Below are 124179 nucleotides of genomic sequence, written 5' to 3' on the forward strand. Positions count from 1 at the left end.
GTTATGCTGAGTGAAATAAGTCAGGCAGAGAAGGACAAATATCATGTTTGCACGTATAGGAGGATTAGGAGGAACTTAACTGAGGAACAAGGGGGAGAAGAAGGGGGGAAATGGTGGGGGAAAGGGAGAGAGGCAAACCATGAGAGACTCTTGAATGCTGTCAAAAACTGAGGACTGATGGATGTGGGGGGGGGAGGAGGCATGGGCATGGAGGAGGACACTCGTGGGGATGAGCACTGGGTGTTATGTGGAAACTAATTTGACAATAAACTATTTGTAAAAAAAAAAATTCAATTTCTAATCTAAAAAAAAAAGATTTACTTTATGGTTCAGTAGATGGATATTTTAATAAATGTTCCACATGCACGTGAAAAGCATGAGTATTTTGTAATTTGGGGGTGTAGTGCTTGGTAAATGTCAATTAAGTACATTTGATTGATAGTATCACCAAGATTTTTATGTCCTTACTAATTTTTATCTATATCCTATTACTGAATGAGGGATATTATAATCACCAACTATGATTGTGGATTTGTGTATTTGGTTTTTGTCTTTTGGTTTTTCAGTTTTTACATTATGAATTTTGAAGTTATTTTGCTAGATGTATACACATTTGACTTTTTGATGAATTATTCCTCTTTATCTCTTCTAAAACTCATTTTGTCTTGAAGTCTAATTTATCTGATATTAATATAGCAATGCTGGTTTGTTATGCTTATTGTTTGTGTATTCTGGTCTATTCATATCATTATATTCAGAGTATGTCTCTTAAAGATATCACTTACTGGGTTGTGTTTTTTTATCCAACAAGAAAATTTCTGCCTTTTAATTGGAGTTTAGTTCATTTACATTTAATGAAATGATCCATAAGATTAGATTTTAAAATATCTTCTTTCTGTTTGTTTTTCATTGGCTCCTTCTGGTTTTTGTCCCTCTGTTGCTTGTCTCCTGCCTTCTTTGGGGCTAATTGAATATTTTTAGTATTTTCTCCATTAGCTTCTTAGTTATATCCCTGTTATTTTATATTTTTAGTGGTTGCTCTGAGGCTAACAATGTGCATTCTTAACAAAGTCTATTTAGAGTCCATACTGTACGTCAAACTTCACACTTCATATCTGACCTTCACATTTCCTACTTTATCTTTCCTAATTTACATCTGATACCTTTCACTTCCCACTTTTCACTTCTCAAATGTAATAATCTTACACTAATGCAATTCCACTTACTCATCTACCCTTGTCCTTTGTTCTAATGTTGTCATATCTTTTGCTTCTACAAATGCTGTAAAATCTCCTTACAACGTTAATTCTGCTTAAATAGTCCTTCGCTTTTAAGGATTATGAAAAGAAAAAGAATATTATCATTTAAATGTATCCTTTTATTGGGCTGCCTGGGTGGCTCAGTCCGGTAAGCGTCTCACTCTTGATTTCGGCTCAGGTCATGAACTGGTGGTTCGTGAGTTTGAGTCCTGCATGGGGTTCACGCCAACAGCACTGAGCCTGCTTGAGATTCTCTCTCTCTCCTTCTATTTTTGTCCCCCCTCTGCTCACACATGTGCGCTCTCTCTCTCTCTCTCTCTTTCAAAATAAGTAAATAAACTTAAAAAAATAAAATAAATGTATCCTTTTATTTACTATTCCTGGGGCTCTTCTTTCCTCCTTCAGATCTGAGTTTCCTTCTGTCTCATGTCCTGTTAGCCGACAGAACATCCCTTAGGATTTCTCATAGAGCAGGTCTGCTGGTGATGGATTCTCTGAGCTTTTACTTATCTGAAAATGTCCTTATTTCATCCTTTTTATTGCAAACTACTTTCACTGGATATTGAATTGTGGGTTGACAGGTTTTTCTTTGTTTCTTTTTTGTTTAATTCCAGCACTTTAAACATGCCATTCTATTATATGCTATTTTATGTAATATGCTTTTTGTCTCTGGTTGCTTTCAAGATGTTTTACCTTTGATTTTCAGCACTTCAATATGTCTAAGTGTGATTTGTCTTGTATTTACAGTTCTTGAAGTTTGTGTGTTTCCTAGATCTTTAAATTGGTAATTGACATTAAGTTTCAGGAATTTTTGGTCATTATTTACTCAAAATTTTTTCAGTGCCTTTATGTCTTCTGCTGATATTTCTGTTACATGTATATTAGACCATTTATTCCATAGGTCCCTAAGGATCTTTTTTCCAAGTTTATTTATATATTTTAAGAGAGAGAGAGAGTACATGCAGGAGGGGCAGAGAGAGGGAGAGAATGAATCCCAAGCAGGCTCCCTACTCACTGTGTGGAGCCAAATGTGGGGCTCAAACTCACAAACTATGAGATCATGACCGAGCCAAAATCAAGAGTTGGAGGCTTAACTGACTTAGCCACCCAGGCACCTTCCTCAGGATCTTTTTTATTCACATAATTTTGTCTTTCTATACTTCAGATTAGAGAAGTTATGTACTTTTCAATTCTAGAATTTCTAGGTGGAGATATATATACTTTTCTCTGCTGCAATTCCCTACCTATTTGTTCATTAAGATATAATTTTCTTTCACTCTTCCCTATTTTCTACTTTTTCTCTCAAGATATTTATAATACCTGTTCTAAAGTTGTGTCTGCTGAATCCCACATCTGAGTCACCTTGGAGTTGGTAATTATTCACTTCTTTTGTTCTTAACTATGGGCCATGTTTTCTTGTTTCCTGGAATATCTGGGGATTTTTTTTTACTGTATATTGGGTATTGTTCATGATAGAGATTCCAGATTTTGTTATCTTTCTTAAAAACGTGTTTATTTTTGTTCTAGTAGGCAGTGTTACCGGCTAATCACCTTGAACTTGTGTAGGTTGGCTTGTCACTATACTGGATTGGATCTGTGAAAAAAAAACCCTCAGCTTAGTCTTGTGGAGGATTGGTATTAGGTGTTTTGTTTGTTTTGTTTTGTTTTTTAGACAAGGTTGAGAAACTAGGCTTTACTCTAAGGTGTGGTGCTTACTTCTAAGATGTGGCCTTTCTGGTCTCAAAGCTGGATGCTTGAGGTATTAACAAGATGTTAATGCTGTCTCTCTACTCTGTAGGATCTCCAACATCTCCCAGTCCTGCTCAACCTTTATTATTTCTGCTCCATAATTGGAACAGCAATTCTGCAGCAATTCTTCTCTGGTGAGCCTTGTGTAGTCTTGCCCTGCATGTATACAGTGTAGTACTCAGCCAAGAATTCAGGGAGAACTCCTTCCCAAACCTCCTCATTCTCTGTACAGCTTCTCCTCTCTGGTGCCCTGCTTTGCAGATCCCAGCTGCTTCAGATCCCCCAGACTCCGATCTGTGTTCCCTCAACACTGCGACTGTGCTCTTCTTAGATCCTAGCTTCTCATACCATGTTTGGGAACACATCCCCAGGCGGAAAACTGCATCGAGGCGAGGCTTACCTCATCCTTTGCAATGCCTGTTTTCCAATGTTTAAGAATAGTTGTTGCATACATTTTTTCCAGTTTTATGATTGTTTACCACAGGAGGCATAACCCAATACCAGTCATTCCTTTATAGCTAAAAGCAAACGCTAGCCAGTACTTAAACCAGACCAAAAATGAAAATGTTTTCTGAATCTCTTGCATATTTTACATCCAGTTTTCCAACTTTATACTATTCATTTTTATGGCCCATAACATGGATATAAGTTCTTGAATCCATTAAGAAGCTTAATATATTAAACTTGGAAAACAGTCAATTAAGCAAACCTGGCCATTTGCAAACACTGAGGTGCTCTGAGACTGGCCATTAAGGCTGAATGACTGACTAGTCAAAAGCCCTCCTCTACCACCATCGCTCGTATAGTACATTTGAATTTGAACCTTAGCTTATTAGATGGTTAATAGGATCTGTTTTGACTTTTTACAATGGAGGAGTCTGGATAGAAAAAGCAAATACCTCTGAGTCTATAAGAGGATACACCTAACATTGCACAGCCTCCAACTGCCTACTATTTGTGTAGAACAGGATAGTTAATGATCTACCAAAATGTCCAGGAGAAGAAACAAAAGGATAATATTACCTTATATGTGAATAGTGAATATCTCAATTGGACCTCTCAGTAACCCTCTGAAAAAGGCAATAAGCTGTTATCACTCCCATTTTACAAAGGAGGAAACTATGAATCAAATAAGTTCATTGGCTTGTCCAAAATCACATCGGTAGATGATGACAGAACTTAGAAAGGCAAAATCACTGTGAGTAAATTTACAACTTATGCCCTGATACATAGGCAACTCAGGTTAGCCCAGAAAATGGATGGAAATCATAGCCAAGTATAAATTGTAATTTGAGAAATGCCAAATCATTCACCTCCTAACTTATCACAGAGCCTAAAATGTCAGCATTAGTCATCCATTTTTAAAAATTTTATTAAAAAATGTTTAAATGTTTATTCATTTTTGACAGACAGAGCATGAGCAGGGGAGGGACAGAGAGAGGGAGACACAGAATCCAAAGCAGGCTCCAGGCTCTGAGCTGTCAGCATAGAGCCCAACACAGGGCTCAAACTCAAGAGCCATGAATCATGACCTGAGCCAAAGTCGGATTCTTAACCAACTGAACCACCCAGGCACCCCAGTCATTCATTTTAACTTGAACCATCAATGTTAAAATGGAGATCTAATTACCTTGCATTTGTACAGCCGTTCACAATTTCCCAAATGTGATTTACCTTTAATAATAAAACCTAACATTTATTATGAATACTCTGTATATAGCAGACACTATTTTAAGTGTTTTGCATATTTTGACTATTTTATCTATATAATGATTCTAAAAGAAGGGTTCTATAAATATCTCCATTTTGCATATGAAGAAACTAAACTATAAAAAGATCAAATGTCTCATCTAAGGTCATACATTAGAAAGTAGAAATGTTAGAATTTGAGTCTAGATTCAGAGTTCTTGCTTTTAACCATAAACCTATTTGCTATGCTATTAGATCCAAACCAAAGTCTAAAAGATAAAGGCATTATTAAATCACCTTTTACAGATGAACAAATGGAGACCCAGAAAATGTAAGTGACTTAGCCAAGGCTCCCCAAATAATTATTAGTTAATTTTTTTACTAATTCTGGTAATCACTACTCCTAATCAACTCTTATAATATATTAATCCAAAGGATTACTACTCAAGCCATTATCAGCAAAAAGAGAGATTGGTGCAAACACAGTTATATTTTGATGAAATCTAAAGTAAGGTATTCTGAGAAGCTAAAAAGAAAAAGCAGCTTGAGAATTTTTGAACCCCAAGATAGTAATGAGAAATATTCATTTCAGTCTACAAATACTTAAAGAATTCCCTATGTTAGGCATTGTTATTAGCACAGGAGTCTATCTATGAACAAAACAAACAAAAATCCCTACTTTCATAGAATTTACATTCTAGTAGAATATCAGAAAACATTGATGATACAGAATTACTTTGAAAATAAAGAGAAACAATATAAAGCAGAATTATAAATGAATTCAGTTGAATTTTTTTCCAAATCTATTCCTTCCTCAGTAACTCATTTATTTTCCACATACTTCTTCCCAGAAACAACTCACTTATATGTAAAATGTAGGTAACTCGAGATACTTCAAAATACAACATCAAACTTGTTGTTAGTAGAAATTACAGACTTTCAAAGGAATTGAGAACCCCTCCCCGCAAATAATAATAATATAGGATCTGGTGGAGCTGTAAAGACACAGGTTTTCCATCATATTAGAGCACATAAAATCTTGAGAAAGTTGCCCCACCTTTAAAAATATCTTCTAAGATTCTTTATTTTTAAAATCCCCTCTAGGGGACACCTGACTGGCTCAGTTGGAAGAGCATGCAATGCAAGTTCAAGCCCCACGTGTGGTGTAGAGGTTACTTAAAGATCAAATCCTTAAAATAAAGTCCTCTCTTAGGTTATTGGAGATTCTTACTACTAAAGAGTGGAATGCTGGCAGCTAGAACAAGTGGGGACCTCTGAGGGGGAGGAGGGCTGAGAAACTACCTCCAGTCCTGTGCAAATTCTCTTCACCATCATGTCTTTAACAGAGGTCTATCTTCTCCAGTTTTCTACTTGGGTTTACTTTAACAGACTCATCAGAATTGACAAGGGACGAATTCTTAGTTCAGGGTAGAAAAACCTCTGCTTTGATTCTTTAGCCTGAGTTGCTAGGCAGCAGCTATTCCCACGCTGAGGGAGCCAGCTCTTGCTTTTATCAGTAGTTGTCAATCATGTGCACCAAGCAAGTGCCTCCATGAAAAGCTTATTTTTCTCCTCTCTCTTGCTGGTCACATCCACATCAGTTTTTGTGGGATCTCTGCAGTACCATGCTTAACTTCCAGGGATCGATGACTCCCAAATCCATTTCATTCCTACAGCTCAGAAAGGTGTTCTCCTCTTCCCCAAACAATGCTTTTGCTCAACCTAGGCAACTTGAAATTTTCAGAGGGCTTCACTCTTTGAGGCCAAAGATTCTATTTTACATTGAAATGCAAATCCAGTCCCTGTAATTGACAGGTTTGGGTGAATGAATTTCTCAAATCACTTCCACTGGCAAAGTGGGTGTGGTAGAGGTGAGGGGAGGTGAACAGAAGAGCATCAGGAAGGAAGGAGCAGGGAGAATAAGAGGCATTGACAAAGGGAGCAAAGAACCCAGGAAGGGAAGCTGGGACCACTGATGACAAATCTGTCAGTTCTTTGGTTTCCCCAAGGGTTGGTCTTGTACTTGGCAACTAAGCCATAGTATCTCACTAAACAGAGCCTGAGCAGCATCCTGCTTTCCAACCATGTACATCAGAAATGGAAACTCTAGGGGGCGCCTGGGTGGCTTAGTCGGTCAAGCGTCCGACTTTTCGCTTAGGTCATGATCTCGCGGTTCGTGGGTTCGAGCCCCGCGTCGGGGTCTGTGCTGACTGCCGGCTCAGAGCCTGGAGCCTGTTTCAGTCTGTGACTCCCTCTCTCTCTGACCCTCCCCTGCTCACGCTCTCTCTCTCTCTCTCTCTCTCTCTCTCTCTCTCTCCTAGAAAAAAAAATAAAAAATATTAAAAAAAAAAAAAAAGAAAGAAATGGAAACTCTAGGTCAAGATGGAGGTGCATGTGGTGGATGCTGGGATGTGCTGCCAAGACCCCCAATTAGTCCCAGCAGCTGGGACTCTACTGTAAGCCATTCAGGGATTGCCTTGGCTGAAGGAAATTGCCTGACCAAGATCACCTCTCCTTCCCAAGGGATCCTACATCCAATGACCAGTTAATGCAATGGGATAAAAGCCCCACCCGCGACACCTCTGCAGTTTCATTTCATCTTCATAACTCCTCAGTTGGTTGGCTGAGGCATCTGTTAAGACTGCATCACAGCTCAGCCTCTGCCCAGTCCTATTTCCTTTCCTTGTCTTTCAAAAGAGTTGAATTCAAAAGTACACCCTAAGAAATCTGCATGCCAATCTCCGTCTCAAGGTCTGCATCCCGGAGACCCCAAACTATAATAACCAGGCTGTGAAGCTTCAATTTCCCAGATGAAGATAATCACATTCTACATCATTACATAGGTGAAAAGAGTAGGATGTCTTGGGCTGCTGTACATGGCTGCTTACTGCACTGTTTAGGCTGAAACTGGCAAATGTGGCTCAATGACATTTAATAATGCAAATGGACCCAAAGAAGTTTTCCTTTTCCCCTGAGAGATGTTCTGGGAGCTTAGCTTCTCAGACATTAGACAACCGCAGCAAAAAATGATCCATTTCATTCAACAAACATTCACTGAATGTGTAGTCTTCTTTGAGCACAAAATTATTGCTGCCATCATTGTCACTGTCATCGCCATCATCATTGTCATCTGTCTTTGTTGTTACTAACTGGAATTTCAAGTGATTCTCCCAAACTGGTACTTCAGAAACTTCAAATCACTTCAGAAAACAAATCACTCTCTATTCATAGTCCCATTATGTTTGCATAGATAAAGATGGTACAAACTTTGACCTTTATATTTCCTGATAGAAGTATACTTTGTCTCCAAACCATCAGCTTGTAGACACTGCCCCAACTGTTTAGTCATGCCAATGGCCTTTCTTTGGAGTTTCTTCATTTCTGCTAAGAAGTTTTGAGTCTTAGTGATCCTATATGTTTCCTATTTTCTAGACATGGCTGAACTAAAATTTTGAACCCAGGTAAGATTGTATTCTTTTGGTTTGCTTCCAGTGGTCTCACTGAAGATATCTAGCCAGGCTCCATGATAAAGCTAGTCACTGGGTCAGAATGACATTAAGGCTTCTCTGAGCATATCTGATAGTTCAGATCCATCCCAATAGGCAAAATTTGAACCATTATACTTTCTCACACACCATTTTACATTTGCCCTCAGCTGCTCATTTCCTTGTGAGATCTCTGTGATTATCTTGGCTAGCTGACGATTTACTCCCTCAAACAATTTAATAATCTCCTGTAAACTGTGAAGCTTGACTACTGATGGTTTTTGCTAGTAATGCTCCTAATAATGAGAGATAATTAATTCTTCTCTGATCCTTCAGGATTCCATTATTTAGACCTCCGTTATGTGCCCATATTCCTACCTTTTGTTTCTTGTCTTTAACTTATGTTATTTTTCCTTCAAAAAGGAATACCACAAGTTCCGTGCTAATGCATACTGGGGACTGACAGTGTGGTAGCAACCATAGGGCTACCCTAAGATATATGCTGGTTCAGACATCCCATGGAAATACATGCCCCTCCTTGGTTGGTTGGTCCTTGTCCAAAAGAACCTGGGAAGGCCTGGCTAAAGCAGAGTCCACAGTCTTTCTGAGTCCAGGGTTAGGTTTAGTCCATGTCTTCCCTTAGTCCTGCAATGGGTTCTGAAGTTCTTCATTGATTCTAAACCTGCTCCATCTTCTGGCTGTGGCCTGACAAATTTCAGTGTCCTGGGTATGATTTCTTTAACCTTCCTCAGGTTGAATTCACTCCTAGCAATTCCTAAGAGAGTCAGAATAACCACAGGCTGCAAAGGTTCTTGTGAAATGATCATCTTTGGGATGTGGGCAAGTTTCTTGGAACGATAAGATCAATAACTTCCACTATAGACAGGATTAACATTGCGTAAAACATCACCATTGCATTAAGATGTGATGAGTTAGTAAATTCAGTGTTACTTTTCAAACATAATTTGGACAAAATCTTGGAATTCTACTACCTATTAGAGACTGTGAGCAATAATGTGTGCATAATGTACGGCATCACAAGAAACAAAAGCATCTGTTCTTTCATACTGATCCATGAAGAACTGAGAAAGGGGGCATTTTATAAGGTATGAATATAAAATCTCTATTCTTTCTGACTGTGAATCATATCTCTAAATATAGATTTGCACGTATGTACATGCACACAATTATGGCATCTTCCCCGTTGACTCAAAGGATTTTATTTCAACTTCTCATTTCTAGGATGTCACTGTTCTTTCCTATTCCCACATGCCTGAGTCACACACCCCTCTTTTGCCCCTTGTAAGGTAACAGGGACAGATTTACACAACCAAAGTACAGGGTATTTTTAGGAATAAGCTACTAAAGTTAGCCCTCTTGAATTAAAACCAATCATATCATATATCAGGATGAAATTTCTCATTCAATGACTACCTATAAGAAAGCATGTAATTCATGCATCTTGAATCATAGGTTTGGAAAACTTAACTGGGATTCATTGCTTTGTTCTTGTAAATTTCTAAATACACTATAAATTTCTTCAAGCCATTGGTAATGATAGATAGACAGAAAGACACATGTGAGCCCTCGTAGCTTCTAGTTTACATATTTGGTGCTTTCTCTTCAGTCACTCTAAATATTTAACTTGATAACCTATCTGTGCTTAAAATAGACTGTCTTATTTCATTTTATTTTATTTTATTTTATTGTTACTATTACTCCATAGGACATGCAATGCTCCACCACTCAGCCATAGTTCAAATACTGGCATCTAGCAATATATATAGTAGTAATATAACAGAAAAAGTTTGGATTTAACCAAGTCTACAGACAGGGAGTTTTCAGACCTATCAGTAAAAAGGACATTCTGCTGATCTATAAGATCAACTTCACGTTAAGACTAAGTAATGAACACTCACAAGACTAGGCATTACCACCCTATTATAGATGGTAGCGCTAGGTCCTCGCCAGTCAAGGCAAATCCAGTCCTACTCCACCTCCATTCTGGCAAAAGAATGAGAAACGTAGACTCACAGGGTTATATAGGTGAATGGTAGGATTAAAAAACGAACTTGGGTCTAGGAATTCTTAACTTTCTGTTAAAGTACAAGGGTCATAACTTCTTCCTTGTTTTTTCCCAGGAAATAAAACTTCAAAGAAATGGAATTAACTGGGATTGAATCTATTATTATTCATTATCAATAACATGACGATGGGGTTGTGGGATTCATATTTCATTTTACTTCCTACCATTAGTTTTCAGTGATCATTTCTCATATTTTTTCCAGTGTCTTATACGCTAAATGATGAGATTTCTTTTTTCCTTTTTTCCTTTCTTCCTTCCTTCCTTCATTTCTTTCTTCCCTTCCTTCCTTTTTTCCCCTCCCTTCCTTTTTTCCCCTCCCTTCCTCACTTTCTTTTAATGAAACTTACGTCATTTTTATATGATTTTCATTGCTAATTCTATATAAGTAAAGAGCTACAACGAGAAAGCTTTGTTTGAACGTGAACATGTTTTGTTACATCCAAAGCCGTTTGTTCTTTTGGCATTTTCTGAATACAGCTGAAGAGACAGTGTGTCTATCAGCATGTGATCGGTAGCAAACTGCCAGACTACAATGTTATTCCAAGCATTTGGAGATTCGAGTGAGTGAAAGAGTTGTCCCTTTTTAGTTTCATGTATTACCTTAATTATTTAGAAGGAGGAAAGGAAGGGAGAATGCAGTTGCCATATGCCAGTCACTTTCACATGTGGTGAGGTTCTCTTTACTTTTGTCCACTCCTTGGCTATTTATATGCTCTTGCTTCGAGAACTGAAAGCTGATTTGTGAAAGCCAAATATTATTAAATTATTTCAAGCTTCCAAAGTTATCTCAACTATTGAAACAATAATACCTCTAAACATAGTCCGAAGAACCTTTTCTCTCTCACATAATTTTTGAGACTCATCCTGTATATGCAGTCAACAAAAAGCATCCCGTTAATGTCCAGCTTCACACAGGAGGATGTTTCATTTTGTGCAAATGTATACAGAGTACACACCCCAGGGAAGGAAATCAGTTTGTTGGGGCTCAAAGAACATAGACCAGTGGTCAACAGACATGGGTTCTAGGCTTGACTTAGCTGTGACCTTGGGCAAGTAAATTCCCTCATCAAGTTTCAGTTGTTTCATCATATATTAAAGGCTCTTAGATCTACAGTGGTTTTGTAAATTTCTGTTTGCATTCATTCAAATTTTTATTGTAGATATTCATTGAACGTCATTTGGTTCATAAAGACCAATGACTATAACTTCATTGAGGAAATTACACATGATCAAAATAAAAGTATTCAGTAGTTTTCTTTTTACCATTTATTGCATTTTCTCTTGAGTTCTACATTAATATTGCAATCACTCCTTTTTCTTAACCATGTGGATTGAGACTTATTGACTCACTGAGTGTATAAACATGGAACAGCTTTGTTATACAAATAACCTGTTATTAGCTAAGCTGAATAGACTTTTAACAATATTTCTACCTGATCTCATAACCTGCAGGATCCATTAGATTATCGAAGTTCCCCAGTCATAATACTAATGTCTCCCCCTCTTCCAGGCCTAGGCTACAGTTGTACTTGCAGTAGCTTGGTGAGAAGAGTTCTTGAAAGTGAAGGAAGGAGAGAGGTCCGTAAAACAGGAGTTATGCCCTCATGTCCACTTCCTCATTCCTGTGACTGTCCCACGGCATATAAAAGGAGAAAGATTTTCTTTTGTGTGACTGTTCACGGCAAGGTAGAGGGCCTCTGATTTGTTGGCTGTAAATGTTATTATCTTTTGTGAGCAACCACCAGTCAGTGGTGACAAAACAACTGACTCTTTATTGTTTGTCATCCTTGCTGAACCAGTTCATTAACTATCGACACGGTGGGTGTGGGTGGGTGTCCACTGGTGACAGTTTAAATCCGAAGAACCTCCACTAGGCACAGGTAGGCCCTTGGTAGATTCAAGTGCACTTTCCTCTGGCCCCCAGATGGTACCCCATAGCATGTGACATTCTTGTGAGGCATGTTCCTCTTTGACACAAGTATGGAGTCTCTAGCAAGCTTCAGCTCCCAGTCTCACCTGCAGTATTTACCCCCAAATCTGGGAATAAGTGATTATATATTCTGGATTCTTAGGAACTCAAGGGGAGGACTCTCACAAGTGTCTTGTCCCCTCTCAGCGGACCTAGGGCAGGTCAGCAATCACTGTAGCTTTCTGGACTTTCAACTGGAGAGCAAGATATGTCTCCCTTTCATGAAAAAAAAGAAATCTCAAACTTTATAAATAATTCCATGTTGGCCTTCTCTTCTTTGGCTTTGGTTAGAGGAACTAGTTAAGCACCTCCTGCCTTTACAGACACTGGGCACTCCTAAAAGTAAACCTTCTAATATTCCTCCTCCATCTTCTAGCATACTTTGTCAGGGGACTAGGGGATGGGGAGGGTGGAGTGTCAGTTCTGTTGAAATAAAATTTCTCAGCAAATCTTGTTGGGAGATGGATAGCACATTCACTGGTGGCACTCTTACACTCGAATGAGGAGCTGGGGGTGCTAGACCTACTTACAAAGAAAACAGGAATTGTTATAAAACCCCCACGTTTCTTTTAACCTCTTTTTTAAATTATGTTTTAGAACTACCTCTAGTAAATGCATGCCTAGATTTTAATTAATCTGAAAGTGTTTACTATTTAACTAGAGAATTTTAACTCTTTTACACTTATTGTCATAATTGGCATGCTTGCTCTCACTTTCGCTGTCATTTCAGAATGCTTCCTTACTATCTCTTTTGCTTTCTATGTTTTTATGGTTTCTGTAATTTATTTTTGCTTCTTCCCCCCCCCCACTTCTCTTGTGATCTGAAAGACAGCTATTATGTGCTTTATTTTTTAACTTTTACTAGCATTTGACACTGTGTTTAATAATACAAATATTTAAGTCCATATGAAAGTTTTAACTAGTAGTTTGAAATATCAAAACAAAAAAACACCAATCACTAGAAACACTTGGAAAATAATCTTTTCTTGATAAACTATTTTGTTATTGTTGTTTTTTCTAGAGAAGTATTTAACTCTTTATACTTAAAATTTTTTATGTCACAAGCCTTCAATAGGTGAAGCAAACTGTGGTCCACACATGCCAAAGAATATTACTCAATAACAAAAAGGAAGGAACTATTGACATAACAAAGTGGACAAATCTCTAAGGAATTATGCTGAGTGAATAAAGCCACTCCCAAGAAGTTACATATTATGTGATTCCATTTGTACAACATTCTTGAAATGAAAAAATTATCTACATGGGAAATGGATCTGCAGTTTCCAGGAGTTAGAGATAGAAGGCAGGGGAGTGGGAAGGATGTTGGTATGGTTATAATACAAGGGATACTTGAGGTGATGGAAATGTTCAGTATCTTTACTATGGTGATATGCAAAACCGCACACATGATACAAATACACACACATACAAATTGAGCAAAACACATACAAATAAGTGCAGTAAATCAGAGGAATCTGAATAAGATTGGTGGATTGTATGTCAATATGCTGGTTATGATATTGTACTACAATTTTGCAAAATGTTACCATTAGGAGAGCTGGATAAAGGGTATATGAAATCTCTTTGCCTTGCTTATTACAACTGCATATGAATTTATAATTTTCTCAGTAAAAATTTTCAGTTAAAAATGATTCACCAGGATTTATACAGGTCTTGGCAACTTTATATAAGCATTTCCCTTATACTGCTATCAATGAATCACTTTCTTTTTATTTTTTAAAAATTTTTTAACGTTTATTTATTCTTGAGAAAGAGTGCACACGTGCATGAGCAGGAGAGGGGCAGAGAGGGACAGCTGAGTGGTCAGCACAGAGCCCAACACAGGGTTTTAACTCACAAGTGGTGAGACCATGACCTGAGCTGAAGTCAGATGCTTAACCTACTGAGCCACCCAGTCAGCCCTGAATGAATCACTTTCATTTTCAAACTCTAGTCTTTCTTAAGCTTAAGGTCATATATGTTTGCAATTGTTGCTTCAGATCCACTAGCTTTTTTTTCTTGTCTGTCTTCCTTACCCTCCACACCTGACATTCATTCATTCCTTTTTTTTTTTTTTTTTAAATCATGTTCTTCTCTTAGTCCTTTTCCTCTGTATCCTGGAAGAGTTTTGCATTGGTTCTCTAGTCTAAACAGCAGGGATTTTATTTTCTATAGTATTGATTCTTTAGTGTTGATTCTGACTATTTTGTATTTTTAATTTACATTTTTATTTCCTTTGGACATTTTTTTATCCAAGGTCTTTTCTGCTTATGATTCAGTCAGCTCCTTTTCCATTTTAATGTTTTATCTTCTCATCTTTGATCTTTTCCTTTGTGAAGTCCACAGTTTTCACATTTTTAATGAGTACATTATAGATGATTTCTAAAATTAACCAGCTCCTTGAAGCAAATCTGTTTTTGTACTTTTTTAGTCTTAAAGTTTATTTATTTTGAGAGAGTGTACACATGAATGGGGTAGAGGCGGAGAGAGAGAGAGAATTTCAAGCAGGCTCCACACTGTCAGCACAGAGCCTGACATGAGATTGAACTCACAAACCATGAGCTCGAACTCACAAACCATGAGCTCATGATCTGATCTGAAATCAAGAGTCAGTCACTCAACTGAATGAGCCACCCAGACTTCCCGTCCTTGAAGTAAATCTTTACCAAAAGTCAGCTCTTTTTCAGACAGTAGAGGGATATGTTATCATCTTTCATTCTACAGAAACATTCAGTTTTGTTTCAAGTAACTTTAACTGTACTCATCTCCAAAAAAGGAGAGTCTCAGCACTTGTCCTTAAACAGAGAAGACAGGCTCTCCTTGTGTCTCTTTACTATTCACCTGGCTACCACCAGAATCTTTCCCTTTGCTCATAATCTAGAAGACCATTTCTAGATAACTTTCCTGATTTTTGTGCCTTTTACTTGGTATAAATTTTGCAGTCCTTAGGAAATGTCTTTTGATCTTTTTGCTTGATTATCTTCCCATGAAGAGTGGAGATTATTCCAGAATTCTTTGAAACCCTCTATGTTTCACTCTCTTCCAGAAACCATTCTTTTGGATTCAGTCCCTTACCACTGCCAAATTCACAGCTCAAATGTCACTGCTCCTGGCCATCTTAGATGACCCCAAACTGTAGCTCTGCATTGAGGAGAAGGGGAATGGACATGAGTCTGACAACTCTGGAAAGTAGCTCTTGTATAGTAAAGTCTCTCTCTGTCTCTCTGTCTCTCTCTCTCTCTCTCTCTTGTTCAATGCTTCTGTCTGTGACATAAGAGTTGCAGCCACATGATTGTGCCTCAGAGCTTCATTCCCAATAATATTAGTCAATATATTTACAGTGCTATTAGTTTGTCTGAATCACTTTTTATGTTTTCCAAAATAGTGGTAAATACTCCAGAAATTACCATTAAGTATTTTAAGCAAGGAAATAGCATGGCTAGATTCATATTTTTCTAAGACTACTCATAAAATATCATGGAAAATGAGTTTTAAAGGAGTTAGAAGCAAAAGGAGAAAGTCAAATTAGGAGGGCATCGTAAGAGTGCAACAGAGCAATGGTCAGACTTGGGCAGGGAAGCAGCAGCAGAGATGGTGAGGAAGCAGAGATTCGTGAAAGGTTTATGAGGTAGAATTGACCTGATGACTCCCCTGTGGTAAGCAGATTATTTCAAGGTAAACAACTATAACTGTGCTAAATGGAGAAATTGGAAGCTTCTAAGTGACTTCTGGTGAGTACATTAAAATGTTAAATTGTTTAATTTATTGGGGAAGGGATGCTAATATAATAGAAAAATCAACAATCAATCCTTACTAAAGGTGTTTACAGGGTTGTTTTTTTTTTTAAATCCTGTTATAGGGGCGCCTGGGTGGCTCAGTCGGTTAAGCGTCCGACTTCGGCTCAGGTCACGGTCTCACAGTTTGTGGGTTCAAGCCCCGCATCGGGCTCTGTGCTGACAGCTAGCTCAGAGCCTGGAGCCTGTTTCAGATTCTGTATCTCCCCCTCTCTATCTGACCCTCCCCTGCTCACACTGTCTCTCTCTCTCTCTCAGAAATAAATAAAACATTAAAAATTTTTAAAATAAAACAAAAACAATAAATCCTGTTATAAATTCCTAAGTACTATATTTATTTAATTCTGTTACAGCCAGGTAACTTTTCAAGAAATTTCTTTATTTTGTGATACAAAGAGTCAATAGCTTTAGCTTGCCTTATGGGTCATCAACAGTGGAGAAATCACAGGATCTGTAAGTGCTGTTGTCTGGGATGCCCTCTAGGGACCAGTTCTGCACAGCGGGATAAGGAGCCCTGAGGGTGTCTCAGCTAGAAATGATCCTGCTACTTGAAACTCAAGTGAGTTGATATCATCTCATATCCAGTCCATAAAGTGAATGCCTACCAAATACAATCCAATCAACCAGCTGTTTGATTTTAGGCAAGTAACTTCATCTCAGTTGGTCTCAGTTTCCAAATCCATAAAATATAAGGCAAATGCAAGCTTCATTTGTTTGTATGTGTATGTGTATGTGTGTGTGTGTGTGTGTGTGTGTGTGTGTGTTTATTGAAGAAAGAGAAGGTGAGCTGGGGAGGGATAGAGAGAGAGGAAAGGAGAGAATCCCAAGCAGGCACTGCACTGCTAACACATAATCAGGTGTGGGGCTTGATCTCACAAATAGTGAGATCATGACCTGAGCCAAAATCAAGAGTCAGACCCTTAACAGACTGAGTCACCCAGGTGCCCCACTAGCTTCACTTCTAAAAATGTTTAAAAGTTCAAAGTCTTATCTTTTTTTGGTAAACAGGTCAAAACAACAATGTCTTTTTGTTTCAATTTATCACTGAAGTCACATATTGTGTAGCTAGCTTAACATCATCTGAAAGATTAAATTGTGAGGTCTCAAATTTTGAGGCTTCATCTCCTTCCAGGTCTTTCACTGCCTCAAGAAATTGTCCATATTGTTAACCCTACCAATTTTTCTAAGAACCACATCAAATAATAAAATAATATCATATCAGCATTTCAAACACTCCAATTGATCTTTATAAGCCACAGCAATCATCTCCAAGATTTTAATCATTCATCCTTATCTGAAAAAAAATGAGCATGCAACTTCTGTGTATAATATATATTAGTGATATATTATCTCTTCATTTGATAACTATTATACATGCCTACTACACTAATATAAAAACAGAAATGTTCAAACGGTAAGATAAAGGTGAAATAAAAGTTATTTATTGATTTCAGGGGTAAAAAAAAACCCTGTTCTCATTCATATAATATCCTGGTGCTTTTAAAAGAGATTTTAAAATAAGAAAAAAGAGTTTTCTGGGGCGCCTGGGTGGCTTAGTCGGTTAAGCGTCCGACTTTCGCTTAGGTCATGATCTCGCGGTTCGTGGGTTCGAGCCCCACGTCGGGCTCTGTGCTGACTGCCAGCTCAGAGCCTGGAGCCTGTTTCAGTCTGTGACTCCCTCTCTCTCTCTGACCCTCCCCTGCTCACGCTGTCTCTCTCTCTCTCTCTCCTAGAAATAAATAAAACATTAAAAAAAAAAAAGAAAAAAGAGTTTTCTGTATTAGCCAACATATTTACAGTTTCAGGTGCCCTTCATTCCTTTGTGTAGATCCAGATTCCTATCTGGTTCCATTTTACTTCTACATTAAGGCCTTCCTTTGAGATTTCTTGGAGTGCTGGTCTGCTGTCGGTATATTTCTTCAGCTTTTATATGTCTGGAAACAATCTGTGTGTTGTTTTCATTTTTGAAAGATATTTTTGCTAGGTATAGAATTCTAAATCGACAGAGGTGTTTTTCTTCCAATACTTAAAAGATGTTGCTCCATTGTTTTTTTTCATTATTTTTTTTATTCACATTGTTTCCAACAAGAAGTCTGCTGTCATTCTTCTTAACTTTATTCGTATTTAACTTACATTTTTACTCTGGTTCCTTTAAAAGATTTTTCTATCACTAATTTTAGTCAATTTGATTAGAAAGTGCCTTGAGGTAGTATTCATTTTTCATCTGCTTATAGTTTATTGAGTCTCTGTAGTCTATAGATATGAAGTTTTCATCAAATTTGGAAATTTTTCAGACATTATTTTCTCAAAAATTTTCTCCCCCAGCCCTTCCTCTCCTTTTGAAACCCCAATTATGTGCATATTAAGCCACTTGGAGTTGTTCCAAGTGTTTTAATGGAATAATTCCCATGCTATTTTCAAGTTCCCTAATTGTTTTCTTCTGAAGTATCTAATCTGCTATTAATTCCATTCAGTGTATTTTTCATCTTAGACATTGTATTTTTCATCTTCAGAAGTTCAATATGGGTCTTTTTTATATCACCTAGATCTCTCCTAAAGCTGCTCATATAAATGTTTGAGCATATGGAATATATTCATCATAGCTATTTTAGCCTTCTTCTTTCTTAATTCTATCAGTGCAATTTTTCAATCTGTTCCTAATTGATTGTTTTCCTCCCCATTATGGGTTATCTTTTCTGATTCTTTGCATGTCTGGATTGATTGGATGCCAGACATAGTGAATTTTATATTTTGGCATGCTAGATTGTTTGGGTTTTCAATATTCCTAAACTTTGTTCTAGAATGCAACAGAGGGGTGCCTGGGTGGCTCAGTCAGTTAAGCATCTGACTTCGGCTCAGCTCATGATCTTACGGTTCATAGGTTCGAGCCCCGCATTGGGCTCTGTGCTGACAGTTAGCTCAGAGCCTGGAGGTTGCTTCAGATTCTGTGTCTCCCTCTCTCTCTGACCCTCCCCTGCTCATGCTCTCTCTTTCTCAGAAATTAAAACAAAAGAAAAATTTTTAAATATTTTAAAAAACATTAGAATGCAACAGAGTTCTTTGAAACAATTTAATCTTTTTGCAGCTTGCTTTTAAGCTCAGTTAGGCAGGACCAGAGCCCCCTTTAATCTCAGCAACTTCTCTACCAGGGACAACTCTGACCCTCAGGGAAGGACACATTTGGCAGTGTGACACTTCCAGTTGTCACAACTAGAGGAGTGGATGTGCTACTGCCATCTAGTAGGTAGAGGCTAGGGATCCTGCTAAACATTCTATGATACACAGGACAACCCCCAATTATCTGGCCTAAAACGTCAATAGTGCCAAGATTAAGAAACCATCATCTAGGATATTTGGCTCCACTACTGAAATAGTACTCTTCTGAATGTTCTTTGTGATGCCCATTTATTAAGAGATTTCTCCATTCCAGCTGTTGGAAAGGTGAACTATTCCAAGTTCTTTGGGATGTCCAAGCATTTTTTCCCCTACTCCTTTCTGGTAGCCTTGGGTAGTTTCCTCATACATACATGCCAATCAGTCTTTCAGTTGAATGGCAAGAGGACTCCTGTGATGCTTCTCCTCTCCAGTACTTTGCCTAGTGGATTCTAGCCACTTTGGTCTCTCTAAATTCTCAACCCTGTGTCCTAAAACACAAGGCCCTGCCAGCCTCAGTTTAGAATTTCCTTCCCTGTGCTTTGGGCAAGAAACTCTCTGTGAGCAGTATACTGAGGATAATTGTAGGGCCTCACTTCATTCATTTCCCTTCTTTCAGGGATCACTCTTCTGCACTGTCTGTCGTCCAATGTCTGAAAGCCATATAGTCTGGCTATATTCTTAGTCAACTGATTAGGTCAAGATTCATCTTTAAACATATTTAAATAGTCTTCGTAGCTTACACGATTTTTCCCAGCTTCATGTCAGCTGTAATTAGATTATCATTGTTTTGGGGAGCCTGATGGCTCAGTCGGTTAAGTGTCCGACTTCGGCTCAGGTCATGATCTCACAGTTTGTGGGTTCAAGCCCCGCGTCCAGCTCTGTGCTGACAGCCAGTTCAAAGCCTGGAGCCTGTTTCAGATTCTGTGTCTCCCTCTATCCCTGACCCTCCCCTGCTCATGCTGTCTCTCTCTCTGTCTCTCTCAGAAATAAATAAAAAACATTAAAAAAAAAGATTATCATTGTTTTTATCTCATTAGATGGCCATAAAAGGCTCATACTAGGAAGAATATGTCAGCTCTGCTATCTTCTTGCAGGTGTTTGTATTATTTGTATTCTCTTCAGTCTGTTATTTTTTAATCTATTTTATTTTTTTATGATAGAAAAATTCAATCATATACAAACATAAGAGGATAGTATAATGAACCTTGATCTGCCCTCCACTCAGCTTCAACAATTATCAATTCACAGCCAATCTTGTCTCATCTATATTCCCGCCCACATCTCATAGCATCCTCCTAACTCTGGATTATCCTGGAATGAATTCCAGGTATCATATCATGCTATCTATAATTATTCTGTGTGTATATCTAAAAAGCAAACCACAGGCCCATTACCATACCTAAAAATGTCACAATAATGCTTTAATATCATGAATATATAATTCAGATTCAAACTTTCCTGATAACATCAAACTTCTTGTTTGTCTGTGTTTATTTATTTGAATCGGCATCCAAATAACATTCATACATTGTGATTGTTTATATCTCTAAAGTGTCTTTTAATTTATAGTCTCTGTTCCATCTTTTTTATCTTCCCCCCTCCAATTTATATGTTAGAGAAACAGAGTCATTTGTCCTGTAGACTGTCAGGTTTCATTTAACAAACCCCTCAGTTCCCTGTACCAATTAAAAATTGGTAATTATAGGGGTGCCTAGGTGGCTCAGTTGGTTGGCATCTGACTTTGGCTCAGGTTATGATCTTGCAGTTCATGGGTTCAAGGCCCACATTAGACTCTGTGCTGATAGCTCAGAAGCCTGGAGCCTGCTTCAGATTCTGTGTCTCCCTCTCTCTCTGCCCCTCTCACACTCATGCTCTGCCTCTAAAAGTAAATAAACATTTAAAAAAAGTTTTTTAAATTGGTAATTATATGTAGAAATTTTATTAAATTCAAGTTCAATTTGTTTGGTTAAATTACTTCATGGATGGTGTGTGATTCTATCAGGAGGCACATTTGGTGATGCTAGCAGCCCTAGATAATCATTGCATAAATCCTTTAATTCATTATGGATATGGTGTTAGTCTAATCTTATCATTCTTTCTTCATTCATTAGCTGGAATAAATGTGTAAATGCAATCTTTTCTTCATGATTATATTCTAATTCTATCATGCCTTCTTCATTTAGTGAATTGAATACTTCTATAAAGTTAATACTTCTTAACTTCAACTATTTCTTTTCCCAAGGGTTAGGAATTGTATGAGAAAAGAATATATACTTAATCCTTTCCCTTTATTTACCAGTTTTTAAAAATAATAGTTGTTTTCCTATCATTCTCCAAATGTAACCAAAGTTTTGTCTATCATTATGAACTCATGGACTTAAATGTATTTGAAGTATATGAATCCATTGCACTCATTATTTTGGTTAATGCTTCTTTTGTTCCATTTTTCACCAGTGGAACAAATCTATTCAGGTGAACTCTTGTGGTCTTTCGACATGACCCCAGTAGTCTCTGATGACTTCCTTGCCACTTGGCTTCACAAGATATTTCCAGCTTCTGTGATTTTGCTAAATAGTATCAAGTCCTCTCCACAGGGGTGGCACCATTTTGCATCCCCACTCCCACCCTGCAGTGTAATAATGCTGGTTTCCCCGTAGCTTCACCAACTAAGTATCGAGTCAAACTTGGCTATTTGGAAATCTGATAGGTGATAAATAATATCGCTGGGTAGTTTTCATTTCCATGTATTGTCATGAGTTACACTGATCATCTTTAACATGGTTAAAACCACTTCCTGTCTGTATCCCAGCCCATTTTTCAAAAAGCTTCTTAGTAATCTATAGTTTCCTTGTAAGACTACCTTAAGCCATGTGTCTGTCCATTTTGTAAAGTCAGTTTAGTAAAAATGTAATATAATCTGTCAGTCCATTTAACCAGGCACTATAAATTTAAATGTGTAACATTGCTAAAAGGAAACAAAACTAAAGGCCCGAGTGATAGACCTTGAACTACAGAGCTGCCATCTCACTCTGTCCTTGTGACACTTCATGCTTTATATGTGACACATTGGACAGATGAATTAAGTGAAGGGGCCACAGCCAGTTCATACATTATAGTTTAGAAACATTTATTTTTAAATTTTTAGATTAAAAATATAATACAAGATACCTCAATAAAACTAATTTTTTTAAACGAACATAAGTATATCTAAATGTGCTTTTCACACTCCAGTAACTCACTCTGCACATCCCCAGTGAGTAGACGGAGCCCACCTTGGAGACCACTGACTGCAAGGTAAAGGTCAAATCTTTTGGCTTGGCAGAACAGAAAGCCCATCAGAATGTGGCCCCTGCCCATGTTTCAGCCTGCCCCATCCAGTCCCCTTGCTCTGTTATCTATGGCCTCGTAGTTCCCTAACCTGCTCTCTGTTTTAGCAGCTTAGGGAATTACTGACCAGCAAGTTCCTACCACGGGCTACCACCTAACCTGCACATAACCACATGACCCCAGGAGCTCTGCTGCTATTCCACTACGGACAGACAGCTCCTCTGTGAAACCATCCTGACTTTCTCAGGATGACTTAGGTCATACCTTCCTCTAGGCTCGCCGTGAACACTATGGCAAAACTGCTGACATCTTTGTGGAGAATCTAGCAAACAAGAGCTACTGGGCTGCCTCCCTTGACTTGAGAATCACTCTCCAACTCTCCACCCCTGGGAAGGTAGCTTCAGCAGAGGCATAAGAAGATGTGACTGAGAACAAGGTCCAGCCTGCACCTGACTTCCTCTGCGACTCCCCCCAGTGATCTGCCCAGAGAATTGCCTGAGGGGTCAGAACCTGGCTGTGGTTACTTGAGGCAGGCCAGAGGCAGAAGTCCTTACAAGACACAATGAGGAAAAACTGAGCTAGAAGAAAGAATTAAGCCAGAAATTGGGCTTGATGGGTGAAATTTGAAATGCATGGAGAGGTCAGGTGGAATCCAACTGAGAGTTGCTCAGGGAAGCAGAAAATAATGTGATTCTAGAAGGGAACTCTTCTGTCAGCACCTGCCCTCTCAGAGACTATAAGGAAGAATGAGAATGAGGGACCCTTGTTCACACCTGTCTACCAGGGAGTTACCATTTTCAAGCACAGCCCCACCTCTTGTCTCTTGATTCTTCTGGACCTACACAATTGTACCTGACCCTGCCCCCACTCCTGATGCACAAAGGCCTCCTATTCAGGGCCTCCCTGCCATTCTCCATTTCAGGATTCCGAAAGCCCCCAAATCTAAGATCTACTAGACAGCTGGGTGGCCCCAGCCCATTTGTCAAACTAAGCCTGACCAGAGAGTGCTAGCTAAAACCAACACTTAGATCCCCATTTGACTTATTATATTGATTATTCAATGAATTAGAACTCAGAGGGGAGGAGAAACAAGCTCCTGGCTTCCTAGATGTCATTCAATAAGTTTAACCAGGCAAACCTAATCAACCAAGTGTACTTCACTTGAAAAAGACTTGTACTTCACTTGAAAAGAAAGTGAATGGCCTGGGGTACCTGGGTGGCTCAGTTGACTGAGCATCTGACTCTTGATTTCAGCTTAGGTCATGATCCCAGGGTTCTGGGATTGAACCCCATGTTGCTCCCATGCTCAGTATAGAGCCTGCTTAAGATATTCTCTCTCTCTCTCTCTCTGGGTGTCTGCATGGTTCAGTCAGTTAATCATCCATCTTTGGCTCAGGTCATGATCTCACAGTTTATGGGTCCAAGCCCTACGTTGGGCTCTGTGCTGATAGCTAGCAGCCTGGAGCCTGCTTCGGATTCTATGTCTCCCTCTCTCTCTCTGCCCCTCCCCCGCCAGCACTCCGCCTCTTTCTCTCTCGAAAATGAATAAACGTTAAAAAAAATTTTTTTTAAAGATTCTCTCTCACTCCCCTTCTGCCCCTCTTCTCTGCTCATGCTCTCTGTCAAAATAAGGGGCGGGGGGGACCAAACTAAAACTACATTTAGGCTTTATACATCCTATGAAGGATTTATAAAATGCAGATTCTGGGGCCCTTCCCTTGCAATTTTGGTTCTGAACGTCTCAGATGATGCCTGAGAATCTGAATATTACATTCCTCAGTGAAGCTGGATGCAGGACCCTGAGAAGCAGTGTTCCAGATGACAAAACAGGGAAATTTAAACCACCTGAAGTTGCTAGGGTCACCTAAACACTGCCCAAGGGCAAGTCCTTCCGTGTCAGCTGCAACCCTGTTGTGAATTACGTAGCGAACTACCCTTGTTCTGGTTCTGGGCTCATCTACAACCTTTCGGCCATAATTTGACTTCCCTTGTCGCTTGCCCACGCGGAGATAACCCACAGATCTGCCCACATGGACACTCTGCTCTGTCCAAAGCTGTCTTTCTCATTATAAATCAGTACATGGGCATTTGCTTACTTGTTCATTTCTTTGTTCTTGTTTACTACAGGTCGCTCCTGAAAAGGAGAGCATCTCTCACGGTGTGGACGCAAACCATTTTCTGCCATTACAGAAACGGAGCCGTACTGCGAGCCAGCCGATCAGTCTCACACCCTGACAGGTCCAGAAGAACGTTCAGAACACGAACTTCCTGCTGGAACCATCTGCTCGAATCCCAGCAGCTCCCACCGCGCTCAGCGCTCCGCCCCCGCCCGGCCTTTGTTCTCCGATCCCGGGCCACCCACACTGTCGCTCCTCTCTCCTCTCCCGGGGCCCCGGGGAGCCCCCTCCCGCCTTTACCGAGTTCTTCCAGTTCCCTACCACCTCCTGCTCCTGGCTCTCTGATCTCATCTCTTCCCCTCTTCGGCTGTTGGTCTGTCTCGTCAATGATTCCTTTCCCTTCTGCTTTTTGTAGGATGGAGTTAGTTTCCAGCCCCTGCTGGTGGCGAAGTTCTGGCAACAACAAAAGACCCTTTCTGTTATCTTTGCCTAGTGCAAGGACCCCGGTGCACGCCGGACCCCAGAGCCGAGCGGTGTGTGTGCCATGCCTCAGGCAAAACGGGGGGGAGGGGGGACTCAGCTGCCAACAGGGTTAAACCGGCCCCTTGGCTGTGCTCAATTCACTACAGTGAATGTCACCCTGTGCTGTGTCTTGGCAGCCAGCTGGCTTTCCTGGGCGACTCCCCTGTGAATTGCTTGAACTGCGCGCATTAGCATTCACACTGCGTCATCATTCAAGGAAAAGAACAGAAGAAAAGCTCAACTGGATTAGACCAATCTTCCTTCCCAGGCAGTCCCTTTGGGGAGGGATGGGGGTTCCTAATAGCGGCCATGACTGACAGGCTGTTCTCCAAGCTATTTACCTCAATAGATTAAGGACAGCCTCACACAGCTTCTTTCCTTTGGTAACCTGTTATTTAAGCCTCTCCTTTACTCCCTCTATCGAATTTGTCATCATGTTCTGCCAATTTCTGTTGCCGCTGCTGTTCTAATCTTCATTCCCTTACATCCTGGCTATGGAGAGGGTCTGGCTTCTGTTTTGACTTCCCACACCCCACAAAAGCCATCTTCAGTACTCTCACCATCTCACTTGGGGACTCGAGAAGTGGAGCCGATGCCCCTTCCCAGATCTCAACAGCCTGGCGCCACCTGAAGGGACCCCTCTTTCCACACGTCCCCTCCTTGCGTGCCAGCCCATTCTGGTCCAGCGTCCCCAGACTTCACATTCATATCTGCTGGCCGTGCCCTCACCTGTATTTTCTTTGAAATTCTACCACTTTTTAAAATGCCCACCACAAACCTTGTGATTTCAATTTTTTAAATGTATTTTTATTTATTATTGAGAGAGAGAGAGAGAAACAAAGTGTGAACAGGGGAGGGGCAGAGAGAGAGAGACACACACACAGAATTCAAAGCAGGCTCTAGGCTCCAAGCTGTCAGTACGGAGCCTGTGGCAGAGCTTGAACTCATGAACTGTGAGATCATGACCAGAGTCTGCAGCTTAACCTACTGAGCCACCCAGATGCCCCAAACCTTGCGATCTCAAGTGGACCACTGGGATAGGATGGGATGCCAGTGGGCGTGGGGTCATAGGTCCCCGGGCTGCCAGCTTTGAGACCACTTTCTCAAATGGGCAATGTGGGAGCATCTGGATCTGAGAGGGACCCACCAAATGTGGCCCCCATTCAATTCAGTTCATCCTGATTGAATGGGGGCCAGCAGCATGGGCAGTGAAAGAATTCATGCAAGGCAGAATGAAAGAGAGTTTATTAATTACACTGCAAGGGAATGAACGGCAGGCAGGACAGCAAAGGAGAGACTGTCTGCAACAAGGCAGTGGTGAGGGGCCACAGTTATAGGGTGCAGTGGGGGAGTATGGGGATGTATGGAATTCTCCCTTTTTTGGGAAAATTTTTTGGGAACTGTGCCTGGTTGTAATTGGTCAGTTAGGGCCTGTGGCTATTTCCAGGTGGGCAGCTTAATGAGACTGTTTCTATTAGCTCAGCGGTCACTGTGGGCCCTTTGGCCTTGCTCAAGTTTCCATTGCTCAAGCTTATTGCCTAAAAGGGGCCTCGATGGGCAGGTAACTTAATGTCTTTGAACTGTGACATTATTAGACAATAATCATATTTCACAGGGCTTTTGTACATTGAACCAGTTTGTTAACAACCTGAACTTGCTGTGGGATAAACAGGATATGGTGTTATTTTGCGCCAGCTGCTTGCCTTCCACTGACTTGTATCAATTCTCCCTTCCTGGCCCTTGAACAACAGGTTTCTGGAAAGTTTGTGTCTTAAGAACGAATCTCAATTCCAAATACTAAAAAGTAAGATCCAATCCAAACACAAACCTAAAAGCTTCTCCTCTGTCCTCACTTTTCCCCTCCCATCAACTCAGCTTGCCTGGTGGCTCGGGGACCTGCTGGCGTCTACCCTTTTTATTCTTCCTTGCTCTTCCATTCCTCTTCTGCCTGCTTCTGGGTCTTCCAGAGTCAGGGCAGGAAGAGGAAGAAACAGAAGAAAGGTGGCAGTCTGTTTACGTGGCTGGTGCTGTCTTCACTATGGATGCCCTCTGTCGTGACAGGGAACTAAAGTCTAGCTCTTGTGGTAGCAGATGCCTGGATTCTTGGGTGGCCCCTCAAGGACAGAGGTCTGCATTGCACAGCTCTTGAAGGAAGTCTACACATTCTTCACCTGGCCTCTTGATCCTGCGCCCAGCAGCACACAGCACGTAGCCTCTTCTTGGCAAGAAGGCCCTTTTAGTGGGGTCCCAAAAAGATGGAGGGAGCCTGGTTATCTTCCCTAATGTCTGATTGACCTAGAAAACCTTTGAGTATTTTTGCATCTCAGTCCCAGTCATGCAGGCTCCCCCTTCCACATGCTCTCTTCTTCCCTGTCACAGTGGGCAGCTCCAGCCCAGCTTCACTCTTCAGAATGTCAAAGCAAGCAGGAGCTGTTTCACATCATGACCAGCGGTCAGCTGAGGCAAGAGATGCCCATCTCCCTTAATCGTTCTGGGACCTCACTTTGCCTGGCTTAGGGGAAGGTGGAGCCCAGAGCTTACCTGTAGGTCAAGAAGTCAATAAATCTTTTGCCTCAATGACATTTTCCATCATCTTTCTCTTCCAATCTTCCCCACAAAGACTATAGATGGGTAATGGCAGTTAGAGATGAAAGACCAGCCTCTCAGTCAGTCTTGCAGGGACATAGCTAACAACTCCAATAAAAAATGTGGGGCTACTTATTATTTATTGTTCTCAGATTTGCAGGCCTCATCTAAAAGTCCACGACTGGAGGGGCACCTGGGTGGCTTAGTCCATTAAGTGTCCAACTCTTGATTTTAGCTCAGGTCACAATCTCCCGGTTTGTGAGTTCAAACCTCACGTTGGCTCTGTGTTGACATTGCAGAGCTTCCTTGGGGTTCTCTCTCTGCCCCTCCCCTGCTCTCTCTCTTTCTCTCTCTCAAAAAATGAATAAACTAAAAATAATTTTTTTAAGTCCAAGACCTGGGGAAAAGTCCCTTTCAGTATTCATCCTATGTAGAACAAAACAATGCCAAATTCTCTGCAGAGACTGGCATAGTATATGACCCTAACAATGGTCATTGTTATGTGGCTGGCTGTCCTCTATGAATGGTAAAAATAGTATATACACATGAGGTAATCTGAAGCTATTTCTCTGTCAACTTTGTATAAAATTTGTTATCTATACACAGCAATAGGAACCCATTCTATCTTACTGAATCATTTTTTCATATGTATATGCATTGGAGTTTTAATTAGAATGTAAACCTCTTGAAAGCAATTATGCTTTTTCTCTATTCCATATACTATCAAAAATGGAACTGAGCATGTCATAATTGCTTAAGTAATATCTATTAATTTGTTCTCTTATTTTCCTTTATTTGATCTTCGATGATATTCAGTTTAGAATTTTGTCACATTTTCCCTTTGGGACTTGCCTACTGTTTTGTGGGTACATTTTTCCATACAAAGAAAGCCATAGATTCACTGAGTGTAGACCCATAAAAGGTTGGCTCTTTGTAATCCTTCCTCGGTCTAATTGGAGAGCAAAGGTGAGTAGACAGGAATGGGGGAGCACACTTTTCAGGAGAAAAGTGAGGCCCATGAACGCACTGCATGGAAGGTAGAATGAGGTCATTAGTGACTTTCTGAAGAACAGTTTGGGTCTTAGAGATTCCTACAGGGAAAATCAGACTGCTTGCAGTTAAGGGTAGTAAGCCAAGGGGAACAAGTCCAGCTCAAACTTAAAAGAAAGAAGGAAGAAAAAGAGAAATCCTGTAGAGAAGAACTGCACTAAGGAAGCATAGGGGATGTCAGAGCAAGTTTACAGGTCAAAGGAAAGGCACTGAGTGGTGTGTCCCAAGGGTGACAACAGGTGCCAGCATTGAGAACCCAAGCAGAGGGGCACCTGGGTGGCTCAGTCAGTTAGGCATCTGACTTCAGCTCAGGTCATGATCTCAGGGTTCATAGGTTTGAGCTCTGCATCAGGTTCTGTCCTGACAGCTCAGAGTCTGACGCCTCCTTTGGATTCTGTCTCTGCTCTCTCTGCCCCTCCCCTACTCACACACACTCTTTCTCTCTCTCTCTCATAAATATAAACATTAAAAAAAAATTTTTTTTATATTAAAAAAAAAAAGAACCTAAGTAGAGATTGGCCCGTTCCAGGGGTGGAAAATCCAGAAAAATCCAGGGGTGATTTTGCCCCTCAGAGGACATTTGTCACTTTCTGAAGAAATTTTTGATTGTCATGACAGTGTGAACTGCTGGCATCTAGTGGGTGGAGACCAAAGATGCTGCTAAACCTACTACAATGCACAGGACAGCCTGCCCACCTTCCCCCTGCCCCTCAACAGCAAGGAATTATCTTGCCTGACATGTCAGTAACACCAAGGTTGAGGAACCTTGGCCTAGAAAGAGGCAAAATCGAAAGTCAGCATGAAACAGACACCCACTAGAACTAGCACAAGAAAAAATGGAGGCCATTGACAGGATTCAGGAGAACTTCCCAGAACTCAAGTTTGGAGGCACAGCCTCACAGGAATTGGAGAGTGATTTGGAAGCCATTCCCTCCATCTTGCTCGCTTTGAGGTCACAGCCTTGCCTTTTCTTCTCTCTGCTCACCTGCCGGGTCCCCTCCTTCCTCTCTGCTTCCCAGGTCATGGCCCAGACTCTCAGCCCCAACCTCTGGACCATAGTCTGTGGTCCAAGTCTTTCCATAGGCATTTGTTGCAATTTTGGTGCTGGGAGACCCACATTGGCCAGGCCTGGCCAATGAATGATCTGGCTTTGAGTCCCACTCAGTCAACTACGGCCAGAGGGCAAGATCCTACCGGTGGTCCACTCAGCAGGGCTGTGGCAGGCACTGCAGGGAGAACTGGTTTTTCCTTCAGAGGCATGAAGAAAAAGAGTGTTTCAGGCAGAGAAAAAAAGTAGTCTAAAGGGTTCAAATCAGGTGGCCTGAAATCTTGCTAAAATAAGTTACCTGCCAAGAGCAGGGCCTCTGGGAAGATCATGGGGAACTGCAGAAGTAGGGGAGCTGGACAAGAATAGCTGTGGGGAATTTGATCAGGATCTGACCAAGAGGCAGAGAAGATTGCCAAGTGGCTCAGAGAGTCTCCACTGCAACTAGAGAGGCGCCTGCTTCATTCAATGAAAAGGAGAGGGCCTTCCCCTCCCAGATCACAACCACTGGAGAGCCGTTTTTTGGTCTTGTAGAGAGACTGGGGCAAGTTTGGTAAGTGACTGAGTGATGGGAGTTATACTCCAGCTAAACCAGACTTCCCGGAACAGACGGTGAGGAGCTGAGAGCTCACCGGGTCGCATCACTCCTCCCAGAAAACCAGGCAAATGGACGCTGCTTCTATCTGAAGTCGGCCTTCCTCACATCACCCAAAATGGATGTCCAGAAAGGCTTCCTGCCTCCCCTTCGCTTGAGTAGTGGGCCAGTTACCAATTGTTGCCTCTCAGTTCCAAATATATGCTTCATTACCTGCTCTGTGATCATTCAGATGGTCCCTGTAAGCATTTTTCCATTGCAGCAAGCACAGGGTTACACAGGGTCAGCATAGGACATTGGAGGGACTGGAGGAGAAAAAGGTTTCTCTTCCTACACCCAGCATGCCTCCATCTGCTGCTTTCTGATCCTATTGCAAAACCACAGGGGCTGCGGAGTGTGTAACATACAGTGGTGCTCCAACCCAGCCAAGCACCCAGACGTACGATGCCTTGACAAATTCACACCCCTAGCCTGGTGACCACCTTGTTGTGGTCCTCCTGATGTAACAAAGTGTATGCTTTACACACACAACATCCACACACATCCACACTATGGGACGTGTGCACCTGTTAGCAATCACTATCTCCATGCTGTGGGATTATGGATAACTTTTACTTTACTATTACATATATATCAGGACTCAAGGCCAAAGAAAAGAGGTATGAATTCTTAAATGTTAAAAGATAATCTACTTTCTCCTGTCTTTTAGAAAGAAAACTTCCCCAGGGGCACCTGGGTGGTTAAGCGTCTGACTCTTGATTTCAGCTGAGATCATCATCTCACAGGGATGGAGCCCTCCATTGGGCTCTGCACTGACAGCACAGAGCCTGCTTGGGATTCTGTCTCTCCTTCTCTTTGACCCTGTCCACCCCCGTCTCAAAATAAATACACTTTTTTTTAATTAAAGAAAGAAATTTTGTCCAAGTTAAACTGGTATGTATCAGTAGGTTAACTTTCCTCACGTAAGTGCACAGAACTATTACACTGAGCTCTTATATTGCTTGGGACCACATGGAAATCTACAGAGGGGCGCCTGGGTGGCTTAGTCGGTTGGGCGTCTGACTTTCGCTTGGGTCATGATCTCATGGTTCGTGGGTTCGAGCCCCGCGTCGGGCTCTGTGCTGACTGCCAGCTCGGAGCCTGGAGCCTGTTTCAGAGTCTGTATCTCCCTCTCTCTCTGACCCTCCCCTGATCACGCTGTCTCTCTCTCTCTCTCTCTCTCTCTCCTAGAAATAAATTTAAAAAAAAAGAACAGACTCTTGAGATTCAGAGAGGGCTCTGATGTGCATGCAAATTTCATGGCTGAACAAGGTTCAAACACATGCATCTCANCGTGGGTTCGAGCCCCGCGTCGGGCTCTGTGCTGACTGCCAGCTCGGAGCCTGGAGCCTGTTTCAGTCTGTGACTCCCTCTCTCTCTGACCCTCTCTCTCTGACCCTCCCCTGCTCACTCTCTCTCTCTAGAAATAAATTAAAAAAAAAAAAAAAAAGGAAATCTACAGAAATAGAACAGTCACTTCAAGTCTATTTACCTGCTACCAAGGACAATAGCAGCCCACCTGGGAGGATATTGTACATGGAAAAGTACATCTTGTATTTCTTTCTTGAAACCTGGGAGGTAGGAGGAGAAATTAAAAGAAATATGGAATGTAAGCAACTAGGAGTAATTATATGTGCAAATGTGTAGTTATTCATTTGGGGTGTTTCATTTGCCCTTGCAAATGTATACTCTGAAACCACACAGGATGAGTAGTATATACCCTGAATCTCTACCTTAATTGCTTTATTTATTTTGGCATTCCATGAAGAAAAGCCCCAGGAAAGACAGAGGGGTGCTATGTTGGGGACGGGGATGCATTTGCGATCCTAATTGTGCTGCAATACTTGTGAAGCCCAAACTCTCTGCCCTCTTCTCCATGGGTTAGAAATGTTTGTCTCTAATATCAAACAAATTTATTCCTTGGCATTTAAAAGAAACACTCAAGTAACATAGTTTCAATGTGTTAAATCAATTTCAATTTCTGGGAAGTGAAGGAGTGTGTGTGTGTGTGTGTGTGTGTGTGTGTGTAAATTATTTTCCAAGTCTCTTGGCTTGTGCTGACACCATTGTTATTTCTTGAGAATAGATCCTTCCTAAGTCACCCACTCATATTTTGAAACTTGCCAGGATTTGAAGTAATTTGATGCATTTTCAGTGCTAAAATTATCCTTGGAGGAAAAGTTCTACACACCAAACGTTCACCCAAAAAAAGGACTCTAAAAATGCTAATCTTTGGTTGTTCATGCCAGGAAGCAAGTGGAGAAGTGAATTCATCCCTGCCCAAGTTAGGGAGGGAAAGAAATATCTGCTGTGCCTCTTGAAACACAACTCTGCCACCGTCGCGGCTTGGAAGCCTGTTTGTCATGCTGCGGTGTGTGCTCCTCTACCTCTCTATTGGCATTCTGAGTTTTTAGCTAAGCAAAATGAGGACCAAATCCAAGATGTCCACATCTGGTGAGTAGCTGGGGTGCAGGGATGGAATGGACAGAGGGAATAAATCATATTGTTAGCTAAGAAACTTTTTCTTCTTTTTAAGGCAGTTGTCATAGTCTAGAAAACGCATGACTTTAAGGAAAAAATACATCACAGGAATATTCACGTAGATGAAATAGTATCGGCACCGCGATTTCATGAATAATTATCGCCACTCTGATTAGGATTAGAGACGCTGTGGTTTAACTAATAACTTTGATCTGGCTTTAACTAGACCCTGGCTAAGTTATTTCAGGTACAGGTAATGGTTTTTCTAAGAAGCTTCAGTTACCTGGGCTACAAAACCCATTCATTTCACCTCATATCCACCAGGCACATAAATAAATGACCAAACTGTGATGACTTAGAAGATTCATTTGATCACAAATATAGATTTTGTCTTCTAGCCTTGGCAATCTATGCTTCCTCTTTCTGGAAAAGTCCGCCCTTTCCATCTTCACCACTCTTGGTCCCTTCCCTTCCCTTCCACCTCCCCCCTCCACCACCCCTGTACCCTCATGCATACTTCCTTTCATTTCCAAGAGAAACTCTTCTCCTTCCTGATTCACTTTATGTGCTCACTTAAGACCAACTTAAATTAAGTGCCCTTCTTTTGTGTTCCTTTAGCAGCCCCCCCCCCCCCCATCACAGCACTTATTAAGCTGAATCGTAGCTGGTGTTCTCATCTACGTCCTCCTACCTGACTGGAGGGCTTCCGGAGGGTATCGATTGATGTGTTAATCCTAGCATTTTATTTGGCACAGATTAGATTCTCAGTAAATGATGGGCAAGAGATGTCAAAATGCTGTGCCTCACAGGATTGGCTGAAAATCCAATGAAGTGAGGCAAAGGAGGTTGAGTTTCAAATGACAAAGTCCTTTCTAAATGTTAGATAGTGTTGACAAAATGGGATACACAAAAAGTTGTTCTGTAGTGCCTGTGTTTAAGTGGAGGTTTGGAATAATTATGCTTGTTACAATGAATAAAGGGAGTTGGGAAGGAAATGGATCTTCGCTGATCATTTTCTCTGTGCCATGCACTTTTCCATATATTCTTATTAATCCCTCCAGCAATCCTGGAGAGCGATATTAATATCTTCTTTATAGAGGAGGAACCTGAAGCTCCTGGAGATCAAGATACTTGCCAACATCACACAGCTAATAAGTGGGAGAGCCAAGATTTGATCCCGATCATGTTTGCTCCCCTACAGGATGCTGTTTTGCAGACAAAAGAATCTTGGGTAGTGGATAATTACATTGCTCTTTCCTATCCTACCCATCCCCCATTCCACAGAGCTGGAAAAAAAGCAGGGAGGGGGGAATGAGAGGGGTGAAATTACCCAAGAGAGAAATTGCCTAAGGCACGCAGGCTAGTGGTGGCTGAGATGGGGATGGCCCAGCAATCTGTACAAGTGTTGACTGGATGCCCAGAAGCCAGGAAGTTACTGCATCTTTTGCACAGCAGAGAGAAAAGGTATTCACCCAAAGGGTAAGTCAGCAAATCCACAAACCACTCGAGTCTGATAATCAAATAAGTGTATTTTTCAAGCTCTGTTTTTATCCCACAAATTAAAGAACATAGGAATTTTTGTTTATTTTTTTAGGTAGCCTCCAGCCCAACATGAGGCTTGAATTTAAGACCCTGAAGTTAAGAATCACATGCTCTACTGACTGAGCCAGCCAGGCGCCCCAGGGAACATGGGAATTTTAAAAGGAATGGTAAACAGGTGTGCCTGGGTGGCTCAGTTGGTTAAATATCCGACTTCAGGTCATGATCTCATGGTTTTTTAGTTCAAGCCCCAGGGCTCTGTGCCATCAGTGCAGAGCCTCCTTCAGGTCCTTTTTTTAAAAGGGGATGGTAAAACAAAGTCAGTATTCTATATCCAAGAAAGGAGGATGAGAACCATTGCATGTGTTCTAGCAATAGTCTGGATTATTATTAAGAACATAATCATTTACATATTATTATATTAATTGTATTATATATGTATTAATCATGTATTATATACATGTATTATATACATTAATCATGTATTATATATAATGTTATATATATTATTATAACCGTGATAGATATAATCAGGGTAGAACAAAATCTTGACTATGATATAAAGGCCTATTTAGTTTGTCCCAACCTTTGCAATATAAAACCTGCAGTAAGTTTGTGAAATGTTTTGTGGAATACATGAGGAGGTAGGATTATTTTAATATCAGGCTGAAGCACACTTGAATCTCACATGGAAGGCACCTAGCCATCACCAGAACACACTGGGTATTTTAATAGCTAATAAAGGACTAGCTTCCTTTACTCAGGCTGCTCCTTCACTCATGAAGGAATACACACACTCACACACACACACACACACACCCCTGGAAAACTCCTATGCATTTTTTGAGGTGCTGTTCCAGTGTTATGTGTTTGAAAGCCCTTTCAGACATACTTAAGGAGAATTAATTACTGTCTCCTCTGCGTGCTCATGGATCTTTGTACACACTTCTGCTGTAGTTCCGTTTCACACTGTGCTGTGCCAAGAAATCAACAAGAGTAAGAACTAGGCCTTAACATCTCTCTGTTCTCAGAGGCGATCTCTGAGTGCTATGCTCTCAGAGGCGATCTCTGAGTGCTATGCAATAGATAGATGCTCAATAAATGTTAAAACTACCTAAAAGGAAATGTTTACTGCACTTTTGTCTACTGCACCACTAGAGGGCAATGTAATCAAGATGACTAAACACCACTGTTGTAGTTCCAGATGAATAGATTGTTTTGGTTTTTTTTGTTTTGGCTATGCCTTTTAATAAATTCTGTACTTAAGTTTGGGAAGACATTTCACAAATGTAAAAAGAACACTTGAAGTAGAGGCTAAGTGCTGGAGTGCCAAGGAGTCTAGGGATTAAGTCCCTGGCCTGGCAAGAAGAAACCACCAACTACCAACAGGATTAGAGATGCTCCCATCACAGACATGAGGCGGCGCTCTGAAACACTGCCACTACAGCTACAGCTTGATCCGCCACAGGAATCCCAAAGTGGAGTTAAGCATCACCGCATTTGAGGGAAATCTGAGGGGTAAGGGAATTACTTTTATGGGGCGTGTGCTCAGGGAATACAAATTGAGTGCGACTTTCAGTCTAAATAGTTTCTGCCTATTTCTGAGGCATAGCAATTCCACAGCTGGGTTTCCTTCTGTTCACATTTCAGGCCCTTGACAGGACAAGAATTCAAGGGGCAAGTTTCTCATGAGACATCTCCTCTGTAAAATGTAATACACTTTGGAGGAAACTCCACTCACTGACCCTTGCCATGGGGCCAGAGGACACCCCCAGGAAAGCTTTCCAGCTCTTCCAGCTACAGGGAAGCCCTCCACCCTTTCAGCTCCCATAGTGCTTCTTCCGCGTGATAGTCCGCCTCACACTCCACCTTGTACTTATTTATGTGGGTACATGCCTCTGCTCCCCTCCTACACTATTAGTCCTGGAGGGCAAAGGCGGGTCTCTTCACCTCATAGTCCCAAGAGTGTCCATTAATACCTTACATATAGTAGGTGTTCAGTTATACCTACTATATGTAGTAGGTTTCATTAAACCGATCAGAAATGAGTTTGTGTTCCACTAACCATGAATCTAAAGCCTGTTTTTATATTTTTTTAAAGCTTGATTTATTTTTTAGTCTATTTCCACTTTCTTTTCACACAGCTGACTTAGTAGCAGCACCTGGCAGTTTTAAACTTGGATAGATTCTTCTTTGATTAAAAAAAATTTTATCACAAATATTTAAAACAGGGGCCAATATTTAATTAACAGTTACATACTTATTTGGCTTAACTAGTTCCTCATCTGTATATTTAATGGTGAAGTATGGACAAAAATAATGGCTTTAAAAAAAAAAAAAGTTAATAGCTAATGTCCCTTTTTTTACCATCCCCCGCCCGTTAAACCTGTGTTTTGAATGATTTAACCAATCTAACTTCATTTCTAAATACAAACAAGTTGAGTATTGTCTAACAAATTCAAAACGTAAATAATTGGCAAACGGTTGAATAATTGTGGTTATAATACAGACTTGATATAATTCTAGCTCAAATCATTTGTTTTAGGTTCTGTTCTTAATATTGGGCATAACAGGAATAACTTCTACTGGAGCTGAAAATGGAGAAACTTGATGGTTGTCAAGATCAAGTAAACCTGTGTAGCAGTACTTAATAAATGCATGACTTAATATAGGCTTTTAAATTTTGGAAATAGCTTAATATAGGCTTTTAAAATGTGTGGTTACATACTACTTCCTGTGTCTAAAGACCTTCTTTGTCTAGAAAATCAGGGGACTAAAGGCATTCTGTGGTCACTTCTACCTTCAATATTCTCATATTTTTCTTGACCGTATCATTTCTATTATAATGCAAAAAAATCACCGCAAACTTAGCTGCTTAAGACAATACCCATTTATGATCTTACAGTTCTGTAGTTCAGAAGCCTAGGCAGGCTTGCGTGGGTTCTCTGCTTATGGTCTCCCAAGGCTGACGTCAAGGTGTCGGCCAGCTGGCCCTCATGTGGAGGCTCTGGGATGAGCCCTCTTAGAAGCTCATTCAAGCTGTTGGTAGAACGCAGTTAGTTGAAGTTGTAGGGTGAGTCCCTGTTTCCCGGCTGGCAGTCACTGCGTCCTCTCGCTCAGCTCCTTAAGGCCACTTAAAATTCCTTCTTGTGGCCTCCTCCATCATCAAAGCCACGATGGCACATGAAATCTTTCTCATACTTGAATCTTTCTGACATCCGCTGACAGCCAGAGAGAGCACTCCACTTTTCAGGACCCATGTGCTTAGACGAGATGCACCTGAATACTGGCCCTATTTAAGGTCAGCTGGGCCACATACCGCAATCACAAGCGTGAGTTCGCAACACGTTCACGGGGGGTGGATATTAGGGCGGGACCTCTTTGAGGATCACTTCAGAAGTTCTGCCTACCATACTGACCAATGGAATTTCCATCTCAAGCAATCAGTCACTGGGACCCCTGTGCTGCCAGACAAGAAGATTTCACCCACGCCAGAGAGAAGGTTTTTAGAATCATATAAGGTCATCTTATTTAATTAAATGGCGGTCTTTTAAAAGTGTCTGTTGGAATTTTATAGGATCCTTTCTAAGATTGTTCTGGTCCCTTTTCCTTCATGTCATTTCCTCAGCAAACATTACCTTTTTTAGGGAAGTAAAAGGTTAATCACAGATACAATAAGCTGCTTCAAGGAAAAAGAATATTCATATTCATGAGGTGTCATTTACAGAAATCTTTTTATGTCTAATCCTCTAAGATATGGGTTAATAAACAGTACAATTTTCTTTTGGCTATTTTAATCTACCACTCATTAAATTTTAGCCTTTCGCTATTTTACCAGCAGAGTACAGATGTGATGAGCCGGTATCTGAGAGAGGAAGATGACAATAAAAGTGCAGATCAGGGGCACCTGGATGGCTTAGTCGGTTGAGCATCCGACTTTGGCTCAGGTCATGATCTCACAGTTCGTGCGTTCAAGCCCGACGTCAGGCTCTGTGCTGACAGCTCAGAGCCTGGAGCCTGTTTTGGATTCTGTGTTTCCCTCTCTCTCTGCCTCTCCCCCACTTGTGCTCTGTCTCTCTCTGTCTCAAAAATAAATTATTTTAAAAAAAGTGCAGATCAATGTTCTAGAGGATTTTTTACTTGTATGGAGTTGGAAAAGTAAAGGAATTGTTAGTTTTGTTTAAATGTTCTGATCTGACTGGTGATTATTTGAGGTGACAGTTCACTTTCCAGTACGTAATGATTACATAAAACTCATTTTCTCCACTTCACCCCATAAGAGGCATAACAATTGTCATTGTGACCACAGCAAACCTGGCTTTTCTGAACTTAGAGAACTAGTGTCTCGTTAGCAACAATGGACAAAAGAGTCTAAAATCATAATAAGGCCATCACTAAGAATGTAGATTCGTCCTTACAAATGGGTTTCTAAAAGAGGTTTGTAATCATTGTAAAAGCATACGAGTATCAAGGCAGTCATGGGTCTCCTTGACTTTCACCATGAGCTTCTTTACTAATTTATTACTACTTCTATATTGATAGCATTTTTTCCCCAAGAAGATGTTCTACTGCCATTTAGTATTTCGTCACTAAGCTAAGCTCCTGCAGGGTGAAAAGAGGAGTCAAAAGTAAGAAACAATGCATCAGAATGCATTAGCACAGACCCTAAAGCCATGAGTCCCTTGAAATTCTGGAAGGTGTCCTCATGTTAGTGATCCTCATATCACAGAATATAGTTACCCTGTAGCTGATGAAATGACTCAGTACTTCAGCTCCCTATGAAGAAAGATACAGTAGAAATAGAAATTGACCTAGGAAGGTGTAATACGTCCTCTTTGTGTTTAGAGATTTACCAGGTGAGTGCCAATGCCTCCACCTAAATAGTGATATTAGGAACACCAATTTCATATCCGTCTCCCCTTTAATAATGAACTCTAATACCTGATGTGTTTAAATAACACAGGATTTACTAAAAATCTTTCCAAACTGTCCTCTGTTGCTTTCTTGATCAAAATGTGATTATAACATAGTACATTTGCAGAGCCCACAAAGGCAGAGTCTCTGTGAAACATTTAACATTCATCTATTTAATAATATTTGTTGAGCCTGTGGGCCAGGAGGTTGTAAAAGGGATTCTTTGTATCTATCCCCCAAAACTTCCGGAGGCAATAGAAATTATGAGCCAAAGGTGTTTAACTTGAATCGCCACCTTAATAAGGGTTGATTATTTCAATATCTCTAAAAGACAATGTTCTATTAGGATGTTAGGCAACAAGGTGATGTTGTGTAGGCCTTTGGTAGCAGTATTTCATTGTGGCTAAATCTGAGTTTGCACCATCCTAAATGGTATGTAATTCCTCAAAAGGAATAAAATGCACCTCTATTCCTGCCATAAACATGTTTTGAGCAGTTATTCTGTACTTTGTGAAGAGTAAAGAGATGAATCTGCACAGTTTACTAGACATGATTGTTTAATTTCCCCATCTGTGCAATGGGTTTGAGTTCTATGAAACAGAATAAAAGAAGCCTTATTTAAAATGTGGTCTGGAGGCACCTGGATGGCTCAGTTGGTTAAGCCTCTGACTCTTGGTTTCAGCTCAGGTCATGATCTAGGCTCAGGTCATGATCTCATAGTTTCATGAGTTTGAGCCCTGCGTTGGGTTCTGCACTGAATAGAGCCTGTTTGACATTCTCTCTCTCTCTCTCTCTCTCTGCTCCTCCCCTCATACTGTCTCTGTCTCTCTCAAATAAATAAATAAACTTTAGAATGGAGTCTGGAGGCCAAAAGGGGAAGGTCTCACACTCTACCACTTAGTCAATCATGGATACAAACTTGGAAGAATCCTGCTTTACTACTTCCACAGGGGGAGATAGGAAGAATTTCTCCTTGCCCAGCAACCAGCTCAGAAAATACAACTTGGCCAATGAGAAACTGTCATTAGCCTGAACTCTCCATTTCCTCCAATGGACTTTAGTTCAAAGCAGCTGCTCCCAACTTCCTCTTCTCTCTATGAAGTTCCTCTCTTTTGATCTCCACAGATGTTTTGCCACAGCTTGCATGTCCTGGACTGCAGTTCCTCTGCTATTCCCAAATAAACTGGTTGTTTTACTTTTAAGGTCGACAGTCCCTACTCTACAGCAATATTAAAAGTAGGTTCCTGAGAAGAATATATGAACCAATCCTTGGAAAGTGCTCAGCACTGCCTCTGGTACTCAGTATGTGCTCATTAAGTTAGATTTATTAAAATGCATCACAATTCACAAAGCACTTTGTAGGTTTTCTCATTTTGCCACACAAGGATAAGGAAACTAACTCAAAGACAGAGTTTTTTTGCCAAGGCCACATAATTATTAAAAATAGGAAGAAACAGAACTAAAATCCAATGTTCAAAATTCTAATTTTACTCTTTCCAATACCTTGAATTGCAATATAGAGGCATCTTTTCTAACTCTGAAGGGAAATGTTCATGCTTATACAAATGTGATTGCAATTTCCAAACTATTAATCTTAGAATTAAGATGACGCATTTTACTTGATGAGGATTGTGTTTTCATACCTGAAACAAAACGTTAAACTGGTAGAAATTCAAACAATTTACTATTTTTGGGATCAACTAAGACAAAAAAAAAAAACCTGTGTGTGTGCACGTGCGTGAGTGCTTAAGCACACACACGCTGTGCGTAACAGGAATGTGCTCAGCTGCAAATGACAGAATAAGCAATTAACGCTAATTTAAGCAAGATAGGACTTGTCTTACAAAACAAGGAATTTAGACACAGGCGGTCTAAGCTGATGTTTTATTTTTTAAAGTTTTATTTATTTAAGCAGTCTCTACACCCCAGGTGGGGCTCAAACTCATGACGCCAAGGTCAAAAGCGGCACGCTCTTCTGACTGAGCCAGCCAGGTGCCTCCATATAGTTTCTTTTAACTTAGATTCATAAAAGTAGATTCATGAAATAGGTGCATCATGCATGGGATGTTCTTATTGTGCCATTGTTTTATGTTGTTTTTGTCTCACAAGTAGAAAACAAATCTAAAATTGGGGTTAAGATTAAAAAAAAAACATTTATCTACCTATATTGAGGTATTTAGGGCTGTGTGTGTGTATGTGTGTGTTGATATATTGCCATTCCTTTGGAAATATCTAAAGAAGGCATCCAAAACCAACTTGAAAACAGAGGCCATTCACATTTTCTTCTACGTAGCACTGGGCTAAGACAAGATGTTTGTTACATCCACAAGCGCAGACTCCCATGAAAACCGAATAAGAAAAAAAAACTTAAAAAAGGAAGAAATTTTTGAGACTGTTAGCCTTGTTATCAGAACTCTTTTTTTTTTTATAGTTTATTGTTAAGTCGGTTTCCATATAACACCCAGTGCTCATCCCAACAAGTGCCCTCCTCCGTGTCCATCACCCATTTTCTCTTCTCCCCCACCCCCCATCAACCCTCAGTTTGTTCTCAGTATTTAAGAGCCATCAGAACTCTCTTATATCTGCCCTAATTATTGGGGAAGGTTTGCTTGCATACATTCTCAAGAGTGAAGTTGAGATAGAGTAAAGCTCATTAATAAAGATGCCAAACTTTTAAAAAGTTGAGATGTGACTCCAGAGCTATGCTGTGCAATAGGGTGGCCGCTAGATACATTTGGCTACTCAAATATAAATTAACTAAAACAATTCAGCTCCTCAGTCCCAATATTCACAAGTAGCTAGTGGCTATTGTATGGTACAGTACAGATATAGAACACTCTCACCATTGCGGGAGGTTCTATTGGATGGTTTTGGACTTTAAGAAGCATTCAAGACCAAATTGTCTGAATGAGTATAGCCCATCACTCAGAGCATTTTTCTAATTCCTCTTTGGAAACTGTCTTCAAAGATCTTAAAAGTCACACTAAGAAAACATCTTTTTAAAAAAATTTTTTTTAATGTTTATTTATTCTGAGGGAGAGAGAGAGAGACAGAGTGTGAGCAGGGGAGGGGCAGAGAGAGAGAGAGAGAGAGAGAGAGACAGAATCCAAAGAAGGCTCCAGGCTCCGAGCTGTCAGCACATGGGGCTCGAACTCACAAACCGTGAGATCGTGACCTGAGCCAAAGTCAGACGCTTAACCGACTGAGCCACCCAGGCACCCCCCAAAAACATCTTATTTCGTTTATTCTAAGCATATCAAGTGCCTCCTTAGCAGCACACTCCAAATAGCACACTGCACATGGGGATTCCAGGAGTAATTAGACATGCTCCTTCTGCTCTATGCCGTGACCTACTGAGGGGAATAAAAAACTAAGATGTGTGGTAATCAGTGTATAAATGTAAGTATGTACAATATGCTTTTGGAGCAGAGAGAAAGAAACAATTGATTCTAATTAGGACATTAAGAAAATGGTTTCTTTGTGAAGAATTCAAGTAAATGCTACTTGAATTTACAAGCAAGGGGTTTCAAAGTTTTGCTATGAAATTCTGAAACAAAGGACTGACAAGAAGTTACACACTTTGAAAAGGCCATTTCCATAGGAAGTGGCACAGGTAAAACACTGGAGGGAAGACCAAGTGGCAAGCTATGGAAATAATTTGGGTCAGAGGTTGTTGAGGCCCTTACTAGGTCAATGGCCATGGGAATCTAGAAAGAACACATTTAATAGAGGTCTGATTCAGAATCCAAAGGTTTAATTTTGCCTCTACATAACATTGTGCAATTTTTTTTTTTAAGCCATCCTGGGGGTATTCTAAAGAATAAGTTGCACAGATTCAAAACAGTGTTTCAGTGTTCTGTTATGGAAACAAATCAAGAAACTGTATTTGTGTGTGTGTGTGTGTGTGTGTGTGTGTGTGTATGGATAGATTTTCTAAAGATACAGACCAAGCTCTTAGCAATTATCTGTAGTTGGGTAGGATTCAGAGTCTATTTTCTTCATCTTGCTAATCTGTACTATCTCTTGCAATAATGACAATGTATTGTTTATGTAATAAATAAAAGCTATTTTTAAGTTTTTTTAATGTTTTATTTATTTCTGAGAGAGAGTATGAGCAGGGGAGGGTCAGAGAGAGAGGGTGACACAGAATCCGAAACAAGGTCCAGACTCTGAGCTAGCTGTCAGGACAGAGCCCGACGTGGGGCTCGAACCCATGAACCATGAGATCATGACCTGAGCCTGTGTCTCCCTCTCTCTCTGACCCTCCCCTTCTCATGCTGTGTCTTTCAGAAATAAATAAAAACATTAAAATTTTTTTTAAGTTTACTATTTCACAGCTATACTTTCTATAATTAAGCTATTAGTTATAAACCACTCTTAAAAAACCTGTCAGAATTTACTTTTCTATTGTTCACTAGATTAGTATTGTTCTATGTAATTATAATAGAATGTAATCTATAATTAGGTCTTCCATTACCTTGTAATTTGGTCCTTCCTTTTCTTCCATGGAAATAACCAGTTCTCTAACCACCCCACTCTTCAAATTCCTATTCCCCATAGGTATAGTTAATGGGTTTGGTTTTCTGTCTGGATTTAGGAAGGTGAAATGTTTCACCTGTCTCACTCCCAGTTTTTCCAAGGCTAATGAGTCTATACTTGGATGCCATCACTGTTGTACTTCTGGCTGACACTTGCATAGCTGAAAAGCATCTTCTTCACACCTTTGTACTGAATGGCCAGAGCATGGCCTGCTCCACAATCCTCTCTCTCCCACCCGGGCCCCAGAGGCACGTTGGTGGTGGTTGGGAATGTGCCTCTCGAGCCCACTAGTTCCCTGGGAACCATCACCCTGAAGGTTTCCAGCAGCCCCTTCCCTGCCTCCAACCCCCCCTCCTAGAGTTCATGCACATGAAGAAGGGAAGGTGTTTTGCCTGGAGAGCAATGTACTTAATAGGAAGTAAAAGAAAACACCAATGAATTATGATTTTGGGTATGTAACTCACAGGTGAATTAATCAGTGGACTTGTTTAGAAATGGATTATCTATATTGGTGCAGTAGCAGAAATTAAAATTTCTGACTTGCCTTGTTTTGCCAATATTTAAGCATTTTGTTCTATTGAATGGGACTGCATATACAGACACACTTTTATTTAGTCTCACACATGAAAAGAGAAAGCATAAGGCATGTAATTCAAGTGGTTTCTCATCCAAGCATTTTTATCACAAATTACTAACTCTAGTTGAAAATGTTAAGAAAGGATACTTTCCCCCCTCTAGTATTTGTTCTACCAATCTAGCTTGGCAGCACAGAATATCTTGAATTGTAGTTAAAATAAAAGCTTCCCTTTATAAAACAACGTCTGAGTTGTTTCCATGTCAAAAGATCAGCAAACTGACCTCCTAAAAGTAGGGTGTGATTGTATGTCCCTCTCTATAGGATGAGTATTTCAGAGGTTTAAGAAAGAAAGAAAATCCTGAAAAAGAATCCAAGAAAAATAGAAAGGAGAATGCTTAAAAGTGATGTCTGTATACATCATTTCCCTCAAAGGCTACTTAGCACAGAAATACTTTTTCCTGACTATATGGCACTTAACATTTAAATTGGTGATGACAGCAACTATATTAAAACTAGAAAGCCTTTCTATAAATGAAACTCAGAATTTATAACTTAGAAATTAATTGAATACTAATTGTTATATTCATTACATTGGTTGCTTCAGATCTGCTTGCTACAAATTTGGGGTTTGAAAAACTTGCAACTTCTGCACGTTAAACTAGTACTCAGTTATTCTATTAATTCTGAATTATGTAAAACAACAGATAACCCAAACATCAACTTTGGCTTTGTTTCAGTTATATTTTTGGTTCTTATATTTGGATCTGGGCATCCTTTATCTGAAAATTCACTCAACCTCAAATAAAGGGTACAACCTAAAAATCCTGAAGACTTGAATGCCAAGAAATTGCCTACTTTTAATAGGCAATGCAGCGCATTCTTAGATCTGCAGGTGTCTCCTCGGCTCCAGTAGACTGAGGAAAGAAAAAGGAGGGGGCGACAAGAAAGGAAGCTGTCTTTGTGGTTAGGGGGTGGGGGAGGTTGTAATATTATGATTAAAAAGCTCTCCTTTTCGGTTTGAAAGTTCTTTCCCACATTAATGATCTGACATTAAGGAATATGAGTCTGAGCAGGAGCGGAGTTTGAGCCTGTCCATCTGTAACTTATAAAAGGAAAGGAACAAAGCAGGGATAGGAGGCAGGAAAGGGATGCAGGGAGAGAGCGAGATGTAGGCGCGTGGGGACGGGAAGGGAGAGGCGGATTTGGCAGTCAAAGGGGGGACGAAAGGAACAGGAATGGAAAGTGTGGCCTGGCCGGCCAGCGCTGTGGTGGAGAAGGTGGAGCCCACGACGTCTCACTTCCCCCCACCCCCAGGTTTTTCCTTTGTAGGTGGGGGCTCTCAGGGCATCTAGCAAGGATCGGTGGGTTAAGAAAGGAAAGGCTGTCGCCTGAGGAAGCGCAGGCTCGAGACCTGCTCTCCTGGAGGAGGCGGGCAGGCAAGGACGGCAGTGACAAGCAGTGTGACCCCAAGGCTCTGTGGGGGGGGGGGAGGGCGGAGGAGTGGGGAAAGGCGACCAGTCGAGTCCCGCGGGTCCGAACGCCCAAGGTCAGGGCCGTCCTCGCAGGGCACGTGGCCGCGCCCGCCCCCCGCCCCTAATCAGCGCCACTCGGGCGCTCTCTATCCCGGCCCGACCCTCTGCAGACCTCCGCTTGTCCCCAGAGCCCAGACTCTCTAAGGCAGGCAGACCCCTCCTCGCCATGCCTGGCCACAGTCGGCAAACAACATGGCGGCCTGACGGCGGCGGCGGCGCCTCCTCTCCCAACCCCCGAGAATCGCTAGGCAGGCAGCGGCGGGCACTCAGACCAGCAACCCGCGAGCCCCGGGCGGGGCGGGGGGGACCGTGGGGAGCGGCGGCCGCCGGCCCAGGCGCACGCGGGGGCGGCGGGGCGGGGCATCCGGGCTCGCGCACCAGGCCCGGCGGCGGGCGCGCGGGCGCGGGCGCGGGCGGAGGCGGCGCGGCGGCGGCGGTTGGAAGCGGCGGCCCAGAGCCCTCTCGCGGCCGCGGCGGCAGCAGCGCCAGCCCCAGCAGCAGCCCGGCCGCCGCCGCCGCCGCCGCCGCCGCCTCGCGCTCCCGCCGCCCGGCCCGACATGAGTGAGGCGGGTCGGGTGCCCTCGCCTGCCGCGCCGCCGGAGGTGGCGGCGGCCGCTCCGGACGAGAGGAAAGGGAAGGATCTGGAGCGCGAGAAGCTGCCGCCCATCGTGTCCGCGGGCGCCGGCGCGACTGCGGTAGGTGCCGGGCGGGGGCAGCCGGGCGCCCCGACGGCGGGCGTCGGGAGGGAGGGAGGGCGCGGGGGAGGGGCGCCGGGCGACCCCCGGGACCCCCCGCGGAGATGCACCGGCCGCAGTTCCCCGGGCTGCAGTAGAGTGTGCCTGGTGGACAGCCGCGAACACTTCTAAAGCTGCACCTTCGCCCTCGGGAAATGTTGGGGTGGCCGCGTCCGTTGGCTGTTCGAGGTTATTGTCTGCTTTGAGGGGCCCACTTTCTCTAAGGAAACGGCCAGCATCTCAGAGTCGACGTTATCATCTGTTGGATGAGGATAGGTGTCAGGCAGGGAGGGGTGGGTTTTCCACGGAGGTGCCTGCCTGCCTTAGGGGCGCCGAGATTCGTCCCCTGGCTTCGCTTTTCTTTCCCTTCCCCCCTCGGATTGAATAGGCTGGGCCGCTAGTTTCCACTTAATTGTGACCTTTCCGTTGCTGTCAGGGTAGTGGGAGGTAGATGCCTCCGTGATGGTTTTATTTTTCATATGGTACCGACATGTGACGTAAGGTAGGGAGTCTTTTTTAACCTTTTATTTAAACTCAAGTTATCTAAGCTTGACAGGGATAATTTCCCAGCTGGATTTTCTTAAAAGGATTATTTGGAGAGCGCTCTCCGGCTTCAAACTACATCTTGCCAGATGATGTAATGGGACAGCCCCCCCCCCCCCTTCCCTGTTTTTACTGATGGTTATGACTCTGGTACTTTGGAGCACACACACAAAAATTAATCTCTAACTTTTGGGATTTTTATTTGACATAACATGTAAATACTTTTTGAAAGTTTGCTTTGGTTCCTTTAAAGACCATGACTTGTCATGCATCTGTGCTTGACAAAATAGTAAAAGTTTAAAGAACATGATACATTTTCTTTATTCCTACTTGCAATTCATTTCTTAAAACCTCCCTCTTAAATGACTAAGAAGTTACTAAAATAGCTCACTCTTTAAAGTGTTAGGAATAATGTTTTGAATTCTGTAGGTTTTTCAAAAATGTCTAAGGACTGGGATAACTGGCAATTGTTAGAACAAGCTCTCTTCATTAAATCATTGTGGCTAAGTGTGGACAGTAATAAAAGGACACATATGTTAAAATATAGCTGCCGTTGAGTGGTAAATTGGAGTCGCGGTTAACAATCACTTTGGACAATGCTTTGTAGGAATTTGTCATCCAACTGCTTACAGACCTAGTTCCGATGTTGGTACCCTGGGCTTTCAGAGCTTATCCAGGACTTTGTTAACTTGCAAAAAGGCAGTGTTTTAAAAGTTCATGTCTAAATCAGTTGTTTAAAAACGCTGAATGCATATGCTTATGAGAAACAGTTTATATGAATGGGTGTGGGTCCTCAAGTGAGCATCCTCCCCAAAACATATTTATCTCAGTGTAGCTGAAAAATTGAAGGCTTGTAATACAAATTTGGAGAAATTGATAGTACAGATCAGGTCTATAGACTGTTTCCTGAAACCCTTGGAATTCAGAAATTTTCAGATTTTTAGAAAGGTAATTTTGTGTAGAGGTCATGTATAATACCCACGAGTGAAGTCCTGGCCAGTTCCCTATAATCAAGCATGCCGGTAGCTCTACAGTGAAATAGATGTTTGATCCCACTAAGTGAGGTGAAGCCAGACTACTTTTAAGTATAAATAGCGTCATATCAGTTCCAATCAGGTTGCACTGTCAAAGAGTTCAGGTCAGGTACAATGTTTCATCACCATATGAATACAAAAGCCTTTCCATTTTAATAGCTTATAGGATTTCGGAAGTGTGGATAAAGGATTATGGACTTTTTTAAATACCAGTCAAACAGAAGAATAGAGTTCAATAAGTTTTTTTTTTTCTTTTTTTTAACCTTGACTTAAAGAAAATATGTGTTTGGTCCTCTAGAGGGCAGGAGAGCTGGGATGATGTCTGAACTCACCAGCAAGTGGGGAAGGGCTTGGTGTGGAAGGGCAGGGAAAGACAGTCTGTGGTCCATGTGGTTCTTTTCCAGCCTCCTATGTGGAGTAGTTGGAGCTTCTGGAGGTTTGCTTAGGAACCTGAATGCCATCAATCACTTTTTTTCTTTGGGCCACTTTAGTGATTCTTTTTTGCCCCAGGTGAACAGTTCTGTCTATGTAGACTGAGTTTATGGTTCACCTAATATAACCCTCCATTATTGGCTTTTTCCAAAAATCATTCTATCATATTTTTGTGAGAGTTTGGAAATAATTCAGAGAAGCAGCTCCCTAGAATAAGTAGAAGGCCAGGTTACGATGACCCTAATTAAGCCTAAAGAGTTGGGACTATATCCTGGAAATTTAAAGAAATGTGCAGGGGTGGGATTGAGGGTAAAGGAGAAAGAGCCCTAAAGTTGATTGATCCTAAGACCACTTAAGTGTGAAGGAAGCCCGTTCTAGCCAGGAAGTGCCTCACACAGTGATCTCAAACCTGACTGACCAGAGGTACCCTCGTAGCACATCCAAATCCAATTACCCAAGCTCCCTCTACAGCACCGGTTTTCAACCTCTTGTTGCACAGTAGACTAGCCTGGGGGACTGTTAGAGCCATCGTTGTCCACTTTCAAATGCAAGCCAGTGAAATCCACCTTGGCTTCTTTTTAATTCTCAGATGTAGCTAGATTGAAAAATTGATGCTTTATATACTGAATTAAGAGCTCCATGGAATCAATGTTTTAACTATGTTTCTTCAAGTCTGCTTAGTTTATAGAGCAGCATTTGAAACGGACTGGTGAAAGGTATGGATTACATGAATGAGGCACAGCAGAAATCAGGGATGGTAGGAGAAATGAGAGAAACGGTGGTTAAAGCAGTTCTAGGTAGAGATGATCAAGAGGCCTAGGATAGAGCCCTGAGAGAACCATGGAGGTGAGTGGTTTGGCTTGCTGTTGCTGCTGTGGAGAGGTCCACGGAGATAAGGAGACGAAACTGGAAATAGTGCGTGGATACAAAGGGCTGGTGGTGTGAACATTGAATACACTGAGGTTGATGGATTAGAGTGGAGGAGAATATTGCAAATTAGTTGCTAATACAGTTTCTAACAGAAGTTAGAACAATATGATGAATGGGGAAGAAGAAGAGGGTAAAGGAAGAGCAGAAATAATAGTGGCAGTGAGGATGTGTTTGTCTATTTCAACATTTAAATCGGGTGAACAGGAACAGGGAGGAGGTTCTTCACAGGATAGGGTAGCAAGGAATGAAATGGGTTCAGGCAAGGGCTAGGTTTAATTAAGTCAGGCAGATGAAGGGAAAATGGGGAAATCAGTTCAGGGTTTCAAAGAGAAGTTCGCCCACAATGAAGGCCAGGAGGCTTGTCAAGTAGATAGAACGTGAGGGGAAGGTTTTGAGGGAAGCATAAAGTTTGTGGAGAGGATTTGATAGGAAGTCAGTAGCAAGAATGAGAAGTTTGTATACATTGTATGAGGTGTGTATACATCAGCTTGGTGGAACCACTAGCCAAAATGTAACTACCAGTTATTAAACATCTATTATGTTTAGCTTTGGGCTGGATGCTAAGAAAACACAAAAACAAGGTTTAAAAAGAATTCCTGCCTCAGGGTAGGCAGGGCTAACACATGGAAACATAACAAAGCAAAGCAATGTGTAGAGTCACAATGAGCCATAGAAACAATTTGCGCTATAGGAGACCAGAGAAAGGAAATCAATGTGCGCAGGACTGTGAAGAAAGGCCTTGAAGTAAAGGTAATTATTTAAGCTGCCTGGCCATTGAAGGATGATAGGATTTGGATGGGCAAAAGAAACTGGGAAAAGTAATCCAGTGGGGAAAACGGCATGAACAAGGCTTAAAGAGAAGCATTAGGGAGCAATACAGTGAGCCCAATGGAAGCATGCTGGGAACCTGTGGGAGGTAAGTAAGATTGCCTGGGGGCTGGAGCCAGATCACTAGGCACAGAAGTATGGACTCTTTTTTTTTTTTTTTTTTTTTTTTTTGTCTGTTGTTAGTGGGAAGCCACTGGAGTTGCTTAAATAGAGAGTGAATGACATAATGAAATCCATGGTGGTGATTAGCAATAGCCTGAAGGGGAGGAGGAAGAGTGCAAAGGAAGGAGCTCTGTAGCCGGTACCCAAGATGACAGGTGCATCCTCTCAGGTGGTGGCCATGTGACAACGGAAAGGGATGGAAGAACCCACATGATGCGGAACCCTATTAGGCAACAGAATGAAAAAGAAGGAAGATTGATACATAGAAGGGTTCTGCAGCTTTCAGACAGGTTCTCTCAAAGAAAAATGATTACATAAAAAGCTGATCCAGCCAACATCATTCCGGATAAGCACATGTGTATGTAAACTCACATAAACTCTACCCATCTAGTGTTTGGAACAATCTAACATGTGGAGAATCTTGTGCCTTTTGTCCATCTTGTTCTAAACAAGAGGTGAGATGGGAAAGAGTGAAGGCTGTGCTGCCGAAGGTACTTTAAGCAATTGAATAAGCCACAGATATTACAAAAATACATCATATATGTATATGCTTAATACATCTAAGTCATGTAAATAATAGCTAATATTTGAGTACCTACTCTACACTAAGCATTTGCCCTGTATCTCTTGTTTAGTCACGTGGCAACCAAAAGCAATCACCACAAGCACTGTGATGGTGAGGAAGAAAATCTTATTTCACAGAGAAGGAATCTGAGAGTCAGAGAGGTTACCTGTTCTTGCTGGAGGGTAAAATGGCCAGTAAGAAACAGAGTTTGTTTTAAAATTGAGACGTTTCTGACTCAAAAACCCATGCTCTTTCCATGTACTGTATTGCTGGTCTGGGACAATGTGGTTCAAAGAACCTGCACCTTGTTATTTTTTGAAAGAGGATGTGGTCACAGGTTTGTTCAAAATTTTGCTACCTGTGATAGAGCTATTATGGAAGAGAAAGATGTGTTCAAGGATGTCTGATAGTGTCAGTTTTAGTGATGATATGAATATATCATTAAATTCTATGTACAATAAAGCAATGTCATTAAAGAAAAATAATCTGAGAGTCTTGAGACACAGAAAGGAAGGGCGATAGCTATATAAAAACGTATCCAGGGTATCTCTAATTTTGAGTGGGTTGTGAAGTCTGTTTGTCAATTTTTTTAATGGCACAGGCATTATGTAGTTGTCTGCTTATTCTCTCGTTCATAACTAATTCAGGATTAGGACATGAGTAATTTGACTGTACTTAACAATTGGAGAACAAGTGGTCATTGTGCCTTGTGAGCCAGGGAACCTCCTCCAAAAGCACCATGTATGGTACTGAATCTTCTTCGCAGGGCAAATGGGAAGATCAGATTAATACACATAAAGCGTTTAGCTTGACATAGTGAGCCCATAAATGTTGGATAATAATGTTATTATGATTATTTATCATTTGCAAACCAACATCTGTAGCTGGAAAGCTGTTTGTAAGCCAGCCAGCCCTTTCCATTTCCATCCTGTGGCTTTGGGACTTTCCCTCATAACTTTGTGTATCAACCCTCCAGCCCCGTACCACCCTGTCGTCCTTCTCCTTTGCTTCTGTGCACACACGCGCGCGCGCACGCACACACACACACACACTGAATTAAAGGACATCATGCATCCTCTGAGCTCTTTAGGGCTGGTGTATGCCTGGGTTCACGTGAATTTCTTTTTGAAGAGGAAAAGAAACAGCTTTAAAAAGCGGTACAGCTAGTGTTGCCGGAGCAGGAGCTTCTTTTGGCACGGTGTTTGGAAATTCCTTTGAGTTTGAGTTGAGGAAGACAGAATAGAGAAAGATCAACAGAAGACAACCGAGGAAGTAGGTGGAGCTGCGAAAGCTCTGGGAAGCTTGGGTTTCCCTATTTTTCTCCTGGTCTTGCATTGCAAACTGTTAGACTGCTAAGCCTTATATGAATAACTGGTTGTTTCTAAGTTGATATTTGTAACTTAGTGCCATTTTGGTATGCAGTCAAAAAACATCTTTGGGGGAATGATTGTAGTAAATGTATATGCCTCTTAAAAATAGAAATTATTGAAAATTTACTACTTTACTGAATTGAAAAGTCTGTCTGAAGTGTGAGACTAGTCATTAAGGAGAGCTCTATTTCAAATTACCTTGGTTTTGATCCACATGTTTTTATTAAAGAATAGCAAATTGGTTGCGGAATTGTGATTGGATCAAGTCAGACATTTTAAAAGTAGTAGTTTACTGTATAAAGATAATCTGTTGATGAAATTTTTTTCTATTCTTGTGTTGTAAGATAAGTGAATAAAATTTCCCATGCCACCTGGCTTTCCTGATAAGTGAATACTGAATTTTCTGAGCTTCAGTACTAACATTTCTTTAATATTGAGTAGGATTAGTTTTCAGTTATTTATAAGATTAATTAATTGCATCATGACTTTTTTGGTGTCAAGGTTTTGTTTCAGAATCCACCTCCTTATTCCCGATCTCTCTGAAAAGAATTGGTTTATGTCATGTAAAGAAAGCAATTCCACTTGGACTGGTGCTACTTGGTTTGGGAGGGAAGTTCACACCTTGCAAATAACTAACTTTTCACATCTTAATAGAAAGCTATAGAGCAGTGTTAGCACTTCAGATTTTATAAAGCAGCATCCTAATGGGGAACTGTGAAAAAAAACATAAAAAAAGAAAAACAAAATATCTTTATCCAGTAACAGGGCTTAAAATAGTCTCCTTTGTAGACTAAATACAATTGAGACCTTTCATCTGATGTGTCCCTAACTGGTAGTTTAGGTCAGTTTCTATTTAAAAAAAAAAAAAAATGGCAAAGCAGAGAATCTTTAATGCTTTTTGTTTAAACTTAAAACATATATAAAAATTTTTTAATGTTTATTTTTGAGTGACAGAGACCTAGCGCGAGCAGGGGAAGGGCAGAGAGAGAGAGGGAGACGCAGAATCCGAAGCAGGCTCCAGGCTCTGAGCTGTCAGCATAGAGCCCTACGCGGGGCTTGAACTCGTGAGATCACGACCTGAACCAAAATCAAGGGTCAGATGCTTAATTGATTGAGCCACCCCGGTACCCCATATACTTAAAGCATAAATGTACATTTGTTCACCTGTCTTTTGATACAGTGACCTTTGCTCAGTATCATAGGAATTCGCTTAATCTTTTGTAAAGTAGTTTTTCTGTGCATTACAGGTAGTCGCTGGACTCCTCAATATTGAATGATACATGCATTACATTAGGAGCACTTAAGCTGTTGTTGAAATATTTATCTTTGGATTTAAAAAATAAATTTCAGTAAGGCATGACCCAAAGTATAGACTGCTATATTTTTTATTCATTCAGATAATCTTTTATTCTTTATCTATAGTATATTTTATACCATATTTATACTTAACACCTTTCCAGCAAATCCCTTCATCCAAAAATGATACAAGAATTCTGAATCAGAATAATAATTCTGTTCTTTTTCCTAAGGTTGTATGTTATATTGGATCTAGTTTAGGAAAGTATGTTTTCATCTTTCTGGATCAGCTCTGTCCAATAGAAATATAACGTGAACCACACACGTAATTAAAATTTTTCCAGTAGCTACATTAAAAAGAACAAAAATAAAGAGGAAAAATTACTTTTAATAATATATTTTGTTTGGCCCAACATGTCCAGAAACTTATATTTCAGTATTTAACCAATATAGACACTTACTGAGATAATTTGCCTCTTTTTCATGCTAAATCTTTGAAAATTGTGTATTTTACACTTACTAGATATCTGTTTGGACTAGCACATTTCAAGTACTCAGTAGCTCCTTCCAGCAAATGGCCCTATTAAGCAGTGCATATCTAGAAAATATCTTCTTGTCCTCCCAAGATTCCGTAACTTCTTTCTTAGTTTGAATGCCTTTTGTAGCAGTCCTCAGAGTCTCCTCCTCCTCCTCCTTGAGGTGGAAACTACTTTTATGATGATAGTAAGTGTACTATCTGAGTGCAGAGTGTAGTGTTCTAAGGATACATGACACTTCACATTGCAACAAATTGAACACAGAAGCAGGTAGAAGAATCCAGGTGTCTTCTGTGAAATCAGATGTTAAAAAATAGATTTGCAAAATGTAAAACAATGGCAGTGTTCTCACTAAGATTTTCTTTTTTGTTTTGGAAGATAATGTTTTCCACAAATGGGTTTATTGTTCTCTTAAAAGGAATTAATAGGGGCGCCTGGGTGTCTCAGTCGGTTAAGCGTCCAACTTCGACTCAGGTCATGATCTCACAGTTGGTGGGTTCGAGCCCTGCGTTGGGCTCTGTGCTAACAGCTAGCTCAGAGCCTGGAGCCTGTTTCGGATTCTGTGTCTCCCTCTCTCTCTGACCCTCCCCAGCTCACGCTGTCTCTCTCTCTCTCTCTCTCTCTCTCTCAGAAATAAATAAAAACATTAAGAAAAATTTTTTAAAAAAGGAATTAATACATGCAATAACTTTTAAGAGCGTAAAGGGATCCTGAGATCAGAAAGTTGGAGACCTATGTTGAATTTCCTTTGTTCTTTATTTGGCATTATTGATGACAGGTATTCTACATAAGTGTATTTTCCAACTAACCAAGTGTTATTGAACATTTTAGAATGCCCAAACATTGTTTATTGTATGGAGCATCTTCTAAAATACGTTATGTACATCTCACATAGACAATACTGAACATAATTTAGCATGTCCTGTTGACTGGATGCCTGTGACAGCTCTGCATCCAGAGCTTACGTAGCCACAGAGCTCTGCATCAAGTCCGTCTGCCTGTATGTACATTTGTAGTGTTCATCTCTTCAGTAAGTAAAACTTCCGCCAGGTGACCTGTCTAAATAGCTAAATGTAACATTAATTTTCACTTGATACAGTTTAAAATGCAAGCATTTCCAGCTTGTTCACAAAACTGGCAGTTTGAACCCTGTTATGAATAATGAATTTCACAGATACAGAAATTCAATTTTAATTCAGTCTAACATAGTGGTGAGATATTATGGCTTTAAAATGTGTTTTGTGATGGAACAGAGCCAGCAAGGATTATTTTATCAATGATTGGTTTAGAATGTGAACCAAAGTATGTTCTCTCTTGCAGCAGCTTTTGGGGGTTAGAGGATGAGCAAGGTAAATTTTATCAGGATCTTGAATATGGTGGAACTTGGTATTCAGTACAAAAGCTATTCTGAAAAACTATGAATGTCCTTTTTATTAGAATCTGAGGAGAAATATGGTAAGGAAATCAGAAGTTTAACTCAGGTGTAGTTTGTTCCTCAGTAAAGTTGAAAGTAGGAATTTGTATTAAAATAAAATTAAAGTTGACAGTATTATATGTTAACAGGAGCAGAGCAAGTACTGTATTTGTCTATTTACATTTTTTGAAATTACTTGTGATTATAAATAGTCAAAAAGAGACCACTGAGGTCAACGTTAGACACTAGTGAAATGTAATCTTTGATTTGTTATATAATTACCGCGCAAAAATTTTTCTGCTGTTCTTTGGACTCATGGTAGCCTCTCCCTAGAGAGTCAAGTCTATTATTTACTATACCAGGTTTAAGTATTTTGAGGTTTTTCCTCAATGAATTCTTGGTGTTTTTTCCCCCTCCATGTTCCCTGTTTGTGCTTATCTTCGCTCTGTAACAGCTGGTTGGGTATCCTGCTACTGTCTGTTCTTCAACACATCCAGCCCACTGTTGGTAGGCTGGCCACATTCCAGGACTTCATCCGAAGTGTTCTCCTGTAGGACTCACAGATCGCATTTCCAAAACTCCTCACGAAACCAGATGTATTAATTGTGGTAGATCCAATTCTTAGAAGACTCAAAAAGTAGTGATCTCTAATCTTTAATTTAGTCTGATGTTTGATGTCAATTAATACCCAATAGCTTCTCGAGTTGATTTTCTAATTTTTAGTTGACCTGCCTGTTTCTGCTCCCATCCATGGCATTCCTGCAGTGCACGGCATGCTGCCCTGTTTTTCCTCATGAAAGTATTGGGTTTTGTGTTAAGAGTTCTCTTGTACAAGCTCGTGTGGGGCAACAGCTGTTTTGAGAGTTTGGTTTTAGTAATCTGTAGTGTACTGTCAACCTGTAAAATCGTCCATGATTTGTTTCATGTCATCTCAAGTATACAGTATCAAGAACACAGCCGTCTAACAAAGAGACTTGCTAAACCAAGGATTTTTTTTTCATGTCATTTAAGGTTTTTTTGATTATAAGGAACAGAAAATAAGGCCAAATATGCCTCCTTTTTGAAAAAGGGAGGGAGCACCTGGGTGGCTCAGTTGTTTTAAGTATCTGACTTTGGCTCAGGTCATGATCTCAGGGTTCATGGGTTTGAGTGCCGCATTGGGCTCCAGCTCAGAGCCTGGAGCCTGCTTCGGATTTAGTGTCTCCCTTTCTCTCTGCCTTTTCCCCACTCACACTCTGTCTCTCTCTCTCTCTCTCTCTCTCTCTCTCTCTCAAAAATAAACATTAAAATTTTTTAAAAAAGAAAAAGGGGGATTTATTGGAATGACACATGCATGCATGTCAGAACCAGAAAGCAAAGTGGAAGAGAGACGGGCTACTTTCTGTGCCTCTGCTGTCTTACTCTTGGCTGGGCTCTCTTTTCCATATTCCTTCATCTGAAATCTGGAAAGACCTCCTTCTTATGTCAGGTTACCTCATGTGTAGCCACGTAGGCTACAGATGGCTGCCTTTTGGTTGAGTGCCATCTCTGTTCCCATCCATGGCCATTCCTGCACAAAGAATGGCAGAAATGCTATACAGACCACAGAAGCAAACATGAATTTGGTAGCCGTGAAACATGCTCAGTGTATCTTCCCTCAAACCTTTGTACCCTTCCAGCCACTGGCCTTTCTCCCCTTCTGTGAAGCTTCTGGACAGAGCAATCCCTGCTCATTGCCTACATTCCTAACTTCCCATTCATTCACCCATCCATTTCACATAGTTTCTGCCACGACCTCCCCTGAATATGTTGTTTCCAGTGTCCCCTAGATTTCACACTTGCTCATTCAAGTAGGCGCATTTCAGACCTAACCATTCTCCATCATTTAACATCATTGATCGCTTTGTTCTTGCAACTTTATCCTCTCTTAGTTTTTAACACATCGCCTTTTCTTGGATTTCATATCTCTTTGGCCATTGATTCCTTATCTTGTCAGCTTCACCATACATGCCTCAGAGATACTGTAGGTTCAGTTCTAGGGCCCTGCGAGAAAGCAAATATCACAATAAATTGAGTCAAATGAATATTTTGGTTTCCTAGTGCATAGAAAATTATGTTGACCTATACTGTAGCTTTATATCAAGTGTATAAAAGCATAATGTCTAAAAAGCAATACACATACCTTAATTAAAAATACTTTATTGCTAAACAGTGCTATCCATCATGGGAGCTTTCAGTGAGTCATAATCCTTTTCATGGTAGAGGGTCTTGCCTTGATTTTTTTTTTTAAAACAAAGCCTTTTTACTTAATTATTATTTTCTTTAGAGGATGGGGAGAGGGGCAAAGGGAGAGTGAGAATCCCACACTCAGTGTGGAGCCCAACATGGGGCTCGATCCCATGAGCCAGAATCAAAAGTCGGACACTCAGCCTACTAAGCCATCCAGGTGCCCCGGCCTGGCCTTGATGTTGATGGCTGCTGACTGATGAGGGTGGTGGCTGTTGAAGGTTGGGATGTCTGTGGCAGTTTCTTAAAATAAGACAACAATGAAATTTGCTGCACCGATTGGTTTTCCTTTCACAAGCGATTGCTCTGTGGCCTCTGATGCTGGTTGATAGCATTTACCCACAGTAGAATTTCTTTCAAAGTGAGAGGCAATTGTCTCAAACCCTGCTGCTCCTTTTCCACTAAGTTTCTGTAATAATCTAAGTCCTCTCTTGACATTTCAACAGTCTTCACCAGAAGTTGATTCCATCTCAAGAAACCACTTTCTTTACTCATCCATAAGAAGCGACTCATTTGTTTAGGTTTTATTGTGAGATCACTGCAGTTCAGTCCTATCTTCAGGCTCCATTTCTGATTCTAGTTCTCTTGCTCTTTCTACCATGTCTGCAGTGACTCCCTCCAGTGAGGGGGCTCCTTGCTGAGCCCCTCAAAGTCATCCCATGAAGGTTGGAGTCAACTTCTTCCAAACTCTTGTGAATACTGACCTCTTCCCATGAGTCACAGATGCTCTTAATGTCATCTGGAATGGTAAATCCTTTCTAGAAGTTTTTCACTTGACTTTGCCCAGGCCTATCAGAGGCAACCCTATCTATGGTAGCTATAGCCTCATGAAATGTATTTTTTAATAGAAATCTAAATGTCTGATTTAGATTTAATATTTAATAGACAATGTAAATGTCTGCTCGATATATGAGCTGTAGAATCGATATTGTGTTAGCAGGCATGGAAACAATATTTGATTCATTGTATATCTCCATCAGAGTTCTGAGTGACCAGGTGCCTTATCAATGAGCAGTAGTATTTTGAAAGGCATCTTTTTTTCTGAGTATTAGTTCTCAACCGTGGGCATAAAATAGTCAGTAGGCCATATTGTAAACAAATGTGCTGTCACCCAGACTTTGTTATTCCATTTATAGAGCACTGGCAGAGTAGATTTAGGATGATTCTTAAGGACCCCAGAATTTTCAGAATGGTCAAGAAGCATTGGCTTCAAGTTAGAATCACCAACTGCATTAGCTCCTAGAAGAGAGTCAGCCTGTCTTTTGAAAGCAGGCACTAACTTCTTTCTGTGAAAGTTTTAGATGAATCTTCTTCCAATAGGAGGCTGTTTTGTCTACACTGAAAAATCTGTTGTTTAGTGCAGCCACCTTCATAAATGACCTTAGCTAGATCTTCTGGATAACCTGCTGCAGCTTTTGCATCGGCACTTGCTGCTTCATCTCACACTTTCTTGTCATGGAGACGGCTTCTTTCTTTAAACCTCATGAACAACTCTGCTAGCTTCCACCTTTCCTCCTGCAGCTTCCTCACCTCTCTCAGCCTTCATATAATTGCAGAGAGTTAGGGATATTAAGTATGCTCTAGATATTAGCCTTTGGTTGAAGAGAGTGTTGTGGCTGTTCAGATCTTCCATCCAGATCACTAGACCTTTTTTCATATCTACCATAAAGCTGTTTTGTTTTCTTATCATTTATGTGTTCATGGGAGTAGCATTTTTAATTTCCTTCAAGAACTTTTCCTTTGCATTTGCAATCTGGCTGTTTGGTGCAACAGGCCTAGTTGTCAGCTTATTTCATGCATCAAAATTTCTTCTTCACTAAACAGAATCACTTTTAGCTTTTGATTTAAAGTTAGATATGCAAGTCTTGCTTTCACTTGAACACTCAGAAGCCAGTGTAGGGTTATTAGTTGGCCTAATTTCAGTATTGCTGTTTCTCAGGGAATAGGGAGGCCCAAAGACAGGGAGAGAGATGGGAGAATGGCCGATCCTAATGGAGTTAGAACATTTATCAATTAAGTTTGCCATCTTATGTGGGCATGATTTATGGTGCCCCAAAACAATTACAATAGATTAAAACAATTACCAAAGATCATTGATTACAGATCACCATAATAATAATGAAAAAGCTTGAAATATTGCAAGAATTATTAAAATGTGACACAGAGACACAAAGTAAGTAAATGTTCTCAGAAAAATGGTGCTGATAGACTTCCTTGATGCAGGGTTGTCACAAACCTTCAATTTGTAAAAATGCAATATCTGTGAAAATGGATAAAGTAAACCATAACAAAAGGAATTACGCCTGTATTTCCCACAGTTCTGTCCTTATATTTGTTTTGCGTAACAGTGGCTATACAACAGTGGCATAATGATAACCCTGTCAATTAGGAAAAAATCTATTACTTTGACATGAGAAACATGCTTTTGCCTAGTGAGCATTGATTCCTTTTTCTGGTCACTTATGAATCATATTCTTATGAAACCCAGTCTAGAATCTTCAAGTTTTTGCATATTCTTAAATTATATGCCTGTTCTCCTGAAATTTGAAATAGAGCATTTTACGTCCCTTATTTATTTTATAATTTGTGGGAGAGTTCTGCGATTCTCATCATACTTCACATTTGGAACTGAAATAGCAGTTACATTTTGCCATTGTTTTGGCCCAGCCCTCCATGCCTCTCCATTCCCTGTTCCTGTTGTCCTGGTCAGACTTCCTTGGTTCAGACTCCAGATTTCCTCTGATAGGCCTGGGTTAGCTTCTAGTATTATTCCCTTCAGTTTCTTCCCTATACTTCTGACAGTATCTGATTTTTCTAAGATACAGATATGATCCTGTCACTCCCTGTTTAGAAGACCTCAGTGATTTTTCCCTTTCACCTTCAGCCGCATCATCTCTACTCCATAGCCTGAAGGCTTCATGATAATGGTTCCTGCCTACTTTTCCGGTCTTATCTTACTGGGCCATTCTCCCTTCCTAATTCTCTTTTCAACCACTCTGCTCCTTAAATCCCATTATTGCTCAGTCTTAAAAAATGGCTGTCTTTGACAGTTATCGGTAGAAAAAACAAAAACCTTCCTTTGTATATTAACTTACTAGAGATATTTAAAGCCAAGTTAACAAGCTCCATTATTGAGAGGCCATTCATTGATCTCATTTTACAAATTGGTTACTTTTATTAATTAATATGTGTAAATGAAATACATAGTGCATCAAATTTGGCATTCGCTCCCACTATCATTTAATATATTCTATAGAACAAAATATACAAATAAGCAAACTTGGCCCTAGGAGTTAATAAAATTCTTATTTCAGTATCCTAATATTTATAGTAAGGAATGATTTACTTTTTCAAATATATAGTTTATTTTAATTTTATTTTCCTAATCAACATACTAGTTTTGTGAATTTATGTAATTTACTAAGACTGTTCTGTAGAAAAGTATTGGATATCACTGTCTTCTCTCTTTCTCCAATTTTCTTTCTCCTTGGGAATCTGTATTCTAAATCTACTAAAGATTAGAATTGATAACTGTTAAATGGCTTCATTGATAGAATTGGTTACTTATTATTTTTTATTATTTGGAGATTCCATACATGAACTGAGCAGTGTTCTTTGGGACCTCTTTTATTGAGAAGAAGTAGAGGAAGCAGGAGGAAAATAAAATATTGGGTCTTCCCTAGATTGCTAGGGTGTCAAATGTTTCCTTAAAGTACACTTAGTTTTTCTCCTTAGCGTTAATTTCCTCTGTCTGCTTAGGTGAGTTGCTCCTAAAACTATTGAATTCATTCAGCCTATATCTGTAAAAGTCAAGAAGATAAAAGGCTGTTTTCACAACAACCTTGTGAAAACAGCCTGTGATAAGTATAACATACTTAATGTCACAGGATAAATCATTAATAAGTGATAGCTACTATGCCTAGAGACTTTGATATAAGGTGATTTAAGTGTAGAGACTTCAGGGTTGCTCAGAGTTTGAATACCCATTTTCCAGCTCTGTGGCTTTGGGCTTGGTACTTAGTTTCCTCATTCACAAAGTGGGGTGTGAATGCATTCCTCATAGAAATGTTATATTAACATACTTAGTATAGCACCAAGCCTATAGCAAGTACTCAATAAATGACTTGTTTTACTATGTTTTCACAGGAATAGTCATTTGTTGAGCCACTCATCACATCAGAGGTTTTGTACGAGACCCTGCATGATACTGTTTATGATTCTGAAAACAGATTCATATCCTATATCCATTAGAAGACTACTTTACAGGGGTGCCTGGGTAGCTCAGTCAGTTAAGTGTCCGACTCTTGATTTCAGCTCAGTTCATGGTCCCACAGTTCGTGGGATTGAGCCCCGTGTTGGACTCTGTGCTGACAGTGCAGAGCCTCCTTGGGATTCTCTCCCTTCCTCTCTCTCTCTGCCCCTTCCCTGCTCATGTGCTCTCTCTTTCTCTCAAGATAAATAAATAAACATTAAAAAAAAAAAAAAGACTACTTTAGTTAGGCAGTGTGTTTAATAGGCTGGATCACATAGACTAATCCTAACTCAGAAATATTAATCAGTCTTCACTGAACCTAAGTCTAGGCAATGAGCAAGTAAAATTTCTACTTGTGGTCCTGTTAGAATGAATCAGATGGCCCCACTTATCTGTAAAAGAGTAGGGAATGTGGGAGAGTGAATCTGTGGGAATCGTAAATGTTTCTGCTACATGTTATATGAGCTGATTCTGAAAAGGCAAATGGAAATCAGTTTGATGAATGAGGAAGGAGGAGAGGAAAAAGAAACTCTGTACTGTGAAAACCAAGAAATTTAAGGAGTAATATTCCATAGTATATATACACCACATCTTCTTTATCCGTTCATCAATCAGTGGACCCTTGGGCTTTTTCCATAATTTGACTATTGTACATAACGTTGCCATAAATGTCAGGGTGTGCGTATCCCTTGAGTTAGTATTTTTGTATTCTCTGGGTAAATACATAGTGTGGTTTGCTAGATCGTAGGGTAGTTCTATTTTTAACTTAAAAAATTTTTAAATGTTTTATTTATTTTTGAGAAAGAGAGAGAGAGAGAGAATGCAAATGGGGGAGACAATGCAGAGAGAGGGAGACACAGAATCTGAAGCAGGCTCCAGGCTCTGAGCTGTCAGCACAGAGCCCAACACGGGGGTTAAACCCACAAACTGTGAGATCATGACCTGAGCTGAAGTTGAACGCTTAACCGACTGAGTCACCCAGGCGCGGCTTAACTTTTTGAGGAACCTCCATACTGTTTTCCAGAGTAGCTGCACCAGTTTGCATTCCTACCAACAGTGCAGGAGGGTTCCCCTTTCTCCACATCTCACCATCACCTATTGTTTCTTGTGTTGTTCATTGTAGCCATTCTAACAGGGTGAGGTGGTATCTCATTGTAATTTTCATCTGCATTTCCTTCATGATGAGTGATTTTGAGCATCTTTTCATGTGTCTGTTGGCCATCAGTATGTCTTCTTTGGAAAATGTCTCTTCATGTCTTCTGCCCATTTTTAAACTGGATCATTCATTTTTGGGGTGTTGAGTTTTAGAAGTTCTTTATATATTTTAGATACTAACTCTTTATTAGATATTTCTAAATGTTTTCTCCCACTTCATAGTTTGCCTCTTAGTTTTGTTATTTATTTTCTTCCCTCTCCATAAGCTTTTTATTTTGATACAGTCTCAATAGTTTTTGTTTTTGTTGTGCTTTTGCATCCCTTCTGGAGACATATCTAGAAAGAAGTTGCTACAGCTGATGTCAAGGAAGTTACTACCTGTGTTCACATCTAGGATTTTAATGGTTTCCTGTCTCACATTTAGATCTGTAAACCATTTTGAATGTATTTTTGTGTATGGTGTAAGAAAGAGGTCCAATTTCATTCTTTTGCATGTTGTTGGCCAATTTTCCCAGCACCATTTGTTGAAGAGACAGGCTTTTTTCCTATTGGATATTCTTTATTGCTTTGTCGAAGATTAATTGACCATATGGTAGTGGGTTCATTTCTGGGTTTTCTTCACGTCTGAAATTGGGACGCCTCCAGCTTTGCTTTGCTTTTTCAAGATTGCTTTGGCTATTCGGGGTCTTTTGTGGTTCCATTCAAATTTTAGGATTGTTTGTTCTAGTTCTGTGAAAAATGCTGTTGGTATTTTGATAGCGATTGCATTAAATGTGTAGATTGCTTTGATTAATACAAACATTTTAACAATATTTGTTCTTCCTGTCCATGAGCATGGAATGTCCTTCCATTCCTTTGTGTCATCTTTAATTTCTTTCAGCAGTGTTTTGTAGTTTTCAGAATATAGGCTTTCAGCTCTTTGGTTAGGCCTATTCCTAGGTATCTTTTTCGTTTTGGTGCAGTCGTAAATGGGATCAGTTCCTTAATTTCTCTTTCTACTGCTTGATTATTGGTGTGTAGAAATGTCACAGATTTCTGTATATTGATTTTGGGTCCTGCGACTACTGAATTCGTTTTTCAGTTCTAGGAGTTTTTTAGTGGAGTCTTTCAGGTTTTTTTTTATATATAGTATCATGTCTTCTGCAAATAGTGAAAGCTTTACTTCTCTGCCAATTTCGGAGACTTTTGTTTCTTTCTGTTGCATGATTGCTGAGGCTAGGATTTCCAGTACTATGTTGAATAAAAGTGGTGAGAGTGAACATCCCTGTCCTGTTCCTAACTGTAGAGAAAAACCTCTTATTTTTCCCTATTTGGGATTATATTAGCTATGAGTTTTTCACATGTGGCTTTTATTATGTTAGCATTCATTATCTTTTTTAATTCTGGTACACCCAAAGTATAGTCACAGTGCTTGAAAAGAAATGAACTGTAATAAAAGGTTTATCTTTTTACCTGAACTTTTAAAGTTGCTGCCAAAAGAAAACAAACCTTCAGTGAATCGATGTGTGAAGTATCACATGCATGTTAACTATTGGAAATAATATTTGCAGAGCTCATGAAAATGGCATTATTTAAATACAAAGTTAAAAGAGTTAACATGAATGGAGCGTGTACCATGTGCAAGGAGCTATGCCACTTATTTTATATGCATTATCTCAGTGAGACCTCACAGTAACTTTGTGAGGAAGGTACTATTAATACCCCTATTTCCAACTCTCAGTTTGTAAGCGTGATATGACTATTTTCATTTTATAGTTAAAACAATTTGGTCCTAGAAAAGGTAAGTCAATATTATATATTTTGTCTATTATCATATATCTATAATCAAATTAAAATCTCTGTTATAAGTGTGTATGATTTCTGCAACAAAATAATTTAAATATAGCCAGTGGGAATTGCGCTGCAATGTTAACTTTTCTGTTTTTAGGGTTTGGACAGAGGATCCAAAGGCCAAATTTCCACTTTTAGCAGTTTTATTTCAACTGTTAACCAGAAGAAAGAAGCTGCTGAAAACAGAAGTTCACCTACACATCTTGTTTTCCCTAACATCAAGAATGGTAAAATAATAATAATTAAAAGTACATATAGTCTGTATATTTTGGCTGAAAGTATATTATTAAACTATTAAAAAGTAATTGTTCTGGTGGGTGAAGTTAATTAGTACAGAATGAAAAAGAAATAAGCTGTATAAATATTTACAGAAAGGAACAAAATTGTTATTTTTAAGTGATTGTTACCTAGGGTTAGCTATGAAAGACATACAAAGCTCATGAATAATACTGTTTGGCTAGGGAGCCAGGCACAGTACAAATACACAAAAATTCACTAGATTTCCTTTATTTAAAGAATAAACAGTTAGAAGACTTGATGGAAAACAATGAAATACTCAGAAATAACCCTAAAAGAAAATAAGCAAAATCTACATGAAAAAAAGTGTGATACTTTATCAAAAGACTAAAAAGTCGTGGGATGGAAAAGTGTCTGAATATCATAAAGAGGTCAGGTATATCTGGTTTACTCTCTACGTTTAATCAATTTTCGAGCAGTTCTTTGGGGGGAACTTAAGAAAATGATACCCTATGTAATCTACAAGAGTCATTGTCCAAGAAGATGCAAGCAAAAACAACGAGGAAGCTGTTCCTCTAGAGGACACGTATTATAAAGCTATTCTGCTTGCCATACTGCCTCAAAGATAGCCAGATGGACAGAGATAGACCAGTAAAATTACAGTGTATAAGTGGGATTCAGTTATTCAAAAAATGGAGTTAGGATGACTGGTTAACCTATCGAAAATAATAACTTGAGGTTTTTAAAATTACAAAAGTACTAGAAGAAAAGGCAGGATGTTTTTTCTATAAAAAATCTCCTGGCACGAGAACAGTGCCAAGAGCCATAAAACAAAAAAAAATTGACAAGTTTGAATACATAAGAAAATTTAGAACTTCCATAGGAATTTTTAAAAGTCATAAAGTTAAAATACAAATGTCCACAAATCTCACAGTTGGTGAAAAACATATCCTTGATCATAAAGATTATGAATAAATCAGTAAAAGGCCAATAAAAAAAGGCAAAGGGTATGAGCAGACCAATCAAAAGAGGAGATATGAGCAGTTAACATGCATGTGAAAGGATTCTCAGTCTCACTGTTTAGAGAAGTATAAATTATAACAAGAAGTTAACATTTTCCTGTTCAGACGCAAGGAATGAAAGGATTTATATTTGCAGTGTTGTCTAGGGAGTGTGAAAATTGGCACTTTTATGAATGGATGGCTTGCAATACTATGCCTCTATTAAGAAACATGTGATATGTATATAAAGTGTCTAGGAGAAAGGCCCACACAATACGGTGTAAAATGAAAAATACAAATTACACATAATAGGTAGAATATGACCCCAGTTTTTCTAAGAGAAACCTTTTTTTTACTTCTTTGGGCTTATATGCTTATAAGAGACATGGAAGGGTGCCCACCAATCGGTTAATGGTTTCCTTAGGAAAGTAGAATTGGGTATATATTATAAATATGCTTTATTTCTTTATACAACTCTGCATTGTTTTGTCACAGGAAGCATCCATTACTGTCATAATTTTGAGTTCCCCTGGCCTATAACAAAAGAAATATGCAAAGGTTTAAATGTCCTTTGTATCCAAACAAAAGAAAACAAACCTAGAAACGTTTAAGGACATAGTTTTTGGTAAATTGCTTGTGTCCATAAGGTGCATGTGGCATAAATTATTCTCTTTAAAAAAATTTTTTTTAACGTTTATTTATTTTTGAGAGAGAGAGAGACAGAGTGCGAGCCGGGGAGAGGTAGAGAGAGAGGGAGACACAGAATCCAAAGTGGGTTCCGGGCTCTGAGCTGTCGGCACAGAGCCCAACAGGAAGCTCGAGCTCCCGAGCCATGAGATCATGATCTGAGCCGAAGTTGGACACTTAACCGACTAAGCCACCCAGGCACCCCTGTTATAAATTATTCTTACACAGATTTTTAGGTGACACTCCATACTAGTGGTAGATCTATTCGGCACTTTTACAGATTAGTATTTACCTTATCTCATTATTCAATCTTTGCTTTTGATAACTTCTTTCTTCCTTTATTTATACACTCAACAGTATGCACACGTACATACATTCATATTCTGTCATATTCAGGCTTACTCCAGGGAGGTTCTAGTGCCCTGTATATCACAGTTCCCCAGCCCACAACAAAATAGAACAAACCTGTAATTGTGGTTCCATTAAAGAAATAAAGAAAATGAACCTATTTGATGAGGGAGAGAAGTTGTGAGAAATGATATATATTAGACATGTCAACTGCATGTCAGCTATAAAATTTGTGTATTAGTCACGTGTATATTATTTTCTTTGAGCCTCACAACAGTCACATAAAATAGAACAAATATTAGAATCCGTGTTGTATTTGTTTTCTATTGCTGTATAACAGATTGCCATATACCTAATTGTTTAAAACAACACCCATTTATTAGCCGATGGCTCTCTAAGTCAGAGGTCTTGGTGGACGGGCTAGATTTTCGACTCAGTGTCTCACAGGATGTTGGCTGAGCTGGACTCTGGGGAAGAATCCTCCAAGCACCTTCAGGTTGCTGGCCGATTCATTGTTTGCAGTTGTGAGGCCAAGGGCCCCCCTCCTAGCTGGCTAAACACCAGGGCTACTCTCAGCTTCTAGAGACTACTTGCACCCTGCCCCCTCCACTCACAGACCCTCCTGGGAGATTGAAGCTTCCTGTTTTAAGGCTGGCAGTAGGAACTCTTGGGTTGACTCTTCTTCCTGCTTCCAGTCTCCCTGACTTTGTCTTTTGCAACCAGTGGTAGGAAGCTCTCTGCTTCTAAAGGTCTTAGTCATTAGGTTTGCTTACCTGGATAATCTCCCTATTCTAAGGTCAACCAATTAGTAACCCTAATTATTTATACCTCTGCAGTCCTTTTTGTCATGTGAGCCAGATGGAACATCAGAAAGCTGAGACTCAGGGGAGCCATCTTCGTTTCTAACACCATTTTATAAGTAAGGAAACAGGCTCAGAGAGGGCAGATGACTAGGCCGAGGTCACCGCTAAGTGTCAGAACCAAAATTCAATCCACATTTTCTGACAACAAAACTCTTGTTCCTCTGACAGATAGAGGAAACTCCTGATTGACTTGTTTCTCTTGCTTGATTAATCATATCACATTAATCATAGAAGCTCTTATTACATCATCTTCATACTCCCTAATGCTTCCAAAATTAAATAAATTTTTATCATGACACTCAAGGATGTTCATAATATGACAGCTTTTCAATGTTATCTCCCACTTTTCTCCTACATATAACTTACATTTCAACTATGCTGCTGGGTGCCTCCTCGCACCTTACCTCAGAGGGTTTTTTTTTTTTTTTTTGCCAGTTTGTTCCCATTGCCTGGAATGCACTCTCCCCTCTTCTCCGCCTGACACAGATCCCATCCTTCGAAGCTACTTTAATAAACCTTTGGTAATTCTCTACAACCAGATACAGTTCTTCCTTTCTTTGATGTTCCATATAGATTTCCTTTTGTTATTACCTCTTATCAGTCTCCCAGTCTTAAGAAATATCATTCATATACCATAATCTCATAGACTGTATGTTTCATGAGGGAATAAATACCTTTGTAATCCCCAAAGGCAGTTCCCTTGTCCGTTAGGGGTTCTTCCCAAGTACAGTTGACTCTTGAACAATTCAGGTTTGAACCATGTAGGTCTCCTTATATGAAGATGTTTTTCAATAAATACAGTACAGTATAGTAAATATATTTTCCTTATGATTTTCTTAACATTTTATTTTCTCTAGCTTATTATTATAAGAATACAGTATATAATACATATGACATACAAAGTATATGTTAACCAACTGTTTATGTAATCAGTAAGGCTTCCAGTCAACAGTACACTATTAGTAGTTAAGTTTTGGGGGAGTCAAAAGTATGTGTGAATTTTCAACTGCATGAGGGTTTGGTTGCCCCTAACCCCCACATTGTTACGGGGTTACCTGTATGTATTGCATGGAGTGAAACGGGAGAATTCAGGACAGAGGAAAGAGCTGTCAGAGTGGATGTACCCAAGCAGTGACAGCAGCAGCCACAGCAGCAACTTCATGTAGTGCTTACTGTGTGCCACTCATGGTCCTAAGCGCTGTATGTATATGAAGTCACTTAGTCCTTACTGCAGCCTTAGGTTGGAATTCTTTTCCCATTTCAAAGCTAAGGAAACTTAAGCCACACAGAGTTTTAAGTGACTCGCTCTGCTTGAATGTACATAGCTAATGAATGGCAGAAATAGGAAAAGAAAGCCAGAGTTGGTTTTCTTAATGCCTTCATTGAAAGAAGAGTTGGTGGAAGAAAAAGATGTGAGCCCTGAAAGAGGAAAAAATTCATGTTGTGCTGTGACTTAGAAATCGGGGGGCGGGATGTAAAGAAGAGGATATAGTCTACAATGGTATTGCTGAGTGATGACAAGATGAATAAGCACTGAGACAAAGCCAAAGATTTGCTTTTTAACGTGTTCATGGGTGACTTAACAGAACTGTTTCAGTAGGATGGTATGAGGAGAAGTCAAATTGTAAAAAGTTAAGGGGTAGATTAGTGGCAAGGATGTAAGGGCAACATAGACTGCCTTTAGGGTAGCTTGAACTGAAAGAAAAGCAGGATCTTGCAAGGGAAGAGTAGTGTTGTCAAGGGAAAGGGCCTAATACAGAGGGAGTTAGTCTACTACTTTAGTAATACTTTTAGTACTTTAGTAGTTTCAGTAGGAACATAGAATAATAAAATGACCTAGTAGAATAGAGGAATGAGTGCTGTGAGGATGGGATCAAGGAAAAATGCAAAACATAGGGGTTGAGATGTCAGCTCCAGTGAGAAGGGCACCTCTTACACTGTGGAATTAGAGGGAAGAGAGGAAGTAGGAAGAGGATATGGAAGTAGGAAACTCACTTCTCGCCTTGAATTTATTTATCTCTGTGGAGGGTATATTAGTTTCCTCCTGCTGCTGTAACATAGAACGTAAACTTGATAGCTTAAAACAACAGAACTTTATTCTCTCATGGTCCTTGAGGCTAGAAGTCTAAAATCCAGGCACTGGGGGAATTGGTTCCTTTTGAAGGTTCTGAGGGACAATGTGTTCCATGCCTCTGTCCTGGCCTCTGGTGGTTACCAGCAATCCTTGGTGTCCGTTGGCTTGGAGATGCCTCTCTCCAGTCTCTCCCTCTGTCTTCACATGGCATTCTCTCGTGTCTGTCTTTCTATGTCCAAATTTCTGTCTTCTTGTAAGGATGCCAGTCATTGTGTTAGGGCCCACCCCAGTCCAGTATGACCCCATCTTAATTTGATTATATCTACAGAGACCCTTTTTCCAAATAAAGTTACAGTCACAGGTCCTAGAGTTTAGGACTTCAGTATATCTTCAAGCCTATCTGACAGACACAGTTCAGTTCACAACAGTGTCAAGAACCTTAAGAACATTGAAATGATTGCTGTAGAGAATGATAGTCAAAAAGAAAGTCATGAATAGCTATAACCTTCTTTGTTTGGACTTTGTTTGTTTGAATTCATTAGCCTTTGCTTCCACACTGGTTCCTGTATTCCATTCTGTCCCTACTAAAATCCTGATGTCTGAACCAACTTATTTGCCCACAACCTGCCTGCCTCCTCCTCGGGTGGATGCGTTGACTATGAATGTGGTCCATGTGTTAGAGCCCCCACTATTTGTCTGAGTCCCTCTCATCTGTGCCAGTTGTATGGAATCTGGACTTAGCCCCAACCTGAACTTGGAGTATTTGTATGCACCACTCTAGGTGAATAGACCTCTTAGCGGACTTCTTTTACCTTATTGGAATTCCTAGTGTTGACTCCTCCTAGATATTCTGTCTGCATACCTCCTGGATTCAGGTGTGACCTGGAGTTCGTGTCGTTAAGAATTCTTTTCTTGAATGGGAAGTTAGACTAAGTCTGACAAATGTAAGCATGTTTATAATTTCTTGATCTTTTGGTAAGCCTCTTTTACTTGCCAGTAAGATGGTTTCCTCAGATGCTTCATTCTTGGCAGTTATTACAGTTTCCTCCCTCTTCTCTGGTAGCAGGACCTATGCTGGGTATTCTTTAACAGCTTGTCTCCCCATCTGATCTTCAAGTGGTATTAGAGAAGCTGCAAAAGCCCAGCGTGGGTTTGCCTAACAGCTGAGGGATGCCTTTCCTCCCTGTAGATCACATGACTAGGTATGCCTGTTGAGTTGGCTGTCCTTTTGAAGATCAGAGAAGTGTAGGAGCTTTACCTACTACAACAGCTGTTAGGGATGATACAGCTTCAGAGAAACAATATAAATGGTAAGCAATGGTAGATTAGCATTCCCTTCTCCCATATTCTTTCATATCTTCCTTTCTAAAGTGGTTATGTCCCCTTTCAGACTTATTTAAAATCTCCTTAAACAGCACAGAAAGATTTAAAGGAAACGAAGCAGTATCTTCCCCGTATCTTTTAAAACGTCTTTGCACTTTTGGTAATTGAGAAGAGAGTAGACAAGAACCCTGACGTTTATGTCAGGAGTGCTGTCCCTCTCCTGGCTCAGTGCATTTCATGCGTTTAATCCAGAAGAGCCCTGATGTGATGCAGTGAGCCCTGCAGTTTTCAGCGTAACTCTGGAGAAAGGCGTCCTGGGAGCTCTGCCACCCTGAAATCGTCTAGGAGGACACCGAGTGGCCTTCAGTTCAGATGGTGAGTGGCGCTGTGTGCAGCAGGGTGACCTCTGCCAGGGGAACAGGTGAAGCGCCACACAGTTTGCACGCTTTCTCCATGAGGAGCTTCAGAGGCAGACAGAGAAACAAGCTGTTAGAAGAAACCCAGCACAGGATTTGCCATCTGCGGAAGAGAAAAAGACCCGAAATAGCTGCTTTGGAATCTTACTCTGGAAGTATCTCTCCAAAGCCTCAGATGACCCCATTTCTAGGTTTCTATGGAGAATGAACTGATTTTGGACCAAATCTCCAAAATCTTTCCCTAGGTCAGAGTGAGTACCTTGGACTTGACTTTTCCTAACTTTACCTATGGGAGAAGTAGATCTATCATGAACTTAGACTACCTTGCTGCATTTGTTTATTCATCTGTCTTTTTACTAGTCTGTAGGCTCCTTAAGCCTCTACTTTGGAGAGGGAAAAAGCTATCTACCCTTTTAAATTTTTATAGTTAAGGTAATTTTTTGACTAAGTAACACATTTGTGTGTTTCCAAAAAAAAAAACAATACTATAAAAAATGTATGTTTTGGACGTCTCATTTTTACTTTCTTCCCTGCTGTCTGTTGTATTCTTTCCTCTGCTTCTTTATGGAAATGGAAATCAAATATAAATACACATTTTCATTTCCCACCTTTTCTTAAAGAAAAAGTAATTGCATGTGCATTGTGTTGCACCTTAGTTTTTTTTTAGTTAGTGTATCCTGGATATTTTTCTGTATCAGTACATAAAGAGCACCCTTATTCTTTTTTACAATTCTCTTCCCCTGTATTGGACATACTATAACTTAAGATGCTCTTAAAAGAAATGAGTTGTGTCTATTCTTTTAGTGTAAACAATGCCACAGTGAATGAATCTGTGCATGTCTTTTTGTTCATATGCAGGTGTTTCTAAGATATTCCTAGAAGTGAGATTGTTGAGTCTGAGAGTAAATGCATCTACAGCCTCCTTGCATTAATACGTCTGTGTATCAAGATCCAGCCTCCATGGTACATGAGGAAATATATGGGAGACTGTTTTTTTCTGGGTTTCCGGTCAGTTTTCCCTGCTGGAGTGTCAGACTCATCCCTATAATTAATTTCCAAAGATATGTCCATTGGCATATCAAATGACTTTTTAATATTGTTGTAACTAGACCCACAAGAGAACATTTTGCTTAAGCTTTTGTTGCAGGTTTACAAACATAAACATCATTGAACTTTGTAAAAAGCACATCTCCAAAACTAATGAATATATTGCAGTATATTTGATTCTGGTGGCTAAAGTCCTAGGTGTCAGAGGATTTTCCCCCTCTTTTCTTCCTTTCTCTCTCCCACCTTCAATTTTATTTTTTGCAAAATGTTCAGAAAAGTCACCCTATAGACAATTCCGTAAACACCACCTGTTATGACTAATCCACTGTTGTCTCTCCCTGTTTCAGTTGCCTGCCACTACTAAAGTAATCAAAAGCAATTGAAGTACTGAATTGAAAGAAGGATCCTTCAAATTGTAGCTTATTTATTACCTGTCTGGTATCCACACACTATAAATTATGATATTAAATAACTGAATTTTTAAGTTAACTACTACCAATAATTGTCATTGTGACCTTAGACATTACACATAGCCCTCATGAGCCGCCTTTTACTCATTTATAGAATGAGGAAATGGGGCATTATGAGTTGAAGATATCTTCTACATCAAAGTTTTATGATATAAAGGGTTAATTTTCTAACATACTGATTTTGTTTGATCCTTGCTGAGTTTTGTTTGACATTTTATAGTTTACCAGCCCCTACTTCCATGCAAATTTAGGGTTTAGTTTTGCTACTTGTTTTCTACATGGTAGAAGGTTTGGCATTATTGGACATTGGAAAAAACATGGATGTGTTGTTGGGTGGGTTTGAATCCTGGCTCATACCAGCTGTATGATCCTGGAAAAGTTATTTAACCTCTCCATGCTTGTTTTTCCATCTATAAAGTAGCATAATAAAGAAGTTGCCTCATAAGTTTGTAAGGATAAATGAAAAAAAGCATTTAAAAGCATTCAGTTATGAGGCACCTAGGTGGCTCAGTTTGTTACGTGTCTGATTTTGGCTCAGGTCATGATCTCTCAGTTCATGGGTTTGAGCCCTGCATTGGGCTCTGTGCTGACAGCTCAGAGCCTGGAGCCTGCTTCGGATTCTGTGTCTCCCTCTCTCTGCCCCTCCCCCATTCATGCTCTATCTCTCAAAAATGAATGAACGTTAAAAAAATTTTTTTAAAGCATTCAGTTCTATGCCTTATGAAATTCAGTAAGCATGAGTGATAATATGACAAGCAGTTAAGTTGGAGGGAAGGGATTATGATGGGCAGGAGTTTCCATTACTCTTATTTCATGAGTAACTGCACAGATTTTTTAAAATTTGAAACATCACACATGTAGAAGAATGTAATTGATATTTGTATATGGTTTTAGTAATAATAAAAGGAAAGCATGTGACTTTAGCACTTAAATTAAGAAAAAGAACATTACAGACCCCTTAAAAGCCCCAGTGAGCCCACTCCAGTTGCATTGCTCTGCCTTTCTGTCCAGAGGTAACTACTATTCCCTTGATTATTTTAAATTTATTGTTTTAATGTTTATTTTTATTTTTGAGAGAGAGAGAGGGAGAGAGCTAGAGACAGCATGAGTAGAAGAGAGGCAGAGAGAAAAAGACACAGAATCCAAAGAGGAGCCTGACATGGGGCTCGAACTCACAAACGGCAAGATATGGCCCGAGCTAAGGTCGGACACTTAACCAACTGAGCCACCCAGGCACCCTCCCTTGACTTTTTAAAAAATAGTTTTGTTGTCTTTATCCATCCCTGTAAACAATATACTCCTTAAATTATATAATCTCTCTCTCTCTCTCCTCTCTCTCTCTCTCTCTCTCTCTCTCTCACATACACACACACACACACACACACACACACACACACTGCTTAGTTCTGAAAAACTGAATAGTGAGCATAAACCTCAGGTGTGTAAGGGACAATATTGCCACTATTAGGTGAAGATTCCCAGGAATGATAGTCTGGATAGAGTCTCTGAATCAAATCTGGCTCCAGCTTCCCTAAGAATGTATGAGTCCTTTCTGGGGAAGTCAGTGGGCTTCCAGATCATGAGTGAGTAGTGGGAAAAAAGACAACCATTGGCTTATCTGACAGAGCTGTGATTTGGACTACATGATAGACGTCTGGCAGAAATATGGCCCCTCTGGCTTTCAGCAGTATCCCAGGTTAAAGCAGTGAGGTGAACTGAGTGCCCTCAGCTGACTCAGATACCACAGCAAGAAATGGAGAATAGGGATTTCATCACCCCACTCCCAAGACTAGCCAAAGTACAGGTAATAGTCTGGGCTGGGTTCACCTATTCATTCTCTCTTCGTTTAAAAAAGAGTACAAAGGTCGTCAGGATCTTGGTGATGGCAGGCAACAAAAGTACTCACTCTCAGGCCACACTATTCAGGTGTGTTCACAGTATACCTCTCACCTTCCTGGTCCATGTGTGAGGTGTCTGTCTGCCTGGAAGCTTGCAGAACCATCTATCTGTCATGGGGCTTCTGAAATTGCAGAACCATGCCTTGGTGTAAGGTCTGTTTTATCCCTTGTGCTACATGTTTGGTAAGCATTTTTCATCTATCTAGCAGTTCATGTCCTTGAATTCCAAGAAATTTCTAGAGACTTTTTATGGATTATTTCCTAATGTCTGCTTTTTCTGTCCTTTCTTTCTGGATCCCCTATTTATGCAAAAGCCAGATCTTCTGAACTCCTCATCTTTTTTTTCACTTCTATTTTCCATTTCTTTATCCTCTTGCTATATATTTTAGGACATTTCCTCAAAACTGTTCTATTAACTATTTTGTTTCTGCCAGTTTGCTTTTAATGAAAAAGAATTCTTTCTCCCCCCCCGAATATTTCTTTTTTTTATAGAACCCTCTTATTTCCTGGTTGTACTTTTATCCTTCTAAGTAATTTAGTGATTGTTTAAAAAATTTTTATGTACATATGTATGTATGTGTATACGTATGTATACATTTTACTGTCTTGAGGTTTTTGGTGTTTTTTTTTTTTTTTAATGCTTATCATGCCGTGAATTCATAGGAAATGGGTCCCAGCAGCTCAGGCTCCTTTCCATGGGTTCTCACAAAGTGTGCTTCCACAGGTGGGGCAGGCTGGCATTTGGACCCAACTACCTTTCTCTTTGGCTTCCTTCTTCTTCTGATCATTTTCCTTAACGGGCTTCAAGAGCTACCTTGGCTCTTTGAGCACTTAATTTGCTCAATACTTACATTAATTCTCTTGGCAAGAATCTTGCCTTTAACTTGTTTGTTTACAAGTGCCAACAGCAAGCTGCATAACACTGTAGATGATTCCAGTTTTGCCATGGTAACATCTGTGGGGCATTCCTTTCTGAATAATGCCATCCCTTTGATGGCAACAATGTCACCTTTCTTGTAGATTCACACGTATGTGGGCAAAGGAACAACTCTATGTTTTCTAAAAGGCCTAGAGAACATATAGCAGGTGCCTCTCCCCTTTCCCTTTAAGTTGGTCATTTAGCGAATCACTGGAAGATGACAGTTCCAACCAAAAGTCTAGTGATCGGCTTTAAAATTTTTCCCCTCCCTGCTTGATTTCTGACTCTTCCAGGTTGCTTTTGTTTACTTGTTTTGGTTTCTACAATATTGGAATCCCTTGAAGCCTTGTTCACTCATATGCTGGTGATTGATGCTGGCTGTAGTCTTGGACTTTAAATAGATTCTAGCTGGAACACCTGTACCTGGCTCTTTCGTGGACTGCTTGGCTTCCTCACAGCATGGTGACTGGACCCCATGGTAAAGCATCCCAAAAAGAGACAACCAAGCAGATATTTTGTTACCTTTTGTTACCTAGTCATACAGCATCACTCTGTCATAGTTTTTCATTAGCAGGGATTAACTAAAGCTGGCCCATATTCCAAGGGAGACAAGTTAGACTCCATCTTTTCATGGAAGGAATATAAAAGGATTTATGGATGTATTTTATTTTTTTAATTTAACTTCAAGTACATTGCAGTCTTGTCTTCAAGAGTAGAACCCAGTGATTCATCTCTTACACATAACACCCAGTGCTCATCCCCAGATGAGCTCATCACCCATTTAACCCATTCCTCCACCCGCCTCCCCTTCAGCAACCATCACTTTGTTCTCTGTATTGAAGACTGTCTTATGGTTTGCCTCCCTTTCTGTTTTTCTCTTATTTTTCTTTCCCTTCCCCTGTGTTCATCTGTGTATTTTTAAATGACCACATCATGTGAATGTAAAATCCTCAAAGAGAAGCCAGGTCTTTTGACTCTTGTTTTAGAACTTTTTCTTATACCCTGTTGTAGGACAGAAAATTGTAACTAAAATCAGGTGTTTAGAAGATATATACATGCATGTTAAGGTTCCATGCTGCTTTAATTTCTGTCATATGTCATTGTATAGTTCACTCTAATAGAGAATTTTTTTCAACTGTTTTGATTGGTTTATAATTCCTATCCCTTTTGTTCTTAAGCAGTTGTAGAGATAAACATTAGAAATTATTGAACTAGTGGTTTTCAAACTTATTTTTATTTTTTGTTTTCATAGAAAACACTTTTTTGAAAAATAAAATTTTTCTTAGAGCATCATTATATTAAAAGCAGAGAAAAGCTGAGCTGCTCTGTCTGAGTAAATGTATCCACCAGCGTCCGTCCCATGAGGTGGTCCTTGAAGTTCTTTGGAACCTTGGGAACAACTGACTTGGGTTTTATCTTTTTCATATTATTATTATTATTATTATTATTATTATTATTATTTAGTTTTGAGAGAGAGTTTGAGCAGGAGACACAGAATCTGAAGCAGGCTCCAGGCTCTGAGCTGTGAGCACTGAGCCCAACACTGGGGTTGAACCCACAGACTGTGAGATCATGACCTTAACCGAAGTTGGATGCTTAACCGAGTCACCCAGGTGCCCCCATCTCTTTCATAATATAATGTAAAAAGTGTGGTCTAAGGAGTTTCAGTGACATGTCTAAGGTCACAGAAGTAAGTGTGCCAGTTCCAGGACCAAGTCCTTAGTTTTTTATTACTACTTAATTATAAATTATTTGGGATGAAACTTAAGAGTATAGCCTTTTGCAACAGTGTGCCACCAGCAGCAAACCTTTTAAAATAGTACTTCCTTTCCGGCAATAGAGGAATAAGGAGCAGGCCTGGGCTCCTCCTCCTGAGCGCCCAGCCTCCACTGAGACTCTTATTTACCTCCGATGCTGCCATCACCATCTGTGCTGGATGGCCAGGAACGATCTTCAGTGTCCTAATCATGTGGCCAATTTAAAATGTCAGTCTTAATTTTGGTGACTCCACTTGTGGAAAACCACATATTACTAGTTTCCAACCAGAGTCAGCTTATGATCACTTCTTGAAAACAGTGAGTGAGCTGGCAAAATTTGGCTGATAATCTCACCCTTATACACAGTTGTATTATGATCTTCACGTTTTTGTTTTTTTCCCAATATACTTCCAACCCCCACCAGAACCCTTAATCTTTTTGCACTGGCTTCAAGTGTTTTACTTAATGTTTCTAAGCAACCAACTAAAATTGGCAGCACTATATTAAAAGCAAGGGAAGTGATTACTGCTTATCAGTGTAGCACAAAGTGTTCCCAAGTATTGGCTGAATGAAACCAAAATGACAGGTTTTCACTGATAAATATATTTTGGCTTTTTTCAGCATATTACAGTATTCTGTATTGAAGAAAGGCCTGCATGTGATGGAACAAAGAATTGCCTGTTCTATTTATAATATCCGTTTGAGATTTAATTAATCTCTCATCACCACATTTATTGATTTTCTCTCTTGAATTAGATTTTAATAACCATCTGTGAGAACAGACTGAAAGCCTGTCTCTGGAAACAATGCCTTGATATTTAGGGATAGGAGACCAGCTGTGAGCTGTTGTTCTTCCTTTCTTAATAGCTGAATGTCACATCCTGTAGTTTGGCTTTCATTCACTAACATGAGCAAATGATCTGCCTTTCTTTCTGACTCAAGTTCCATTTACATAGTACGTTAACATTCTGTGTTACTCTTCCATCCAAGTTACCTTCTGACCTAAAAATAAATCCCATCTGGGCCTCTGGGTCTCATCTCACCCTATAATCCTACTGGCCTCAGCATTACTATTTCTCTTATATGAGAATCTTCCCACTCTCAAGCTTTGCCAAAATCCAATTCTCTTACTAACTAAAATTTCACTCTTCTTCCACCTCAGCATGGTATTAATAAAAATGAGTGGGTATAAAAATGTGTATATGTGCTTTGTGAGTGAATAAGTTAATTTATATTTGAATGAGTCTGTGTGTATCTAATAGTGGGTGTTTACAGCCAGGTTGGGAAAGGTGTGTGGGAAGGGATAGGAAAGGGTAGGCCTGGTGAGGAGGAAGAGAAACTGTAGAGGAGCCTCAGGACAGTAGTAACAAGACCGATGTTGGAGAGAGGAGACTATCATCTGTTTCTTTGCTGCTAAGATGCCCATTTCTTTCTTCTTATAGATTTCCAAACATAATAAGATATCATTTCTAGAGATATCTAATTTTACTTGCTCATAAACTGAACCACTGTCCAGTATGTGCCTAAAGTAAAAATTACTAGAAATGGGGTATTTCCATATTTAATAAAGTATATAAAAATAAGTTCTAGAACTGAACTAAGGAAATTTAATAATCTCTTTTGTACTGTCAGCATCATTGTTCTCTCCTAATACCAACTGAACAGTGTTTCTTGGTGTGGTCCTCGGACCGCCAGCATCAGCATCATCTGGTAACATGTTAGAAATACAAATTCTTGGGTCCCACCCCAGACCTACTGAATAATGAACTTTGGGGAAGGACCTAGTAACCTGTGTTTTAATAAGCTCTCCAGGTGATTCAGATACATAGTAAAGTTTGAAAATCATTGCTGTTAATTATAAGAAATTGGCATGTCTGAAGTATCCTCTAATATGAAAGATATTTTATTTTAAAATATACCCTGACACAAATGAAATTTATCTTAGTTTATTGAAGTTAGTCATAGATGCAAGGATAGATACTAGACTGAGAGAGTGGATAAGGAAGGAAAGACCTTATAGCTATGTTACTCCTGTGATGATTGACACAGCTATGTTTGCTTAGTTGAAGATATATCGTGATTATGTAAGAATAGAACTAAATTCTATATATGTACACTTTATTGTAGAATTTAGAATATGAAAAATATTAATCTGCTCTGTTGGTTTAGAAGTATTAATAATTCAGAAAGTAATGGGGCGCCTGGGTGGCTTAGTCGGTTAAGCGTCCGACTTTCGCTTAGGTCATGATCTCGTGGTTCGTGGGTTCGAGCCCCGCGTCGGGCTCTGTGCTGACTGCCAGCTCAGAGCCTGGAGCCTATTTCAGTCTGTGACTCCCTCTCTCTCTGACCCTCCCCTGCTCACGCTGTCTCTCTCTCTCTCTCTCCTAGAAATAAATAAAACATTAAAAAAAATAATAATAATTCAGAAAGTAAAATAACTGAAATAAAATGCTTAGTAGATGGGCTCAAAAGCAGAATGAAGGAGACAGGAGTAAATTAGCTGGAATATAGAACAATGGAAATTACCCAATCTGAGCAATAGGCAGAAAATAGACTAGAAGGAAAACATGAATTATCTCAGAGACCTGTGGCACTGTAACAAAAGAGGTTCCTTTCTTGTCATTGGTGTCTTAGAAGGAAGGAGAAAGAGGGTAGGTTGAAAAAGGACTCAGAAATGACTGAAAGCTTCCTATATTTGGAAAGAGACATAAACCTACAGGTTCAAGAAACTGTAAACCGCATACAGGATAAACCCAAATAAATCTACATCAAGACATATGATAATTACATCTCTGAAAACTAAAGACCTTTGAAAAGCAGCCAAACACAACACCTTACCTATAGGGGAAGATCGTTATAAACAGAACAGATACAGATACAAAAGGTACCATTTCTATACTTCAGTCTAACTGGTAAAATGGTAACAGCAGTAGACTATGATAAGTTATATGTATATAATATTTAGAATAACCTTTCAGAAACACTATAGATGAATCAAAATGGAATTCTAAACAATGTTCAAATAACCCACAGGAAGGTAGGAAAAATAAAACAAATAGAAAACAAAAAATAAAACAACAGACATAAACCCTAATGGATCAGTAGTTATATTGACTGTAAATGATCTAAAATGCATCAAATAACAGAGGTTGGCAGAGTAGATTAAAAATATGATCTAACTATGTGACATCTATGAGGAAGTCAATTCAAATATAACAGTATTGGCAGGATGAAAGTAAAAGGATGGGAAAAGATATACAGTAGTGGCTATATTAATATCAGATAATCTAAGCAGACCTAGAACAAAGAAAATACTGGAGAGAGAGAAATATTATATAATGATAAAATCAGAATTATAAGGAAAGAATTAGAAATTAGAATTAGACTTTTTTTTTAAATTTTAGAAATAAACCAGAGGAAACACAAAAGCAAAGGTACATACTAGATAATGCCCTAAGAGAACTAGAAGATGAAAAGGAAGAGATGTTTAGAATTTTAAAAGAAATGAAGAAATAAGTTAAAAATTTGACACAAATTAAATTGAAATAGCAGAGGCTCACATCTGAGTAGCAAGGAGGGACTTGGTAAGACCCTGTTACTCAACTGACTCATGATTTTGAAGCTATTTGTCTTAAAGTAATTCATTAAGCCATGCATCCCTTTTGTGAGATTCTTCTGTATTTTGTTTTACAGTTCAAAGATTATGAAATGCAACAAAAAAGCAAACAGTGAACTGGCAAATATTTGCAAAAAGAAAAACATATGGAAAAGTGTCATGCAAATTGATTTTTCTTAAAAACTAAAACTACAGTAAATAATTACAGAGGATGTAAATAAATGGTTTGCATATATTCAAGAAGTTAGTAAACATTAAAAACATTGAGTCTCACTAAAATGCTCCCTGAAACACAATTTTCAGGAAAGGAGCAAGGGAAAGAAACTTTAAATTTAGTAGATTACATCTGTGGAAAACTTTTAATTTAAGATATAGCCTAATATCTGTTGTGAGTGAAGTTGGGGTTAGACGGGACTGGTGGCAATAGAGCAGTAGGTGCCCTTTACTACGGTGCGTTTTTTGTTATGTGATCCCAAGGCGAATGCAATACAAAATAATTCGTTTTCTGTTCATGTTGAGGTAGCCTGGCATTCTATAATTGGGAAAAATTTTTACTATTAAAAATCAGTGCTTTTTTTATACTTTACAGTGAGAGACTTGCCACCAATTTGCCTTGATGTTAGACAAAAACAGCGAATCTCTACAGAAGCATCATCATCTGAAATGAAGGCCCCAGTCCTTCCAGAACCTGTCCTTCCTAACCAGCCCAAGACTATGAAAGACTTCCAGTAAGTTTCAGCTCACTGCTATATGTAGACATATGGTCATCTGCATACCAGTACTTAACATAATTTAATATTTTTGTGTGAGAAATTGAATTTGTGGCTCTTTATAAGGCATCAGTCAAGAGGGAAGACACAAACATTGAAGGTGAAAACAAGTGCATAAATAACAGGTAAGGGGTAGACAATGTGGCAGTAAAAGAAACACTAAATAAGAGAATATGAGTTAAAACAGACAAAAAGGAGATAAAAGTGTTGATAAAATATTAAAACGTTGACTTTTTAAAAAATGATATTTTATCTACTATATAACACGTAAACTCTAAAACCTATGTCACTACTGAAAAAAGTCCAAATGCATACTTGGAGGACTAAGTAATAATGAGAAAGTAGAGACAGAGAATGTAAGCAAAATCAAGAAGTTTAGCTATGAAGTGGAGGAAAGAAATTGTTCATTGTAAGGAGCATGTCAAGAATGACCTTTTTAAAAAGCATGTAGGTGGGAAAGCTGAATTGATATCATGATCTAATTAAGAATTATAGATTCATAAACTACATCTACATTAACTGGAACATATTATTGAATACTTTCAGTATTTCAAATTACATGTTTGGTGACATTTGTAAAGAGGAAATGCTATTTTATCTGAATAATATTTCTATCTGTTATAGTTAATGTATGTTTTCATTTTAGGGAAGATGCAGAAAAAGCTAAGTCATCAGGAGATTGGAAAGCAGTACATGATTTTTATCTAACAACATTTGATTCTTTCCCAGGACTAAATGCTGCATTTAAGGTAATTACACATAAAACACATTTTTCATTTTTAGTTTTCTTTTTTTTCTTTTATTACTTTTTAAATGTTTTTATTTATTTTTGGGAGACAGAGAAACAGAACATGAGTGGGGGAGGGGCAGAGAGAGAGGGAGACACAGAATCTGAAGCAGCCTCCACGCTGTCAGCACAGAGCCCAATGTAGGGCTTGAACTCAAGAATCACAAGATCATGACCTGAGCCCAAGTAGGATGCTTAACCAACTGAGCCACCCAGATGCCTCTAGTTTTCAATTTTCCAAAGAAGATATGAGAACTTAGCTTTTTATCTACCCAGTATTGACTTAAACCACTGTTTAAAAAACATTTATAGGTATTAATTTCTAAAATTATGTATATCGCAAGTAAATATTGATACCTTAAAAGTTGTTTGTATTTACACTAATGCTGATGTTTGACTCCATTCTTTCAGTTTTAAAAAGGAAAGTGATTAAGATAATTCTTATACATTCGTTTTTATTTTAGCAAGTTGGCCCCGAAAGTTCTTTTTCAACATCCCACTAAGAAATTATGAAGTCATAGTTTTGGTTCAAATATTACTAAGAACGGTCTTTAAATGTTATATACACTAAACTTATTAACTGAATTTGCAGAAAGATGCCACCACCTCATTTAATACCATTGAAGACTCTGGGATTAATGCTAAATTTGTGAATGCTGTATATGATGCCTTACTTAATACTGTAAGTATTGTTTATGAGCAGATGCAAATAGTATAACTCTCTGTCTCTTCTGTATTTCAAAAGCAGCCACAAAAATATAATAATCACCTTGTAACATCATTATATTAGAAATTCTGATATAATTTTACAGTAAATTTAGTTGGAATTCTCAGAAAGTTAGATTTTTTTAAGTAAATAAGAATTAAGCAGAATATACTTTTATGTCCAATCCACCTAAGGCTTGCTGAAATAAAATCATGCTTCACTTAGCAAAAGAAGATAAATTATTTGATTATACTGGCATTGCATTGAATTTATAGTGGTTCTCAAACTTTACTATGTATCAGAACCATAGGAAGAGCTTCTTAAAATACAGAGTTTCAGGTTCAGTAGGTGTCGGGTAGAGCCCAAGCATTTGTGTTTCTAACAAGTTCCCAAGATATGTTGATGCTCCTGATCCAGGTACCACATTTTGAGAACCATACTACAGTAGATGTGAAAAATTGACATTTTTTAATCCAGGAACATGGTGTATCCCTTCAGTTACTCAGACCTTCTTTAGTTTTTCTTGGTAATTCCTTGTAGTTTTCTGGATAAAGGTCTTACACATATCTTGTTACCTTTATTTCTAGTACTTCATTTTTTTCTGATGCTATTGTAATTTGCTATTCAAATTCTAATTACTAATATATAGAAATACTTTCATATATTTATCTTTACTTACCATGCCAAATTTACTCACTAATTCTAATAGCGCATCAATAGACTTACTTGGATTTCTGTATGGACACTGCTGTCATTTGTGAAAAAGACTTTTACCTCCTTTTATCTTGCACTGCCTAGGACCTCTTGCACAATTTCGAATAAAAGAAGTAATAGACATCACAGTACTCTACTGTTAAGTATACATAAAAAGGTACATAATACCATTTCTCATGAGAGAAATTAAATAACATTACATATCTGTTCAAAATGAGTAAAAAGTTTTTAAGTACCTTACCATGAATGGACAATATTGTGGAGCAACTGAAACTTTCATACCTTGGTGAGGGAAGTAGAAACTAGTACAACCACTTTGGAAAATTGGTTGGCATTATTTACTGACTTTTTTTATGTTTATTTTTGAGAGAGAGAGACAGACAGACAGACAGTGTGAGTGGGGGAGAGGCAGACACAGAATGGGAATCATTCTCCAGGCTCTGAGCTGTTAGCACAGAACCTGACATGGGGCTTGAACTCACAAACCATGAGATGAAGACCTGAGCCGAAGTCAGACGCTTAACCAACTGAGCCACCCAGGGGACCCTTTACTAACTCTTAAGTGTATATATATATACTGTGACCCCAAAAGTTCCACTCCTTGGACGTTTGTCTGACCTCTTTTGACTTGAAATATTGTCAATGTTTTATAGACACCAAAAAATTAAGTCTACAACACAAATGGAACTCTAAAATGGAAATACAATTTTTTTAGTATTTGAATTATTAAACTATATAAGAATGTTATTTTATGCTTTTTCCAAATCCAAAAATGAAAAAAAGTCTTCTTTTTTTTTTAAATGTTTTATCTTTTTGAGAGGGAGAGACAGTGGGTGAGGCGCAGAGAGAGGGACAAAGAATCCTAAGCAGGCTCCAGGGTCTGAGCTGTCAGCGCAGAGCCCAACGTGGGGCTCGAACTTATGAGCCATGAGATCATGACTTGAGCCAAAGTTGGACATTCAACCAATTGAGCTACCCTAGCTCCCCAGAAAAAAAATCTTATTTTTTTTATTGAACATAATTTCGTTGCACTTAATAATGAATTGTGGGTTTAACTGCTAATTATAACTTGGTTCTGGTAGTATTCATATACTTAAATATATGCAGTCATTTTATACTGTTAAACATTGCTACTCTTGGACTTGTGTTTGTGATTTTATCCTGTCAATCCAGAGAAAGTGAAATTGTTTTTCATTCATATAAAACTGATGTTGGTCATCATAGGGCCACCGTTTATGTTTGTGCAGTTGGTGGTGCATGGCCCATCCTGGGGAACGTTCTCATTGTAATCTCATATCATTGGTGCTCTAGGACTCTCAGATGTGAAAGTGATACCACCATAAGTGGCAGTCCTTGGTCCTCAAGCCAGATTTTAACTACTGAAACAGATCTGTCACTATAATTAACATATAAAAGTCATCTAAGTAGCTAATCCTAATTATTTTATGATTTTCTTTTGCTTACAGCCTCAAGACATTCAGAAGACAGTATTAAAGGGAATCATTAACAGCCTATTACGAGAATGGAAAGGGTAATTGTAACTAACATTTAGCTAATTGATATAGTTAATTCTACATTCCATTATGTCTTTAATATATATGTATGTAGTTTACTCTCAGAAAAAGATTTTAGTTGTTATAAAAACATAGATCAGAAAGAAATTATAAACTATTTATGACAAAGCTTTTTAACTTGAGATTTGTGGCTCCTCAGAAAGGTCCATTAAGTGAGCTTCAAAGGACCTGCGAGTCCTTTAAAATTGCATATAAGGGTGCCTGGGTGACTCAGTCGGTTAAGCATCCAACTTCAACTAAAGTCATGATCTCACGGTTTGTGAGTTTGAGCCCCTCTTTGGGCTCTGTGCTGACAGCTCAGAGCCTGGAGCCTACTTCAGATTCTGTGTCTATAAATTTGCATTTCCTTGAATTGTATGTTTGTGGTCAAACATATAGCGCTTTACTGAAAATGGAGAGATTTAGCATGTGTGGAACGTTCTGTAGAGAGTGAGGAAACCCAGGAGCCTCACCCTGCCCAGCCTCAGTCAATGCTTTCTAGCCTAACCCTGCCAAAATGTGCCTAAGACACATTAAATGGTAGTTCCATTGATCTATCTAAGGAGCGCGTGGTCTTTACCCAAAAATCTTGTTTTATTTTGGGTTTATTAGAACAACAACAAGATCTAAAGCTCACTGACTCTTTATTATGGGCTAGACACCTTTCTAACAATCTTCCATATATATCTCATTGAATCTTCATTGCAATCCTATGGAATGGTAATATGATTATTTTCATTTCAGAGTAGAGGAACTAATTTACAGAAAAGTTACATAAATGGCCCAAGTTAACACAGTAAGTGCTTGAGTCAGAATTAGAACCCATACAGTCTGGCAAAGAGCCTGTGATCTCAGCCAGAACTTGAGTGTCCAGAACTGGGTACTGCATTGGAATACTAGTACATGGGACAAGAAATTGGAAGTTGGCATGATATTGCTGTAAAATGGAAAAAATAGTGTTCACCTATCACCAGGAATTTTAATACTTATGAATTGCCTTGAGCATTTTAAAATAGTTTCTTTTAAAAATATTTTTTAAACATGCATTTATTTTTTGATAGACAGAGAGAGACAGAGTGTGAGCAGGAGAGGGGCAGAGAAAAAGGGAGACACAGAGTCCAAAGCAGGCTCCGGGCTCTGAGTTGTCAGTACTCAAATTCATGAACCATGAGACCGTGACCTGATAAGTCAGATACTTAACTGACTGAGCCACCCAGATGCCCCTAAAATACTTTCAAACATAATTTCTAAAACATAACAGTAGTTCCATTCAGAAAATAGTCTGACAGTTATTTAGAATATTACAGACAGAGATAGTTTAGTTTTAAGCCTAAACAATTTAAATTGTTATTCAGTCAAGGTAGTTCTTCCACAAAGAAATGTTATTGATTAAACATTTTTATAAATATGTGTATACATGTTTTACATTTTAATACATATGTTATATATTTATTTTCAGATTATGTAATTTTACATTTCCTAAAGGTCACTTAGGACATTGGGGGTAATGGTTTATGTTTTTAGATTTATTTTGTAACTATAACAGAAAAGTAAATAATTATTTAGTTATTTTATTTTCTTAAAGGAAATTGAAAGAGATACTGGGAGGTGAACCATTTTTCCCCCAGCATTTAAATTTGAAAATTTTCAAACCACAGAAAAGTTAAAGATGGTGAAAATTCAATACATCTTTCACCTAGATTCATCCCTTGTTAATTTAATGCCACATTTGCTTTTTGCCTTCTCTCCCTGTGCATGTGAATATGTGTAATTATTTTTTTAGCAAGTGGAAGGCACTCAGCTTCTAATTACTTCAGCATGTATTCCCTAACAGCATTTTCCTACATAACCATAACACTGTGTCATACCAAACAAATTTAACATTTTTCTAATAGCACTCTCTAAAATGCAGTCCACATTTACATTTTCCCAGTTGTCTCAAAAGTGTTCTTCAATATCTCAGTTTTGTTTTTCAATCAAGGATCCAGTCAGGGATCATGAATTAGATCTGATTATCATGCAGGTGAACCATTTTTAATTCAAGAAGTTACTTTTGGTTATTTGTGAGAGTGTATTCAGTAGATCCTCAGAGGGTGAGAAAGAAACCCCTACCAGCTTTGGAATATCAGAAACTGTTGGTCAAATATGATAATGTGACAATCCAGATTAACATGGAAGAAAATTACCAATTGGTTATTTTTCAGAGGTTTTAAGATACGAAGTTAATTTAGAATTCAATTTGAAACATACTAGATGTATTTAAAGTGTGATTTGATTTGCAGCCAATTCTAGATCTGTCTCTTCAGAAATAGACCTGTAAACACAAGCATATTTTTTTCCTTCAGTGCATCAGTATTTTTAAGTGTGATATCAGCTATCCTTTATTAAAACAAAAACATAAATGTTCTAAAATTGTTGATTATATATCGGATTCTTAACCCTTTCCTGAGTTACTCATGATATTTACCCCCCAAAATGTGATAGCCTACTTAATTAACTCTTTGGTTATCTTCAGAACCAGCCAAGAATAAGCACAGAGGAACCTGTGTTCCCAGCATATCATGAATCAGTTACTGTCTCAGTAATCATACATACTAACTTAGGTCTCATTTTTGGCTTTTACCAACTCAGTTCTTGCAGAAACATGTAGTGGTCATTTTTTGTTAGATGCTATAAGATCAAATACTAATCTATAATCAATTATGCTTGTCTCTTTTACAGTCCACGAACAAAAGATGATCTTAGAGCATATTTTATACTTTTACAGGTAAGAAAGCAAGAACAGAAGTTGACTCATTCAGACCTCAGTCTATGCATGTGTTAAAAGAAATGGTATCAAGTACTAAGTATTATTTTGTGCAATGTTATTGATACTTTTTAGATTATAGTATAACCAGAGCATGAAAGTTATAACAGATAAGCAGTGGGAAGCTAAGTAATCTTAGAGATTAAAATTTTAAGGTAGTTCTTGCCTTCCTGCTGTGGTATTCAGTAACAAGCAGAATGGAAGCACCTCTTCCTCCTCCAGCCAACCTCTTTTCTTGTCAAGAGTTCTAATGGGCTCCACAACTTTATTGTATTTCCCAACTAGTAGATCCCTAACCTCTCTGGGTATTTTCAGTAAATGCTTTTATTAGAATTCTAATGGAAAAATCAAAGTGGTGTCTTATATTTGCTAAACAAAGGTGACGCAATTTTTCCTCGTGAGAGATACAGATTCACAGATACGAAAAAATAAGGTCCAGATAAATGAAAAGCAATTTTTAGTTTGTATTATTTTTTGGAAAAGAAATAGGTTATTACGTAGCCAGCGTACCGCTTTTGTATAGTCTTTACAGTTCATACAAAAAGGTGTTTGTGTATATTCTTACCTCATTTAAAGGTAAGAAAAAATTATGTTAAATAAGATATGGAGTTTAGTTCAATATTATGTCCAATAAAAGGAAAGCTGCATGGTAGGAATAAAAGAAAGGGGAGAAAGGAAAAAATGGAAAAAAGGGTGAAGGTAGACACGAGGTAGTTGAGAGATGAAAGAAGGGAAAGAGAGAGGCAGGAGGACAAAGGCAAAGGTAGAGGAAAGGGAGGAAACACGTAGATAGTAAAAGCCAGAGGAATGACAGCTTGTTCTGATTTGTTAAGTGAGTATATTAGCCAGCAGTCACCTCTGCCCAGGATCCCTTCTCTTGAGCACCGCTAGGTAAGGCTATCACCTGGGGGCATTCTCTGATTTTGAATTTGTGCTTGCCAGTAAGTCAGTTTTGAAAATACGTGGTGCTCTCTTACTTCCCACAATTTCAGCTTATTTTTCAGCAATACTCCCTTTTTTTCCGTGACATTCTGAAATGCACACTGTGATAAGATGGTTGGATTTTAGAAATAATAGCTAGAGGTTTTGCTTAGTCTTCAAGTACTCCTTCAGTGTCCCTTTAACATTGGAAAGTTGTCAAAAGCTGTTACATGGTTCTCTCCTTGTTCTTTGTGAGATACGCAACTAACTCATTTCATAGTGGCCTCAGTTTCACAACCAGCTTTTATTTCATTTTTCCAGCATTGTTTTTTTTAATCAAGGAAGAACCAGATTTTTTAATTGGATGATAGTGATTGCCACCACCACCACTCAGCTAGCACTGAGCTAGCTGCCTTACATACATTTTCTTTTTTACTACTTAAAACAAGTAAGATAGGTATTATCATTCCTATTTTACAGATGAGGAAATTGAGAATCAAAGTTTAAGGAACATGCCTAAGTGGTAGAATCAGCCCTCAGACCCAGATCTGTCTTAATTTCAGAGCCTGTGCTCTTTCTCCTATACCACAGCCAAAATCAGAGAATCTGTTAATTAAATGATCAAACAAATAGATTATTGTTTTATAGGATTTCACCTGTTATTTCATAATCTCAAATTTAGTTTCCTAACTTAACCACTTAGCTCATTAAGCGTAGTGTCTTTCCTTTTACATGTTAACAAAACTTTAACATGATTATCTTTAATATCTTTTTCAGAATCCTCAGTTTAATAACACGTCTACATATGTCATCTATGCTCACTTGCTACGACAGATATCTACGTTAGTGGAAGCTGATCATCATTTCCTAGTTCACTGGTTTAAAAAGTAAATTATTCTATGCTACTAATAAGAACTCTTATAATCGTACAGTTTCAAGTTTGATATTAGTGATTTTATAATAAAATATATTTAAATGTTTTCAGGTCTTTAGAAATGATCTTCTAATTAACAGTACTTCAAAGCCAGTTATAAACATATATGTTAGTACCACAGAGAGGGCAAGTAACCATTTGCTGGTCCAAGCTGTTGAGATTTCTGTCTGCTGCTTTCACTTACTACACAGCACGTTCCTGTCATTGGTTTTCATATATCTCAAAGACGGTGACTGGATTTGCTCAGATACTGTGATTTCACTGTGTGTCTTTTTACTTCCTAGCTTTATGTCAATAAAGACACACAGTGTCTTTTGCTTACCTAAAACATCATCATATAATATAGATTAGTCATCAATATCTTTTTTAAAAAATTTTTTATATTTATTTACTTTTTAGAGAGAGAATGAGACAGGACATGAGTGGGGAGGGGCAGAGAGAGAAGGAGACACAGAATCTGAAGCAGGCTCCAAGCGCTAAGCAAGTGTTCAGCACAGAGCCCAACACGGGGCTCGAACCCACAAACCGTGAGACCATGACCTGAGCCAAAGTCGGACACTTAACCGACTGAACCACCCAGGCACCCCCATGAATATCAATTTATAAAAAATACAGTATGTTTTTTCATAGAACTATGCTCACATAAACAGTGACTTTTCTCTATGATTGATAAAATCTTAGCCGCAAAATATTTTCAGAATTGATTTTAAATAATGGATTCTCATTATTCATGCTACTCGTGTTCTCTAAAGTCGCTTCTAACAGTGAATTAACAAATACTGAACCATTGTTCCCATGAGACATAACATGGTTTAGGTTCCTGAGCTGTGGGGCCATACCATTTCCATAAACCAATGACTACATAATCTTGCTTTATCTGCATTTTATGTAAAGACATCTTATTTACTATATACTATAAGTTGTTAATTCATTAACATTGAACTTGTGACCAACAGCACTACAATGTCTGAACAAATTTTATCTAACACAAGTTTATTCTCCATAATGTACCTCACATTCCGCTTGTACTTAGGAACACTGGACAGAACTCCAGCACTACATTGGAAACCATTTTAAAACCAGAATTACAGCAAAAAAAAAAAAAAAAAAAAAAGGACAAAAATGTAGAAAACATGACACTGAGTAAACTGTGTGAAGGATACCTGTGTACAGTATGAAAGCTAAAACAAAAGGCAGAGTGTCTCTGTTCAGCCTCAGCTGGGAGAATGCACATCTGGCAACTCACATTCTTTGCCCTTCTCCACATCTGCAAATGGCCATGAATGAAAGCTCCACTAATACTGGTTTTGGGGATTGCAATTAAATTAAGCAAGCAGGCAAATTTGCAAATACTGAGTCTGAATAATAAGGACTGACTGAATATTGAAAGCCTTAAAAATGAAATGCTTAATGCTAACTTTATAGTAATTTTGGTGTTTATTTCTTATTTAACTAAGAAACAATATTCAAGGTAAGACTTTGCATCTTTTCAAATGTTTGGCAATTTAAGAAATAGAATTTGAGGGGATATTCTAAAATTTGATGTGTACAGGATGCACTTTGATATCTAACAAATATATTGCCAAAATAGAAGATGTGAATTTGATTGGAATTATTTCAAAATCTTTACCAGATTATCCCAGAAGAGGTTCAAACAATTGGTAGAGAGATTGCTGCAATTTATTTCCTTACGCCTGTTTCCTGCAAAGCCTGAAGAATTTCCACCTATAACAAAGTGCTCCTGGTGGATTCCATCAGCATCTAAAGTGTTGTCTTTACTTAGTAGGTTTTATGACTTTATCTTCTGTTTTGTTAAATATTCAGGACATTTCTGTAAGGATCTCAAAGTACTATAGAGGCATTCTCTTAAATTTTGAAACCTTCCTTTGGAGTGAACAGTTGTAATTTATTTGTTTTGATAGCAGACTTCACAGTTAATTTATAAGCATGAAAAAGCTTTATGCATTTTATTGGGCACTGTTCTGTGTTATGGCCATCTGCTGCACGTGACCTGCTGAGTAGTGACCTGCAAGGAAACAGGAACTTGCATTGATTCCTGAGAACTCTTAGCAGAGAACACACTGACAGGGAAGTCATGGGAGGAGGTGACCGTCTGTGTCCTCCCTTTACTATAGTCTTCTAATCCCCACCACAAGTTGTTTTATAAAAGTAAGAAATTATTGGCTGCATTTGGACCACAATTTTAAGACTACTTTTTAAATTCAGAACTACAATTGCTTAAAATAGGAATTTCTAGTTAAAGGCTATATGATGGACATTAAAATGTTCTTACTAGAATGAATCACATGCATTTTGGAAAAGATCATTGTTAGAATTTATCTTTACAGATACTGCAAACAGTTTGGTTCACCCTCCCCTTATTCCTTATACTGATTTTTATAATTCTACATTGGATCACATTGATCTCATGGAAGAATACCACACCTGGCAGAGCTTTGGAAACTCTCACAGGTACAATCAGAAGCTCATTTTGGTTACTTAACCTAAATGAAATACTGCTCAAAACAATGACTGGATGTTAAACTTGTATAAATAAATTTAAATATGCATATGACGTTATATATAAACTTTAGATATCCAGCCCTGAAACATTATTATATTTCTTAAGGCATTTTTTTCTTACATTTTGAGTTTATATACATGTTAATTTGATTTTGGTTTGATTAACACCATCCTTTGAGAAGGGAAAGATTCTATCTGAGTATGCAGGTTTCTTTTATCTTCTTATATGTTATCATCCAGTACAGTGGTCACAAACTTTCTTTGTAAATAACTAAATGGTAAATATTTTTGGCTCTTTGGGCTGTACAAACTCTAGTGTACCATTGTAACACAAGACAGTGTTAGACAATATATAAATAAGTGGATGTATCTGTGTCCCAGAAAACTTCCTGTACAAGCACAGGTGGTAGGCCATATTTGTCCCATGGGCCTTAGTTTGCCAAGTGCCTGATCTAACACAGCAGTCACACACATATGCACATCCACACGTACATTTCATTCCTTTTCTCCTGTATTCTGCAGAAAAAGTGGTTGTCCTTTATGCACAATATAAAAAGAATGAGTATTACAGCAAAGGAGCTTCACCACAAATTATTTACTACAGTAGTGTAATAGATTTTTCAAACACTTGACCACATTTTTTAATACACTCACTGCACCTATATCTACACTCATAGTTTGAATTAAAACAGTGAGGCTGTCCCAAACATAGTTTATTCCCAGACCATGTGATATCCTAGAGAGTGTGTTTATTATAAAGGAGATTAAGAGATATGGTGGGAATAGAAGTAACCTCAAAACCCCAGATTAGTTTACAAACAGGTTCAGTCTGCCAGGGACCCTTTCTACTAGAATTGTCCAAAACCATTGACTGGCCTTCTGGACATACTCCAGTCCACATCTGAACACTCAGAACCAGATCAGAATTGTTTCTGAGGACCTTGTTCTGTCTGATGGATATTCTCTTGGCAAAGGTGACTTATTTTACAAAGACACTTTTTTCTCCAACTTTAATACAATTGTAATGTTGTAGACAAAACAATTCCAAGAGTTACTGTGCATATTTCATTGACATCTTTTAATACAGAGCTCTTCTACCCACTGGGCCACAGCATTGGTGTACCAAGAAGGAATTACAGAGGAGTTTTGATCCTATGATCCTTTCAGTATGGGGGAAGCCAGCCTGGACTTAGATGGGGGGACCTGGAGCCCTAGAGCAAGTCACCTTTGGCCACGAGCAGCCACATTGGTTTATTTCAATGTGTCATACACATAGTATCATTTTTCTATGTGCATGACTAGGAAAAGGTTGAGACACACTGTTTGAAAGTACAGAATAAGACCATTAAATATCCCACTAAGCTCATTGTACTTCTTTCATTTCCAGATTTTTAGTTAGCACTTAGTAAATCAAAACTATTACACATTAGTATTGAACAGCTCTTATTAATTGACAGTTGCTTCTTGGAGAAAGCCTTTTTATTTGTGGTTCACACTAGGGCTATCTCCTTCTTCCTCATAATGCCTTCCTTGCACCCAGTGCCCGCTCTTACTTGAACGGATTCCAGCTGTAACTGAAGGAGTCATTCAGCCATTTCTGGGGAAAGTCTGGCTCCTGAAGTGTCACTGTTGCCTTAGTCGTTCTCTCTAAAGGCGTTTCTCTCAGGGGGGTGTGTGGCTCTTTTATGTAGCATAGGATCAGCTCTGATCCAGAAAGAAGTGAGTTGTATTCATGACATTTGAACATAATGTTGTGTGTCTTTACAAATACATACCATTTAATTTGACTACACCATTAAATAGAAGCTTGCACATCAAAAATATCTGGGTAATAATGGATTTTTATAATAATTTCCACACATGAATTTTCTGTCCTAATCCTCCTTCATTAGCACTTCTGCCTCCTGGTTCTGGTGTTGGCCATGTTTTCTCAGGTAATGATCTACAGGTGACTATTTATAAACTGAAATTTTCTGTATAAACCATATAAGTGATCAGCACGTTTCAGAACGTTAGATGTAGCTTCCTCTAGAGGGTGAAAGCACAGCGCATCTAGTCATGATTCGTGCTTCACAAGGCTGTGGGGATTAAAAAGAAATGATGCACATAAAATCATTTTGTAAATGGTAAAACACAATACAAAAGTAATGTTTTATATTGTTAGGAGGGGTACCTTAGATTCCCTTAGTATAATTTTGCTAAAAATACACCATTTTGCTTTTTCTGTTTTCACTTGTTGAGCAGGTTTTCCTTCTGTCAGTACCCATTCGTTATTTCTATAGCTGCAAAAAAAATCATTATTCAAAGAGACTCAGAACAACAGATGATAAGCATCGCAAGGGTAAGCCAGCTACGAAAACATATTTATGCTGACTATAATCAATATAGTACATAATTTAATAAATAAATCAAATGTCTTGTGAATTGTTCTAGCATAATCAGGAAATGTTCAAAGTAAAATTCATTTTCTAACACCCCCCAGAAGTGCTTAAACCTATTCACGATACAGGAAAGAGATAGCCCTCATCAAATTGTCACTAGATTATAAGGAAAGCAGGAAGATTAGAAGCCTCTCACAGGTCCAGAGTACTGGGAACTTGGTGGACGGCGTTCCGTGGAGACCACATCCAGCTGCGTGGCAGCCGGCACAGCGCTGGTGGGGCCTACAGCAGGGCCAGGAGTGTCCTCACGAGCAAAGCTCTCAAAACACTGGAACATTTCCTAGGTTTTATGAAAATCCAATAGAAACAACCCAAAAGTTAAATGTACAATGTTGGGAAACTGAGAAATAAGTCCAAAAAAGGTGAAAGACATTTTATTGATTCTTAGGAAACCAAAATGCATGGAGATACATAGAAACTGGGGTGGTAGTCAGACTGGCTGTGGGCAGATCGTGCTGCCGGATGAAGTTCTCTCTGGGCCTGTCCTTACCACTCCTGCTGCTGTGTTACATGTTTTATCTCGTAGATACAGAGTGAACCAGCAGATTTTCTTTTATTAGAGCACTAGACTATTTATTTTGAGTATCTACTTTCGTGACTCTACTTTAAAAATTAGAAGGAAGGTTGGCTGCAGTCTTCTAAAGAGTCTTCTAAAGAGAGCCTCAGAATAAAAGGAAACTATTTCCATGTCTTGTCCAAGAATATAAAAACAATCCTAAAGTATAAATTATAATACTTTAAAATGCTTTAAAAAAATAAGAAATGTTTATTCTTCAGTAATTCAGTTCCCAGAAGGTGAGTATTTTTTTCTGTCACAGAGCAGGACAAAAGATTTGAGTGACTGGTGACATCCCAGAGTCATTTTACACTGACTATGAGAATATTAGAAGAAACGTTATTGCCTGTGTGTACCAAGGGAGTTCCAAAGCCACTGTACCCCCCTGAAAGTAAATTTAAACAGGTATATTTGGCATCAGAATTATTACTTAATCTTGGGTAGATATTGGCTCAAGTATTAATCTATAGAGCTACTCATTTTGGCAGTTTCTGTTAGTTGCGTTTATGCAATTTCATTTGCATAAATGCAACTAATAGTTGCAATTTTAGTACTTTTTTTTTTTTTTTTTTTTTACCTAGGGCTTTGATTTTGTATATTTGTAAAAACAAAAAATCTGAAGAACTAGAAGTTTATCTTAGTTCCTCTGAGCAGTTTTCTGCTGTGGCAGTCATACTTGGAATATCAGATATATTCTTCTGTGGAACTTCTATTTAAACGGAGAGTGGCAGCTGTAGACTCTGTCACAGGCGCCTTCCACAGAGCATGGGCACAAACGAGTAGAGATTGAAGAGTTAAGTGGCATTATCTGTTCTTATGGATGTTTCCCAACATTTTAACTTGTAAATTGCCACACCCCTTGGAATTAATAACTGGTGATCATTTTGACCCAAGGACAAACAGCCTTACAGGTAGTTAATGTAAACAAGAGGTTATCTTAAGTTGCAAAAGAGATTCCCCAACCTAAAATAACTTCCTCCTCAGACTGTGTCCCAAATTCTACCATTTGGGAATTATTTCTTTCTTTTGAAGTATTTTCTATTAAATATTAGTTCCTGATGGGAGGAGTAGCCACTACACCTTGTCTACCATTATCATCTTAGTATAAATTTATTTGCTGGATATTTCCAGTGTGATGGCTTTCCAGGAACTAGATTGGGAACAGAACATAGGAAAGAGGACTGCAGGATACTATCCCAGGAGTATAGATCTTTTTGAGCATCAAAGGGAAGACCCAGGGAAGGGAAAAAACACTATTAAAAACCTTTAGAGAAAGACAAATACCATGTGATTTCACTCATAGGTGGAATTTAAGAAACAAAACAAATGAACACGATGGGGTGGGGAAAGAAGCAAACCATAAAACAGAATCTTAACAGTAGAGAATAAACTGAGGTTTGCTGGAGTGGAGGCTGGGGGGAGACGGGTTAAATGAATGATGGGCGTTAAGGAGGACACTTGGGATGAGCACCGGGTGTTGTATGCAAGTGATGAATCACTAAATTCTACACCTGAAACTAATACTACTCTGTATGTTAACTGTAATTTAAATAAAAATGTGAAACTAAAAAAAATACAATATTTTTTAATTGGAGTGTAATTGACATACAGTATCCTATTTGTTTTAGGTGTGTATCATAGTAGTTTGATATTTTAACACATTATGAAGTAATCGCCATAAGTTTAGTTGCCATCTGTCACCATATAGTTTTTACAGTGTCATTGACTAATATGCTGTACATTATATCACTTAGAAAAATAAATTTCTAAAAGAGGAAACAAAACTAAAAAATAAAAATCTTTAGAATTGGAATACAGAAAGAAATGAAGTGCTCTGAATTAGAGTGTTTTATTATAGTAATCTACAAAATCATGAACATAGTGTTATGTAGTTTTTTTTTTGTATTAAAATTTTACTACTAAAGCACTTTGCTGCATGTATTTTAAATGTCTGAAATGTTTATCTCTAGTCTGTACAATAATTTTCCTTTGCTACCAAAGAAGATGAAGTAATCTGATAAAAGCTAAATAAATTATATAAACATGTAGACTATAATTATATGGTAAATATTTATATATTCCTAATAGATATCTTTAATGTTTTTTACACAGTCATTACTTAATATTTTGAAAAACCATGAAAAAAAGGTTTTTTAAATTACCCACATTACTATTAACCAGACATAACAATTGATGTTTTAGTAAATTTTCTCTACTACTCCTTCTCTGTATTATTTTTAAAAGGCAGTAGAGTTGAAACCATTTTGTATACACACTTTTGTTCCCTGCTTTTTTCACTTGTATTTTTTTTTAAAATATTTTCATGTTACTTATATAATTATAACCATTTATTTTTAAGATCTGTATTAGATTCCATTATATAGATACATATATAGGATATTTCTAAAGTTCCACTTTTATAGTAATGCTGTAATGAACATCTCACTGTATAAAATAATTTTTGTGCTTAGAATGTTCAGGATTGGATTATTGGGACAAAGGGTATGGACATTGTTAATGTTTCTGATAAATGTTGACAGATTACTTTCTAAAAGTAGACTAGTTGTGCTTTTAGAGTAAATTCAGTACTATCTAAAAAGGTTAAGCCAAGCTTGTCATCAGTAGTATGTACCTCATTTCAAATGTTCCCATCTTATGTTTGTATCTATTAAACAGAAAGCCTTACTATTTAAGAGATGAAAACATATGCAAACTGATATGCAACATTCTTTACTATAGAAGGTGAATTATTTTTGGTCCTCCCTTTTGGATCCCCTTTGGTTACCATTATTTCAAAATGAAAAAAGATATAATAAGTATATAATAATAATAATAATTTGTATAATTGAGTTTATGAAAATATATATATGAGAGAGGACATAGAGAAGGATATAATTGATTTTTACTCAAGTGCATAAATGTTTTAAATGAAATTTGGAGTAACTAAAAGTAAAATGTTTGCTTTCTTTTTTAATCAGCAAAGTCTGGTGGATAAAGTATCTCGAAGACAGAGACCTGATATGAACATGTTATTTCTAAATATGAAAGTAAGACGGACACATCTGGTTAGTGATTCGCTTGATGAGGTACAGATCATTTATTCCAAAATGGAACTAATTGATTAAAACTTTAAATAAATTCTACAATATGGTGTATTACTAAGATCTTAGTAATTTGTCTTTCATGTCTGTATTCCATTGTGCTTCCATATATTTTGATACCATAATTAAAGTCTGTTGTATATTCATAATTAAGCCTCATGTTCATTATTTATATGTTTATTAATGGTTTGTTATTAAGTCTCCAGAAAAGGATTTTGTGTAGAACACTGAAAATGAGTAATCCATGTTTCTGAATATGTAACTTAGATTCTTTATTACTTTATTACTGGTTGGGTGGGTAACAAGTCATTTTAACTTCTCCAGTCCTGAGATTACTCATCTATAAATTAGAGGTCTGACATGCAGGGTATATAGTATACTTAGGCTCAAAAGTACTTTGATTTGATGTATGTATGTATGTATGATTATTACAGAGCTTCATGTGTGTACAGTGCTTCAGCCAGATCTTCATGTGGCTATTAAAAGATAATGGCTGATTTCATTAGGTGATTTTTAAGATCAGGAAGGAAAGTTAAAGAAAAGGAAATTAATTATTTAATGATATAACCTGCTAAATTAAAATCTTGGAGGCAGTGTAGGATCCCAGGAGACAGTAACTTTGAGCAAGGTACTTGACCTCTCTAATTCTTTCTCTTGATCTATATGACAAACATAATAATGCTTAATTCACACAGTATCTGACAAATTACTGGATGATTGGATGAATGGAGTGAGTTCTGTGACATTGTAAAGAAAGATAAAGATTGCCTACCACATTTCCCAGAATTGAAAAAGTTAATTTCCTTTTTATTGCCCTTTGTTCTTCTCTACTATAATTTCTGCAAATAGTTAACCCGGAAAAGAGCAGACTTAAAAAAGAAGTTGAAAGTTACATTTGTAGGGGAAGCTGGTTTGGATATGGGTGGCTTGACCAAAGAATGGTTCCTTCTTCTAATTCGCCAGATTTTTCATCCAGATTATGGTGAGTATTTAATTTTTATGACCTAGTGTTTCTTCATAATTGTTAGATTCAAGTAGTCACTCTTATTTTTAACCTAACTATAACTTTATAGGTTTTTTTTGTCAGCCATAAATGCTGAATAATTTAAGGATTTTTATTTACATTTTTGAAAGTGACCAAATTGATGATCAAAATGTTTATTACCTTACTGGGAATCATACACAAAATGCATAAAGACTGTAAGTATATATTTGCAAGGCAACATCCACCTCTTTCTTGAATAAACCAAATGCATGAAAATTTGTCACTGAAATAAAGAACATTCAGAATTAAAAACAAGATGATAATTTGCTTTACAGCAATAGTGTAGGCTCTTTCATTAGATTGTGAGCCATTTTAATGAATAAGAATTCATTCATTAATTTTTTAAAACAAAAGTAAACTTGAAATTTAAATTTTATTTTTTATTTAAACACCTATATAGTCCTTAGTATCTATAAAATATTTTTCTTCAGTTTTAAGTGTTTTTTTTTACTTTTTATTTTGTATATGTCTAGATATATAAAGAAAGATACCTCTTTCTGGCAAGGAAAATAGAGATGACGTGGATAAATTTAAATCTCCAGATAATCCTCATAATTAATTTTGATCATAACTTATAAATTATACATTATTTTTATTAAAAAAATCAACTGATTAATTTATTTTCTGTCTTTTTAATGCATGTATGCTCTTGGTTCAGGATACTAATAAACAGTAAAACGTTCTTACATACTCTTTGTGCATATATTTTATATATTTTAACATGAAAGATGGTTTATAACATAACTGTTGCTGAAACGTTTTGCTTCTAATAGTTGAGATATCATGTACATTTTTAGTACTTTGATTTTTTAAATCAGTCATGTTAATGAAATGATCTTTCTTTTTTTCAGGCATGTTTACATATCACAAGGACTCACACTGCCATTGGTTTAGCAGTTTTAAATGTGATAACTATTCTGAATTCCGATTGGTTGGAATTGTATCCTTTAAACTTTCCACTAGGAGGTGCTAGTAGACTAGAAATTTTAAATTATATCAGAATTTTGGAAAACTCATTAAGCCTTTCAGATTAAACATTCTTGTCAAATTTACTAACAGACTTTTAACCATTTGCAGCATCACAGTATATCATAGCTATATGTCAGCAGACTTATTAAAAGGAATTATGAATTTTTTATATTTTTCTCTGAAAACATCTCAAAATAAAGTTACTTATTTCATATATTATTTGAATTATTAGAAAGTTAAGATTATTTTAATGTTTTATTTATTTCTGAGAGAGAGACAGCACGAGCAAAGGAGGGTCAGAGAGAGAGGGAGACACAGAATCTGACACAGCCTCCAGGCTCTGAGCTAGCTGTCAGCACAGAGCCCCATGCAGGGCTCAAGCCCACAAACCGCGAGATCATGACCTGAGCCGAAGCCAGTCGCTTAACTGACTGAGATACCCAGGCGCCCCAGAAAATTAAGATATTTTTAAAAGTAAAGCATCTTTTCCATTCATAATGAACTATTTTTCTATTCTTTTACTTTGTGCTTATTTCACTGAGGTTAATAAATTGAAATTGTGGAAATAAATCTAGGTCTTTAATATTCCCCTAAATCATGAGACATCCATAAAAATTTTAAATTGACTAGAATGAGAATATTTAAAGTATATGTTATTATTTAAAGTGTTTTTTAAATTATATGAATCCCTGTGCCATCTTCTGATCCTTCTCAGGTGTATTGGAGATGGCATTTCTGCATTGGATAGGAGATTGGAAAAGATACCTACCGAATTAACTCTTTTAATTCTAAGAAATATAATTGTCAGTGGAAGAAGGGAGGGAAGAGTAAATAAAAGAGTAAGCACGGGAGATAAGTAGCTTAAAAGAGAGAAAAATATCCACCTTTAAGAAGGTTACCCTCTAGATGGACAGATGACCACTAATTCAAGGTCATCAGTTCTCATTTGACATTAAGTGGTAAGGAGTTCGGAGAAGGAAGAGTCAGTGTATTCTTCCCAGAGAAGATAGAGATTTAAAAATGAAACCATTCTATGTGATTAGCCCAGGCCTGGAGTGACTGGGAGAATGGCTAGACACCAGGCTGCACTGTCCAAGGCTTGCTACACAGCAGTGTGCGGGCCCCTTGATTTAAGCAGAGAGCACCCCGGGAGTTAGGGAAGACACCTTCAGCAATCAGGAATGACCTTAGAGAGGGCTTGGAATGTCTCTTGTACTTGTAATAAATCCTGAGGAATATATATTAAAACTGAGAGAGTAAATGGAAGAAAAGGTAGTAGGGAGAAAACCACACATTAAGAGGGTAAACTTAATTTGAAATTTTGTATTTGTTGTCATTCCAAAGGTCTGAAGTGCCAAGTTCCATAATATAGAACACTTATCAATTCTTAGACCTATGGTTTTGTTTTGTGTTATCTACAATAATCATTTGTTGCACATTTCAGTTTCTCTGAAGGCCTGAGTTACCAGTGTTTCTCACTACACTGTGAGCTATTTGAATTCCGTGAAATCTATGTTTATTATACTTTACATTCTTATCACAGCTTAGATTTGGGTGATATTTGACTTTCTAATATTTATAATGAAGAATTAGATCTTACTTAGCTATCACATTTTTGGAATGGTGTTACACATAAAATCATGAGTTTACTAATTAGCTTCTTTAGCAAATAGGCATTAGTTACTATTCAATCATTACCCAAAAAAGCAAGCACAGTAAGCATATTTGCATATGCTGCATATTTCAAGTTAATTAAATCTAAAATTACTATAGTCACTACTATCTCATTATTTGTATTTATCTCACATGCACGCACACAACAAAACTATAGAAAGTGATATTGATGCCCAAAAAGCACAATAATCTACAGGAAAACTGTGAGATGATAATGGATTGTGATCACATAAGTTGGTGAGAGATCTATCAAAGGTGAGGAGAAGTAAACATTGAGAACACACATGACAACTGAGAAGATGTAGTTGATTCTGTACATATTTTCACTTTCTAAATTTTGGTTCCAACAATTGTTGTGCTGGTAGTTCTGACAGGATTGTATTCCAGATGCTTCATTTTTATATACAATAAGCCTTTGGAGTTTACAAGAAATGTTATAGTGAAACCTGTAATAATAATTACAAAATGTTTTGAAGATTGCATGAACAGCCATAATATAACAATTTTTAAAAACTAGAATGGCTTTTACCAAAAGGGGCATTGAAACATGGTTTTCAAACTATCCTGTTTGCACTACATGATGCCTCAGGGGTCCAGCAGAGCTCTCCCACCCTTGTCTCGCCCTTGCTTCAACCAGCACGGGCTGACTTAGTGTGAAATGAAACACTGTACTCTGTGTATGAAAGGGCCCTGTGGCAGATCTTATGAGGCTACTTCCTCATCTGTTAAAAACCTGCCTTGGGGCGCCTGGGTGGCTTAGTCGGTTAAGCGTCCAACTTTCGCTTAGGTCATGATCTCGCGATTTGTGGGTTCGAGCCCCGCGTCGGGCTCTGTGCTGACTGCCAGCTCAGAGCCTGGAGCCTGTTTCAGAGTCTGTGACTCCCTCTCTCTCTGACCCTCCCCTGCTCACGCTGTCTCTCTCTCTCCTAGAAATAAATAAAACATTAAAAAATTAAAAAAAAAAAAACCCTGCCTTTAGAGTTATGATTCTTTTTGATTTTTAATCAAAAAAGCTTAGAAGTTGTCACTCTGATAGATGACCATAAATGGTAACTATAGTTATATTATGGTTATTGTCATTATTGTCATTATCACAGCTATAGAAGTATATTAGAGCTCATTTTCAATATCTGTCAATCTCTGTTGATTGAAGGAATACACTGCTCAGTCTCTGTTAGTATGGTTACCTATAAAGTAACTTATCTATTCCTTAAATTATTACTAACTTTTGTTCTGCCATAATAAATTGAAATACTGGTTGTCTTCCAATTTTTAAAAAATTTTTTGAGAGACCGTGCACACACGTGCACATACAAGACACACACACATGCACAAGAGGAAGAGAATCCCAAGCAGGCTCCATGCTCAGTGCAGAGCCCAACTCAGGGCTCGATCTCACCACTGAGATCATGACCTGAGCTGAAATCAAGAGTCAGACTTAATCGGCTGACCCACCCAGGTGCCCCTTCCAATTTTTAAAAATCATTTTCAGTAATTTGTCCAGCCCATATGTTTAGAATTCCTTTTGAGCCTATAAAATTAATGACTTCCTTTATGACTTGATATAGTAACCTTTATTTGACAGTTGAAATAGGACATTTAAAACCCCTCTTTTCATAGGTTCAAACCCCATGTTGGGTACTGTACTAATAGCTCAGAGCCTGGAGCCTGCTTTGGATTCTGTGTTTCTCTTTCTCTCTCTCTCAAAAATAAACAAACATTGAAAAAAAAATTTTTTAAACCCTCTTTCGGCAAATGGATAAGTTAAATTCTGCCATATAAGTAATAAATAATATACAGCTGGGCAGGGTTTATATATATAACATCTTTAGCTTTTTAGAAATTTATTATTTTTTTTTTATAATTTATTGTCAAGTTGCTTTCCGTCTTTAGCTTTAACTTCAGCACTTTGAGTAAACTCCAAGTAATAAAGGCCTTTCAGCTATTTCTGTAGGAGAGTAATGTCTTATTAGCTTACCAGTAGCATGTGTGTATGTTTGTGTGTGTGTTTCCATATGCTTATTCAGCTCAGCTCTCTTCAGATAGTCTATATTTAAGTTTTAAAATAGCAAAATGATCACCAAAATTAGTAGTGTATTCTACACTGAGTTCTGAATAAATTGCTGCTACTTGTAACATCACCAAAATTGTTTAAATTTAGAAAACGTTTTCTTGTATGTTAAACAATTTATGAAATGTCTGAGGTCGTTATCTGTTGTGATCTTAGATGAATTTTTCTTGGGAAATCATCAAATACGGTCACCTGAACACTTCCCTCTTTTCACATGACTTTTGGTAATCAAGGAATTATATTATGGATAATAAGGAAAGGAAATATGTGGGATTGATTAAAGTCAATGTTAGATCTGAAAGAAGTATGCAAGAAATAGACTGATGCATAATTCAAAACTCATTTGTTGTCATGGATTTTATGTTAATGCTTAACATTCAGTATGCATAGCTTATGGGACTAGCTGTTTATAACAGCATTACGTTGGATATTCGTTTCCCCCCCTGCTGTTACAAGAAGTTATTGAGCCCTCCCATCGTTCCTAGTGATCAGAATACACCAGTAGGCATCTGCAGTGTGACCACTGATGACTTATGTCAAATTATGCCTGTAAGTATGAACTCATTAGCATCTCATTCCTTAATGCTAAATCATCTCCCTTCTACCTGAAGTCTTTCTCCTTCTAATGCTAGTTTTATTTTTAAATATAGTTTCTCTCTACCTTTGTAACCCATCTCCTTTTTCATCTTTCTCCTTCCTCGTAAAGACATCACCCACTCTGCAGCACCCCTCAGCTCTTGCAGCATAGTGGAACAGGTTTTGAAGTGAGGAAGACAGAGATTAGAATCCAGGCCCTGCCACTTACTAGTTCTGTGAACTTGGATAGGTTGTTTACCCTTTCTGAGCTCTAGTTTCCTTATGTGAACAGTGGGAGAGCAAAACTTATATATTGGGGGATTCCATGGGATAATAAAGCTCTTGGCACTTGATTATTTCAGTGGATTTTTATTAAGAGGACACCACGCAGTATCATTAATAGTGTCTGCAAAAGTCCGTAAAATGGATACAACAAATGAATTCCATTCCTCCATTCAGAGATTAGATTTCTGATCATCAAATTTAATCCAAGATTAAACTTTAGTAGAGGAGTGGATACTATACATATCTTTCTGACAAACCCCATGATAATATTTTTTTATAGCTGAGTTTTGATAACTACTGGTCAGCAGAAAATTCTCAATAAAATCTTTGGCAAATAGCCTAAATGCAGAGGATCTCTGCTGCTAAGTATTCTGTCTAAATACCCCGGTGTTTTCATGATCTGATGAGTATGGTGCAGGGTTGGTGCCTGCCTGTGAAAGTTGAGAAAGCCCTCCAGAACACGTGTTTGGGTAGACAAGTACTCTTCATACTCCCCAGGGGGTGATATCAGACACATTTTTGGAAGTTAGTTTGGGGTATTTTCAATAGGAGCATAAACCCACATATTTCATTAGACTTCATAGTTAGAAAAATAGTATGATATGAGAGCTTGCCAAAGTAATAGAGTAGGCTCTGAGTAAGAAGCCAGAAAGTCTCCCTTCTATAGTCTTGTGTCTACAGCATACTAGCTAGGACTCTGGATGATTCACTTAATTTTTTATCTGTAAAATGTTGGGAGTAGACTGCTCTGAGATACTATCTCATTTTAGATTTTTGTGATTTTTTTTATCACACATTCAATTTTTTGTCAAACTTGTTACCAACTTTCTCATTTTATTATTGGTTTTTGCCAATAAATTGCCTAATTTTATGATTAAAGTTATTCAAATATGGCTCATTTAGATCCAGCTTTTTTTTAAGTTATTAATAATGGATATTTTATGAATGACTGTACCAAAACATTGTTTTATATTATGGAGCTGAAGATTTCACTGTACTGACTTTATATTCTTATGTTGGCCCTTTAATGAATCAAGATTCTGCATATACCATGAGATCAACTGTAGAAGAAATTAAGTTTCTATACCTGCATTAATAAAGATTGAGAAGATCTAGAAAGACTGCTGCTGTGTTAGGGTAGTGGAATAAGGGTAATTTTTTTTATATAAATGGATTATTTATTAATAGCATCTATTAAAAGTTGCTACCTAATTTCCATTTAATATGTGGTAAAAATATATCCATAAAAAATTTTAATGCTTTTTTATTAAAATCTTTGTTTACCTATTTGTACACTGTATGTTTCCAAGAAGGGTAACACGAAAGCAAAGAGAAACATGTAGAAGTAAACAGATTTCTTAATTTAAGGACAGTATCTGTGAATATAGGATGAAAAGTACAGAAAGTACTCTAGGCTCAACGATGGAGCCTAGAGCGTGATGTTAATAAATACAGTAGTAAATGCAGTAATACTGCACTGATTCCTTAGACAAAGGCACCAAAATTGTCCAGTGGCAACAATAAGAAATCTTCCCAAAAGCCTTGTAAAAATTACACTTGAGGGTGTTAGACTGAGAATAGAGGAAACCCCAGCATAACCTTGAATCAGCAACTATAATATCTCTTCTACTTAAGTCACTCCCAAATATGTTGCGTTAAACAAGACCAGGGTATTTAGGTGATGTGTAAAAATAGTATTCAGTATCTTCACACACTCTTTCTTTAATGATAGGTTTACAAAATCATTAAAAGTTTATTGGGTAATTAATAATTTAGAAATAGCATATTATAGTTAAGAGTCTAAGACTGACAGTATAGGTAAAAAAAAAATTTTCTCCACAAAAATAGAGGTTTGAAATACAAAGTCTGGAAATAAAGGGCCTGTAGTCCTAAATAAAACATATCTGAATATATAACCTATAAAAGTTTCATCTCTGAAATAAGATGAGAAGTCCTTTCCCTTGAGTTCACCTAGTCACCCCTGGAGTTCTTAAAAGTTGCAATCTCCCACTTACACTTCTCAGCGTCCATAATTTTTATTAATAATTGAAGCAAATGATGACAAGTATAGCAAATCTCTGCCAGCCTAGATTTGTATAACATTTTCTGATTTTAATGGAATGGAAAATGTATTATGTGTGTAAGTATGTAAGATCTTTCTAACTATTCTGTTGTTTACCTTTTCCTCTAATAACTTAAACTATAATATTTTTCATAAAACATGAAAATTTGTTTATATAGGAAATTATTTCTTCCACTGTTCCCAACTCTTTTGGAGGAGAGGAGAGCACTGTAACTGAAATGTAGAAACTACTTACCATGTATGAACTGTGTGTTTTTATGTTTGAAAGATGAATCCTAATATAGCAGAGTTTTAAAGAAATACTACAAATTCATAAGTAGTCATGTTGCACATAGCAGGGATTTACGATGGAATCGGCACTCTTGCTGCCAAAGGACAGATCCCAGAGTTATGCCTCCATCATCTCACCTGGATGTTTTGCTCTTATATGACTTTTTCTAGTGAGTTTTTCCAAGCCTTTTATGTGGTAGAAACCACTAACAAACATTTCATGCCCTGGAAAATATATCCCAAATATTATCTTTAGTTCAAAATCTGAGTGTATCTACTCTGTCTCACATATAAGTTAACTGAAGCAGACGTGCTTAACTATTTTAGGTAACATTAGTTGATTTAAAAACACAGGTAACATTTCTTTTTTACAGGAGTTGGCCCATGGGTTAAGTGAACTCCTGTCATATGAAGGCAATGTTGAAGAAGATTTCTATTCAACATTCCAGGTACTATTAAAGCTACAAATAGCTTTCTGTTAACCATGGATTTCGTATATGAAAAATGCCATTTGTTATTTAACACCTGTCATTAGAAAAAATGAACAAGGATTAATCACACACCATTCCTTGCCATAAAGGATCTTAACCTGATAAAGCAGAGACTGAAGCAGACACATGTAGATCAACAGTCAAGAGAGTGCCTAAAGAAACTGCTCAGTGGTGCAGGTACTCTGCTAGGCAACTGGCATACTTGACTCAGTACTTTTTTGTAGTTTATCAGCTTCCAAAAATAAGCCTCTCCTAATAAAAATTAAAACAAACAAACAGGAAGCCTGAGGGGCTCAGTTAGTTAAGCATCCAGCTCTTGGTTTCAGGTCAGGTCATGACCTGATGGTTCATGAGGTCCGGCTCTGCACTGGTGGTGCAGAGCCTGCTTGAGATTCTCTCTCTACCTCTCTCTCTGCCCCCCTCCCTACTTTGCTCAGGCATGTTCTCTCTTTCTCTCAAATAAAAATAAAAGTAAGCCTCTCCTTTAGTTTTAATACAAGAAGTTAGGAGCATGGGGCACTTGGGTGGCTCAGTTGGTTGAGCATCTGACTCCGTCTCGGGTCATGAGTTCACGCTCCACATGAGGCTTTGTTGCTGCAGTTAGCACAGAGCCCGCTTTGGATCCTCTGTCCCTCTCTCTCTGTCCCTCCCCCTCTCATTTCCACCCCCCTTAAAAATGAGTAAACATTTACCAAAAAAAGTTAGGAGCAGGAACTATGGTTTAGACCAAAATGCTCTCATTTCCACTCCCCTACCAATAATTAGGAGATGGAAATCAGAGTAATCCACATAGCTCCAAAGACCTGAGTATTACCTGAATGGCCACACAAGTTTATGAACAGCCGTTGGGTATATAATTGTTTTCAACAGAGAGGGTTTGTCCCTGTAGTTTGTATATTTAAAACTGGGAAAAAACTGTTCTTAAATGTCACAGATCAGTTCACTGAACCCTACTGTTATATTAACCATATCAATAAATATCATGTTTTGGAATCTCCCGTCAGGTTTTTCAAGAAGAATTTGGAATAATTAAGTCCTATAATTTAAAGCCAGGTGGTGATAAAATTCCAGTTACCAATCAAAATAGGAAAGGTAAGTTAGACACCATTTCTTAATTAAAATACATTAATGTTTACCATTTACTTTTACTATTTAACAGATGTAAAATTGCTTTCCAGAATATGTACAGCTTTATGTTGACTTTCTTCTCAACAAATCCATCTATAAGCAGTTTGCTGCATTTTATTATGGATTTCATAGTGTGTGTGCTTCAAATGCCCTGATGGTGAGTTTAAAACTAACTTATGCTTTCAATTAGGCTTTGTAATACTATAATATTGACAAGTCCTTAAATATTTTAATAAATAAGCTTCTAAAATAGAAAATAATTTCTATTTTTTAAAGGTAGAGCTAGAAATAAAAATAGTTTTCTCATTTCAGCCTTAATTCTCTAATAGGAGAAAAGGCCAGTCACCTCCATTTTTCTTTCCTTGTGCTATGTCTTATACTATTTCTTTTGGGGCTTTGAGAATTTTCCTCAAGAGTAGAGGAAGAGATCCCATAGGCTCAAGGTCTTAATACTGAGGGAAAGCACAGAAAACAGAGTCAGCACATAAGCCCCAGGGCCAAAGCCACAACTTGTGATTAAAGAACATATTTAAACTGCTTCTGACTGCAACTCAGAGTTACCTTTTACCCATAGGAAGTAGTTTGTCTTCAGTCATGATGAACTCTGGTTAGTGTGACTTGCCTTAGCATCGTGAATATGGGTCAGCTGCTGTATAGAACAGCATGTCAGAAGTATCGTAAGATAAAAAGAAGTGCTGCTCTCCTCTCCCTCCTCTGGCCTGCTCCGATCTATGCAGGGTGCACTCCATCATGCTGCATGTATCTCCCCTTGGTTTTATTCTGAGGGTTTGGAGTAAGGCCTTCCATTTGAGTTACTTTTATAGAAGAGAGCTTGTTTTAGAGGAACCTTCGTCACATATTTGTTTTTGAAAATGAAGCACTTTATTGCATTCTAAGTGGATTTGGGCTGTGATGCACTGGTAGTTGTGGGCATGGAGGGAGGGAAAAGAAGAATTAAATGGTGTAGCGTGGTCTCTATTCTTAAGTTTTAGTCTCTTCAGGTGGGAAACAACGTATATAGTTGAAAAAACAAGTGGGCGACACGAGACAGACTGTAACCCAAGTATTCAAACTCTTCATGCACCTGGGAGGCATGTGGGGTATCAGAAGGAGGCTGGAGTAGCTCAGAGTTTCAAGCAGGCTGTGGGGGGGAGCTGTAATTTGGATTCATGCTTAGTCATCTGCTTGTTTTTCTGGCAAACTGCTAATGACTTTGCAAAAGGGAGAGCCTAATAGTTTGACAAGATTTATAAACTTTTAGAAGCAAAAATATCTTAACCTCTGTAGAAAAATTAAAATGGAGATTTTTCCCTTACCAAAAATGGCCTGATCTACTAGAAGACGTGTATTTTATAATTTGATTCAGTGAAGATAGTTCCAACTTCATTTTTTTTAATCATCACTTCTTATTATTATTTTTGGGAAATAACTATTGGCAGCTGCTTCGTCCAGAAGAGGTTGAAATTCTGGTGTGCGGAAGCCCTGAACTGGATATGCACGCTCTGCAGAGAAGCACTCAGTACGATGGCTACGCGAAAACAGACTTAACTATACGGTCAGCTTATTTCCTTCTAAAAGTGAGACTGCAGAGAGGCGATGAAAGACAATGTGACTTATTTGCTGAAGTGTCAGATGCTTAACTGACAGAGTCACCTAGGTGCCCCTAGAGATTTTACTTTAAAAAAAAAAAATGACTTTGGTTCTAGAATTTTAGGGATGCTATACTTATAAATAACATTGTACTGAAAAAATAAGGATTATAAATTGTATGGTAGAAAAATGGCTTTTGCACTATACCCCATTTTACTACTTTTATAATTTTATAAAATGTTATTACTTTTATAATAATGTTAGTCAAAAATAAGTCATCTATAGAGGCTTGTCATTCCTCAATCTCACATTAAGGAGTGTTATGTATGTTTAAGGGAAATTTTATCCTTAGAGCTTACTTTACGTCACTTTATTCTGATCTGCAGGAATTTTGACAGGACATTTTATATAAATTTCCTTTGGTGTTCTCTAGATATTTTTGGGATGTTGTGCTCGGATTTCCTCTTGATCTTCAAAAGAAGTTGCTACATTTTACTACAGGAAGTGACAGAGTACCTGTAGGAGGAATGGCTGACTTGAACTTTAAAATCTCAAAGAATGAAACTTCTACTAATTGGTAAATGTCCAGATTATAATTTTGTTTTTAATATGTAAGTTTTCCTAATAATAATATGTTTGGAATTAGAGGAGTCTTTCAACCTGAAGTCATTTTCATAGAAAAATCTTGGGAGTAAAAACGGCCCTGAAATGAGAAAGTGTCTTTTAAAGTTCTCTATTAATTTTTGAGACTTACCAATGCTAACTGATAACCTATCGCCTTTTTACATTGCAAATTCAACTACTTTGTAGTCTCTTTAAGAATCTAGCTAGCTTTTAGTAGAATGTTGTGTATTGTTCATTTTTATTTAAAAAGTTTTTTTTTTTTTTTTAAATATTAAGGAGAGGGGCGCCTGGGTGGCTCAGTCAGTTAAGTGTCTGACTCTTGATTTCAGCTCAGATCATGATCCCATGGTCCATGAGTTAGAGTCCTACACTGGGCTCTGTGCTAGCTGCTTGGGATTCTCTCTCCTATCTCTGCCCCTCCTCAGCTCGCTTTCTCTCTCTTTCAAAGTTAAAAAAAAAAGGTAATCTGAGTTATATAATTTAATACAAAGGTGACGTTACATCTAAACTTTTCCTATTATTATTATTTCAGGGATTATTTTGTGAGTTTCCATGGCTTAGGCATCAGTCTTTTACAACTCTAGGATTTGTAGTAGGACATTCCCATAGATTAAATATAGACGACCATCAAAGAGGTATACATCACCATTGTAGATCCAGTAGGTTTTTGTTAAGCAAGAATGTTAATTTTTACATGGTAACAGTATTGGTGTGAAGTCAGACTGACCTGGGTTTGATTTTCAGGTCTGTGACTTCACCGGCTCTATAACCTCAAACAGGTTACTTAACTGGTATATTCCCATGATTAGTTTTCCTCATCAGTAAATTGAGGATAACAAAAATCACTTTTTGGGTTTGCTTTGAGGCTGAAATTAAACACTGTGTACAAAAGCACAATGCTTATCATAGACCAAGCACTCAGTAAATGCAGACTGATTATGATAATTTTAAGTCTTTTAGTACAAGAGCTGTCAAAGTTTAGTTTCTAATAATAGAAACTAATTTAAAAATATTCTTCTTTTCCCTGGTACATTCCCTATTTTTATTCACTGACTTCTCTGACAGCCATTGTGATCCTGTAAAGTTCATAAAGACTGAAGGTAGGGCCTAAGAAATCTGTAGCATCTAGAGTGAAGATACGGTGTCATGGAAGAGAGGACCTGGGGCTGATCGCTGGGGCTGCACTGAGGGCAGCGACATGGAGGGTACGGGTATCAAGTATCCGGGAGTGTTCTTTTTATTATTTTTTTGACAGCCAATAATGAAATGATAGTAAGAGTTATATTGTCTACTCTTCTGCCGGCTGTTTTATGCACATAGCTCTTTAAATCTTTTAAACAACCCACTTGGATAGTTTACCCTGTCATGGCGACAAGGAGACTAAGATTCGGAGACATGAAGCCATCGAACAAGGTCCCATGGCCAGTAAGTCGGGGAGACAGCATTCAAATTCAGATATGACTCCAAAAATAATGCGTCTAGGATGAAAGTTTCACAGGAGCACGGGGACATTGGCTGTCTCGTCTGCAGAGGCCGCCTCAGTGTCTGGAATGGCGCTGATACAGAGCAGTGCTCCGTTAAGTGTCTGTTCACCAAGGAACTGATGAGCCGCCTCCTAGCAGAGTGAAACAGATTTGAATGGCCCATGTTTGAAAGTAGCTTAGCAGTTATCCTGTATGTATTTTGAGACTTCTGTCTTTAAAATACATTTCTCCCCCTAGGTTGCCTGTGGCCCACACCTGCTTCAATCAACTTTGCCTTCCCCCTTATAAGAGCAAGAAGGACCTGAAACAGAAATTGATCATTGGCATTTCAAATTCAGAAGGTTTTGGACTTGAGTAACCTAGAAGACTTGAAATATATTTTATATGTAGCATTCACTTCCCTCTGATTGTGCCTTTAACCTCTTTGTGTCTCTGTCTCACAACACCTTGACAAAGCTCACCAACTTTAAAATACTGATTTTTTTTTTTAATCACATATGAAGTATATTCAACGGGGGAAGCATGATTTTCTAAAAACATGGAAATTGCTTGAGTGAGGAAAAGACCAGACGGCAGAGACAGGTGTGGGTCCGGCCCCTCTTTTTTATAGCACTTTATGATTCTCCATAAGTAGTCTCTCGCAGGTGTCCCACTGGGAAAGCAAAGCGCAGGGAGGAGCGTGACCGCACAGGAGCCCAGCGGCACATTGTGTGCTGCTAGCACACGGTAGCAAGTGCGTCGCTACGTTCTCACCCGTGTCAGGCATGTAGCCATATTTTCATACAGAGGTAAACAACAACAGTATAAATGCAGTTTACAGGGTTTTTTTTGATATACTGGCTTTGGTCCTATAAGATTCTTTTCAACTGTTGCTGAAAAGCATGTAAATAACTCCATAATAGCCTGAGAATAATGGAATTTTGATAGTGCCATTTATTGCTAAAAGATTTATTTTTACAAAGTAAATTCAGGGTTTTAGATGTGTATACAGCTTTTACAAATCAATAAAGATGATTGTACAAGAGTGTTAACTATTTTCAGACCATTGGACTTGAGGTTATGTTCTTTTAAGTACCGTTAGTCTGCATGCACATCGGCAGTAAACTAGTTAGAGTATTCTGTAGTATTTGTATAGTGATCATTTCTTCTTAAGGGTCAGAATATTAGAAAGGAAATCCTATCTAACTAATTGTTGATAAATTAAGTCAATTACAAGCACAAAAGTAAAGAACTGTTTTTATATATACTTTGATTGATATACAGGGCTTATTTCTAATGTTTTTGATCACCAGTCATACTGAAACACTAATTTTTGGTAAAGGCTAGGAAAAGATATTTGACAAAAGTGAATACAATAATAACATCTGTGTCAAAATGATACAGCCTGGTGTAGAAATAAAGTTCAACATTTTGGCCAAAAGGTTTGTATTTCACTGGATTCTGAATATAGTAAATTCAAAAGTCCCCTTTTTGGAGTTTCTTTAAAAAGTAGCATGTAAAAAGAAACTACATTTTAAGTGAGACAGTAAATGATTTCTTTTTATTTACAGCAAATGAAGCAGTTTTATTAGCATGTTACAAATATTTTCAAATCAAGACTTCTCCATTATACTTTGATAGCTTTCCTTCAGAAAACTCTGAAGATATATTTGCAATAATAATGAAGCCAGCATTTAGTACCAGCATATGGTTCACAGGCAAATAATACTGTCCCCCAAGTTTTTCTTAGTTACACCATTTTCTTCTTGCTATGCTTCCTGCACCCAACCAGCAGAATTCTTTTAGGGTGGAGGAACGAATCAACTCCGTTCGCCTGTAGTTCAGATGCCAGTTCACCAGTCTTCAAGGAAAAGGAGTTAATTACTTTGTTTACTGTTCTCTTTAAGACGGAAGTGACTCTGCTTTTCCGTAGGGTATACTATGTCAAGGATTTTTCTTCTTAAAAAATCTTGGAAAATCCTAAGAGAGTTAAAGGCATGTCGGTTTTGTTTTGTTTGCCCTGTTTTTTATCCATATGCAAATAAAACTGCTTCTTGGTTACTCTGCTTGAACTAGAATGTAAGATGTTTAATGTAGGCTACTACTTACTAATAAGCACAAAAGAATCATGTATAAGAAATCAGATTTAAGTGTTTTAAATAAAATGTAAACAGTTTTTATTTGGTAGAGACGGGAAAATTGTGTTGGCTTGGTCTGCATGTTTAATGATGTGCTTGTATATTGATAGCTATGTCACTTTTAAATAAGTACACAAACAAGCCAAATTTTTAAATGACAGAGTCCATAAATAACTGGAAAACTATTGTTGTCTGTTGTTAATAAGTTGAAATTTGTAACCATTTATCACTTATACATTGCCTTTATTTATTTTTGTTCCGTTTTTGGTTTACAGTGTAATAATACCTCATTTTTTTAAAAAAAACACTACTGTTCTATTTTGTTAATTTAAGTAGCTAGAAAATTCATGTAGTTGCTTTTTTAAATATAATCTGTTCAGGAATTCTTGATTTTTATATCCGCCACAGTAAATTAAAGCATTGCACAGTATTTATCAGTATTTACAAAATGTCCTGTCCTTTTTAAATCTTTGCGTAATCATATTTTTGTTGTATGAACAAAAGTTTTTAACGGTCTGTCTTTTTTGTACAAATCTGTATTGTATTAAGTTCATTTCTGAAGAAAATTTTTCAAATATTAAAGTTATACAATCAGTCAGGCTTCAGCCCAGTTTTTTAACATTAGGCAATTACTTAACACCAGAAATTTAAAATACATTATAAAAGCAAACTGTTCTCTTCACTACACTCTTAAACTAGTGCTTAGGAAAACTGCTAATACATAGAACTTCAAAAGCCATGTGTTAATATGACACCAAATATAACCAACTTCCTTCACATGATTTTCAGTATGAAACAATGTGTATCTAGTGTCTGGATGGTCACAGATGTTCTAGCAAATGAGTGTTAAAATGCCGTGGAGACCACCCAGAAACAAACCAAGTATGACGTTTCATTGTAAGTGTTCCTCCCCAAAACCATTACTTTGGCCTTTTCCCCCTTGCCCACATCTCCTATGCTTAAGGAAAAGAGAGGAGATTATGAGAATGTAGAGGAGAGTGTGATGGGTGATTATTGGAAGAGGGTAGAGAACTGATGAACAGAAGACAGGTAGCTAGCTGGGACAAAGACCAGGGCGAGCAGGGTCAGTTCCCCCGGGTGGCCACACAGCCGTTAGTCCTTCAGGGTTACGAATCGCACTTTGGAGCCAGACTGCCTGGGTTTGGGTTTACTGTTCACTAGTTTTGTTTCCTTGGGCCAATTACTTACTCTCATGCCTCAATTGCCGTGTGAAAATAATTTGTAAATGGAACCAAGGATCCTGTCTACCTCGTAGACAGGGTTGTAGGGAGATTAAATGGTTAGTGTGTGTAAAGCACCGGCCGCATGCCTGGCATACGGTAAACCCTATGGTGTGGTGGAAGGAGAACCATGGTGCTAATGTGGTAACATCTTAGAACCGCTGCTTCCGAAGGCTTCTGGAGGTTTTTGTCTATCAGACATGAGGAGCAACCACAGGTTAAAGAATATATATTAAGAGCTTCTGAGGCATTAAAATGATGTTGAGAGAATATTTCTTATTCTAGAAACTGTGCTTCGGAATTTATCCTTATAGAGATCTCACTAGGCAAGGGTATACTGTTTTCCAGCTGTATAAAAGGCATAATTTAAAAATTCATAATGTTCCTTTTTGAGAGAGGGAGAGAGAGTGTGTATGAGGGGGAGGCGGAGAGAGAGAGGGAGAGAGAGAATCCCAAGCAGGCTCCACTCTCAGCTTAGAGCCAGATCCAGGGCTCGATCCCATTTGGGACCTAAGCTGAAACCAAGAGTCACTGGCTTAACTGAGCCACACAAGTGCCATGAGGAATTTATTTTTAATGAAACATTTCAATACAGGGAAAATTTTCAGAGATTAATTAAACCGTGTCCCCACACTCAGATCTAATAAATGTTAACATTTTGCCCAACTTTATTTAAAAATTAAAAATTACAGGGGCGCCTGGGTGGCTCAGTCCATTAAGCATTCCACTTCCGCTCAGGTCATGATCACACGGTACGTGGGTTTGAGCCCCATATCGGGCTCTGCTGACAGCCAGCTCAGAGCCTGGAGCCTGTTTCAGATTTTGTATCTCCCTCTCTCTGACCCTCCTCTGCTCATGCTCTCTCTCTCTCTCTCTCTCTCTCAGAAATAAATAAAACATTAAAAAGATTAAAAATTTTTAAAAATTAAAAATCACAGGTGGAATTGAAGCCCCTTTTGTGCCTTTGTCCAATCCCAGTGTGCTCTGTCCTTTCTTCAGTAGCCTGCACGGCTAGAGCCTTCCCCACGCTTACGTGTATGTCACAGCGTGTTCGTCTGTAGACATTAGGCAGAGTTGCTACAATTGCTGACCTAATATACCATCTGTACACAACTTTAATACTCGGTATTGTCTTTTCTAGGTTCATCTGTGATTATACATTTAGATATAATTCACCCACCTTAATACCTTATATTAAACATTAAAAATATATATAATACCTTATGTATAAACACCACAGTTTGTTGATCCATCCTTCGCAGACTAACATTTACATATTTTCACCAATGTGAACCAGGCCATGAGGAACGTCCTGACCGGTACTGAGAGCTCATGCACAGTCTCCCTGGATTATAAACTTGGAAGTGCAATGGCATCGTCACAGCGCGCACATCTTCAGCTTTGCTGAATACTATTGTCCAATTGCTCTCCAGAGCGGTGGTTCCAGCATTAACTTCCAGCACATTACAAGAGTTGTCATTTCTCCATATTCTCCTTAACACTTGATTTTAGCTGGCCAGTGTGTTTTTTACATTTCCATCATTGCTAATGATGTGGAGCACCATTTTGTACATTTCCAGGCTGTGCATATTTCTTCTGTGAATGCCTAGGTCAATATTCTTGGCCTAGTGTTTTTTCTGTCTTTTCCCTCATTGGTTTTTAGGAGTTATTTCTTTCTTTTCCATACTGATCCTTTGTTAACAGGAGCTATATTGCTTCAATTTGAGTCCTAGATCTGCCAGCTGACTATGTGACTTTGGATAAATAATGTGTCTTCATCTCAGTTTACCCCCAGTTCACCTCTGTAAAATAAAGAAAATAATAATACATTGCACATAGAGTTATTAACTAAGCCTGTATATAAAGCATCTATAAGTGTGGATGTCATATATACTTAGGTATACATGTATATATCATATATAAATGTATGTAATATGAAGATAAATAAGTATGTGTGTATATATACATATACTTATAATCAATACAAAATATATATATATACCTCACTACTACACATTAGATACATGTACATACATTTTATGTATATGTTTATATGTGCATATATCAATTATGTAGTTGTATATAAACTTATTTAACACACATATATATGTTTGTAAATAAATATGCTATATATTTATGCCTGACCCATAATCACTATATGTTTGTATTATTACTATTATTAGTATAGATTACGCATCGCAGAGATCTTCTCATATGAGGCGTGACTTTCATAATATGAATTTTTAACTGTTAATGTAGTCCATAAAATAAAACATATAGTTGATGTTTGTTTAGATTTAATCACATATTTACAATCTCCTTGCACACCATTCCCTCATTGTTCTTCACACTTATCTCCGGGGTCAATTTTCTTCCTCCTAAATTACAATTATTAAAAGCTCCTTCAATGTTTGTTGGTAATAATTTTTTTTTCATTTGTCTGAAGATATCTTTCTTTCAATTTTATTCATGAAAGATTCATTAAGCATGCATTTTTATGTTGATATGTTTTCTTAGGACTTTTAATATATTAATCCACTAACTTTGGGTTTCATTTGTGGATATGAAGTTAGCCGTCAGTATAATTGCCATTCCTTTGTAGATAATCTCTTTTTCTCTACTTTTAATATTTTCTCATGACACTGCTGAACATCAAAGATTAAATAGATAGATGATAGATAGATAGATAGATAGATGCAGTGTTTTTTATCCTGCTTAGAGTTCATTATGATTCTTATATCTATGGATTTGTATCTTTCAATTTTAGAAAATTCTTCAGCCATTTCCCATTTGAATATTATTTCTTCCCTTTTCTCTCTAATCTTTCCTATTAAGCATATACTGGAACATCTCATTCAACAATTCTCTCTCTCTGTGTGCCTAATCTGTTGTTTAACCACCTCACTGAATCTTTGTTTTTTGTGTTTTGTTTTTTCTCAATGGCTATACTTTTTGTTTCTAGGAATTCTTTTAGTTCCTTTTCAAGTTCACCTGCTCTTTTTTCATACTGTTCTTTCCTTCATATGGTTTTATTTCTTTAATAATTTGCAGCGTACCTGTTTGACATTCTTTTAGATGGTTCTGCTCTTCAGTTCTTGAAGTACTAATTCTTGCATTTCGTTTTTCTTTTTAAGATTTTATTTTTAAGGATCCTCTACACCCCACATGGGTAAAACCCACAACCGCAAGATCAAGAGTCACATGCTCCACCGACCAAGCCACCAGCCAGGTGCCCCTAATTCTTATATTTCATCATCTGCTGGCTCTTGTAGTGATTTGTTTCCTCATGTAATTTATAATTTTGTATTTTTGCATTTTCTGTTTAATTTTCGGTCCTGAATCGTGCAAGTGCCCTAGCAGAGTAGTTTCATGGTATTCTCAACCAAGCCCCTACAGATTTCCCACACCAATTTTTATGTTAACTTCTTAGATTAGCATTCCTTTATCCATTTGTGTAAATGTGGACACCCTCATGTGTGTAGTCGATTTATGAGTAGAATTCTTCTATCCCCTTTTCATAAACATTACAACTCTTTTAAACTCTAGGCTTTATAAAATGGGATTCGTTTCTGGCTCCTCACCTTGAACAGGCCTGAGGCATGTCTACCTAATTCATGCACAGTGAAATCCACGAGAGGTCTCACCACCCCCATGAGTCACTTAATCCTGCTTACCGCTTTCAGCTTTTCAGTTCATCCTCATTTCCTGTAACTAATGATTTCCCTTCCTTTCCATCTTGGACATTTATATTTTAAGATTTTTATAGATATGTTTCCAAAATTTATAAAATGTTAAGAGTAGTCAGTGGCCTCTTCCATTTCAGCTCCGCCTATGTAAGCATGCCCCTTGGTTCTTTTACCCCATCCAATGCATGAAACTTTTAAAAATATTGTTTCCTGAATCTTATTTGCCACAAGGCTTATTAATTTGTTAATTTCACACTTGTTCACTGAGTGACTATTATATTCAGCTGGAGGCTCATCTTAGGCTCTGTACACCACTTCGTTATTCTTTACAAACATAAGAAGCAGGTGTGATTTTGAATACTTATGAAGCATTAAAAAGTGTATTACAGCAAGAAAACTTCTCCAGGATTTTCATAGCAATTCTACAACTCAATGTTTTCATGCCATTTAGATACTATGACTGAGCTCATGGGTATACATACAATAGGAGCAGTAGTCCCCATCGAGTCTAGCTGCTGGGTTTTCCAGCAACACAACTTGGTTTTTTCTATGTGCATGAACACACACACACACATGCACACACACACACACACACACACACACACAAATCACAATAGAAAAAATACAGAATTATTTCAGTAGGATTTCTCAAGGAGCACAATGTTGTACTGTGTTTCCACTTGTATATAACCCACCTCTCAATATGCCTTCCCTGTTCATCTCTTTCTTACTCTCCTGATTGACTTGATTGGTAAACATTGTTCTCATTTTGACTTTTCTTTCTCTTCAACCTCCTCTCAGCAAGCTTCACCGTTATGTTTTTTCTCCAATTTGATCCTTCTTTCTACTCCAGTCCTACAGCCTCCTCCTTGGTTTAGACACTCAGCCCTTGGCCTCTAACTGGCCTCCCTAACTGTAGACTCACTCTTTCCCCATTTATCCTAAGGCTCCTGCCGTTAATCTCTATAAAATTCTGTTCTTAACATGTGCCTTGTCATTAAGTGTCGAAGATATATCTGGTGCTTATCTAACCACCTTCCAACCCCAGAGTCTAACATGCATTCCACTTCTAGTTTACATACTCCCCAAAACCAGCTTCTGAGAGGATCGCTCCTTTACTGAACACCCTACTCAGTCCCATTCCTGCTCAACCTAGTGCTTCTGAAGAGCTCCTCCGGGTCCTCACCAACCAGCTCCTCCCTCAGCCCTACCTCAAATCAACTCCACTCTCCTGTCTTCCATGGCCTCCTGGACTCGAATTTTCTCTCCCCTGCCAAAACTTTCCCCGAACCATCACCCTTCCCCCAACACAAAAGCTAGCTAGAAGGCAACTCTCACTCCTTTTCACACCACACCACCTATCTTCATTCCTCAGGTGGCGCTTAGTGTTTTCAAACTTTTGTGTGGCTCAAAATGTGCGTATCAGCAGCTTGAGAACGGAAGATATTTTCTGTGTCCCCACCTAGCACCTAGCACCTAGCACAGTGCTGAGTCAGTAAACTCAGATAAAATCCTACCTGACCTGTTGGCTTGACTGGGCAGGTGAAACAGTCATCAAATCAGTAGAGTGAACCAGAACTACTTCCCCTGCTTGGGTAGTTTCATTGTTAATCGGAGCCTGTTGTCTTGACTCACACAAACCCTTTCACACTCTGTAGGCCTTGGAGAAACAGCTTTTGAACCCCCACCTTCCACCATGTTCCCATCAGCCTAGGCCCGCTTTTCCACGCCAAACCACACAGAGCCTTAGCCTGCCTGCCTCCAATTACCAAGTGGTTCATTCACCAAACGAAATAAAACCAAGGAGCAGTGGTGCTCATTGTACGTTCACTGTGAAAGGGGGGGTTGGGGGGGAGCGGGGAAATGACTGCAAATTGGTTCTATGGTATATCTAAATTTTGGTTATGTGTGTATGTATGTGTATGAATGTGTGTGTGCATATGTACGTGCGTACTATGTTCTGAGAGATTATATTGCGCGTTGTTAATACTTATCTCTGGGATTATGCATAATTTTACTTTTGCCTTTCTGCTCATGTGTTTTTAATTTCTCCACATGAACACTTCTTAATAAGGAAAAAAAATACTTTTTTTAATCTTCTGTACCAGTTATCCAGTACTCTAAGCATCTCCAGAATATTAAATGAAGGAGCAAAGATAAATATTTTTTGACACTTACGATGTATGAGACATATACATTTCACATTTTATTCAGTCTTTACAACAACAACACAAAATCGATAAGAAAATTGAAACTCAGAGAAATCTGGACGCTTGCCCAAGGTCATACAGGAACCAAGGCAGAATTTGAGTCTGTCTGACTCAGCATCGTGATTTTCCATTTCAAATGCTTCCCCAGTTAGTGAGATTTTCAAGAAACTCCTATGCTTAAACTATGCTGCTAGAAGTGGACAAAATATTTCCTCAATGATTGGCCCAGGAATCAGTCAAGCTCTGTTCTCATCCTAAATCTGATATTTAATGGCTATATAACCTTAGATAATTTCTGAATTTGCCTTTGTTTTTTTCTTAAAAAAAAAAAAAGACAAATATCCTTGGAATTTTAAAATATAGTACAGAAAAATAATTTCCTCTGGGTGAAGGAAGAAATTTAGGCTGTAATATTGTCTAGGAAAACTACAATAGTGAAACACTATATATCTGATCACCTAGAATGTAAGCAAAGAGTATTTGTGGGAAATTCATAGTTCTAAATATTTTTATTGCCAAAAGATAAAATTAGTTTATTTGACAAATTAAAATTTCAGTGGGGGATGTTCATAGCAGTACTCTCAACAATAGCTAAAACATGGAAAGAGCCTAAGTGTCCATCAACAGACGAATGGATCAAGAAGATGTGGTTTATCTATACCATGGAATACTCCATGGCAATGAGAAACAATGAAATCTGGCCATGTGTAGCAACATGGATGGACCTTGAGGGTGTTATGCTGAGCGAAATAAGTCAGGCAGAGAAGGACA

General features: G+C 38.4%; 1 protein-coding gene across 5 annotated transcripts; it reads left to right on the forward strand.

The window, feature by feature from the left end:
• The first annotated feature begins 46607 nt into the window (after positions 1-46607).
• On the forward strand, positions 46608-116551 carry HECTD2 (HECT domain E3 ubiquitin protein ligase 2). 5 transcript variants are annotated; one of them, XM_039230283.1, is made up of 22 exons: positions 46608-46745; positions 65494-65623; positions 82642-82780; positions 83469-83571; positions 84202-84291; positions 86496-86560; positions 89304-89349; positions 91087-91196; positions 92877-93025; positions 93592-93715; positions 95659-95700; positions 96011-96107; positions 99742-99849; positions 100714-100846; positions 101761-101849; positions 106014-106172; positions 109212-109286; positions 110333-110420; positions 110507-110613; positions 111896-112011; positions 112480-112623; positions 114392-116551. In XM_039230283.1, the coding sequence occupies exons 1-22, from the start codon at positions 46608-46610 to the stop codon at positions 114510-114512; spliced, it is 2373 nt and encodes a 790-aa protein (XP_039086214.1). In that variant the 3' UTR covers positions 114513-116551. The 5 variants fall into 5 exon arrangements, with proteins under 5 accessions (XP_039086214.1, XP_039086215.1, XP_039086216.1 ...); XM_039230284.1 differs by lacking the exon at positions 95659-95700; XM_039230285.1 differs by lacking the exons at positions 109212-109286; positions 110333-110420; positions 110507-110613; ... (1 more) ...; positions 112480-112623; positions 114392-116551 and adding an exon at positions 107522-107575.
• The last annotated feature ends 7628 nt before the right edge of the window (positions 116552-124179 follow it).

This window comes from Hyaena hyaena, unplaced genomic scaffold, assembly GCF_003009895.1.
Source record: "Hyaena hyaena isolate Hyena2069 unplaced genomic scaffold, ASM300989v1 scaffold_44, whole genome shotgun sequence".
Taxonomy (NCBI): Eukaryota; Metazoa; Chordata; class Mammalia; order Carnivora; family Hyaenidae; genus Hyaena; species Hyaena hyaena.

Bases quoted from the DNA above. Each gene is read 5' to 3' on its own strand.
- HECTD2 (XM_039230283.1), top strand. From the start codon at position 46,608: ATGAGTGAGGCGGGTCGGGTGCCCTCGCCTGCCGCGCCGCCGGAGGTG. The intron at 93,026-93,591 runs GTAGGTTTTATG...TTATCTTTACAG, and splicing joins TAAAGTGTTGTCTTTACTTA to ATACTGCAAACAGTTTGGTT. The intron at 95,701-96,010 runs GTAATGATCTAC...CTTGTTGAGCAG, and splicing joins TGTTGGCCATGTTTTCTCAG to GTTTTCCTTCTGTCAGTACC.